The 141,700-nt window shown below is 50.9% G+C and overlaps 1 protein-coding gene across 1 annotated transcript; it reads left to right on the forward strand.

Annotated features, from left to right (window-relative positions):
* Positions 1–3,036: 3,036 nt before the first annotated feature.
* DYSF (dysferlin) lies at positions 3,037–101,065 on the forward strand (the record flags this gene model as incomplete). The annotated part of the gene is made up of 55 exons (XM_084263282.1): positions 3,037–3,382; positions 5,444–5,499; positions 6,194–6,285; positions 9,068–9,173; positions 9,945–10,059; positions 10,199–10,395; positions 10,565–10,693; positions 11,148–11,210; positions 11,398–11,448; positions 11,541–11,571; positions 12,209–12,324; positions 12,522–12,648; positions 13,588–13,691; positions 14,550–14,618; positions 14,707–14,750; positions 14,888–14,970; positions 16,409–16,450; positions 17,172–17,287; positions 17,602–17,715; positions 18,255–18,432; positions 19,052–19,176; positions 19,424–19,530; positions 23,156–23,348; positions 24,745–24,900; positions 25,878–26,009; positions 26,411–26,577; positions 27,184–27,298; positions 27,431–27,536; positions 28,161–28,303; positions 29,273–29,446; positions 34,976–35,069; positions 35,405–35,482; positions 40,311–40,492; positions 41,407–41,547; positions 42,522–42,551; positions 43,153–43,179; positions 46,537–46,638; positions 47,115–47,276; positions 47,469–47,634; positions 47,965–48,038; positions 65,432–65,530; positions 66,270–66,398; positions 67,438–67,593; positions 69,421–69,512; positions 71,710–71,880; positions 72,442–72,584; positions 75,017–75,156; positions 77,260–77,348; positions 77,567–77,662; positions 81,472–81,613; positions 91,043–91,142; positions 92,660–92,838; positions 93,489–93,598; positions 93,852–93,999; positions 100,536–101,065. The coding sequence occupies 55 exons, from the start codon at positions 3,037–3,039 to the stop codon at positions 100,572–100,574; spliced, it is 6,486 nt and encodes a 2,161-aa protein (XP_084119408.1). The 3' UTR covers positions 100,575–101,065.
* Positions 101,066–141,700: the final 40,635 nt, after the last annotated feature.

Genomic DNA, 141,700 nt, shown 5'->3' on the forward strand with positions numbered 1-141,700 from the left:
AGGGGTCTGTAGGTCTCTTGGGATGTGCTGGGCCTGGGCTGCTCCCCCTTGGGTGGACAGGGTGGGGAGTTGTGCAAAATATGGGGGACATAGCTGGGGTGTGAAGTAGAGGGAGCTGGGGTGGGGGGTTGGGGATCATAGCCCAGCGCGTTTTGGGGTGGTGGGTTTGGGCCTGGCTGGAGGAGCGAGAAATGGGGTTAGAGCTGAAGAGGAGCGAGGAAGTGGAGCAGCCCCCAGGAGCTGGGGGATAGCAGGACCCTGGCCTGGCTGGGATTGCTGTCACTGGGCTGCTTGCTGGGAAACCCAGGGGTAAAAATAACATCCCTGAAATAGCCGTGGCCATCCCCACCTGTCACCCTGCTGCTGGTCACTGCTCTGCCCTGGCTTGAGGCCTCGTCCCCTCCCCCAGCTGGGGAAACTGAGGCAGGGGCAGCAGCATGGGCCCCCACCACCCTCTGCAGCAACTCAGGGGGACCCCTGTGTGGGGGCTGGCATGGGGTGCTGTAGGGTTCACCCTGCTCTAGCTCAGTGTCCTGTCCCCCTCCCTGGGGTAGTGCTGACCCTCAAGCCTGGCCCTGGCATCACGATGGGGGGCAGGGGCTGCATCCAGGGGCCTTCCACCTCCTTCCTGCTGTGGGCCCAACCCCATCTGGGGTTTAGGGGGGATGGGGGCTCTGTCTCTTTGCTGCAGGCAGCATGCCAGCCGCCCCCTACCCCCCGGGCTTTGTCAGCCCCCCAATGCCCTGGAGGGGGTGTGTATGTGTGTGTGTGTGTGTCTCCCACCCTGCCCCGCCCCGGGCCGCAGGACTGCGGCGGCCGCAGCCGTTCCCCTTTAAGAGAGGCGGGTACCGGCCTGGGAGGGGGGTGCGGTGCCGGTTCAGGGGGGGAGGAGGAGGGGGGGGCACACAGCGTGGGGCGGCGGGAGCCGCCGGGCCGGAGCGATGCTCCGCGTCTTCATCCTCCACGCGGAAAACGTCCGCACGCCGGACACGGACATCAGCGACGCGTACTGCTCCGCCAGCTTCGGGGGTAAGGGGGGCGGGGGGGCTGGGGGGGGAGCTGCACCGGGGGGAGGTGGTGTCTGCACCGGGGAGGGTTGTGCCGGGCTCTGCCCCGCCGGCGCTTGAAAGCGGAGGGGTGTGTGGGGGTCTGTGTGTCCCCCCTGCACCTCCAGCCCCCCACCCATCCATCCCCTGGGTCCCCCCGCTCTGTTTGATGCCCCCCGCCCCACACACGCTCCCTGATGTAGGTTGTCCACGCAGGTCCCCACCTCTGTGAGTCCCGTTGCTGCTCCCGCACCCCTTCCACTCCTCCCTGGGGGCGCCTGGGACCCTCCTGCTCCCCCCTCCAGGCTCCCTCCTTCCCGCGGGGGGAGGCCCGGGGGGACATAGCTGAGCGGTGACACACCAGCGGCAGCCCGGCCTATTTCTGGCCTCTGCTCCGCTCTGGGGGGACGGCCATCGCGGGGAAGGGGGGGGGGGGGGCCGATGCCGCCTCCCTCCCCGGTGACCCCCGGGGTGGGGGACACGGGGACCCTACGCCAGCTCCCCCGGGTGTTGGGGTCCTGCCGGACACCCCTTCTCCGCACCCCTCCCCCTGCCGCCTGCCGCCCCCCGCCCCGTCCATCAGCCGGGGGCCGTTTCCTTCGGCCGGGGGGTGAATTTTGTTGCGGTGTCACCCCAACTCCCCCGCCCCCCGGCTTGGCAGCACCCCGCGGCTGAGCCGTGCCAGGGGCTTTGGGGGGGGGCGGGTGGGGGGGCCGTGCTGGGCTTCTGTCATCACCTGGGTGGTGACACGGCCTGGCTCCCAACTGCCCCCCCCCCTCCCCCCCGCCTTCCAAGGGGGTGATGATGGGTTCCATGAGGCAGCGTGTGACATGTCGCAGCTTGTTTGCATCACCCCGGGCATCCCTGGGATGAAAAAGCATCCTTTTGGGGCTGGCTGCGGGGTGAGACGAGAGAAGCCGTGTCAGCACCCTGCGCGTGCACCCTCCCCTCCCGCAGCCAGGGGGACCCCCTGTGTGATCCTGCTCGTGGGGAGCCCCTCGCCTGCTGGGTCTGAGCAGCGGCTTCGGCCTTCCCTCCTCCTCATCCTCACTGTCCCTCCTCATCCTCGCCAGCCAGCAGTGTGGAGGGGTGGTGATGAGGGGACGGGGAAGGGGGTGGCAGTGGGTGCTGGGGGCTCAGGGTGGTGCTGGCCACACCTTGCCCTGTAGACTGGTTTGTGGTGAGAGCCCAGCTGGGGCTCGGGTGCTGCAGGGTGCTGGGCCCCCTGCTACGGCAGCGGGACCCCTCTGTGGTCCCCGTGCAGACATGTGCCCAGTGCTGTGGCATCCCCAGGTCTGGGATCTCCCCATCTTGCACCAGTCCTGGGGGCTCTGATGCTCCCTGTGCAGGTGCTGTGTCACCCCTGGGGTCCCGGTGCTCTGGCAGCACTGGGGTCACGTGCGTGTGGCATATCCCGTGTCCTACAGCTCCAGCATCCCTGGCAGTGGTTCATCCCTGGGGTCCTCTGCTCCAGCACCACCAGGTCTGGGCACTTTGTCCCCCTGGATGTGCAGCATCCCAGGTCCCCATGCTTTTGCACCCTTGGGGCTCCCAGCATCCCCAGTCGTGGTGATTTACCACCCCCAGACGTACCTGTGGCCAGGTGATGTATTTGCCATCCTGGAGAGCTGCAGCATCTTTGGATTCTGATGATTTCATTTACCCTCCCTGGGACTTGCATCATCCCCCCATCTCGGTGCTTGGGCACCCTTGGACCTGGCAGCATCCTGGAGTCCCCAGGGTTTATTTAATATCCCTGGGTCCCAGTGATTGAATTTACCACTCCCGGGACTTGCAGCGTCCCCAGATTCTGATGTTGGGGCATCCTCGAGGTTTGCAGCATCCCTGCATCCCAACGATTTAATTTATCCTCTCTGGCGCTTGCAGCATCCCTGGAGCCCAGTGCTCGAGCATCCCTAGAGCTCGCAGCATCCCCAGGTCCCAGCGCTTTATTTAACACTCCCGGGATGAGCAGCACCCCCGGGTCCCGATGATTCAATTCACCATCCCCGGAGCTCGCAGCATCCCTGAGTCCCGCGTCTTTGGCACCCGCGGGGGCTCCCGGCATCCCGGGTCCTGCAACCTGCGGAGCCGCCGCGCCGAGGCGCTCCGCGTCCCTCCCGGGCACCTCCTCCGTCCGCCGGGGAGGGCCGGGACGGGAGGAGGTGGCGATGGGGGGAGCGGATCCTGCCCGGGTCTCAGCCCGGCTTGGCCTCGCCGTGCGCTGCTCCGCCGCCCAGCCATGCTGCGCTGCCTGCTCCAGGGAGCCACCCACCTCTCCGCCTTGGAGAAGGGGGACAGGCAAAAGGACCCCGTGGCCAGCCTGACTTTCCGAGGTGAGGGCACCCCAAATCCGCGCCAGGGGCAGGGGTATCGCTTTGCCAGACTCTCCCCTGCTTTTGCAGTCCCACTCCAGCACAGCCCGGCTTCTGCAGGGCACCCCGGCCAGCACGTACATCCCACAGAAGCTGGGCTTTGCTAAGCTCTATCCTTGTCCTAAATCCTTGCAAGATCCACCCCGGCTACCCCACTGCTGAGTGCGCTGCGGACCCCTCCGCCCCCACCCTCTGATGCATCCCTGTATCTCCACGGGTCCTTGGGGTGGGCTGTAAAGTTTATTGCTCTTCCTCCAGGAGTTTGGGGTGCGTGGGGTGGTGGGGATGGTGAGAAGTGCTGTGACCTCAGTGATACTGGGGATCTTCCCTGGGTGGGGGGCACACCCTGGGGGTGGTTGTTTAGCGCTGTCACCCAGTGTCACGGCACTGGAAAGCAATGGGGTGAGGGGAGTGAGCCCTGGCAAAAGGCAGGAGTGGGCTGAGCCGCAGCGCACAGCACCCTTGGGTGCTCTTGGTTGCTCAGGTGCTTGGCTCTTATTAAGGGGTATTTAATTACTAATCCGTGATGGATAGGAAGAGCCCCTTACCCAGGGGGGTCATTGCACTGCTGAGGATGGAGGTCCTGGGAAGGGACTTTGCACCTCGAAAGCATTTGCTGGAGGATGTTGCTTGGGGTTGTTTTTTTTTTGGCAGCCGTTTCCTGGCGGTGGAAAAATGTCCCATTTTTAGAAAAGAAAAAAAATAAGGAAAGGGATGAGTGGCTTCTGACCCGGCCTTTCCTGTGAGGGTGGGGGGAACGGCGCTGCTGCCGGCCCCTGCCAGCTCCGGGACCCCTCGTGCTCATCCCTCAGCAGGTGCTGGGTGCTCACCCAGGGTGGGCTCCTTCCATCTGCTGCTGAGATGGAAAGGAGCTGCCACCATCCCAGTCCCAGTCCCGGGGGTGCGTGGGGGCAATTACCGGGCTGGGTGTCCCATGAAGGCGCGGTGTGAGCAGGAGCCATGCCCAAAATCCAGGGTGCTCGATGTCTCTCCATCTCAGCAGCCTTGTCCAGAGGTGCTGTTGTCAGGGGGACGACCTCTCTGCCACCCTCCCGGCTCCGTCCCGTGCGGCGGGGGGGGGGTTCGGCTCAGGGCTGGGAGGTTTGGCAGGGACCCTTCCTGGCCCCAAGTCAGGCTAAAGACAAATTTAGCAGTGCTGAAACAAAAACGGGAAAGAAAAGAGGAGAATATTTCGGGTGAGTGGCTCGGGCTCCCCGCCAGCGCCCTGGCCGTGTCCCCACCCTGGGGTACCTATATATATATCTATCCATAGAGGTATTTGTGCCTCTGTGAATCTCTCGGCCCCGCAGGGCGCCCGCCCGGTGTCCCCTGAGGTTTGAGTCACCGCTATTGTTCGGCTCTTCCTTTTCCTCTTCCCCCCCCCCACTTACCCTCCTGTGACGCAGCCCCTCGGGGCCTGGCAGGCACTTGGCTGGTTTTTGGTGTGACGCGAGGGTTGTGGTTTTGGGGTGAGGGTGGGGGGCAGCGCTGCCTTGGGCAGGGCTGGGGGCTCCGCCACTTAAGTTTTGGGCTGCTTCTACCTTCCACCGCCTGACTCCATGGTGCAGGATGGCTGGAGTCCCATCCCCAGGGACCACCTGCATCCCTGGATCCCCACCCATGTCTTTTGGGGGCGTCAGTGGGCCAACCCTTGCCCCCTTGCCCCCCATTCAGTGTGCTGTTGTGGAGCTCTGGGGACCATACTGAGGTTAGGGTGTGGGGAGGAGGATGTCTCTGCCCCCCATGGCACCCAAAACTCCACCCAGCAGCCCCTCTGCCCTGCTCCTGGGGAGACTGAGGCACGAGACGTCGTGATGACTTGCCCAAGTGGGGTCTCAGGGTGGTCTGCACACATCACAGCCTCACCTGCGTGCAAGAAGCAGGACCCCAACCTGGTCCTGGGGGCTGTGGGCATCACTGGAGGCTCTGAACCCCACCTGTGCACAGAGCATGGAGCTTAATTTTGGGGGTCTTGCCCCACGGTTGGACGGGGGGCTGATCCATGTGCCTTGCTCTCTGCAGGGGTGAAGAAGAGGACTAAAGTCATCAAGAACAACGTGAACCCTGTATGGAACGAGGTGAGTGTGTCCCCGTCCCCATGGGGAGCAACCTGGGCATGGAGGGGGTGGTAGAGCTCAGGTGGGAGCCCAGCAAGGGGCAGGGGGCTTCCACCTTGTCGAGGGCTTTGGGATGTTCCCCATCAGGGGTGGCTTCGGATGTGAGATTCCCGGCACCGGCATCACCAGAGTGAGCTGGCTCCGCGCGGCTCCGGCTGCTTCCCCTTTCATCAAGATCTTATCGTGGCCAAGCACGCACATTAAGAGAAGCTGTTTAAAAATATTGTGGCCTGAGGGGAAAACAAGTGTGTTTTGCTCCTCACCCTGCCTTGGGGAGGGCATTTTTGTTCCAGCACCTTCTTCCTTCTAACGCTGACCTGTGCTTCCACGGGTCACCAGTAAGAGACCGAAGAGGAGTGTTTTGGTGAGCACATCGGTGCTGTGCTGGTGCAGGGATGCAGCTCCCCTGCTGTTCCCCATCCCTGTTGATGCCTGGTGAGGCGACAGCCTTTGCCCAGGGCCTGTTTTTCCCATGGGTTGGCTGGGAAATGTTGCTCAGGACACGTGTGGGGCTGAGGTTGGTGCCGTGATGGTGAAGTGGGTCTGGTGTTTCGGTTCTCCATCCCCAAGAGCCGCTGATGCCGGAGCTGACTGATGCCGGTGTGAGCATCACGGCCCCAGGGGGACTGATCCTGGCTCCTCTCTCCCCTCCCAGGGCTTTGAGTGGGACCTGAAGGGAGCTCCCCTGGACCCAGGCGCTGAGCTCACAGTCGTCGTGAAAGACCATGAGACCGTGGGGAGAAACAGGTAGGAGAAGCTTCGGCTGTGGGGGGTGAGCCCTTCACCCTGCTCCTGTCACCCTCTCAGCCCACGTGCACCCAAGGCTTTGCACAATGGGGCCAGGGTGAGGGGGGGATGAGGAGTTTTGGGTTCTGCCAGGGCCCTGGGTATTCCTGCCCGGTGCTGGCTGCCCTTTGCAGCGGGGGCGGCTGGTGGGAGGTGAGTGCCACATTTCTGGGCTGCTTCACTCCACTGGCCGGGGAGAAAAACCATCTTCTGGGGGCAGGGAGGACACAGGGACCCTTGTGCCGGCCGCCTCCCCCGCCTGCCGCACCAGCACGGCCTCCTGCCCTGGGAGAGATGTGGCGCCGCGAGGCCGCGGTGATGGGCACTTGGCTGGGGAGCTGTGAGATGAGGGCCAAGCTCCTCTCCCAGACACGCTCCTTTGCCGGTGAGGGTGGTGCTTCCTCTCTCACAGCAGCGCTCGCTGTGCCCCTTGCTCTGGGACAGTGGAGGTTCCCCTGTGGGGTCGGGGTCTCCCCGCTCACCACGGCTGCGTTGGGAAGGAGGGTGAGAGCTGACAGTGATGCTGCCTCCATCCCAGGACACCCAACCCAGCCATCCCCCCCCTGCCCCCCTCCCGGAACACCACATGTGCGTGCGGGGCTCCTTTAGCCTGAATCGCTGCTTGAACAGGGGAAAAATGCTAGGAAGTCATTTATTTTGGGGCAGAGGGGGATGGGAACCTGCTGTCGTGCTCTGGCTGGGACGGGAAGGACGGCCCCGGTGTGAGGGATCCCGTGTCCAGGGCTGGAGCCGATGCTGGATTTGCTCTCGGGCTGGAGGCCAAGGGAGGTGGAAATTGGGTCTGGTCCAGCTTGGCGGCGGCGTGTGTGTCTATAAATAGTGGTGGGAGGTGGGGAGAAGGGTCCTGGTTCTTGGCACAGGGATGTTTCATCCTCAGCCGCTCTGCCACAACCTGTGGGGTCTGTGGTGCCGCCGTGCGTGGTCCCCTCTTCACCACAAAGATGACAAGGGGGTGTTTGCTTTTCCTGCCCTTGGGAGAAAACACCCTCCTGCCCATCCAGAGGGCAAACAGGGCAATTAATGGTGACAAGCAATTAATGCCCTGTCATGCTGTTGCTGTCTCAAATCAAAGTCATGGTTTGGGTGGGCGGGGTCCTCAGACCCCCCCCAGTGCTTCCCCTGCCATGGGCAGGGACACCCTCCACTAGCCCAGGGTGCCCAAAGCCCCATCCAGCCTGGCCTTGAACCCTGTCAGGGATCCAGGGACAACCACAGCTGCCCTGGGCAGCCTGCCCCAGTGTCTCACAGCAGAGGTGCTCCAGCCCTCAGATCATCTCTGTGGCTTCCTCTGGACTTGATTCAACAGCTCCATGTCCTTCTTGTCCTGGAGACCCCTGAGCTGGATGCAGCACTGCAGGGGCTTCTCTGTCCCAGAGCAGAGCAGAGGGGCAGAATCCCCTCCCTCACCCTGCTGGTCACACTGCTGGGGACACAGCCTGGGGCAGAGTTGGCTTTCTGGGCTGCCAGTGCACATTGCTGGGTCATGCTGAGCTTCTCATCAGTCAACATCCCCAAAACCTTCTCCTGAGGGCTGCTCTCCATCCATCCTGAGCCTATAGCTGTGGTGGGGATTGCCCTGACCCACATGCAGGACCTTACCCTGGGCCTTGGTGAACTCTTCCAGCCTGTCCAGGTCCCTCTGGACACCATCCCATCCCTCTGGCATATTAATGCCCCACTCAGCTTGCTCTCATCTGCAAATGTGCCAGGAGTGCACTGAGCCCCACTGTGTGTGTTGGTGGTCATGATCCCAGTACAAACCCGTTGAGGTTTCTGGTTTCCACCTGAGTGTTGAGCTGCTGCCTGTAACTCTTTGGACACCTCCACCCATCTGATTCCTCATCCATCTTGCAGTCCCTCCATCAAACCCATATCTCTAAGTTTGACCTGTGAATGTTGCTGAAGGCTCTATCAAAGGCCTTACAGAGGTCCAGGTAGATGACATCTGTAGCTCTTCCCTTGTCCCCTGATGCACTTGCTCCACCATAGAAGGCCACCACATCGGTCACTTTGCCCATGCTGAAGGCACGCTGGCTGTCTCAAGTCACCTCCCCACCTCCCATGTGTTCTGACATGGCTTCCAGGAGCATCTGCTCCATGACCTCATCGTGCTGTTAGGGCAGGGCAGAGCAGTTTGAGGGCTTTCCTGGCTCTGGGTGGGGAGCAGTTGGGTGGCAGCATCAGACCTGCTCCCCAGCCAGCCCTGGTGCTGCTGGCTGGGGTGGGAGGTGGCGTGGTGCAGGAAGGGTTAACCAGCAGCCAAGCCCCAAGGAGGTGCTGAAACTCCACAGGGAAAAATGAGCTTCATGGTGGTTTAGAATCTACCCAGAGGGAGCCTGGTGGCACAGAGACACCGGCCTTGGCTGCCAGCCCTGCTCTCACCCCGCTCTGATGAAACCTTTCTGTCTCTGTTTCTTCTGCTGGCAAAGAAAAATCGGTCATCACTTGTGTTTATGGCTCCCAGTTCCTCAGCCTGGGCTTGTAGGTGCTTTTCCTTGATAAAAAGGGGACAAAGTCCCCAGAGATGCTCGCCCTGGTTGTCTCACCTGTCTGGGTCTGAGTCACCAGGTGCCTGTTCCTATCCTCTGCCCCCATGGGGATGCTGGCAGCTGTGTCCCCCACCTCCACCGTCCAGGTTGGTCACTGGTGCCTGGGTGTTTGCATTAGCCGTGGCTCCTTGGCCCTTTCCCCTGCTGACAAGCTCCTTGCTCTTCCCCCCCAGGTTTTTGGGAGAAGCACGGGTGCCCCTGCGAGAGGTCCTGTCCTCCCCCAGCCTGGCAGCCTCCTACAACGTCCCCTTGGTGGACAACAAGAAGCAGATCACCGGGGTGAGTCCCTGCGTGGGGACCGGTATGAGCACCACTCCCAGTTGGAGACCAGTCTAAATCCCTTCCCTGCCAGTTGCAGCTCCCGGCTGGTCGTCCCATCCTGGGCTCTTTGGTGTTGAGATTTACCTTCCAAGGAGCAAAACTTGGCTTGGGGAGGGGGGCAGTGGGAAGCCACTCAGTCTGTGCTCCTGGGTGGTGGTGGTGGGCTCATGTCCCCGCATCCTGTGTGTCCCCCTCTCCTCCTCATCCTGGAACCTGGGCAGAGCTTTACTGGGGACCCCCTGGTGCTTTGCTGGGGATCCCCCCAGCAGCAGATGGGTCAAACCTCTGTGCCAGGCAGATGTGGGCAGGGGCTGTAATGCCATGCCAGGCTCTGGGGGGGTACTGGGCACATCCCTCATGGCCAGTTCCATCTCACACCTCCCTTCCCTCCTCTCTCCCCAGGGCTTCCCCCAGCTCTGCCTCAGCATCCCCTTCCCTCCCACTCCCCTCCCAGTGCCCGGCCTTGGCTCAGCCTGTTCTGGGGGTGGGAGCTGGTGGGGGAGATCATCCCACTGGGACCCTGCATGTCCCTGGTCCCCCCTCTGGGACTCCTCTCCCTGACATGCCCCAGCTCTGCCCCTTTTCCCCTACATTTGCTGGGTCGCTCCTGCTTTTTCAGCTGCTCCCCCTGCGCCTGGGCAGGACAGGGCAGGACAGTGTGGGTGGTGGCATCTGGCACCGAGAGCATTTCTGGATGCCCATATCATGGGGATTTCCTTTTTTTTCCAGGCTTTCCTCATCCTGCAAGTGTCCTACATCCCCCCGCCGGGAGCTGCCCCCATCTTCCCCCCTCCAACTCCCCCTGAGCCGGCACCGGCTGCTGCTGAGCCCGACACGGTCACCGGTAACCAGAAACCTCCACCTGCAGCACTGGGTGGGATGTGTGTCCCCCCCCACCAGCACCACATTTTCCCAGTTAGACCCCCCACCCTGCCTGGTCCCACCTTGCCCACACCCTCCATCTCCTTTCTCGTCCCACGCAGAGACGGCTGGAGAGGAGGAGACAGAGGATCAGGCTGTGACAGGGGATGAGACGGAGCCCTCGTCCTCCTCGGGGCCGCCGGGGTCTGAGCCCCCCTCACTGCCCCGCAAGCCCCCCGTGCACCACGTCCAGGGGGTGAGGCGGAGGAGGAGGACCTCACCCAAAAAGCCTCTATCCAACAAGCCGCAGGACTTCCAGGTGGGATGAGGCTGGTGGGGATGAGCCACTCTCCTGATCCCACCTCCCCGGAGCCCCCCAAGCTGTCCCTATGGGGGGGTTCATTGCCTCAGAGGTGCCCCCTTGGGTGTCCATCCCAGGGTTGGACCAACCCCAGTGAGTCACTGCTCCATCCGTCCTCCCATCCCAGATCAGGGTGAAGGTCATCGAGGGCCGGCAGCTCCCTGGAGTCAACATCAGGCCCGTGGTGAAGGTGACAGCTGCTGGGCAGACCAAGAGGACCAGGATACGCAAAGGCAACAGCCCCTTTTTTGATGAGGTGAGAAGGGAGGGGGGGTCTCTGCTCCCCCAGGAGTGCCTGGGGGTGTCAGGAAGGGTTGAAGTTGGGGTGCTGGGGACTGGAAACCCCAGTGCAGCCCAGAGGCTGGGATGTGGCAATGGGGACTTTGACAGCAGAGAAGCTGAGATGGCCCCAGGGGACCCTTTGGCAGGTCTGGCATCCCCTGCCTTCATGCAGGGCTCATCTTAGCCACCTTCCCAAGGTGTCTCATGTCCAGAGGTGCTAGAGCTATCCTGCTAGCCTGTCCTGGGCTGTGCACGGTCCGGGGAGGGCAGCAGAGCCAGGGGTGCAGGCTGGGTGTGCTCAGACAGCCGCAGGCTACTTGTCCCCTCAGCCCCCACAGTAGGTGCCCCAAGCCCCCTTTTTGGGATGTCCCCAAAGCCTGGTTCAACCCACCCCTGTGCTTTATTTGAACCACCCCTCTTCCCTACAGACCTTCTTCTTCAACGTCTTCGAGTCGCCGGCGGAGCTGTTCGACATGCCCATCTTCATCAAGGTGAGCTGCACCTCCCTGCCCCACGGTGTGGCTGGAGCGATGCTCGGGGCCATCATCCCATCCCCTTCCCCACCACATCCAGGGAAACATCCCTCCTGGATCCCAGGAGGGCACATGGAGGGGGGATTCCTCCACCCTGGGAAGGTTTGGGCTGGATTTACCCCTTTTCCTTGTTTTCCTTCCCCAGGTTGTGGACTCTCGGTCTTTCCGGACAGACTCGGTGATCGGGGAGTTTCGGGTAGGGACACCCCTCTCCTCCTTTCCCCCTGTTTGCTGCCACGCTGACCCACAGGGTGACCTCTGGCATTTCTTTCTCCTTTGGTTGCACAGATGGACGTCGAGACCATTTACTCCGAGCCAAGTGAGCCCAGCGGGTGGTCGGAGTCCGGGCTGGGGTCACCTCCTGTGGGCTGGTGGGGGGGAGGTCACTCTGGGAACCCTTTTTTGGGCCAAACCTCGGGGACAGACACACACAGAGAGGAATTACAGCTGTCTGTGTATGAACCCAGATGTGTCCCTGGTATCCACCACCATCACACCCTCTTTCCCTTCCCTTTCCCAAGACACACATCCTTGGAGGCTTTCACATCGTTGTGCCACCAGCTCAGGGGCAGGAAGCCCCACCAGCTCAGCCCAGCTCATTCTCTTGTCTTTTGTTTTTTAATTTATCCCAAGGAAGATAAAATAATCCTCCTAAATATTCTCCTACCCTAATCACTGAGGAGAAAAGCTCACTGACTTCAGCTATAAAGATTCAAGACCTGTGAGGCAAATCCCTTAATGGCACGTTTTGGCACTGAAGTGGTCAGGCAGCTGGACCTGGTGATCGTTGTAGGTCCATCCAACTGAAATAGTCTGCCTTTCCTTTCTCCTTCCCTTTCCCTATACAAAAGGAATGCAATATTTATTATGAAACCACCACCCAACAGCATCCTTGGAACCACCTCCCTGTGTGTCTGGGGGCCAGTGCGTGGCTCTCAGTCTCTTTTCTCCCCTAGAACATGCTTTCCTCAGAAAGTGGCTGTTACTCTCTGACCCTGAGGACTTCTCTGCGGGGGCCAAGGGCTATCTGAAAGTCAGCCTGTTCGTGCTGGGCCCTGGAGATGAAGCTCCTGTGAGTATTGTCCTGGCCACGATGGGGGGAACCTTCCAACCGTGGTGCTCCACCACATGGTGTTCCAGCACGCTTCACAGGGAAGCTGCAGCTTTGATCTTCCTCCATTCTGGAGGAGAAGTGCTGGGGTTTTGCTGCTCATTTCAGGACTTTTGGGAAGCTTGGTTCTCTTTTCCTCTTGTCCCATTGCCCTGCAGCTGGAGAAGAAGGAAGTCTCTGAAGACAAGGAGGACATCGAGGGCAACCTCCTGCGCCCCACGGGGGTCACCTTGAGAGGGGCTCACTTCTGCCTGAAAATCTTCAAAGCTGAAGACTTGCCACAGAGTAAGTGTTGCCTTGTGGGGCTGGAGAGCGTCGGGTCCTTGGCGTGGCAGCAGGTAGCAACGTGCCGGAGAGGAGTGAGGACACAGACAAAGGAGCTGCAGGCTGAACATGAGCCAGCAGTGTGACCAGGTGGCCAGGAAGGCCAATGGCATCCTGGCTTGTATCAGCAATAGAGTGGCCAGTAGGTCTGGGGAGGTGATTGTGCCCCTGTACTTGGCATTGGTGAGGCTGCACTTCGAGTACTGTGTGCAGTTCTGGGCTCCTCACCATAAGAAGGGCATTGATGTCCTGGAGCGAGTTCAGAGAAGGGCAACCAGGCTGGAGAAGGGGCTGGAGGGTAAATCCTATGAGGAGCGGCTGAGGGAGCTGGGGGTGTTCAGCCTGGAGAAGAGGAGGCTGAGGGGAGACCTTATCAGCACCTACAGCTACCTGAAGGGAGGTTGCAGAGAGGTGGGCAATGGCCTCGTCAGCCAGGGGACAGGAGATGGGACAAGGGGAAATGGCAAGAAGCTGGGCCAGGGCAGGGGCAGATTAGATGTTTGGAAAAAGTTCTTCCCTGAAAGAGTTGTTGAGGCCTGGAACAGGTTGCCCAGGGAGGGGGTTGAGTCACCATCCCTGGATGTGTTTAAAGAAAGGGTAGAACAGGTACTTAGGGATATGGTTTAGCATGGGATGGGAATGGTTGGACTCTATGATCTTAAAGGTCTTTTCCAACCTTGTGATTCTGTGAACTTTATCCATAGTCTTGGTCCAGAGACTTTGCAGATACTGGTCAGTCGTAGCGTACTGGGAGATAAGTCATTTCACTGGTGCAAACTGGATTTGCCCTCCTCCTCCTCCCCACCTTGCTCAGTGGAGGTGCTCAGCCTGCCCGGAGAGCCGGGGCTGTCTGGACGCCGTGTGCTTCCGTGGGCTTTCAGCATCTCCTTCTCCTCCCAGTGGATGACGCCGTCATGGACAACGTCCGGCAGATCTTTGGCTTTGAGAGCAACAAGAAGAACCTGGTGGATCCCTTTGTGGAAGTCAGCTTTGCAGGCAAGACGGTGAGCAGCCAGAGCTGGGCAGCTGCCCCGGTCCCTTGGCCGTGCACGGGGAAGATTTGGTCCTTGGCTTTGCTGGAGCACTTGCAAAGGTCCCACCAGCCCTTGTCACACTGTGTCGTGTTTCCCTGTGTGCTGCGATGTCCCACAGCACTGTGGATGTCCCCAGGCCTGTCCCTGTGTGTGTGGCATGCTCAGGGTTGAGAGGTGCCACCATGCTGCACCTGAGTTGGTTTCCTTGCTGGGCTCTTGGTGGTGCCGCAGCACTGGAGGTGGGGATGGAGGGGCTGAGCTCCTGGGGGGAGCGGGATGGGGCAGCAGTAAGGGGTTGTGCTGCTCTTCTTGGAGCTGATGGGAGTGAGTGGCAGGATGTCCCCACACCACTGAATGTCCCCCGTGGCCAGCTCTGGTGGCTTTGCAGAGCCCCATCCTGCTCCCGTTGCTGCTGGGTCCCCTCCGGTGCCTTCTCCAAACAATATGCCACTTGTCCTTCAGTCCACAGCAGCACTAAAGGGCTGAAAGCTTCCTCTGCCCCACAGATCTTCCCCTGGGGACAGTGTCTGGGTGTAGGACATTGTTCTGAACACCTCCAGCAGGAAGGGGGGCGAGTTTTGGTCAGTCCCAGGGGGTGAGATCTCTGAGCAGTCCATAGCATCCTCTGCCTCCAACACACTGGGGTTCACCCACACGGTGCAGAGCCCCTCCAGGCCACCCATTGAGTGCTGTCTGTGTTTTGGGGAGCCTGAGACCCCCCCAGCTCCATTACTGTGGCTTGTGGTGGCTCCCACTTCAGTGGGGTGCAGTGGTGAGCTGCCAGCACCAGGGTGGCACTGACTTTGTGTGCCCATCTTGCACCTCCAGCTCTACTCGAGGATCCTGGAGAAGAATGCCAACCCACAGTGGAACCAGTGCCTGACACTGCCAGCAATGGTGAGCGCCAGTGTCTGCTGCAGCCCCCCTGCACCTGCCCACCCCACCCTACGGTGCTCACTGCTGCTCTCCCTGCCTCTTTTCCCAGTTCCCTTCCATGTGTGAGAAGCTGAGGATCCGGGTGACTGACTGGTGAGCAGGGAGGGGGCTCGCTGGAGGAGCTGTCTGAGCTGGAGGAGTGCCATGGGCAGCATCAGACCACCCCCAGGCAACACCCTCTGCCTCCTCCCTGGGCCCTCAGTGTGATGGTATCATGGGTTGTGTTGCAGGGACCGTCTGACGCACAATGACATCATTGGCACAGCCTACCTCTGCATGTCCAAGATCTCAGCCCCTGGTGGGGAGCTGGAGGGTAAGGAGGGTGCAGGAGAGGGGCAGCAGGACAGAATTTGGGGTGCATGGCCATGGGGGAGCACTGCATGCTCATGGCTGGAGGTTGGTGTTGGCTTGGAGGATGTCACAGTCCTGATGGTCCCCATCAAGTCATGGGGGAGAGGTGGGATGGGGGGTCAGGGGTCACTTTGTCCTGCGCTTGGACCTGGCCTCTCCTGGTTTGTGGTTCTGAAGGTGTGGGTGTGGGACTGGGGGGCTGCAGGGCCGTGGTGTGCCTGAGGTTTAGTTTCCTCTCTTTGCTACTGCACGGGGGCAGCTGCTGTCCCCTGTGTGACTGTCCTGGGGAGCTGCTTTGGCAGGGGGGTTGGACCCGATGATCTCTCGAGGTCCCTTCCAACCCCTACGATTCTGTGATTCTATGACTGGTGACTGGCAGTGGTGCCACCCGTGTCACCAGTGCTGGAAGGTGCTGCTTGTCCCTGCACGTGTCCCTGCGTGTGGCTGCTCCTTCAGTGGCCTTTAGGGGTTGCTGCGGGGCAGGGATTCGGGTCCAGCTTGTGTTGAGGCTGCTGTTTGAAGTCCCGGGGGCTTTCTGAAGCAAAGGACCGCTGAGGAGGTGCTTGCAGGGATCAGTTGGGTGGCACTGAATGTGTCATCTATGCTGAGCGGGTGGGGGACTGGGACACGCTTATGGGGCTGCTGAGAGAGTGCCCCAACCTGCACGAGCATCTCCTGCTGCTGCTGAGCTTTGGTGGCACCTGTGGCCTCAGTGGGACTCTGCTCACCCAGCTCTGAGGCTCTCAGGTGCCCTGCCAGCCCCCGCCATCATGAGCATCCCTGTGCCAGAGGGGTGTGGGACGGGGCTGGCAGCACCCCCCGGGGGCCCTGAACACTGTGCAAAGCTGCAGCCACACACCCCACAGCCCGTGTTACCCCCTCTCTGTGCTGCCTGGCCGTGTGTGTAGGCATGGAGTTGGGGTGCAGTGCTGTTCTCCACTGTGGTGCTTGAGTGTCCTGCCCCCTCCCTTCCCCAGTTGAAAATGGAGCTCCTGGGCTGGTCTGGAGAGAGAGGGAGAGGCTAGGGAGGGAGGAGAGAGGGGGAGGCTGTGAGGGGTCAGACCGGCACCGGCACACCCCACCGCTGAGACCTGTTTGATCCCCAGGAGTTGCTGGGGATCAGTGGCTCCACCCAGCCCTTACAACACACAGCATCCTTTAGGGTGCTGGGATCCTCCTGTTTCACACCAATCCTACAGCCTCTGGGCTGGGGAGGCAGGGGAAAGGGAGGGGGTGGTGGGGACCACAGGGCTGTGCAACCCCCTCCCCCTTCTCTCGCTGTCTCTCCAGTGTTTATGAGCACCAGAAGCCCAGGAGAGCATCCACCCTCTCCTCCCATAACCCTCCACCCTCCTTCCTCGCTCCTCTTCCTAACCTCTCTCCGTTTCTTTGTGCCTCAGATGAGTTTCCTGCTCTCTCCAAGCCCCTGAAAGCCTCAGAGCGTACGTGCCCTCAGCCTCTCTCTTTGCAGCGCCGCTTGGTAATCGTGCTGCCAGCTCAGCTGCTGGCAGGGCCAGGCCACTGGCTACAGCATCGGTTGCCTCACACCTGGACACCTGGGTGGGAGAAGGGGGACAGCTCCTGTGTGCTGTCGTCCCTGCCCCAGCCCTGTGGGAGTGGGGAAGGGGCTCTGCTGCCCTTCCCTGTGGTGGGTTTGGGGTGTCCTTGTTGGGTGGCGACGTGTCCGTGGCGCAGTGTGTGCTGTGTGCTGAGGTGGCTGCGTGTGGGGAGCTGCAAGCAGGAGCCCTCAAACCATCCCTGTCCCCTCGCTGCTCCTTCTGCTGGAGGTTCTGTAAAACCGAGCTGGTGTCTTCCCAGCACCCTCCTACTGCCCTGGGGGGAGCGCAGGGCCAGCTCCTTGGCTGGTGTAAATCCCCTACGCTGGTCCACACCAGCAAAGCGATGCTCTCCTTCTCTGGGGACTCCTCCTGGGACTGGGAAGCTCTGTGCTCCCAGCACAGCCTCCCACCTGCCTTGTCTTTGTCCTAGGTGAAGGTAAGCGGTCGTAGGATTCAAATGGGTTGAAACCTGTAGTATTTTGGTGGCCTCCAGCCACATGCATGTGGTCCCCATGGTTCCTGCAGCGAAGCCCCGTGGGACACATCCCCAGGGTGCTTTCAGGACTCTCTAATGGCTCTTTCCCCCCTTCTCCACGGTCCCCAGCGGATGATGGGCTCGGGTTCCTGCCGACCTTTGGTCCCTGCTATATCAACCTCTACGGCAGCCCCCGGGAGTTCACCGGCTTCCCCGACCCTTACGAGACGCTCAATTTAGGAAAGGTGACGTCGGCTTCTTTCCAGCACAACCTTAAAATAAACTACAACTCCTTGCCAACAGGAAGCTGCTACTAACCCCCAACCAGCTTTGTTACCAGGAGCCTGCACTGCATTTTCTCTCCCTGGCTGTTCCCTCTGGCTAAACTCCTCCCGATGCCGCTCTGCTGCCCAAACGCTCTCTACCTTTGAAGCTCTTGCAGAAGCACTTTGCCTGCTCTCACCCCTCTGCAGTGAAGCCCACTGAAAGCAAAGGCAGAGCTAGCTGGTGGGGAGGGGGCACCGGGGGGTCCTGATGCCTGTCCCTGGTCTACCCCAAGGGCGAGGGAGTCGCCTATCGCGGCAGGATGCTGGTGGAGCTGGAGACCAAACTGGTGGAGCACGTGGAGCAGAAGGTGGAGGATATCTCTGCCGATGACATCCTACGGGTGGAGGTAACGGGGTCTCCACGGGCCATGCAACCCTCTGGGCTCTGGGATCAGCCCTCCGGTGACACGGCATGTGAGGCACTAGGGAAGGGGTGTGGGTGTTAGTCCTGGGTGGGTGATGCCCCCTGAGCGGTTGGGGAACTCCTGGAGGGTGTCTCCAGCTGCACTTCCAACCCACGGGATCCAGCTTGCCCTGTCTGAGCTGCTGCATGGTAGAGAGAAGACCCTGGTGAAGGTGGAGGGGGGGGGTGGGACATCTGCCTCACCTCGGGCGCTGTTGCAGATGTGCTTTGCTTGTTTCTTCAGGTTTAAACTGTGGTTTTTTTTTAATGGAAACTCCTAGCCTTCTCCTTTGCTGGGTTTTCCCTAAGCATTTCACCCCAAAACTCCCTTGCAGCAACATATGCCTTTCTTCCCTGCAGTAAACCTTCCCAGTTTGGAGGCCTGGCCTCACTGGCGTGGGCTGGGGTAAGGGAGAGTCTGTGTGCAGGAGAGAGGTTTGTGGTGCCTCCTCCTCTACAGACACGGTCCTGTGCCTCTTGCAGAAGCACCTGCGCCGCCGGAAGTACTCCCTCTTTGCTGCCTTCTACTCGGCCACCATGCTGCAAGACGTGGACGACGCCATCCAGTTCGAGGTCAGCATCGGCAACTACGGCAACAAGTTTGACAACACCTGCCTGCCCCTGGCCTCCACCACCCAGTACAGCCGGGCTGTCTTTGATGGTGAGCAACACTGGGTGGGGGGGAGCGAGCGCCGCAATGGGCTGCCCAGGGAAGGGTTGGGGAGTCTCCATCCTCAGCGGTACTCCACACGCAGCTGGACATGGTCCTGGACAGCCTGCCTGAGGTGACCCTGTTTTGAGCAGGGCTTGGATCTGGTGACCTCCAGAGCTTCTTGCCCAGCTCAAGTGTGCTGTGAGAGAGGAATATTTGGCTCTGTGCTGGCTCGAAGTCGTTTCTGAGCAGCGTTTTTTGTGGCCCATTTTAATTCAAGGAGAAGCCAGTGCTTTGGGGTGGCTTCTCCCTGGGTCCTGTGGGGCTCTTGCTCTGTGAGGAAATTCTACACCACTGGGGTTCTGCTGGTTTCTGGCCTCACTGCTCTGCAGGAGCTGCTGCAGCTGTGGAGGTCAATGCACATCCCTTTGGACCTCAGTGTGCACTGAGCTGTCATATGTGGGTTTGGGGAGCATACTACCCATCCTCCTGCCCCAGAAAAGCCTCAGAGATGGGCATCTGCCCAAAGCCAAATGTTGAGCTGCTCCCCTTCATCTCTGCTCTGGTCCTGAGGAGTGGGGTCCCCGTTGTCCCAGTCCCAGGGTCACACACACCCCGTTCCCTCCAGGTTGTCAGTATTACTACCTGCCCTGGGGCAACGTGAAGCCTGTGGTCGTGTTGTCATCCTACTGGGAAGATATCAGCTATCGGACTGATGCCCAAAACCTTCTCTACCACGCTGCAGACAGGCTGGTGAGTGCCTGATGGCAAGGAACATTGTCTATCTCCATTCTGCATCCTGTCTGGGGGGACAAGGAGGGGACAGATGCCATCTCCAGGCTGGGTCAGGTTTGTGATTTGGTGGCACCCAGGCTGGAGTTTCTGGTCATGGGGGAACAGCCCCAGGCACTCACTGAGAGACTCCTGGCCAGGGGGTGGAATGGGGTGCAGGTGGTGGTGGGTGGTCCCTGCTGTGCAGCTCCTCTTCTCCACTGTGCAGGAAGCAAACCTGGAGAAGATCCACCTTGCTCTCAAGGCCAACCGCTCGCCGAGTGAGCTGGACACCCTGGGTGCCCAGCTGATGGATGACATCATCGCTGACTGCAGGTATTTTCTGCCAGTTTTGGCTGGGAGCCTTTTCATGCTGTTTATTGTAAGAACACGTGTTTATCTTGGAAGGGACCTTTTCTTTTCCCCCTTCTGAAAGAGGCTGATGGTTGGCTAAGCGAATGTTTGCTTCAGAGGGTGCAGAGCCAAGGCAGGGGGTTGAAAAGGTGATGCTTAAGGCAAGTCATAAATTTCCAGCCTTCATGCAAGGGCTCACCTGAATGAGCAGCATTGTGTCAGGGCAGGAGCCAGAGCCAGGCCAGCCCCACCAGAAGGATGGTGGGACTTGTGGGGTGAGGAACCACCAGTGGGGATTCCTGGTTGAGTCTGGTGTGTGCTGTGTAGGAGGTACCCATGCAGAGCACCCAAAGGGGTTGTTCTGCTGTCTGTCTGATGGCTGTATGGGATGTGGCAGGGTTGGGCTGTCCCACCATCCCCCATGGGCAGCACCACTGGCGTGTGCTGCTGCTTTGCCATTCTGGGCAGGCTGGCAGGGTGCCACAGGCTTTCCCTGGTTTCTTTTTTGGGCTGGAGCATTGCAGTGGTAGGACCAGGGTGTTTATCCTAAGGACAGCTCAGCCTTCAGGATGGTGTTTCAGGGACTGACCTCACCAGGGCCTTGGGACTGTGGTTCCTCTCCAGGTGTGCCCATGAAGATGATCTCCAAGTCCCATCCCACACCTGACAGCAGCTCCATGCTGTCAGTTTGGGGAAGGGTAATGATAGGTTCCTTGGTGTGTTTTTAGCCCTGGTAAACCCTTGCTTGGAGGTGCAGTGGGCATGGGGGATGCAGCCCCTCTGGGCCCTCCCCTGACACCAGTGTGGGAGCAGACACCTTCTTCCCTCAAACAAGATCTCAAATGAGCTGACCCTGCTCACGACCTGCTGGAGGACATGCTGAACACCCCCCCAAAACCTCCATGTTGATTTGCTTTTGAGCCTTGTAAAGGAGATGTGCTTTGCCCCCCACATGCTCTGGCTCTGCTGGAAAGGTCAGAGCCAACCAGCTGCCTGTTGATACCCCCCTGGGTATGTGGGATGGGACCTTTGGGATTAGCCATGGCTTTGGCCTTTCCAGTGGTGCTGTACCCTCCAAAACAAACTCAATTAATTGGGAGGGGGAAAAATGTGGCAGTGGGATGTGCCAAGCCCATGGTTCCGTGGTTCCCACTTGCTCCTGGCCCCGCTCTGTGCTCGGTGCCCATGGGATGCAGCTCCTCCATCTCTTTGAGGGGCTTGGCACAGGCACTGGGTCCAGTTGTGAGGGTGGTACCCACAGTGGGGGCAGCTGGGTCGTGCAGCTGGACCTCTCCATGATGCTCCTGGTCTCCATAGCCAGGGCTGAGCTCCTTTCCATCAGGATTTTGGAGGGAGGACACAACCCCCTGCTACTCTCCAGTGCCTTCCCATTCTCCTCTGGGTCTGAACCTCTCCAGTGAAAGAGTCCCAGCACAAGGGGGGTCTCCCCACCTCTTGTTCCCATTAGGAAAGCAATGACATGCTGCTGGCATTGCCCTGTCCATGTCTGCTTTCCAGACCTCTGCACGAAGAGGTGCCAGACTGCTGCTCTCTGGAGGAGAAAAGAATTGGGAGTAGCATACAAATGGGGAGAGTTAGGGAAAGATGAGCTGTGGCAAAACCAAGTACCCAAAACACTAAATTGCAGCTGGATTCAGGTGGCTCCTTCATGCTGATGGGTGGAAGGATTTGTCCTTCTGCTCCTGGCCAGTGGTTTTGATTGTTCTTGTACTTCTGGACTTTCTTCACATGAAGGTGCACCACGTGTTTGTGTGCTGCCACTGTGATGTTCTCAGCTCAGCCCTTTTGCTTTTTTCCTAACAATTCATGCCTGACATGGTAACAGCCAGCGTGGGACCCGCCCCAACGCTCCCATCTTTTGCCACCTGCCATATAACCATCTCTTTGCCCAGGAGATGACCACCTTCTTGCTTCAGAGTGGCAAAGCCCATGGGGAAGGACTTTCAGCAAGTCCTTCAGGGGATGGTGTCAGCCCTGCATGACCCAGCGTCCCTCTGCCTGTGACCCCCTTGGGTCTGGTTTGACCAACTCTCTGCTCCTCTCGTCTTGGATGTGGTTTCTGGTGGTTTGTTGGATACAAGGGTCAGACTTGCTGGGTTCCCCCAGACACAAGGTTTCTCTGAGTTTGCCATCATGCGCTCCTTCCTGTCCTACCTCCTCCAGAGGAGATATTAAGTGTGAAGCTACAGATCCCAGCCAACCATCCAGCCCTTTCCTACCTGAATTGCAGACAGATTTCCACCTGGTGATCTCCTCCCGGCCACCAAGGCAGGATGGACCCCAATGAGGGGCTCTGCTCTGACATCCTCCTAGTTCCCAGCCATGAAAAATGCTGCTTCCAGCTCTGGTTCATCAGCAGACGTCCCTTGTATCATTTTCCCCCTTGAATAGGGATAGTTTGTTAGGTTTTAGGCTTTTAAACCTCCATCTTTTTTAAACCACTGTGGTTGTTAGTGGTGTCTGACATGCAGCATGTTGCTGGGAACTGATGCTCTTCAGACCATCCCCACGCTGCCCATAAGATTGAACCCTTTCTGCTGCTTCTTTTCACAGCTCCTTTAACACATTCCCCCACCCCCTTTTTGGGTAGCTTTCTAGTTTATCTTTCTGAAATGAAACCACATCCCACTTTCTGCTGCAGAGTGGTGTTTGCTTGGTTAGGTGACCACTGTCCCCCCCTGCACAGGCGACAAGGCAAGCCACGGAAAATGAGTAGGGGGTCACCTCGTTAGCAGCTCCCTCCTAATGAGGAGACAAAGGAAACGTGGACACACAAAGTGGAGGTCATGGAGCGTGGTCACTCTAAGCAAGGGGGGCTTGGGCTGTAGCACCAGCACGGCCTTTTAATTTAGCTCATTACATGGGATGCCACTGAGCAGCTGGGTTAATTAGCAGCGCCCGTGGTGCTCCGTCTCCTTTTGGGAAAAGCATCAAACCCAATTCCCTGTAAGAGAAATGAAAGGAGGAAGTTTCCCCCCTAAGTTTCTTCCTAAGCCAGTGGTTAAAGGAATCCTCATTATCCTTGGACAACCTACACCGACACCATCCTGGGCAGGTCCCACCACCTGCATCTGCCTGTGGTGCATCTTGCTGAGCATAGCTGGGTGAGAAGTGTTGTCCTGTTTATTTATGAAGCAATTCAAAGGGGGCTTATGGTGTCTGATTGTGGCCCAAGGGGGGAAGGCTGCAGCTGGCGGGGTGCTGTGGGTCAGGAGCTGGGAGCAAGAAGGGCGTTGGTGACATCAGCGCCGTAAATCACTGCATTTCACAGGAAAGCCTGAAGTGGCTCAGCACCATGAAGAGCATCCCAGACTCCTGAAACGTTTTATCCATCAGCTTGAATCGATTTATATTAAACCATGTGTGTGGTGTGGTGCTCTGTCCTGGCTGCTGCGGGTGATACGTGGGGCTGCTAGTGTGGTTGGAAGCTCCTTTGCTCTTGGCACTGCCGTGTCCCCCTCGAATGTTGTTAATTCTTTGGAAAGTTGCTGAAAAAGAGGAGAAAAAAAATAATAAAAAGAAGACAGCAAAACTTGGTTAGAGGCTGAGCGAGCTGCTAATGCCATTTCTCTGCCCATCCCCACAGCCTGACCCTGCCTGATGTCCTGGGGAAGCCAGCCAGCACCCACCTGGACCAGAACATGTACAGATATCGCAGCACCAACCTGGAGCAGATAGTGAAGGCAGCCCTGAAGCTCAAGCACGAAGACTCGAGCCTGTCAGCAGCCCTGGAGCAGGCAGAGGACTGGCTCTCCAGGCTGAAGGCCATGGCTGAGGAAGTAAGGCTGCTGCAAGAGAGGAATCGTTGGCTGGGGAGGATTGAGGGAGCCAGGCCTGCTTTCAGCTCTGCACCAGGTTTGGCAGCTGGCTGTTGAGCTGTGTTCATGGCAGAGCTCTACAGCATGGCTAGCAACTGTAAAGCAGTGGCACAGAGACTAGTTGGAGGCCTGTAACCCTCAGGGCTCAGTCCTGGGTCCAGTGCTGTTCAATATGTTCTTCAATGAGTTGGTTGAAGGGACAGAGTGTGCCCTCAGCCAGTCTGTGATGATACCAAACTGGGAGGAATGGCTGACACACCAGAAGCCTGTGCTGCCGTCCAGCGAGATCTGGACAGGCTGGAGAGTTGGGCAGAGAGTGCTCTGATGACATTCAACAAGGACAAGTGTAGGGTCCTGCCCCTAAGGAAGAATAACCCCATGCACCAGTACAAAGTAGGGGTTGTCCTGCTTGGAAGCAGCTCTGTGGAAAAAGACCTGGGAGTCCTGGTGAACAAGAGGCTGACCATGAGCCAGCAGTGTGCCCTCATGGCCAAGAAAGCCAGTGGCACCCCAGGGTGTATCAAGAAAAGCATGGCCAGCAGGTCAAGGGAGGTTCTCCTCCCCCTCTACTCTGCCCTGGTGAGGCCTCATCAAGAATATTGAGTGCAGTGCTGGGCTTCCTGGGTCAAGGAGGACAGGCAGCTACTGGAGAGGGTTAACAGAAAAGGGCTGTGGAGATGATGAGGGGACTAGAACATCTCTCTTACAAAGAAGGGACTTGGGACTTTTTAGCCCAGAGAAGACAGGGGGGATCTTATCAATGCTTGTAAACACTCAAGGAGTGTGGGTCAGGAGGACGGGGTCAATCTTTTTCCAGTGGTGCCCAGTGACAGGACAAGAGGCCATGGGCATAAATTTGAATATAGGAAGTTCCACCTAGATATAAGGAACTTCTTTACTGGGAGAGTGGCAGAGCCCTGGGACAGGCTGCCCAAGGTGGTTGTGGAGTCTCCATCTCTGGAGAGACTCAAAACCTGCCTGAATTCTGTGCTGTGTAACCTACTCAAGATGATCCTGCAGGATCTGGCAGGGGAGTTGACTAGATAATCTCCAGAGGTGCTTTCCAGTCCCGGTCATCCTGTGATTCTGTGCAAACCCTCAACTGAAGGTCCAGTGACCCAGGCTGGCTGTGGAGGGTGGGGCTTGGGGAAACACGGGGAGCTGCTCTGCCCTGACCAGACCCAGATGAGATCCAGAGCTGCTGAGAAGGGGTTTGGGTTGAGTGGTCTCACTCCATGGCCTTGGGTTGGCAGCGGGACTCGGGACACAGCTGCCCTCCAGACTCCTGCATCCCTCCACATCCGATGCTCAAGTTCAGAACCCTCCAGCTGGACATTGTGGCTTTTGTGTTTTCCAGCCCCAAAACAGCCTGCCTGACATAGTGATCTGGATGCTGCAAGGGGACAAGCGCGTGGGGTACGCCCGCCTGCCAGCCCACGAGGTCCTCTTCTCCAGGGGCATCTCCAGCTGCTGCGGCAAGAACTGCGGCAAGCTGCAGACCATCTTCCTGAAGGTACCTGGGCTGTGAATGCTTGGCTGTGGGATTCATCTCTAAAGCCTTTTCCCCTCAAAAATACCCCAAAAAGGGCTGTAGGGAAGCCTGAATGCCTGACACAACCCACGAGCATCCCCGCAGGGTTGGGGGTGGGGTCTGGGGACCATCAGCCCTGGTTTCAACTCTGTTGAGCTGGTTCCTGCACGGTGAGAACCTGGTTGTGCTTCTGGGAGAATCCAGCTCCTCCTTACAGCAGATCCCTGTGAATACCTTCATACCTTCTGCACGGCTCTGGGGAGTGAAGCTGGGTGCACCTCGGCCCAGGTGGGGCTTCTTTTTTTAAAAAAAAAGTCATAAAAGGGTAATTTTCCAATGTTATTTTATGTTTTTCCAAATTCCTGACCCTCTGCCACCCCAGGAAGTTTAAGCTGCAGCCTCTTATGCCAGGCACTTCCTGAGCTGCTGGGATCTGGCATGGTGTTCCTCTGGCCTCTCCTGGTGTGCCAGCCTGGGAGCAGACAAGCAGCCAGCTCTGAAAAACTAAAGTGAAGTCAAATAAATGGACCAAACCCCAAAGCACCACGCTCAGCTGGCACCACAGGGTGAATTGAAATACATTGGTGGGGCTGGGGTTCTTTTTCCCCTGTAGCTGAGCTCTGGATGGAAAGTTAGTGTTGCTTGGAAGGGGGGAAAAAGTGATGGAGGGGGAGGAGGAAGGGTGGTGAGATGCCCCCCTGTCTCTTCTTTCTGGGTTTGCTGAAGTTCCTTGCTGGGTTTGGTGTCCTGGCCTTGGAGGCTGTCTCCAAGGTCATCCCCAAAGGCCTCTGCACCTCGTGGAGCTTGTCCCAATTCCCAGCGATGCTCTGTGTCTCACCCACCCCTCCCACGTCCTCATCCAGGGCTACAGGGGCTTTGTACCCACCACCCCCAGCCTCACATGCCGATCACCCTTCATTAATATCATTAACATATTAATTGCTCTCTGTCTTTGGCAGTACCCCCAGGAGGAGGCGATGGGTCCAAGGATCCCAGCCCAGATCCGGGTCCAGCTCTGGTTTGGGCTGTCGGTCGATGAGAAGGAGTTCAACCAGTATGCTGAGGGGAAGCTCTCTGTCTTTGCTGAAACTGTGAGCATCTCACAGCAGAACAAGTCCACCATGGTGTGGAGGGGGTGGACTGGGCTGTGGGTGAGGGCACTGCCAGGTGGGGGTCACATCAGCCCCTCCCATCCAGTGAAGAAGGGTCTGTTTCTACCAGCATCCAGCCCAAAAGGCTGGGCAGAATGGTCTGGAATGGGTCAGAAAGCTGCATCATGGCTTCACACCTCCTTCTGCCTGATGGTGGGGGGGTGTGTGTGTGAAATCTGGGGGTCCCTCTGGGGCAGGGGCTGGTAGAGGGGCTAGGCTCTTCCCAGGAGATCTGTTGTCTGGATGGAGCTCTCTGGGAAGGAAGGGATTATTCATGGGATTGCAAAAAGATTATTCATGTGCCTCCAATTGCAAAAACCTCTCTGCTTTTGCTCCCCCAGTATGAGAACCAGACCAAGCTGGCGCTGGTGGGGAACTGGGGCACGACTGGCCTGACCTACCCCAAATACTCAGATGTCACAGGCAAGATCAAGCTGCCCAAGGACAGCTTTCGCCCCTCCACAGGCTGGACCTGGGCTGGAGACTGGTTCATCTGCCCAGAGAAGACGTGAGCAATGGGTTTTCTGCAAAGAGCAGGGCCTGGGTGGGTTGTTGTGGGCACCCCAAAAACCCAAGCAGATGCTAAGCTGGTGGCAAGCTCACCCAGAAAGCTGGATGGAGGTCTGAGGAGCCCATGGGGGTTCCTTTCCTGCCTGCCCTGCCCTTGGTAGGCAGCAGCATTAAAGCAACGTGCGTTGTCTCTGCGCTGGAGGATGTCCCTGGGGTGGTGGGTGCTGCACAGGTACTCAGGGACATAACAGCCTCAATGCCTGGCTCCCTGGGGTGCCTCCTGCAAGTCCCATGCCCAGGAGCTTTGGAGGTGGGATCCCAGCTGGGCGCTGAGGGGATGGGAGGAGATGGTGGGTGCTCAGCACAGCTCAGTTGCCTTCTTGCATCTGGTTTGAGCTGTGTCTTGGGCTTGGCCTGAGGGTCGCCGAGGTCTCGTTGGGAGCTTTGCTTGGTGCCTCTGGGGTAGAAGAGGCTCTTGAGGGAAGGTGTGTGCTGGGGTGGTGTGAGAGGAGGGAGGGCACAGTGCTGTCCTGCTGCCAGTGCAGGGCTGGGAGGGCAGGAGTGGGGAGCCCCTGACGCTCTGTATGTCCTTGGTGGGGGGCAGGTTGCTGCACGACGTGGACGCCGGGCACTTGAGCTTTGTGGAGGAGGTGTTTGAGAACCAGGTCCGGCTGCCTGGAGGCCAGTGGATCCACATGACAGATGCCTACACTGATGTGGTAAGGGGAGAGTGGGCAGCTAAGGGCTGAGCACCCCCACGAGCTGCAGTGGCAGGAAGCCCCCAGGTGCTCATGGTGTCCCATGGCATCTGCTGGGCACTGCCTAGTTGAAAACACTCTTGTGTCCCGCAGAATGGAGAGAAGGTCCTGCACAAGGATGAGATTGAGTGTCCTCCGGGCTGGAAATGGGAAGATGTGGAGTGGGACACAGACCTCAACAGAGCTGTGGATGAAAAAGGTATCAGGAACCAGTTTGGGGACCTCTGTCCTATTTTCATTCCCCCTGACTCTGCCCATGGTGGTGTTTCCTTCCCTGTTCCCATCAGCACCAGGGATGCTAACTTGCCCTTCATGGCTGTGTGAGGTGCCCCACAGGCTTCAAGAGAAAGGGGATCAGGTCCTGGGGATACCTTCTGCTCCTTGCTCTGGCTGAGGCTGAAGCTGTGGGATGGGCAGCCACAAAGGTGGTGCTTCCCTTGGAGCTAGGGAAAGGCCAAGCTGTTCTTCTGCAAGATCTTAGCTGTCTTCTGGTGAAAGAACAAATGAAAGCATCAGGCCAGGGAACATCCAAAGCAGTCACAAGTGTCAGGGTTGCCTGAAGAAGGAAGAACAGGCAGGAGAGTCCCCAGACTTTGAGCCAAAGGCTGGTGGGACACCATGAGCCCATTGCCTGGGCAGGGTAGAGCATGAATAGGTCCTTATCTGCATCATGAACCAAAAACTGGGACGGTGCGTTGTGTTGGGACAGCCTTTTGCTGTTCTAACCTGGATGTAGGTGAAGAGAGGTCCCTGGTGGGATGCAAGGGTGGGGGGGGTGCTCTTCTCCATCCCTCCCTCACCTTGCTGTCCCCTTCTCTCCAAGGCTGGGAGTATGGCATCACCATCCCACCGGACCGCAAGCCCAAGGCCTGGGTGCCGGCGGAGAAAATGTACCACACCAACCGGCGCCGGCGCTGGGTGCGGCTGCGGCGGAGGGACCTGGCACAGATGGAGTCCATGAGGAAGGTAGGACAGGCCAGGCCAGGCCAGGACTGGGGAGAAGAGGCTGGAATTGGGTTGGGGCCATGTCCTTGTCTCTCTGTGTGGAGTTGGAGGCGCCTTGGCTTTCTGCAGAAACTTGGAGCGTGGTGCCCCTGGGTTGGAGCAGCAGCAGCAGCAGTCTCTGTGGTTTCCACCATGGGGGTCAACATCTCACAGGAGGGGGGTAGACCACTCCAGAGCTGCTTTGGTTGGGTTCTGGCGTGGGATAGGGACCTCCACGGCGCCATCGAGCAGCTCGTGGGATCGGGGCTGGTAGAGGTCCCCGGTCTGTCCCAGTCCTGCTTCCCTCTAGGTGGTGCAATTGGGCTGCAAATATCACCGCAGCACTCCTGCTCTTCCTCCCCGCCACTCCAGCACGTTTCCCATGACATCTCCCTCCCACTCCAGCACTTTTTCTGGCTAATTGTGGATGGGGAGCATTGGGAACCCCTGGCACCCCATTTTCCAAGGGGAAGAAAGTGTCACAGAGAGGTGATGCAGCTTTTTATTAGGGTTGGGGGGGGAAAGCCTTTAGAGGCTTGTGATCAAATGCCCCAGGAGGATGTCCCGTGGTAGCAGAGTTGTGGTGGCCTCTGGAGGGATCAGAGGTGGTGGCAAAGAGGAGATGGCAAAAGCTGGGGAGATGGAGGCATTGGTGTTACCCAGACCCGGGCAGGATGCGGCCCCCTCCTTGCTCAGCACAGGCAGCCCCCAGCCCAGTAGGACCCTTCTTCAAGTGGGGTTCACCCTGGTGACTGAATGCAGGGCTGACTCCCCAGCTAAGCTGGAGAGATATGGGGAGGACACGGGATGGAGCAACTGTGACAAGCAACACCTGGAAGAGGCTGAACCCTCCCTACCCGTGGAAACCCCCATACACGAGCAGCTTTGCCCCTGAGAGGGGACGATGGGGTTGGTGGGACCCCTGAGTCCCTTTGTGTCTCTGCCTGGCAGCACAAGCAGGAGGAGCTGGACGGGGAGGGCTGGGAGTACGCCTCGCTCTTCGGCTGGCGCTTCCACCTGAAGCACCGCCGGACCGACACCTTCCGCCGGCGCCGCTGGAGGCGAAGGATGGAGCCGCTGGAGCGCACCGGGGCCGCTGCTGTCTTCGCCTTGGAAGGGGCCCTGGTAGGTACACGGCTTTCCCCACCCTTGCCAAAAATCTCTGGGGGGAGCCTGGTTGGGTCGGCTCCCACCCTTTGTCCCTTTCCAGGGAGCAGACCTGGAGTAAAGCTCATTACCTCCTGCTCGTTACCTGCTGCCCGCACTCGCTGCTGTTGGTTTAGCTGATACTCTGGCTTTCTTAATGGGCTGATTTCATAACCCTTTGGCTTTTCCAATAATTGGACAAGAACCGACCCAACAGCACAAAGCCCCTGTTAGGGGGCTTTGCTTTTTTATTTTGCCCCCCATTTTGGCTTTTCCCCTTCCTCTTCCTGCTCTGTCCTCCCCCCTGTCCAGTATCTGAACCCAGCAAATTCCTCTTTGTGACAGCAGCAGCTCTGTGACTTTCACATGCATCAGTCCCAAACTCACGCTGGCATCATCTGGTGTGTGTGTGGGGGGTGTCCTGCCTGCCAGTGGGACCCTTCTCCCCCATCACCCTGGGGGCCCTTGATGGGAGGTGTTTTGGTCAGATATTTCATCACTCTGCTTCTCAGCAGAGACAGTCCAGGAGGGTTTAGCTAGAAAGCCCTATGACATAAGTGTGTGGGTGTGTGTGGGCATCACATGTGGCTGTGCAGGAACCCCCCCCATGCCCCCTGCCCTCCCTTGGCACCAGGGTGGGTGCAGGGGTGTCTGGTGAGGTGCCTTAGGTCTTGGCTTGGTTGTGCAGTTTTCCAAGAGGCGCAGCTGTGCCCTCATCTTGCCTTTGTTAGCTTGCAGATGAGACGGGTTTGTGGGTTTGGCTGCTGGGCTGGGGAAGCTGGGGCTGACAGATACAAGGGGGGAGGATCAGGGTGTGCAGGGGAGACCCAGGGAGGAACCTCCCTCCCTGTGTGCACAGGGCAGGGACTGAAGCAAAGGGCAAGAGGAGAAAAATGCCTCAGTGAAGTGGCAATGGGGCGGGGAGCCACCTCATGCTCCCAGTGACGTGGTGGCAGGGGGTTGATTTCAGGGTCGCTGATGTGCTGATGAACCCTCCCCAGCTGCAGGGGCTGCCCCTTCCAGCCCTGCACCCCCTGAGCAGCCTGCTCGACCTGTTGCTACCTACTCTCCAGATTTATTTCCCAAGCACACCCTGGCCATGCCAGGCAGCATGGGAGGAGTGCCCAGCCCTTGGATCTCTCATTTGTCTTGTGCCAGGCTGACGACTGCAACTTCCATTTACTTACATGCAGCACATCCAGTTCAGCACCTGCTTATTTGCCAACTGAAAACACATTCTGGCAAGAAAAAGCTGTTGTTTTGCCATGCCATGCTGTGTGCCATGCTGTGCTGTGCTGTGCCATGCCTTGCCATGCCATTCTCTGCTGTGCTGTGCCATGCTGTGTGTGCCATGCTGTGCTGTGCCATGCCTTGCCATGTTGTGCTGTGCCATGCTGTGCTGGGCTGTGCCATACCTTGCCATGCCATACCTTGCCATGCTGTGCCATGCCTTGCCATATGGTGCCGTGCCTTGCCATGCCATGCCATGCCATGCCATACCATACCATACCATACCATACCATACCATACCATACCATACCATGCCATGCCATGCCATGCCATGCTGTGCCATGCCTTGCCATATTGTGTCGTGTCATACCATGCCATGCCATGCCATGCCATGCCATGCCATGCCATGCCATGCCATGCCATGCCATGCCTTGCTGTTCCCTACTTTCCTTTTCCCTCCCCCCCAGCACACTGTCCCCTAACTGTCCCTGTTGCTCCTGCACCCCCCACCACAGGCATCCCTTACTCCAAGCAAACCCCTGACCCATGAATTTTTTGACTGTCAGCAGGACACAAGGAAACCCCCAGCCAAGGTCCTGGGGAGCACCACGGCCTGTTACCCTGGGACTGTGCTGCTCCTGAGAGTGCAACTGTCACCCAGGCAGTGCGATGCTGTCTGGCAAGGTGTAGGATGTACTCCAGGAGTGGAGATTTTGGGAAAGCTGTCCCTGCAGGGTGGCAGCTCAGGAGGGAGCAGCCTGGGACAGCAGCAGGCCCATCCCTCTTCAGCCCTTTGGGCGCTGCTCATCCTATTCCCCTCCACAGTCGGTCACTGGCTCTCCTTGGTGCCTTCCTATTTTGGGGTTACTGGCTGCCCTTTCTGTGGCTGCTGGGTTTTCTGCAGCTGGCTTTATAAAGGGTCTTGCCATGCTCCCTGGTTTTGCAGCTTCACACATTTCCAGCTTGAATGACTTGCATACTTTTCCAGGACATTCCATCCCAAAATAATACTTAGGCTTCCATAGCTTGTCCCATCCAGTAACCCCAGAGCCTCCAGACCTGCACAGGGCTGACCTCTCCTGGGGCAGGGACTCGGGCATGATGCTGATGGGATCAGGGTGATGGGGTGAAGTGATGCCAAGGATGGGAACATACGAGCGGGTGCTGAAGGCTGGGAAGGGTGGGCGCTGATTTTCTGCTGTATCCATTTCCAGTGCGTTTTTAAGGCAGGCAGAGGGGGGGCAGCATTTGAAGACTGGGGCGGCAGGGGCGTGAAATCCAAGAAGGGCACCTGGATGAGGCAGCAGCTGGAGCCTGAGCTTCTGCGGCCAGCTCAGACCACGCTGAAGCAGAGCGGAGATGCTGCCAGGAGAGGGAGCCTGCAGCGCTCCCCAGCGCAGCTTTTTACCCTTTAGAGTTTGGGGGATGGTTCTGGCGTGGGCAGTCCGGACCCGTCCAGCAAAGCACCCGTACGGCGGTGGGATGGGGGGGCTCTAAAGCGCAAAATCAGGCAGAACAAGGCAGCCCCCCAGGCACTAACTCCCTTCCCAACGGGACCATAATACCGAACATGGCCAGGAGGAACGTGCCTGGGATGTAGGAACCCCAAAACATTGGGGCCAGCAGCTGGAAAGCTGAGCCCCAAGTGAGTTGCCCGGCTCCTGATGTGGGTTTTGTAGGAGCTGGGTACCCCTTGGAGGAAGCTTCCCCCCCCACAAAATGCCACCACTCTGGCAGTGCTGCCCCTGTAGACCTTGGCAGCTGCAGCCCCAGGGCTGTGCATGGGGCCCAGCACCTTTGCAGGGTGAGCTCAGCGCCTGTTTGGATGGACACCGCAGGGTGTGAGCAGCCAGCCTGGCTCCCAGCAGTGGGAAGAACTGGGGGGGTGCCTGCTATGTGCCCACGTCACACCAGTCTGAGCCCCTCACCTGGCACTGCTGTGTCACAGCCATCCCCCAGCCCCACGTGTACTTGCACACACGATTTCTTTTGCACACTCACTCTCCCCAAGCACACTTTTACCCCCACTTCTGCTCAGAGACTTATTTCACTGCTCACTCCTGTTCCATCCTTCCCCTGGCCCCAAACAATGGGGAGGGGGGACATTCCCTGATCCCTGTCCCATGGGGAACAGCATCAGGGCTGGGCAGTGCAGCTGCTCACAGGATAGTGCTGCCTGCAGCTGGGCCACATGCTGCTGTGAGGGCTTGTGCTGCTGCACGGTGCTGGGCTCTTGGCTGCAGTTACCCTGATGGGTAATTTGGGGTGGGCCATGCCACCCCAGGTATTGCTTCCCATGGACTCTCCTGCTCTCTCCTGCTGCCCACAGCCCTGGGCTCTCCAATACAGAAGGATGCTCTGGCCTTCCCAGTGTACCCTGTTTTCTTGGCAATCATTGGAACCATCCTGCAGCCACCCACATCATGGGACAGTCCCTGGGTGGCTCTGGGCAGGGCTCAGGGGAGTAGATCCATGGTGAGCCCATGAGTGAAGCACCCCATCTTCCATCTCCCTGCCTTTGCCCTTGCCATGACCACCCTGTCCTCTCCATCACCAATCCCTCGGCACCCCCCATAATTACGCCCAGGGACACCCAAGATGCGCTTGTTCTGCTTGTGGTGGGTTCCAGATGACTGATAGAGGGTGCTTGAGGCCAAGAGGCTGGTGATGTGGAAGGCTTTTGGTGCTCCCACCAGTACATGAATCGTGAAGCCAGGGTAAACTGTTCCTTGCAGCACCACCCTGCCATTTCCTCTCTTCTTGCCTGTATTTCACCCCTGCATCTTCCCCATAGAAGCTGGGCTGCCTTCCTTTCCTTCGGGCTTGCTGGCTTGGCCATCACCTCCATCACCTCACCTTGGTTTTGGGGTCCCTCTCTGTGCCCCTGTTTTTTTTTTGGGACCTGCCATTTGGCAGCTCACTCATCACTGGGAGGCACTGAAAGAGAAGGGCCACAGGACACAGTGTGACCCCTGGGCATGTCTCTGGTTTCTGATGGAAAGTCCAGCAGCTCTACCCCGGAGCTGTGAGCAGCCCTCCCAACCCCCAAGCCCCATTTCCTCCCATCCTCCTCCAAAAATCAGCCCAGGGAATCCTTTGGGGAGCTTTTCCATGCCAGGCTGGAAAATCTCCCTTGCTTCTGCCAGCTCTTACAGCCCAGCTTGGGCTCTGCACCTCCCCACGGTGTGCTTCCCATGGTGTGTGAGGAGCCCCCCTTCCCTGTGATGGACAGGCTTGGGGGGGGGTCCCCAAACCCTTGCTGAGAGGTTCAGAGAGCAACCCCTGCCTCCTCCACTCGCCTTTCCCCAGCCTGGCCGCGGATGCAGGTTGGGATGGGGGGGGGGGGGGGGACGGGTGGGCAGAAAGGTCTTAAAAATAACTGAGGAGCTATTCAGCTCCCGTAGGGAGGAGGGCGAGGAGGGGAAGGCTTGCAGACCTTTGCCGCCGTAAATACACAGCAAACCCCGGGGCTTCCTCTGCAGACAGCGGCACAGTAATTGCCATTCCTGCCTGGAAAGGCAAGGATGGCGCTGCAGACCACCTAAGCTCCTGAAGTGTTTTTGGGATCAGGCAGCTCCAGCCTCTGGAAACTCCATCCCGGACCTGCTTTTTTTTTTTTTGGGGAGGGGGTGTGGGGTGTTTCCTTCTTTCTTTTCCTTTTCCTCTCTAACCTTCTCTCTCCCCAGCATCTGGGGATTGAAAAATATTTAAAGATCAGCTTTACTTTTGCCAGGAAGCTACCTCCACGCTCCTTTTCCTGCAGCTAAATATTTCAGGGTGAATGTGGCAATCAGGAGGTGGTGAAGTGCTGGGGAGCACAAGGAGAGGGAGGAGCCATGGCTGAGGCTTCTCCTGGGCAGCGAATGGGGCAGTTGGCTGCCTGGGACACCGTCTGTATCCCTGTTCACAACGTTTGTACTCCATTAATTTTGCTTGCAAGGCAACTTACTGAGGTTGCTTCAACTGCTGCTCCAGGAATGATGCCCTTTGTGGAGAGGCTCTTCTGTGCTGGTGGGACGCTGGGAGGTGGGGTGTGTATTGGAGACCCTGGGGCTGCTTTTGGTGTTGGGTCCTGTTTTCTCTCCCAGCACAGCATGGGTCAGGAGCTGGGTCCTCTCTGCCCTCCTGGGGCAGAAGAACCTGAGGGTCCCTCCACAGGGAAGCCCGAAGTCCTCTTGGACACGTGTGGATGATGTCCTGGAGAACCCTATCCCGTGAGGAGCCCTGACTGCAAAGGGGGTCCTGGCATGACTGACCTCACCTTGCTTTCTCTTGCAGGGGGGAGTGACAGACGACAAGAGTGATGATGGCAAATCCATCTCCACCCTCAGTTTTGGTGTCAACAGACCCACCATTTCATGCATATTTGACTGTAAGATCCTGAGGGTTGGGGGTGTGTGGGGGAGATTCCCCTGCAGTGAGACCTGGTTGGGGGGTGTTTTTTCTGTGGGGACCCCATAGCTGAGAATTTCCCATCATCTTCCTCTCACCCACCCTGAGTGCAGGCGGATGGAAGGAGGGGGGTGGGTAAGGATGGGGCATGGCTTGTCCCCCTGGGAGCACTGCCAGGGTTCAGTGCTGTGGTGGGAAGCCACGGGCAGGGTTAAGGCACGCTGCCCTCAGATGGGAGCAGGGCTGGTTAAAACCATAGCTGTTCCCCATGCCCTGTGCTGATCCCTGGACTCTGTTTCCTATTCCTCCTCACAGGTGGGAACAGATACCACCTCCGCTGCTACATGTACCAAGCTCGGGATCTGATCGCCATGGATAAGGACAGCTTTTCAGGTGGGGTTTGTGCCTGTAATTAGCCAGGGGCTATTTTTGGGGGTATTCAGTGATGTGGCAGCCACACCATAAAGGACTGTGGCATGAGGCTTTCTTGAGGCGACCAGCCTGGCAGCTTCATTTCCCATCAGCAAAACCATCAGAGATTCAAGAACTCTTGTGTGGGGAACCAACCAGAAACCACAGGTTGCCCAGGGCAGCCGTGAGTCAGAGCTGTTTGCTTTGCTGACAGCTCCTTCTCCTCGAGCTGAGGGGATGCTGAAAGCTGGTGTTGAGGCTGGGTAGCAGGTGACTCAGGGTAGAGGGCAGGGATGTTTGTTTACATTGCCCTGAGCTGCTCCCCTATCCCCCCCTGCGAACTAGGGGATGGCAGAAGGCTCTGGGATGGTGTCAAGATGATGGAGCACGGGGCAGAAACCTCTGGGAGGTGTGCTCAGAAAAATTAGAAAGGGTGCAAGGGTGTAATTAGGACCTTGGAGCAGACAGGTCTCTTCTTTTCCAGCATCCTTGTGGAGTTTCTGGTCAGATTTACATGCCCTCAGCATCCAGCTTGCTCCCAGCTAGTCGAATCCTGGCTGGGCTCTTGCCTGTCCTTTCAAGTCTCCTGGATTTGGGGTCTGTGCGGGGACTTGTCCTGTGGTTTGGGGAAGGGGTTGAAGCTGTAGAAGGGAGACCCTGTTTGTTAGGAATGAAAGAATTAATTGAAATTATGGCTGAAAAGGAAAATATCTAACAGTGGCAAATCTACAGAATGGTTTGTGTTTGTTTTCAGGACCAAATATTAAATTGAGCTGCTGCTCCTCCACAGTGTACCCTGGAAACTTTGCAAGGGGGCTGGGAGACAGCGGCTCGGGGGCTTCCTTGGAGGAGCTGATGCCTGAACTGGGCATCCTCCAGACTGAACTCTAAAAAAATTCCCCTTCATGGGAAGTAAAGTGTGGATAAAGGTAGATAAAAGGTTGTCCTGGGCTTTGAACTTTCCATGTGCTGCTGCTCAACACGTGCCCAGCACAGCAGCTTCAGGCATTTCTGAACTCGCCAGATGTGCATTGGTGTGCTTGGGATGTTTTTGTGCTAAACTCGTGTTTTCTGGGTTAGGAGGTCGAGTCAGAATAAGAGATGCCACTTCATCTGTTGGGCAGCTCTGTTATGTTTTGGTGCTGAAGGGTGCTTGGGTGTAGGCAGCTTCATTTTGGCATCATTGTGTTTGCAGCAGAGGCTGAAGTGTGGCTGTGGAGGTGGGAGGATGGGCCAGGGATGGTCCTTTGTGTTTGACCTGATCAAGGACTGGCTCCTGGCATCAAGAGGGTCCCACGTCCTCTTCCCCATGGGCTGGGCCATCCCAGCCAGGTGTCCCTGCAGCTTTTTGGTGCTTGTGCCCAAAGCTGCCTTTGCCCACACCCGTTAATGCTTTGGGGTGTCATTTTGAGGTGGGAAAGCAGGACAGCAGGGATGTTACTGTCTACCTCTGAGTCAGAGCTGGGGCAAAGCAAGAAGCCCCCCCGTCAGTTCATTGTTGTGTGGTGGGGGCCACATCTGAGATGGGAGCAGGTCCCAGGGCAGGCATCCCCAGAGCATCCACACCCCCCTGCAGTGATGCCTGTGGGCAGGACACACCCAGCATCCCTCTGAGGCTGTCCCTGACTGTCTGCTGGGAGGTTTTGTGGAGGGGCTGGGCATGGGATTGCCCACCAGTGTTGGCACAGCTGTGACAGACCTTGGATGGGACATGGGGACAGCCCCTGAACGTGGTGTGGTGTGAGGATGCTTTGTGGGGACAGGGAGGGGCACCTGGGCATCACCATATCAAGTAGCAGGACCACAGTCCCAAGGGGTTCTTGCTTCCCCCAGTATGTTAAACTAGAGGGGCTTGAGGGGGGCAGGAACACCCCGGAGAGGTGCAGGGCACCCAAACAATCATCCAGTGTCTGTGGCCACCGAGGTCCCGTCTCCCCTCCACCTCCACAAAGGGTTTGTTGTTCGAGGTGGTAGGGACCGGGGTGATCTCATGGCCCCGATCGGCGGAGCGGGGAGGGGAGTCCCTTCCTTTGGAAAAACCCGGCCAAGGACAACATGAGTAACAACATGCCACAATGTGGAATTGTGATCTCTGCTGCCTTAACAAAGCATAAAGGAGTTCATTAAGGGGGCTTTACACAGTTATAAAAATAAACCTTCTGTGCACACCAGGGTCTAAACAAAGGGGCTTTATGGAGGCCTCCTTTAAAAAAGAAGAAGGGAAAGGGGGGGGGGGGAAGAAGAAAAAAAAAAAGAGCAAAAATGCAAATCCAAATCCATGGTTTTTTTGTTTATTGTAACGCATTCTGCTTTCCTCTTACTGGAAAAAAGTGTGTAAGTGGAAAAGGTTCTTCCCAGCGTGAATAGTGCTCTCTCCAGCCGGCCACCTCGCAAGCAGCCCCGGCTCATTAAACACGTCTGCTGTGCTCTGGACACCAAGAAAGAAATACACCCCCTTTGACCACCCCCCCTGCCATCCCTGGAGAGGGGAGGGAGGGTGAGGGATGCTGCCCTGCTCTGCTGGCCCTAAGTTCAGGTGTCTGGGGATTGGTCCTCCACCTCCAGGGTAGGCAAGACATGTTTTGGTCCCAGCATCGGCTCACAGTCTCCTCTCAGTGCTGGTGTGGGGGTGCACGTGCTGTTCTGCAGGTTAGGGGGACCCTTCCTGGGACTGTGGGGGTTTGCATGGTGCACTATGTGTTGCATGTGTAAGGTTTGATATACTCCTGGATGCTGGTAGGTCTCTTGGGACTGGCTTTGGAGGTGACCCAAGTGGTACCCACAGTGTGCTGGTGGATCCCCATACACTATCTGGTGCATCGGTGTCTTGTGGTGGCCCATCATGCTGGGTGCCAAGCACAGGAAGTAGCCTTTGTCCTTCCAAAAAGGCTTGTGATGTGTCCTACCACTGTGGGCTTTGTGGGTAACCAGAGCTCGGGGATCCACCTGGGACTGGCCAGGTGGGATGCAGCAATGTTGGAGCTCTCATCCTTGTGTAGGACCAGTAGATGCTATCAGGTCATGAAAGGTGTTCAGTTTCCACAGGGTCATATAACGGGGTCCTGCGGCGTGTTTTGAGCCTGTTCTGCCACTGCCCATCCTGTCCCCATCCCTGGTGCCACCATGGGCAGTGCTGGATGTCCACAGCAGGTTTGGGCCACGTGCTCTTTGAAGCTGTCTGGAAGGGAAGGTGTTAGAGAGGGCTCAGGTTTCATGTTTCCGTTGTTAATTGATCTCAGGCTTCCTGTGTTAATTGCTTTGGTTGTTAAGGGAGGCTACTCACCCTTTGCTGCTGCCTTGCAGTGAGAAACCTCTGGCTCTGCCCCAAGTTGGGGGTAAGACACCTTGGTCCCAGCTCAGTGCCTAAGTATGGGAGTCTGGTGAGATGCTGGAGTACTGGAGACATCTGTGTGGGGCTGGCAGATGTCATGCTGCAGCCCTAAGGGAAACACAGAGCTGTCTGGTGGGGCAGCTGGAGGCCAGGTGGGATAATCCAGAGTGTGGCGAACCCAAAACCCTCTGCAAGACATGGAAGGTTACCAAAGCTCATGCAAAGGGACTGAGAGGATGGCTCTGGCTGGTTGCTGGTTACATCCTCAGCTCCTGTCCCTTCTGGAGGGGCTAAAGACAGGCAGTGATGTCCCAGCCACCTTCTTCATGGGCTGGTCTTCACAGAAGGGGGTGACCTGAAGGAGCTGGTCACCCATATGTGCAGTGCTGACACCTCTTGCATCTCCCTGGGAGACCATTTGCACCATGTCTGTGCCAGAGGAGGGACATTCTATCACCACTTGAACACTCATCCTTGTAGAGTCATCTTTTGGGGGGAAAGCCCACACCTTAGGGCAGTAAGTGAATCATTTGTGCCCCCTCACTGCTGGTGGACAGGGTGAGGAGTCATGGGGATAACCTGAACCAGGACACATCAGGCTAAACAGTGAGGACATTTCTACTGCTACAGCAGTGGACAGCTGGGAGATGAGGCCAGGGAAGGTCACGGCGTCTCCACCAGCTGGAGCTACCACAAGCCAGAGGATAAGGTTGCTCTCATTAACATGGTCTCATTGGATGTCCAAAAGGTTTTTGTCAAAAAAATCCTTTATCAAAGGTTTTCAAGGAAAGGAGGCTGCTGTGGGATAAGAAGGAAAGTCTTTGTGTAGATAGACAGCTGAGTTATGTGGACCATTGTGGTTGTCTTGTCTCTAAAAGAACTGCAACAAGCAGGGGTCAGGATTGGGCCTTTGTGAGGAATAAATAGGCCAAGACTCTTCAGCTTGAAAAAGAGATGATTTAGGGTTGGCATGATAGAAACCTGCAGAACCCCAAGTGTCAGTGCAGGTGGGCAAGGGTGGGCTGCTCCTTCTCTCCTAATGCAAGAACTGGGGAGATAGAAAGAGCTGGGTACTGCAAAAAACCACGAGAGGATGATTCTTCAGGCAGTTTTGAGTCCTCACTGGACAATACAATGGTAATGTTCAAGGGAGACACAGGGCAGGTCTGTGGAAGACAACCCCTTTGCAGGACTGCTAAACGTGCAGACACCTCATCTAGCTTGGGAAGTACCTGAGCTGTGAATATCTGGTGTACAGGGATAAGTGTTGGAGAACTTAACCTCATTCTCTTCTCACTTAGAATTCCCTGCATCATGATGGGAACATCATCACTGTTTCTAAAAGGTCTGCAAGCTCCTTCAGCTTGTTCACAGTCTTCCCTGCCCATCCTGTTGGCCCTTGAATGACTGAATTGTTTTCTCCTTTGTGGACTGGTAGCTCTAATTCATCCTTTGCTTCTTGTCTAACATCCCTTGCAGATCCTTATGCCATTGTCTCCTTCCTCCACCAAAGCCAGAAAACAGTGGTGATCAAGAACACCTTGAACCCCACCTGGGACCAGACACTCATCTTCTATGAGATAGAGATCTTTGGAGACCCCCAGAATGTGTCTGACTCCCCTCCCAACATCGTGGTGGAAATTTATGACCATGACACCTATGTAAGTGTGTTGGCATGAGCTGGACCTTCCTGCTGTGAGTGTGCTGGTATAGATGGGACAAATGCATGGCACTGCTCCTGCCTTCTGGAGTGCAGTGCTGTAACATCTCAGGGTGGCTCAGACATTGATGTGGATGCTCAGAAGACAAAATTTCAGCAAGCAGCTCTCTGAGTGATGTCCTTGGTGGCCCTGCTCCTGTTATCAAGGTGGCATCTACATTGTGTTTTGCAGAGTAGCCAAGTTACCTCTATTTCATTGTAGAAAAAGCTTTGGGCAGGGTTTAAAGCAGTCTTGCAAGCAGGGGTTGATGCACTGTCATTTGCCCAGCAGCCCAATGTCAGCTAAAGTGCCTTCTAGTGATGGCATTTGGGGGGCTGGTGAGATAACTGTGGGTACTTCTTCCTAGAGCAACAGGTCAGCAGAGCACAAGGGATTTCAGACTGTGTGTAAGAGGAGGGAGTAAGTGAAAAGCACTTAGAATACACCTCAGGAACCTCTCAGGAACCCTTCTGCTCTCCCTCCTCCAGAGAGGCCAACAGGAAGCAGTGAAGGCAGCTGAAGGTCCCATTGCAGACCAGTGAATGAGCTTTTTAAGAGCTGCTGATACTTAATGCTATTCTTGGAGCTCCTGCTCTGGAAACTGTGTGATACCATAGGTATTTCACCTCCTGTTTAAGCCAAGCTGCATAAGAAAGAGTGTGTTTCTAGCTCTAGTAGTTACAGGAAAGAGTTTGAAAATTTGAGTCTCTGTGGACATCAGAACCATCTTTTTTCCTGAACTGGTCCCATGATGGTTGAGATTCAACCTGATTTTTGAGTAACAAGGTCTTGGCTGAGCTTTGGATGCCTGGTGATGGATTCCACTGGGAAGCAGGGTGGGAAGAAAGCTCCCCATGCCTGTGATTGCCTTTCAGGGAGCGGATGAGTTCATGGGGCGCTGCATTTGCAAGCCCAGCCTGGCACACTCGCCGCGGCTCTCCTGGCACCCGGTCATCAAGGGGAACAGGAACGTTGGGGAGCTCCTGGCTGCCTTTGAGCTGATTCAGAGGGAGAAGGTGAGTTCCCCATTCAGACCTGATCCTGTCTCTAACAGCAGTGCTGGGCTCTTGCCTTGGAGCCTCTCAGCACCTGGCAGGATCCAACCCTTTCATGGCACTGAGCTATGTCCACGTGGGCCCAGCAGATGCCTGTCCTCAGTTTCACCATCACAACTACTCTGAGCAGAGCTGGCTGTGATGTTTAGCACTGGCTGCACCTCAGTGACATGGTGGAGGGTGTCAATGGGAAGGGGCTCAGTGCTAGACTGAAGCCTGGGCTGCCAGGAAGCACCACTCATGCCCTTCCATCCTGGTACTGAGCTCATCCTGCTGTGGGGGCTGAGGTCAGAACTTCACACCACAGGAAGAGCCTGGTGCATTTGGCCACAGATCGCTGCCCTCTGCTCAGAGTTAATTTCTGGAGGGGGGTTTATGAGAGCTGAAGTGGGAGGTTACTCTTGCAGCAAGCTTGGTGTTGGCCGCTCATCTAACAAGCCAGGGGGGAAGGAGGCTTTGCTTCAGAGCCAGCCTGGGTGGGAGAGGCTCCTTGTCATGCCCCAGCACACTCCTGTGTGCTTTACCACCCTCTTGGTCCCCCTGCATGTGCCACCCCCTCCCCTCTTCTCCTCTTTGGCTTTGCCACTGGCCGAGGCACCCGGCTGCAGCCCAGAGGTGCCTCTACGCCAGGCTGGGTGGATGAAGCTCCCTGAAGTGCTAATTGGCTCCCTCCTCCCTGTGTCCAACGTGGTTCTCCATCCTCCTGGAGGGATGCTGCGCTCTGTGCACGGAGCCGCTGCAGTGGGTGGGTGGGTACGAGCTTTGCGGCACCAGTGAGGGGGTGAGGGGATGTCTCTGCAGTCAGGGTGGGGCACCTCATCATCTTCACGCAGCCTCTTCTGCTGATGAGGGAAACATCAGAAACATCAGCTGACTCAGAAAGCTGAGTTAGCACCAGGAGTGCAAAGGCAACGTGTGTGTTTTTTTCTCCACAGCCGGCCGTCCATCACATCCCTGGCTTCGAGGTAATGCCATTACCCTGCTTGCAGCTCCTGGGCTCTGCACCCCTCAAACCACCCCCTTCCCTGCCCCTACAGAGCTGCTGGGTCTCAGCACCATCAGCTGCTCTCGCAGAGGTTTGCAGTGGACTCTGGTTGCACCCCTGCTTCGTTTGTCCATCCCGTCTCGGTGATTTATTTTAGGGGGAAGGAATTCCCATGTAGAGAAGGCAGAGTGTCCTTCAGCTGATGGTGAAGAGCTGCCACGAGCAGGACAGCTCACTTCTAACCTATAAGACAGGGTTTCCCATTCCAGATAGAGTTCTTCAGGGCTCAAACACACCGTTACTTTTCTGCCCTGTGATAATTTCAGCATTCCCACCATGAAGGGCTGTGCTTCCCAGCTGCTCCAGCACCTTTCCTGCCCTGCATCCCAGCTGAGAAAAGACATTTACTGGTGCTGGATTTTAGATGGTTCTAAGTTACCTGCACTGATTTCTTCTCCAACCTCGGGGGGTGCTGGGTGGGAACTTGGAAAGCATCTCTTGTTCTGTTATCAGCCACAATGAATAGGCTGGGTTTATGGATGAGAAGTGCTCTAACCCCATATTTCTCTTCTCTTCTCCAGAGTGAGCTTTCCTCCAGCCTGGATGAGGTGAGTCTGTAAGATTTAGTTGTCTCTTCATCTTGGAGGTTGTTAAAATTTTACCTCTGCAGGGCAACCACTTCTGCTCTGATGAGTCAAAATAGCACCAGGATTTTAGTGACCAGAGTGATCGCCAGCAGGACAGGGTAGATGGGCTCTGTGCTTAGCCCAAAAAGTGTTTCACATGGCAGAGCATGTTGGGTAATGTTAAACCTCTGTGGGATGCGTGTGCATGGGGTCTGCTGGTGTTCAACCCTTCCAAACAAAGCATGTGAAAGCTGGAATGCTGGGCTGACCCTTGGCTGGACCTCAGCTGAAATCCCAGTTGAAAAGTTTGCACCATGAACTGGGGCATGTGTTGGACTGTTCCAGTTGCTCTGAAGGAAGTACTCTCACCAGGGTCCCAAGTTGCTCCTTGGGCAACCCTTTAAAGCTGCTATCCAGGCTTTGTGCATCCTACAGAGCAGATCTCTGGCTGAAAGAGGCACTGCTGGGATAGGCTGGTGTCTTGGAAAAACCAGGGCATGGGGATGAATAAGGAGCATGTCTATTTAAGGGTTGTGGTGACCCTGGGAGTCAGGTAACCCTGAAGTCTGGGAGATGAGCTGGAAGGGTCCTGGGACATGCAAAGAGCCTGGATACATTTCACTGAAAGGTTGGATGGGATAACCACATTTTTGGGAGATTGGCTTCTTCCACCCAAGCAGCCTTTCCTGACAGCATGGGGCTTGTCTTTGTGCTCCATGGGGGCTGAGATGGATGAGCTCCTGGAAACATAACCATGTCTCTGCTCTTTCTCCTCCATTTCTTGCCACTGCCATTTCTGGATGGGGCACTCCACAGCTCTGCAGCCCTGCCTTGTTCTCCGAGGGGCTCCTCCAATGGGTACCTTTTATGCTCAAACACTTGCATCTCCTCTGCTCCTCTGCCTTTGCCCAGAAACCAAGCAAAGTCCCAACAGAGACTCTCAGAGAGACCATCTCCTTCAGACATGGCCTGACCCACCTGCCCTTCAGGAACCCCATCCAGACAAACCCACTGAGGCTGCGTCCAAAAGAGTGATGCCAGCCTGAGGTGTCCAGTGCCCTTAGCAGTAAATAACAAGCTTTATGGGGAATCTGGCTCATACATGTGTCATTTGGCCTCAGATGTATCTGAACGACTGGGCTGGCACCAGCCTTCCTTCTACTGTGTTTCTGTTTGGGCTAGATCCCCTCAAGCACTGGAATTTTATGCCCCTCTTGAAACAACATAGCCCAGCTTCATACTCAACATGGGAGATGCTTCCAGCCACTGTTTTGACTGGGCTGATCTGTGTTGACTTTCACTCATGTCTCTTCCAACCCTGCATCAGAGTTGGCATTAGAAGATCTCTGCAGCTCCCTTCCACCCCGGTTCCCTCTGACTTGTCTTGTTCAAACCACCCCAACTACCAGCAGACCCATCAGGTCTTTTCACAGATCTCTTCTCCACCCAGCCTGCTGTGTCTGGGTTGAGAGTTGTTTCTGGGATTTGCTTGTTCCTCGCTACCACCCTGCTCCTGCCTCGTCCCCAGGACTCACTGCTCATTTCTGTCCCAACTGGTAAAATGTTTAATGCTGGTGATTTCAGCTGAGGCCTGGAAGAAGGATGGCAAAACAACCTGGAGAGCAGCAGGGATTGAGAAGGACTTGGCAATAGCTGGTGCTAGCTGATGGTGTTGCAGTGTTAGGAGCCAAGGGTGCGCTGTTTGCTTTCAAAGCTGCTGTTGAACCCCAAAGCTTTCCCCTTTTCCCATACTGATTTGCCAGAGGATAAAGGATTGAAATGATCCAATGGCTCTAAGGAACCCCAACACATGATATTTGCATTTGCTTTTTTTGGGAACAGACTGTACGTCATCTCACAGGGTCTGGGTGGGGGTTGAGCCTCCCCTGAAAGTTGGAGATGGGCCATGTGCCTCCTGCACCTCTGTTATGCAACTTAAAAGGCAACTTAAGCACATTTAAAGCTAGAAATGAACATAGCTCATTAAACAAGGGAAGGCTGAGGCTCTTCTTGGTTCGGTCCATGCTTGGGCACCTTGATGTGCTCCAAGTGCTATGGGTGACAAACCAGAGCTGGTGATAGTTCTTTGAGGGCCATTCAGTCTGTTCCCCTGCCCCAAGGATGGACCAACTCATGTTGGTGGTGCAATGTCTCATTTAAGAATCTGAAATTAAGGCTCTGGGTCAACAGGTTACCAGAAGCACTGAGCATCTGAGCGATGCTGGGGATGCTCAGCACCTCTCCCTGCTCTCCTCTGGCACTCATCTCCTGGATAACCTTCCCTTTCCCTGCTAGCATTAACCATTTCTGTGAGAGGTGGGACTGCCTGACCCAGATTTACTGTCTGCCCCGTGTGAGAACCCAGACATCTTTCCTGAAATGGAGTTACCAAAAGTCTTCAGCTAAGAAGCAGCTTGATTCAGCAGCCACCAGCAACTGCCAATGAAAATGAAAGCTTAGCATCTAGTATATCCAACATGCCACTGTGAAAAATCCCTTTGTAGAGCAGTTATATACATGCATATATAAACCTGACCCAATCCTATAATTGAAATACACACACACACACACACTTAATCTAATGCAATAATACCCCAGCCTGAAAAGAATGCCGGTCTCCTAAATTGGTTCCAACTGCCCTTGGTTGAGAGCTGCATTTTTAGAGGTTTTGCTTTCATTCCTGCCTTTTTGGTGACTCCAAGCATGAAGATGCAGGTTAAGAAGAACCCGAATGCTGGGAGGGCTCAGAGCCCGTCCTCTGTGAGCAGCCAGGAAAGTCTGGCTCTCTGCTTTCCTCCTCTGTGAGGGTGAATTTTGAATCCCTCCCTTGCCATCTAGATATGGTCTCACCCTCTCTGTCGCTATACATGGTGCACATGGATTTATCTGGGTCCTGTCCTGTGGCCTGCAGCTTGGCAGCTGCCAGAGGTCTATGGCTGAGCTAACTAATTAACCCCTTGCTGCTGCTTCATCTCATCACTTTGCTTAACTGTCTCACTGATGGTCCTGGTGTGGGACATGCTCTTTCATACCCTCCTCCCTTAAAGGAGGCTGAACACTGATGGGGGGCAGATCCCTCCTAGTTCCTTGGGAAAGGCTCAGGGATTGCTCCCAGCAGCAGATGTTTGATCTTTTCCAGGGTCAGATAAAAGGAGAGAAACAGTTTGCAAGTACATTCACCCCCCTGCCTATCATGGCCTCTTATCGGGGTGTCCTGGGTGAGATTTGTGGGGAGAACGAGACTCTGGGTGGGAGGCAGCGTGGGAAGGGGTAACAGTGGGGTTGGTGTCCCATCGTGGCATGACCTGATGTGCTCTTCACACCTCTGCTCCCCCACAGTCTGAGGACTCCGACCTGCCATACCCCCCACCCCAGCGGGAGCCCAACATTTACATGGTCCCCCAAGGGATCAAGCCGGTCCTGCAGCGCACAGCCATTGAGGTGAGTGACAGGGAGCCTCCTCATAGAATAACACCCTGAACACATCTGTAGCAGGAGGTGGAGATGGGACCCCAAAATGGGATCTAAGCCAGGCTGTGGATCTGGAGTCCCACTCATGGGTTATCTGTCAAAAAGTGTTATCTTGCTGGGAAAACAGGTCTCACCAAACAGTCACCCCTGGACCACTCTTGCTTTTTAGAAGGACAGTCTGCCTCACAGCAGAATGGTATTTGCCCAAACCAGAGATGCTCCATTAATAGATAAGCAGTTGTGGACCTTGTGTGTTGGTGCATACAGAAAAACACTTGCTGTATGACCTGGCCTCTCCTAGCACTGACTGTCCAACATGGTTGATTCATCTCTTCTTCATGGTGGGCCAAGCTTCTGGTTTACCTCCATTGCTGAGAAGCTCAGTGAGAGCCCTGGAGGTAGATCTTCATCTCAGGTTTTTTCTGTCTGTTTCCCTCACCCTTCAGATCCTGGCCTGGGGGCTGAGGAACCTCAAGAGCTACCAGCTGGCCAGTGTCACCTCGCCTAGCCTGCTGGTGGAGTGTGGAGGCCAGCTTGTGCAGTCCTGTGTCATCAAGAACGTCAAGAAGAACCCCAACTTTGATGTCTGCGTGCTCTTCATGGAAGTGGTGAGGATCTTCTCCCCACCCTGCAGTGATGGGGTCATAATTGGTTGGATGGACCTCTGGAGGTCCGGTAAAAACAGCGTCCTATGGTAAAGCTAATGCTGTCCTGCTCTGCCTTGGTTCTCTTTGAGGAGATGCAGTGCAGCTGCCCTCCCTGCCCTGCTTAGTTATGTGTTCCCTCTCCTCTGCCCACAGCGTTTACCCAAGGAGAGCCTGTACAGCCCTCCCATCATCATCAAAATCATTGACAACAGGCCGTTTGGCCGAAGGCCTGTGGTGGGACAGTGCACCATCCGCTCATTGGAGGACTTCTACTGTGACCCCTACCGAGAGGAGACGGACGGTCCCCAGGAGCAAGCAGGTACATGCTGCCATGAGGACCATGCTGGCTGCACGCCCATGTCCTTCTCCAGGAGCTGTGGGTCACTGTAGGCATTGCTTTTAGCTCAGCCCAGCTGTAGGTCTGATAGAAAAAGGAGAGGTGCCAAGGAAGAGTTTAGCTCTGGGGTTGGTGGGTGTGATGGGCTGTCCCTTGGCCAAACTGTTCAGCATGCATCATGAACGTGAGCTTTGGCTGGTGTGAAGGCTCTGGGTGAGGTTGAGATCGCTCCAGGAGATGCCAAGACATCTCAGCTTTGGGTTTTCTACCAGCTGGATGTCCTCATCATGCTCGTGCTTGCTCTGATTGCAGATGATGTGAGCCTCACACCCAGGGATGATGTCCTAATTGACATCGATGACAAAGAGCCTCTTCTTCCTGTCCAGGTATGGAAAAAATTCCAACAGTGGGAATACACCTTAAATCGTGTGTCTTACTGAGTGTGATATGGGGAAACGTGCAGGTACAAGGCTGGGGTGGAGATCGATGCAGGTCCCTGATGTGAGGTCACGTCTGGTTGTAACCTCCCTTTTGCAACATCCACCTCTGTTTTCATGCCCTCTCCTCCATCACACCATTAACACCCACAAACTCATCCTTCTGCCCTGCCTTTAATATGGGGTGCCAGAGCTGCTTTTCTGGGGGAGAGGCAATGGACTTCCTCCAAGTCAGGCTCTTGCTTCTAGCATCTCTCCCTCAGCTGTATCATTTAGTTTGCTCTCACCCCCTTAGGGCTCTGCCGTGGAGGGTGCTGTTTAGGAAATAAGGGTCGCTGCCCCAAAGAGCTGCTGGCCTTGAAGGCACTTAGCCCAGCACTGGGGAAGGTGAACTGATGCTGGGACGGTTTGCCCAAGGCCACACTGGAAGCAGATGTTCCCTGAGACTCACTCATCCTTACCACAACCCCACGGCCAGGGCCTCCTTTCCCCAGTTTTGCTCTGTGTTTGCAGGATTCTTTGCTGCTTCCAAACCCACTGTCAGCAGCTCCGGTTACTCTGCAGATGGTCACGGTGGACACGGTGACTGCAGAATATCCCACAGTGGTGGGAACAGGACATGCTTTGGTGGGGAAGGAAGAATGTGTTTCTGCTGTTGCAGAAAGCGGATTTCTCTGTGCCATGAGATTGAGGGGTCTCAGCTGTCCTTTGTAGAGGGACCAGGTTGGGCAGGCCACCGAGTTTGCTGTCCCTCCTTCCTGAAGCACACCTGGAAGGTCCCTGGTGACACTGGCTGTGCTGGTGCTTTGTGTTTATGTAGCCCATGGGTTTCTCTGCCAGCAGGTGTGTTTTCTTTGTGGCAGAGACTGGACAGTGCTGATGTGCATGTGTGATGCACAAATCTGACCCTGATTGCTCAGGAGCAGCTGAAAGCGCTGTCAGAGGCCCTTGGTGGAGCTTTTTGTGGTCTCTTATTCCACTTGGTGTATTTAACATGTGCTGAAATTTCCTGCCCCCTGTTTTAAAGGCTGTGGGTGCTGCATGGTACCTCAGGCTCAAAAAGCCTGAGCTTTCTGTAAGGGATCTGCCTCTCAGGCATGCCTCTGGCTTTGCTTTGATGAATAATTTGGACAACTTCTATTGTTCTTCATTCACCTCCTTTGTGGCACCTCAGTGTTTCTATTCATGAGGACTTTAGGATCCACTGATCCGTGTCATCAGTTATCTGTGTTTGTGTCCCAGGGTGGGCTCAGACTGGGGTCCTAGCGTCAGGCTGTCCCCTGGAGCTTCAGAGCTGGAGCTGCACCTCTTGCTCCATCTCTCACACGAGGTTTCCTGCTTAGGTTGGTGCCATCCAAGTCCTTCCTGTGGCCAAGCAGGCATTGCTTAAGCAGGCGTGCTCATTGTGTGCTGCAGCCTCTGTCCAGTTGAAGCCTTTCAGGCTTTGGGCTGAGGAAAACATCAAGGTTTGGCTGGTGCTCAGCAAAAGCTGTGGCTGTGGGGCTCCGGCCTTGACCGCGACTGGCCCTGCTCATGCCTTACCTGTGCTGAGCTCCAGGTTAGTGCTCTCAGACAAAGTCACCCTGCAGTCCTCACAGGAAGGGACATCAAACAGGGACATGGTTTAGCCCTGGACTCAGCACTGTTGAGTTTGTGGTTGGAGTCGATGACCTTAAGGGCCTTTTCCAACCTAAATGATTCTGTGACTCCATGAAGCAGCGTGGTCTGTCGGGTTCCCCACCAGCCAAGAGGTGGGACCTTCATACACTCAGCTCCCTGGGATGCTGCCATTTTCTCCTGCAATGCTTCAGTATCGATTAGGAGCTGGACACCAGAGTTTGAAAACGTTGGCCCAAGTGAACAAGTGTCATTAAAAGGGAAACTCCAGACAGAAAATACCTCTGACACCCTAATTGACTTTCTGTTCTCCTGCCATTTGTGGTTGGTCTTAATAATTTACAATTGTGCTTCATCTTGTATCAGTAAAATAACTGGAGCGTGTCTGCAAAAAAACCCACACTGCAGAGTCCTGGAGCAGGAACCTTCACTGCTGCAAATAAAAGTCCCTTTTCCTGGCCTAGTGCAGGAAGCACTGGGAAGGAAAGTGAGGGCTCAGGGAATAACAAGGGGGAATGGATTAAAACTAAAGGAAGGAAGGTTTAGATTGGATATTAGGGGGAAGTTTTTTACAGAAAGAGTGGTGAGGGGCTGGAACAAGCTGCCCAGAGAGGAGGTGGATGCCCCATCCCTGGAGGTGTTCAAGGCCAGGTTGGATGGGGCCCTGGGCAGCCTTGTGTAGATCCAGGCCTGGAGGTTGGTGTCCCTGCCTGTGGCAGGGGGGTTGGAGCTCTGTGATCCTTGGGGTCCCTTCCAACCCATGCCATTCTAGGATTCTATGTATGATAACGTGTGTAGGAGGGCTGGAGTGCAGGTCATGCCTTTACCTCTGATGAGCTGCATGATGCTGGGCAAGTGCTGGGCATTTGCTGTTCCAAGGGGGCTGGTGGCACTGGGTGCCTCCCCAAAGGCTACAAGTCCCTCTGCAGAGACAGCTGCAGGTGGGATGGATCCCCATGGAAGGGTCAGAGCACCAAAGGGTGGGTTTGCTGCTCTTGTGCTGGTGGTTGCAGACCTAATTCAAGGGCTGGGAGCAGGAAGGACGGGAAGGTGCTGCTTGATGGGAGAGGCCAGGAGGAGTTTTCTTCAGCTCACTGGCTGAGATCCCAACAGAGGGTCTTTCTGCCACCTCCTGAACCACGACCACAGACCGGGGCAGCAATGGGTGGACTGGTTTTGCTGCTGCAGCTCCAGCAAGCTGTGAAGGCATCATTTCTTATTTTTTTCATAGAAAAATCTCTCCAACTTTCCTTTTGGCTTACCTAATTGTTGAGGTGGGGTTTTTCTGACATATTCTGAAATCTACAGCTTAAACTCATGTCCTTTTGGGTCAGTTTTCAGTGAAAACGGTGTGTAGCAAAAGAATAACCTGCAGCACTTCTGACGTGCTGCAGTGCTCTTTGAGAGCACCCATCTTCATGCTGGCCCTCTGCTACCTTTTTCTGATAGAAAACCCATTTGCCAAACACAAGGCACTTTATAAAACTATTCCTTTCCTCTGACCCTCACCTGTGAGTGCCTTTTCCCTCCTCTGAATTTTCTGTGCCTTTGCCAGGGTCGCTCCAGACCCTGTGGCTCGTGAGACCTTCTCCTGTGACTTTGGTGGGGGCAACAAGAGAGAAATGCAAATTCCCTCTGGGAAACCAGGGTTTTGACCCAAATTTGCTTTCTTGCAGGCAGCCAGCACGGCGGGGGCTTGGGCTGGCTGCCGCGACATGGGACGAGGATGCTAATTACCCTCGTACTCTGCTTAATGGAAATTCCCCTGCTTTGTTTTGCCAGCGGTTTATTAACCCAGAGGCTGCCTTTTTGAGGGAGGTGAGGGGAGGAAAATTTCCTCCCATAAATATCCTTTACGAGAGCCACAGGCGAAGGATCTGCTGGGCACAGAGAGGGGGCTGCGGATACCACAGGACCCCAGTTTGGGGGCTCGACGTGGAGTTGGGGTCCTCTATGAACTGATGCTGAAGGTGCCTGGCTGAAGTTGCGTTGGATATCTGAGCAATGTGGGACTGGTGGGACTCCCAGTTTGCACTACTGCCACTGCTTTTGCTCTGTGGGCAGGATGGGGCAGCACCCTGGGGTCCTCCCCTGCCATGGCACAGGCTGGGGGGGGACTCCCTGCCTGCAGGGATGCTCTGCTGCTTGAAATGCTCTGATCAGATGGCCAGGGTTTTCTAATGAAGAGATAATTTAGAGGTTTTTCTTGTCTTTAGGTACTTCTCTCATATTTTCTAGCACAGAAAACCCAAGGTTGTTTCCCATGTGAATTCTGCAGCAGCTGATTTACTTCCAGGGCTTCCCCCCAGACCCACGCTCTGTTTCCCTGTTTTCCCTGGGTTTTGGTGCACCTGGAGGTGAGGGCAAGGCATGGAAGAGAAACCCAGAGCTCACACTCTTCTTAGGTTTGCTCTGCAAGAATGGCAGGATTTCAAATTTCCTTTGGCTTCCACCTTTTTTACTGCAGTTACTTTGGAAAAGAAAATGAGAAAAGATTTGCTTGTTGGTGGCATGGGGTGTGCAAGGCAGAGATTGGAGGTGCTGTGTAGAATCCTGTGCACTCAACGAGCCAAGATGTAGATGTCTGGATTGACTGAGGATCATTGGATCACAGACTGTCTTGGGTTGGAAAGGACCTCTAAAGGCCGTCTAGTCCAACCCCCTTGCAGGGACCAGGGACACCTGTAACTAGTTCAGGATGCTCAGAGCTTCATCAGACCTGACCTTGGATGTCTCCAGTGATGGGGCCTCCACCAACTCTCTGGGCAACCTGTGCCAGTGTCTCATCACACTCACAGTGAAGAGCTTCTTCCTAATGTCTATTCTAAACCTCCCCTGCTCCATTTTAAATCCATTGCCCCTCATCCTATCACTACATGCCCTTACAAACATCCCTCCACAGCTTTCCTGTAGGTCTCTTCAGGTACTGGCAGGGGCTCTAAGGTCTCCCCAGAGCCTTCTCTTCTCCAGGCTGAACCAGCCCAACTCTCTCAGCCTGTCTTTGTAGAAGAGGTGCTCCAGCCCTTGGATCATCCTCGTGGCCTCCTCTGGACACACTCCAAGAAATCCATATCCTTCTTGTGCTGAGGGCTTCAGAGCTGGATGCAGCTGGGGTCTCACCTGAGTAGAGCAGAGGGGCAGAATCCCCTCTCTCATGGGCTGGCCACACCTCTTGTGATGCAGTCTAGGATGTGATCAACCTTCTGGGCTGTGAGTGCCCACTTGATGTCCACATATGACTGTTGCCAGGCCACTGTGTTTGGGGTACAGCTAACAGCAGGCACCAGGCATGGCCCTGGAAGCACAAAACTATTCCTGTTGCTGCTGGTGGCTTTTCCTATCGGTTCTCTGTGCTGGCTCATCCCATTTACACCTGCAAACTTCCCTCGCTGCTGGGGTGAGGGTCAGAGTGCTCTGGTGTTCTCTGTCTTTGGGGCACCTCTTGGGCATGCTGACCCAAAGGCGATGGCAGCTGTGCAGGGTGTTTTGGGGCACTTTTGGAGGCCGAGCAGGATTGTGGGGTGCTGGGACCTCTTGCAAATGCAGCTCAGCACCACGCTGAGTGTTGATCCACGTCCCTGGAGTGGTCAAAGGTGGCAGAAGGTGACAGGAGAGGTGGGAGAAGGGGGACAGCCCGCTTCTTCTCCAAGCCAGTCCCGAAACCTGCTCCTCATTAGGCTAATTTGGAGCGAGGCCGGCGGCTCTGTTGCTGTGTGTACGCCATGCCCTGGCACAGCAGGGCTGTTTAAATTGCAAACAAGAATTAATCCCCTCCTCAGATGTGGCGGGGCATCGCGGGAAAGCTGTCGCTCCGTGAGCCGCGCCCCGTCACCGCAGGCGCCGCAGGATCTGGCCCTGCTCCCCCCCCATCTCCTCCCACCCCAGCACAAGCAGCTTCTGGCAGGAGGGTAGTGAGGAAGAAACGCACCAAAGGCCATGGGGGCCCGTTTCAGATGCCTGCAGCCACTCAGGGCCAGGCTGGTGGGTTCCTGGTGAGCAGGTTGTGATGGGAGGAGGGGAAGGAGTCGTCCCTCACCCTCCTCCAACTCCCATCCCTTCCAAAGCTTTGTTGGGGATGCTCTTGTCCAAAGACACTTTCTGCTTTTCCCCCGGTTTTTAAAGCCTGTGCAGTATCTGAGTGCTCCTGCAGGAGGTGTAGGAACTTCTGATGATGTGCCAGATCCAGGTCTGTCTACCTGTCTTTTGAGTTACATCCTGCCACTCCTTCTTCTTTGGAAACTTGTCTACTTTCTATCCAAATTCATGGAAAAATGCTGTTTCCTTGGCTTTGAAGTTCTTCCTTAAGACTTTGAGGTGCTCCCTGTCCCAGGGGAGACCCTTACACACATGGATCAATGCTCTGTCCTCTGTACAGCTGTTGCTTCATCTACTACTTGCTTTGAAAATCAGGACTGCTGTTGTGTCTGTGGCAGGTTGGGATCCATCACAAGGACCTCGTGTTCTCCCAGCAGTGGGGTTGTAACTCTGCTAGAATTAGAGCTCTGCAACCCAGGGGTGGCTCTTGGTGGCCAGGGTCTTGCCTGGCAGGAGGAAAAGAGGTTTCCTACTCACCTGGAGGCAAAAGAAGCATTTTGGGAAAGTGACAACCAGAAAATGGGGTCCCTGTCAGGTAACAGGGGGCTGTTGGCATCTGAATTCGATGTGTTTCTCTGTCACTCTTTGCTTCTCAGTGGAGATGCTGTGGAGCGAGGAGAGCAGTTACTGGGTTTGGAGCTACAGATGGGGGAAGATGCATCTTCCCCAGCGTTGGTCCCTCTCTTTGTGCTGCTGGATCCATGGGCACGGAACATCCCAGTCTGAGTCCCAGCAGGGAGGAAGCTATGGTCTTGTTTTGTCTGGGGGTGGAGAAGGTGGTGATGGTGGATCCTCTGTGAGATCCCCAAGGCTGGCCCAAGGTCTGGCTGTCCAAAAGCTCTTGCTGAGCATTGCCTGCAGGTGGTCCTGGGTGTTTTTCCCTTCTAGATATGTGCTCTCCCAGGCAGCTTTTGGCTGAGGTGTGCCAAAGTCAATGTGTAAAAAACCCTAGTCCACCTTCCCATTCCTGTGTTCAGACCTCATCATTAAGCTTGGTCCAAGGATTAGCAGAACATCCAGGAAGGCATTCATGGGCAGTGGGTGCAGAGGGGAGAGGTGAGCAACCTTCTGGCTCCTGAGGATGCCTGTGAAGAAGAGGATGGCTGTGGAAATGAGTGAGGGAGGGGCAGGTGAAGGGGAGCACCTCTGGCCTCACCAAAATTAGGTCCCTCAGCCTTAGGTCGCAGAGTGAAATGAGGTGAGCTCCAGCCCATATTTGACTTTCCTTTAACCAAAATAAATGACACCACGTGTCACACTGTGTCATTTTTATTTCTTAAATGTCCAGCAAAGGTCAGAAAAATATTTCCCTTGCAGTGTCCCCAGCCCTGAAGGCAGGTCCTTCTTCCCCAAAACCAGCTGTGGTCAGTAGAAGTGATGATCCAGGTTTCCTGTGATGCTCCAGAGGCTGGTACGGGTGGAGCAGCTCAGCTCATCCCTCCAGGGAGACACTGAGCTCAACAGGGCTCTGTGGGGCTGCAGCTCTGCCAGACCTTGCTGGGACTCCATCATGATGTTGGGGAACCCACTCAGGTCATCCATTTGGGGACCAAACCTGGGGATGGGGACATGCAGATGTGTACACAGCTGTATGCAGCACTTGCTGCTCAGGGGCTGCAGAGGTCCCTGCGGCTGCCCAGGGCTCTGGGCTCTGTCAGAGGAAGGAGTGAGACAGAGGTTTGCAGCTGGAGGGACCCCAGCTCTGCAGTAAATCCTTTGTTCCCTTGGGGCAGTTTGAAGCCTCCTGAAAGCATCTGCAGACACGGATCGAACTCAGGGAATGGTTTAAATGGGATGTGAGAGGGTGAGAAGGGGAGAGGGACGTGGCAAAGCCCAAACATCACTTGCAGCAGTTTCAGACTTGGACATTTCTTTACTGAAACAAGCATTTCACAAACACAACACCCTGCCATGAGCTGAGTTATTCACTTTGACTCCAGATTAGTGCTTCTCTCTTTGCTTGTTTGTCTTTCACTTTCCCCCTTTGTTTTGGGAGTGGAGGAGGAGGAGGGGAAGGGAGCTTGTTCCTGGAAAGCCAGACCAAAATTTCCAACATCTCCCTGCATAACCTCTGAGCTTTGGGTACAGTTCCTCCCATGCCCACCCTCTCCTGGTGCTGGGCATGAGTTGTGATGACTTTCAGGTGGTCTGACACCCCACAGACATCGGGGTTCCTCTGCCTTGCTCTGGGGCCAGGTTGGGAGGCTGAAGGAGTCGTCCCAGGTTTCAAAGCTCGTCCTACCCTTTCCTCCTGGGAAGGGTGATGGATCCCAGGCCAGAAGCCCATGCCTGGGGCTGCAGCCTCTGTAGCACTTGCCCTTCCACTGGTGACCTTGGAAGCAGGAGCCAGGACTGTTCCTGCCTGTGCATGGGTGTGTTTCACTGTGTGGCTCCAAAGCCTTTCTCCCTCCTTGCCAAGCCTGGCTTTGGTCCCTCCTCTGACGGATGACTGGAACAAAGGATCACTTTGTTGTCCTCATCTGAAGTCGAGCAAACAAGCAGACGCAGAGCCCCTCTGCTCTGAGGTTGCCGAGTGCGCTGTCCACCTCGTCCAAGTGGGGTGAGAAGTTCAGCCCAAGGTCTGTTTGAAACAAATCTGTGTGCACATGAACTGCAAACACCATGGTCACCCAGTGCACGGAAAAGCAGCTCATAAAGCTCAGAGAACAGGAGTTTCTCTGTAGCAAGGTTTCCTGGGCTAAGCCTTTCCATGTAGCTTCTCTAGGAAAGGCACAGCAAGCAGGATTTGGTTGGGCCTGAGTGTTCACAAGTTGGCTGTGGGATTTTTTGGGGGGGGTCCAGGCCTGGATCTGCCTGTATTCCTGCTTGCTCTGCACCTGGTTCTCCATGCTCTTTCCTGGGTCCTCATCCCCATGGGATGCAGAGCAGGAAGGACAACCCCTCTGCAGCCCCAAGGGATGAGCAGGTCTTTGTTTCTTCTGCTAAAATTGTCATGGAGGAGACGTTTCCCATGGAGGAGATGCTGTCCTGCACTGAGAAGTATTAACAGCTTTTCTGTAACGTGAGGTTTTGCTGCTGTTTCCCTTTAATATCCCATTTTGATGAAGATCAATGAAATCCCAAACCCCATTCTCGTGCCAAGGATGCCTTGACCAGGGAGACCACAACCTCACAGCCCAGGGGAGGGGAAAGGCAGCACTTCTGGGTTCGTTCATTTTATTTCTCCTGAATTGTGCTTTTGCTGATGTATGTTGAACATTGTTCCTCTAACCTCATTGATAACCAATCATTTTAATTTGTAGCTTGCGGAGGGTATGACCAGCTCAGCACTAATTAACATACCAGCTTCTTGGGCCCAGCCTCATGTATGTATTGCCTAATTTCTAACTTACTTGCTTGATTAATGTGTCTTGTTTTTCTTTTTTAATTATATATATCCATATATATTTTTTTCAAGATCTGAAAAAATGGAAGCAGCTTGTTTTGTGAAAGAGCATGGTTTGGGAGGAGGGCTGAGGAAGCCTCCCCCCTCTCATCCTTGTGGACCCAGCAGATTTATGTCTGTGCTTGAGATGTGTCTTCCCAACATCCTATGGCTTTCCTGTGCATGCCAGCAGAGCCTGGTAGTTCAGAGGAGATGGTGTATCCTAGATGACTGCAGTGGCCTTGTAGAGGACTTGGTGGAATTTCTGTGCTCCTCTATGTGCTAGCTCAGGGACCACAGGTCCTAGGCATTGTGTTGGTGTAAGGTGAACTAAGAAGGTGGTGTCCTGTGACGAGGAGGAGGGTTTCACCCCAAGGAAGGTTTCTTCTCATTGGCAGGACTTTGCACAGTCCTGGTTCTTGCAGGTATATAGCCTGGTGCCCTTAAAGCATGGGGACAAACAAGAAGATGCCAGGCAATGCCCAAGCAGTGACAGCTCCCTCCTTGCAAAGTGCCTCCTGAGCTTTTTGTGCATTTTTCATCCCAAAACCAGATGTTGGGCTGTTCCTGGGTGTTGTAAGAAGGGCAGCAAAGCTTCTTTGCCTTCTCAGGGCTGAGACTCCAGCTCTTCCTGGTACCCCAAATTCACCCCTAGCAGGGTTGTGACCCTGGGGCTCTTCACCCCTCTTAGATCCCTCTTGATACCAGTCCATGAGTCACAGACATGGGCTGTTCCAGCCTCTCACCTCTTTCAGGGCAGAATTAATTGTGTTTCTTTCCACTTCTTCACTGCAATAAACTGGCAGAAGCCGGAGCGGTGCCCGTGTGCTTCAGCCCCGGGGTGTAAACCACCGGTGAGTCAGCCCAGACCTTTGGAAGAAGGTCAGCTTGAAGGTGTTATTTATACTGTGGTTTTGGGAGGAATAGTCTCTCCCTTTGAGGTCTGACTGTGTGGGATGGAAGGAAAGATAAAGTTGGCTTTTGCTGGCAGAAAATAGAGTAGAAATCGAGCAAGCTGAGCATGTGGGGTCAGAGATGGATTGTGGCTGCTCATGGTAGTTGTACCTTTTGTATGTAGGAGCTCCTGAGGAGCATCTTTGTAGGTTTGGCATAGGGTTGGAGGCATGTTAGCCTCCAACCTGTCCCTCTGTAATTTATAGGTATGTGCTTTGTTGTCACTGCGTGCATCTCTCCAGTACCCCCTTAATTCTCTGTACCCACATAATACTGTTCATTGGCGTAGCACGGGGAAGACAGATGGGTGGCTGGTGCTGGGATGCAGACTATGGAAACAAAAGCTCCATAAATAGCCTCACACTCCCCTCCCCACTCATCAGCATCTTTAATTTACATTAATATGTTTTTGTTTTAGTTCAAATAAAACTTTGGGGGGGGGGGGGAAAGAAAAAAGAAAAGGAAAAGGGGAAAAAAAAAGCTGCAAACTATTAATTTAAACTAAAAGCAATGGAATATTAGGCAGGAATAAACCCATTCTCCTGGCCTTCAGCAGGACCCTACAAGAATGTGATTAAATGTAATAAACCTCATGTCGCAGAGAACTGCTGATGCCTCCTGGGGGAAACCAGCCTGTTTTGGAAAGCAGGTCACCAAGACGTCTTCCTCCCAGTCTCATTCTCCTTTATAGCTGGGGAGCTTCGCACGAGAGCGGGAGCTGTGGAATGAGGCAGAGGCACTGCAGCTGGGGAAATGTTAGGAAAAAAGCTTTTACAGCCAAAAAAATTCCAGCCTGGTGTGGAGTATGTGAGGGAGCTCCTGAACTTCCCCAGGTTCTGCCTCTTAAGAGTGGTGTTAATGACCTGGAGGAGGGTGAACACGATGGGAGATGGTGGGCTTGCCTCTCATGGAGAGCTGAACTCGCACACCGGTCTGCCCAGCTCCTTGGTGGAGTCTGCAGGAGATACTTGATAACCCTTCACCTCGAGCGTGTTGGTTATTGGCTTCCCCAGCAGTGTGTGCTGAGAAAAGCCTTTAAAATGCTCAGATCAGCCACAGATGACATGAGAGTGACCAGGATGAGATCCTGGTGACCTTAATTTGGGAGAGCGGGGGGGACAGCAGGACAGAGGAGGACCTATGCACACCATCAGCAGAAGGTGCAAGATGCCTCTTGCTAAGATCAGAGCCTGTATTTAGTCAGCTGAATAAAGACTAAAGCTCAAGTAGAAGTAATATAAATGCCACCACCAGAGCTGGTCACACTGGTATCTCTTTATAAACAAGGGACTGTGAAGCTCTTTATGCCTTTGGTCTGTTTTTGATATGTGCCTCAAGAGCAATATCAAAGATGGTGGAGGACTAGAACATCTCTCTTATAAAGAAAGGCTGAGGGACTTAGTGGTCACAGTACTGAGCTTGACTGAGCTCAAGAAGTGTCTAATGGATGCTCTCAGTCACATGCTCTGACTTCTTTGTCCCTGTGTGGAGCCAGGAGCTGGACTTGATGACCCTTATGGGTCCCTTCCAACTCAGGATATTCTGTGATTCTATGACTTGGGACTTTTTAGCCCAGAGGGGAGAAGACTGAGGAGGATCCTATCAATGCTTATAAGTACTTCAGGGGTGGGTGTCAGGAGGATGGGATCAGTCTTTTTTCAGAGGTGCCTAGGGACAGGACAAGAGGCCATGGGCACAAATTTGAATACAGGAAGTTCCACCTGAACTTCTTTACTGTGAGGGTGGCAGAGCCCTGGGACAGGCTGCCCAGAGAGGTTGTGGAGTCTCCATCTCTGGAGACATTTAAAACCCTCCTGGACACTGTCCTGTGCAGCCTGCTTGAGGTGATCCTGCTCTGGCAGGGTGTTGGACTAGATGATCTCCAGAGGTGCTTTCCAATTCTGGTCATCCTGTGAGTCTGTGATTTAATGGAAACTGTTTGGGGCAGTTTCCCATCCTTCTCCTTTTCTACAGAGCATAATATGAGGGGAGACGAATCCCAAGCAGGGTCCCTATGTGCCAGATAATAAATAATAATAAAATGTGATTGTTAAGGGCAAGAGGAAAATGCAGATATGTTTCTGAGGAGTAACTTTAACATGTCAACAGATGCAGCTTGTAATTACCAGAAAGCTGCTTGTGCAAGCAAAGGATGAGCATGGTATGTTTGGGGAGGATATGCTGTGTTGTGCAAAGCCCCTGTTTGTCACCAAGGGGCTTTGTGGGCCTTAATCCCCTTTGGGATTGTCCATGTCTCCTCCAACCTGCTCAGGTTTGGGACAGAAGGGCCAGACAGGGTCCTTTTCCTGACAAGTCCAAATGAGTTCTTAAGTCCTGCTGAGTGAAAATGTGGGGTGTGTGTGAAAGCCCCGATTTTAGTGGTTGGTGGTGGGAGCAGAGTGGTCACAGGTTTGCAGGAACATCCTTTGCAGAGGACCTCCTGCATGGTTAATGCCCACGCAGCTCCTGCCTTCACAGCTGTCAAGTGGTGTGAGCAAGGTCTCCTTGCTGGACCAGTAGCAGGAGTCAGGTGGTTCATGAGCATCCTCTAGAAAGGAGGAGCCCTTGGACACCTCTGAGCTACGAAACTGCAATGAGGAACCCTCAGTTCTCCCTGGAGAAGCACTATAAGGTGCTGTTATTCCTACCATGATTTTGGCTTGTGATGCTTGGGTTGTAAGAAATACAAATAACCCACCAAATGACAAGTTAGTAACGCTCACCCAAGCCAAAGGGACAAAGGAAAAAAAAAGGGAAAGAAAAGAAAAATAGAACAAGAAAGTCAGAATCTGTAAACTATTTGGAGTAATTGGTTATTTGCTGTGTTTGCTAGCTCCAAATCAGAGAGCACATTTTACGGCTTATCCTGTTACTTTGAGTTGGAACAGCTCTTGGTGTTGGATATCTCCTGCTGACAACAGTCGCCAACCCGCTCTGCAGCCCAGCATTGCCCTGGCACGTTCCTGGCGTCTTTTTTACTCCTGGTGTTTCGTGCATACTTGGACATACTGGCTTCTGGTGAAACTTAGTCCTTATCATCACCTTACAGGTGAGGGAAACTGAGGCATGGACAGGTTAACATCCAGAGAGCATAACCAGGAGACCATGGCAAGCATGATCTACATGGTAAGCTGGGTTTCCAGCAGCTGGGGGTGTGGGGGAACCATCCCCAAATATAAGCCAGAGGAAGAACGGTGGTGAGAAGGTGTGTGGGTGGCTGCCTTCAGGTGAATTTGGCTAAAGGATTGGACAGGATGGGAAAAAAATCCACTGCAAACAGTTTTGTCTGTTTCTGAGCAAAATGAACAGCACATTGAAAGAAAAAAAAACCTGGTGAAACAGCCAGAAATGGATAATTTCTCTTTATGAACATCTGACAGTTCACAGCTTGAGGGTTAGCAGAAGGATAAGCCAAGTCCTCTCACTGGACACGTAGTTTTTCCCCTCCTCTCTCCAGCAGTGCCTTCTGCATGGTGCTGCTCAGAACTGCTGTGGGTCCCTGGGACAGACTGAAGGATCCACGGCTAACTCAAGGATAACCCCACAGACAGACCCCTCCTGGGGAGAGGCTGAAGTTCAAGGATGTGGGAAGGTTGTTAACATGAAAAAGGCTTCCCCCCAGCTCTTGAGGTCTGCCAGGCGGGAGGTCCCAATCCCAGTTTGTGACAATTCCACCCCAGTCACACGGTCTCTGAGCAGGAACATCTGATTTTGTCAGTGATGGAGCCCCTCAGCTTGGGCAGCAGAACATGATGTGCCTTCCCCAGTGTGGGGGTAGCTGGCACCTTGCTTGGGTGGTGGACGACTTGATGGGCTTCGCTGTGGTTGTTTCATTGCAAATACCTCCCGTGGCAGTGAGAAGCTCAGCTTCCTGCCTGGACGTGCTGACCTGTGGAGCAACGCTAGGCAGAGCAGCGGAGGGATTTAGGATGTGGTCAGAGAAATCCCAAGGAGCAGAGCTGTGGTGTTTAAAGACATTTTTGTGTTCCCCAGCTGCTTGCTATGGCCTCTCCACGGGAGTTTTCTGTGCCTGTGGGAGGACGGGGCTGGGCTGGGTTAGTTTAGTCGGGTAATGAGCTGAGCTGAGCTGAGCTGAGCTGAGCTGAGCTGAGCTGAGCTGGCTGCCTTTGTGCTGGAACAGATGAGGATGCTAATACCACCCTCTCCAAGGCCACCATCTCCTACAAAAGTGTGGTAACAAGCAGCTGGGGAGCTGCATCTATAAATGTCCGAGCTGTTTCCAGAGGGATCTTCTTGTCCCAGCCACAGAGCTTTCCCATGGGCAGAAATCTGCCTCCCAGATGTGAGGTGCAAGCAAATCTGGGAGTGAGGCAGCGAATTTAGCTTCATTAGAGGCAGCATTCATTATTGCTGTGATTATCTGTAGTCCCACAGGGAAAGGTGTGTTAATCACTGTGAGAGCAAGCAGAAGTATTAAGACTTCAGTTGTCTCATGCCTGCTGTGGTCTCCTGGATGGTAACCTGTCAGTGCCTCAGTTTCCCTCACCTGTAAGGTGATGGCAAGGACTAAGGTTCACCAGAAGTCAATATGTGTTCACCTTGCTCCAGGCTGTTTCGACTTGTGATGTGAAGAATGGGTTTCCTGGATGAGCCCAGACCACTGCTATCCCTGTCTGGGATGGGATGGGCTTGGAGCCGCAGGAAACCCTGGATGGTGGGGAAAAAAGTTCTCTGTCTCAGCCTCCTGAGTCAGAGAACTGTCTCAGGACAAAAATGAGGTTAAAATTGATGCACTTTCCCCTGGGTGAGACAAAATGAGGCTGAAAACATCCCAGGAACTGCTTGAACAACACAGTTCTGCATTTTTGGGTCCAGGGGAAGGAACAGTCTCAACAGCAGTGTTCAAACCCTGAGTGAAAGTCCTGTGTGGTGTTCAGGCACAGCCTAAACCTCCTCCCCTACTACCTGAAGGTGGTAAGTAGATGTGGGGGGCTGCTGGCTCTGCTGAACCCAAAGCCGGATCCAGCATGGCCTTGAGGCTGCATCTGAAGACCCAGATTCAGCAGGATTTGCACACTTGACTGAAGCTAAGCACAAGTCTTGGTGCTTTTGCTGTGTCCAAGCCATAATCCCAGAAATGTTTCAAGTGGGAAGCTGCAGCCTGCTGGTGAAATTCGGGGTTTAAAGGCAATTTTAAAAAAATAATAATCTGAATTGCTGGAAACACTGTGATTTGGCCACAAGACATTCCTCTCTTCTGGGATGCCCCCCCTGGAAGGGGGTCTCCTACTCCCCCTTTCCCGGATGCTCATGAGATGGATGAAACGGTCCCATTTGGGCTCTTGCTTGGAGAAATGGCCCTGGATCCTCTTCTGCTGCTCTCTTGTTAAGTGCTGACTTTCCCATTTCAGCAGAAAATGCCAAAGCCGGACATAAAGCTGGTCTCATCTCTGTCAGCACAGAGAGGGAAAGTCTTTGCAATCCTGCTCCAGTCTCAGGGCACTGGGGATGCAGGTGCCAGCCCATGTTATGGTGGTCCCTGCTGTGTGGGAGTGGTGGACATGAGGGAAGAGGGAGGGAGCTGGGGTGGTGGGGGAGGCAGCAGATCTTCTGATAAGCATGACAGCGACTTGCTGCCTCTGAGTGAGCGTCTCCATAAGCCAAAATGTTATCCATTGGTCACTTGATGGGAAATCTATCTGCAAGTGATGCTCCCCTGTGGCTCTGTGCCCCATCACATCACCGTGGGGGCCAGGATGAAGTTGGAGAGGACGTGCAGGGTGCTGCAGTTCCCTCAGCCATCTGCAGAAGATCCCACCAGGGCTCAAGGCATGGATCCCAACTGTGAGGACCACCCTGTACCGTGTCCAGGCAGTTTTGGCTGTCACCTGGTTGCTCAGTGAAACCCCTGAACCCCATCACTTGCGTGGTGGAGCTGTGGCTGTCCCTGCCTTTCCCATTTGCAGGCAGATGGATTAGTGTCCTTGGGTCCCTCACTATTAACATTCCATCTGCTCCCCCTGCCTCCTTGTTGGTTTCTTTTTTTCTTCTTTTGGTAATCAGTGGAAATGTCTAACCAGATTCTTTGTCTTGGGGCTGCAGAAGATACCGTGGGTAAGTCATCAGATTAGTTTAAGTGCTTTCTTTGTAACTCAGCACCTGTGGAATGTCGCAGTAAAGCCACGATGGTCAGAGTGGAGCTTTTTAAACAATAAAACAGGGGAAGTGATGAAAGGATTTTTTTTTTCCTTTCAAAAAAAAAAAAAGGGAGGCAGCAGAGGCCTCAGAGTTAATTTATGTAATATTTCTATTAAAAACAATGTCTATTCAAGACAGCAATTTAAAGCCTGTACCGTTGGCTTAAAATATAAATCCAATAAACCTCTATTATGATTCCTCCATTAGGTCAGTGTGATGGAATTTTGTGGACTTCTAAAATAAGACATCATTATTTTTCAGGAATGTTTCATGAATCACAGTCAGAGCCCCTTCATCTTGGCTTGTATAAATCTGAAAAATGGTGCTCTTATAAAATATATACATTTGCTGAAGCCAGTAGCCAGCTTTCTTCTTGGAAGAGCATCCTCAGAGCTGAAATCCAGTTTGCATAGCAGATGAGGCAAATGGTCCTTAATGGCATTGTGGCTGTGGCATTTTGTGGTTGTTGTATGAGATGTATGAAATGTATGACGTTGTATGAGACGTGTGATGTTGTATGAGATGTGCCTGTTTCTTTGAGAAGAGAGGTATGTCCTTCCTGGGAGAGCTGCAGCACCTGAGGACCACCTTGTTTCAGTGGAAGTAGCATCTGTGCATTTATTTGGATGGAGAGGTTGGGTGGTGCCAGGACATGAACCAGAAAGACAAACCCCAAACCTTTTCCAGGCAAGGCCTAAACTGGGGGCTGACTTTTGGAGCAGCTTTCACATCCTCTCTGAATTTCAGGGTGTCAGGATGATGTTAGTACCAGAGGTAACTCATCTTGTACCCTCTATGGTCCTTCTCTGAGGTCCTGAGAAGACCACCACCCAAACTCATCCTCCCATGGATAATCATGATCTCTGCTGTCAGGTCTAGGTGCGTGATGCTGTTGTGGCTGCATCCCAAAAATAGGAATGATGCAGAAGCATCCCAAAAGCACCTTGACAACGGGGAGCGAGGAGCTGCAGGTTGGGTTCATGGGACCTTCCTTGCCTCTTCAGGACAGAGACCCACCAAACCCAGGCTGTGCCGTGGGGTTAGCACACAGAAGATCACCTCCAGCAGGGCTGTCAGGGATGGTCGGGGTTTGCTTGTGGAGATGTGTGACTTTGGTATCCTTTGCTGCCAGGAGGAAGAATTCATCGACTGGTGGAGCAAGTTCTATGCGTCCACAGGAGAGAGGGAAAAATGTGGCTGCTATTTAGAGAAGGGCTTTGACACCCTGAAGGTAAGTGTCCTTGGATGGTTCTGGCTCATTGGACCTGCACTCTACATAATGTCTTTCCAGAAGCTTTGATTTTTCGTTTTTGGAGTGTTTAGGCTTTTTTTTTTCCCTTTTGGGACCAAAAAAAAAAAGAAAAGAAAAAAGATAATTCTCCTCTGAGCAGGTACTTTTGTTTTAAAAAAAATAATGATTTTAAAAATTCACTTTTCTTTATAAAATCTTTTCTGGTAACTTTTCACTCTGAAGCCTCAAAAGGCTTTTCTGTGTGCCAGAGGAGGTGGGGAACTGTCATGCTGAGAAGTGCTTGGGAGCAACGAGGAATGCCAGTGATTGCTTAAGGGACAGGGAGATTTCAGTACCTTGTTACAAGAGCTGCTAAAATGAACACAGGAGCCCAAATAGCACTGAAAAGGAGAAGACCTTGCCTGGTCTTAAGGAAAATGTTCCCAGCAGAAAGGTCTCTGATGAAAAACTCTCTGTGAGACCTTGGCTCCCTCTGGGTCTTCTGCAATGTGCTGTTGTTTATTGTAGGGTTGCCAGAGGTCTGTTTTTCATCTCTGTCTTGTGGGGAGGGCGTTCAACAAGGGAGATGGGTCCCAGGACTCTGTCCCAGTGGATGGTACTTCCCCCAGACCAAGGAGCTTGGGTCGAGTCTTGCCTCAAATCAGTGGCGACGTGGTGCTGGTCCCCTTCTACCTGGGAGCAGTCCCTACCCTCACCCTCCCCATCTTTCTCTCCCCAGGTCTATGAGACGGAGCTGGAGAACGTGGAGGACTTTGAGCATCTCTCTGACTTCTGCCACACCTTCAAGCTGTATCGTGGCCGGTTGCAGGACTCAAATGATGACCCTTCAGTTGTGGGGGAGTTCAAGGTATGATGGCCTTTCTACCTGTAGCTGGGAATGCATCCTGAAGGTCTTGCTGCTGACTAGGATGATGCCAATTGACTGGTTGTGGGTAGGACTTAGACGTGGCCTGTAAAAGCAGACCACTGGGTCCAGTCTGCACAACCTGCCCAGGCAGGTCCAGCTGCTGCATTCCCAGCAGCGAGCGCTGGGAGTCTACATGGGCACTGAGGTCTTGCCAGGCCTGTGCTCAGAGCCCTCCCTGTCCAGTGCAGAGGAATGATGTGATGCATCTTTTGCTCTTTTTAACCATGAGCCTGTTTGCAGGAGAAGATGGATTAATTTTTTTCTAGGTTGGGGTTTATTTGGGTTTTTGTTTTAATTCCTGCTCTTAGTCAGCACTGTCCTATCCCAAACAGCACCCAGATAATGATTCCCACCACCATGCTGGGAAGAAATCAGCTCTTGTAAATAAAACACTTGGAAATTTTTGCATTTTCTTTCTCCTCCTGCTATCCCTCTCTCAGGAACCAGTTGCCCCACTCAGGAACCCTTAAAACTGTCCCAGCAGAGAAAGTCTCAGCCTAAACCTTCAGGGGTCCGATTTGTAGCAAGGCTCCTTCACCCCTCTTTAGTAGCATCAAAACTCCAAGGACAGTGAGATGGATGTAAAGGACAAACAGGCTGGAGTGGCTCTGTGCAGGCTTACAGCAGAGTTTGCGTTGACATTCAGGGGTGAATGATACACCACCCTGCTCCTGGATCCATGAAGAGGCCTTGACAGGACATGGTCTGGTCTAGTAGGTAGAAGAAGGTCAGGATCTGGGCTCTGTCCCTAGAACTGTAGCAGCTGTAGATTCCCCATTCCTGGAAATGTTCAAGGTCAGGTTGAACGCAGCTCTGAGTAACCTGATCTAGTTGAGATTGACCTTCAAAGGCCCCTTCCAACCCAAACCATGCTGTGATTCTATACAACCATCCAGACTCTGGTTGCAAGCCTGCTCACATGAGACCCATCTGCACATGAGTGTGTGCAAACACAGCTGAACATGTCTGTCCTTTACAGGGTTCATTCAAAATTTACCCTCTCCCAGATGACCCGCGAGTCCCCGTCCCACCTCGGCAGTTCCACCAGCTGCCGGCCAGAGGACCCCAGGAGTGTCTTGTCAGGGTCTACATCATCCGGGCCTTTGATCTCCAACCCAAGGACACCAATGGAAAGGTATCCTGCTGGGGAAAGCTCTGGTAGACCTCGATGTTGCCTTGTAGGGTGGGGGGGGTCTTTCAATGGGTCAGCCCCAATGGATCAAAAGTTGCATGTATGGCTTAAAATTCCTCAACAATGGTGACAGCAAAAAGGAGAAAATCTACTCCTTCTTTCTGCCTCCACTGCAATATTTGGGAATCCCAGGAGCCAACTCTTCCTCCACCCTGAGGGATTTTTCAGTAGGGCTAGTTAAAATAGTTAAATGAGTGTGTGGGGTTTTTTTTTTTTTTACCCTTGGTGCCAAAGGAAACAAAATCATGTCTTTCACATGACTGCTCTTTGCAAAGCTTTGGCAGTCTGGAAGAAAAATTCAGTGCAAAAAGAAAATTGTGTTTGTTTGAAAAGAAAATGTTCGTTTTGTTTCACTTTGTGAAAAAAAAAAAGCAACAAAACCTCAGAGAAAAAAAAAAAACTGCTTAACTCTCTTTGTGCCACTGGAAAATAGGGAAAAAGTTAAAAGAATCGTGGCAAATACTTTGACAAGAACATCTCCCCCTACCCCTCCTTTTTAATCTGCCCAGTTTTTGAAAATGGACTTGGAATGAAAGTTTTGGATTTCTTAGAAATCTTCCATGAGACTCCTGCAGATCAAAAAAGGGGGAGTTAAAAAAAAATATAATTAAAAATAGCTTTTTTTAACACTGAAAACTGAAACCAATTCAAATTTGACCCAAGGTCTTTCCCCCTGTGCTGTGATGTCTCCTAAAGCTTATCACAGCCAAGGGGAGACAAAAGAAGAGCCCTGTGTGCCCAGTCTGTCCTTCCCTGAGTACTGCTTTTCCATACTTTGCTGCTTAAAAAAAATCTACAAGTCAAGGGAAAGAGATGAGGTGGGTGTTTTTTCCAGGGACTGTAACTGGCCAATATTTTTTCCCATTTGTGTTGGGTTTTTTGTGGGTTTTGTTGTTGTTTTGGGGTTTTTTTTTTGTCTTTTTCTTTTAACTTTATGTGAGCTGAGTAAGTTGGTGAGTCCCTCTGGGTACTGGACATGATGGGTGACATCTTTTAGGTGAAGTTGTTAGGTTTTTTTAATGTATTTATCTTTTTAAATTTCCCCCTGGCCAAAATGCTGACTTGAATTAATTTAACCACTTTTTAAATTTATGCTGGTTTCCCAGAATAGTTTTACTTGTGAGAGAGAAGCTTCAAAACTCACTAAAAATGTAAAAATATCTGATAGGATTTTTAGAGGCACAATGGGGCTTTCTGTTCAAGTGTGCTCCTTTTTTATTATTTTTTTTTTAAATTTATTGCAGCATCTTGGAAATAAATGGGTTTGAACCACAAATTTTGAAACAAAATGCTTTTCCTTTGACATTTTAGTCCCCTACATTTGTAAAGCTATTTTTGAGTAGACCTCAAACTGAAAAAATGATGACTTTGATGGAACCCTGAAATAGGTGACTCAGATGAGATCAGGAACATCCTGAGGATTTCAGAGCAAGCCCAGTCCATCAAAGAAGACATAAGTGGGTTTTCTTTTTTCATGTTCTTTTATTGCTTTTCCATCCTGTGGACCTCAGAAGGTCCTGAGCCACACTTTTGACTGGTCCTTTGTCCGTCCTCAAAAGGAATTACAGCGCAGGTAGCTCCTGCCAATGGTCACAGATTTGTAGTGAGGAGTTAATAATGGTCAAAGTGTCCTATCCTTGAAAATAGGTGTTTGTCAAGGGTGGTGGAAGATCCTGCTTGCAGGGACAAGGGGAGGTAGAGTTATTCCTTCACTGTTGATGCTGCTGTGCAATGACCCTTTCTTGCATTTATTTTCATGACCATCTTTAGTGTGATCCCTATGTGAAGATTTCAGTGGGAAAGAAATCCATAAATGACCAAGAAAATTATCTCCCCTGCACGCTGGAGCCTGTCTTTGGAAAGTAAGTTTTGATTCACTTAGGAGTCCATGTGGGTTTTTTTCATGTCACATTGGGGGAACAAGGCTGGGCCAGCCAGAGCTTCCCATTCCAAACCACCTTCAAGGGCAGGTTAGACTGGACTCTAAGCATCTTGATCTCGTTGAAGATGTCCCTGCTCATTAGAGGAGGGTTGGACTAGATGACCTTTCAAGGTCCCTGCCAACCCAAATCATTCTGTGATTTTCATGGCCAATGTTGCTGAAGTGAGTCTGGCCTTGGGTTGACCACTGTCCAACCCACCATGGCTCATGGTCATCTTCTCCCTGGGATTTGTGAGCTGTGGAGCATGGACTGAGTCTGCTCTGCCAGGAGAGTTGTTTAGACATGAGGCTGCCTTGTGGGGACATCTGCTTCATCCCAGCAATGGCAGAGAGAGTCTGGGGAAACTGCTCCTCAATTAGGCACTTGGGTTAGAAGTCTGAGGAAAAGATGGTGAATAGAGGACTGGTCAATTAGGTTGTGGCACAGGACACCTCAATATCAGATGCTCTGAAAATTATCTAGGAGCACAGTATGGGCTGATTGAGCTGTTTGCCTTGCAGTAGGGATGCAAACATTCTACAAAAGGCAAAAAATAACATCGTTTTCAGAAAAAAATGTATTCATTGGAGTCAGAAAGCAAAGTGGAGGGAGGTGGAGGAAAAGCTGCTGCTCAACCCCCACATGCTGATAGGACTTTAGTCTCCCAGAAAAGCTGGGATTAGACATGGGGGGTTACGCTTCAGCACAGACAGGGGTCAAGCGGTACCCCCACAAGACATCCAGCTGGTTCTCCCGCCAACTCAGGATGTCAACACCATGACACCTCCCCAACTAAGCAAGACAGAGGGGGACATCTGCAAGGATGGAGGAAAAGGGAGAGGGATGGTGAGAGTGATGCTGGTGGGACGGCAGAGGACAGCGTGCGTTAGACAAGCTGTTCCCACCTCTTCTGCCCTATCAAGATGGCAGCTCTGCCTTTCCTATGGTGAACGCAAAGGGGTCGCTCCCTGTCTAGCCTGAGGTCCAGCCACTGGTGGGCCAGGACCTGCTGCCCTTTCACAGAGCCAGAGCCCGGTGAGCTCTGCGGCAGAGTGAGCCCTCCGCGCCCAGCCTGGCTCCCGGCCAGAGGCCGTCTAGACAGCGTGCTGCACCTCCCACCCCGTCTTTAAAGCAAGATGTAAAACTGAGGTCCTGGCTGCTGGCGGCTATTAAACCTCCTGTTTCACGAGCTTTTCCCTGGGCGGCTGGCTGCCGTCCAGCTTTAGCTAATTACTTTCTGCTGACCCCAGTTCCTCCTGCACTCTTAATTGGTGGCATAATCACTCACTTCCCCTCCTTAAAAGCTGCGGCGGGGTGGGTGCTGGTGGTGGGAACTGGATTGGTGTTGCAACACCCAGTGTTGTTTGCCTTTCAGCAGCAGGTGGAGGGGTCCCTGGTAGTGCTGGGTTGGCCCTGGACCATCCTGCATACCCACCTTTCACATGGCAAACATCCGCCAGCACTGGCCCAGTCTGGATAAGGGTGTTGTGTTCTGGTGGGGTCTTGGTGCTTGGTCTCTTTACTTGAAGTGGGAGAGGAAGGTTTGCTCTTGCTTTGGTGTATGTCTGTCTGGGGACTGTGGTGTAATGATGGCAGAGGAGACAGCATGGAGGAAGGGTACTTAGAACAGGGAAGAGAAGGCAAGGAGGCTTTGAGGAGTCAGTCTCATGCAGACCACAGACTTGTCCCAGGTAGTCTTGACTCCTCTTTTGGACATTTGCTCTTTGGTCTCAAAGAGCAGACTGTTTTCCAAATCTGTCACGTCTCCTCCTTTCTCACTCCATGATGAGATGATGATTCCTGATGCTTCCCTGATGCTCTTTTCCCTGGATATTGCAGTGACCATTGACATGTCCAATTAGCTGGTGGAGAAACTACGCAGGGGCCAAGTTTGCTTGAGGTTAATTCAACCAAGCAAAAGAAACCCAGGGCATGATTGCTTTGCTGCATATCCTCAAGTGAAGCCAGTGCAGTACATGACCCATAGTACTGGACTAACGTGGCAAAGATGCGTAGTGGGTGCAGTGTCCTTCCTGGCACTGGTGGGCATGGGGATGGTGTGTGGGTCCGTTTCCCTTGGGGCACTCGGCAGCATGAGCCTCCACCTCATGAGTATTTCTTGGCTTCTGTTGCCCAGGATGTTTGAGCTGAACTGCACCCTGCCCTTGGAGAAGGACTTGAAGATCACGCTCTACGACTATGACCTCTTGTCGAAGGATGAGAAGATTGGGGAGACTGTCATAGACCTAGAGAACCGGTTCCTGTCGAAATATGGGGCGCGCTGTGGCCTCCCCCAAACCTACTGTGTGTAGGTACCCCGGGCGGTGGCTCTCTGTAGCTGCTAGGGCTGCAATAGTGCCAAGCTGAATGTGGGGACCAGACACCTGGGTGATGCCTCAGCCCGTGCATTTGCTGGTCCAGGGCTGTGCCGGGGGGACCTGACCAGTGGTGTAGTTCATGGCAGAGATTTGTCCAGAGACAGGTTCACACCAGAGAAGATCCACATTTGAGGAGTTACCCTGAGCCCTGGCTCTTCTCCAGAAGCATGGAATGCTTCAGATAACAGAAACCTCCTCTGAGAGACTCGGTTAGATCCCTCATGCCTCTTGGGCACACCGTGGTGAGGACACCCCCATGCACAGGGCCAGTGGAAGGGTGACGTGGTGGGTCTGGGGGTTAGGGGTACTGTTGGGACATCCCAGCCCTGCAAGTTGCAGCTGAGTGGGTGTGGGACACGCAGACCTGTTCACCAATGAACACCACCTTCAGAGCTGCCCTCTCTGATGCAATATGCTGTGGTCCCCTTGTTGTGGCTGGGAGAAGTTTTGTCACTTGCTGAGCTGCTGTTTTCCCTCCTGTTTGATTTCAGCTCTGGACCCAACCAGTGGCGAGACCAACTCCGTCCTTCCCAGCTGCTTCACCTCTTCTCCTTGCAGCACAACTACAAGGCTCCAACTTACAAGTCTGACCGGCTTATCTTCAGGGAGCATGAGTACATCCTCTCTGAACTGGGTGAGGTGACAAGGCTGCTTCAGGGTTGCAATTAGTGTTCCTTTATCTGCAACAAGGCATGGAGTTGGGTGGCATGAATGTATCACAGTGGGAGCTTATCATGGAGGTCAGGACTAAGGTGATGGGCACGTTCCCATCCTCCTCACCTTGCTGCCCAAGTTGGCCCTGCATCTTTCCCAAGCGTAGTCTGGTCCCAAAGGCTGCAGCTTGCAGTTGGCCCTGCACCAGCCCCTGGGGCTGAGCCCAGACCTGCAGCGCAGCCGCCTTAACTTCAGCCCTGAGTGACCGCCCTTTGCAGCTCACCCTGAACCAAACGCACGCAGGCTGCGAGCGGCAAAGCCCTTTGCAGCCAGAGAGCCGCCAGCCTGGTCTTCCAGCTGCTGCTTGGGCTGGAGGAGCACTTGTGCTGTTTGCCTCTCTGCGTTTCGGGGCTGGAGTCACTAGAGGGAGACAATATCATGCACACAGCGCCCGGCGCATCACCCCACGGCACAAGCCCTGGCAGGCAAGGTGTGCTCTTGCTGGAAGTGCAAACCCAGCCTTTGCCAGCAAGGAGTAACTATCACCGGGAGCTGGGGAGGCATTTTCTTGTTTGCATGAGAAAAGCCACCAGCACTGACACCTGAAATACCTGGGGCATCAATTCGTGCCTGCCTGACTGGCATCCTCAGGGGCAGAAGTGTGTCTTTTGCAGAAAACTCTGCTTTAAAGCATGGGAGGGGTGTTTTGGCCCAGGGAGGAGGTGAAACCCCATTGTACATCCCAGGAGCTGCAGTTTGACTTTATTCAGGACACTTCAGTATTGTGGAGCCATCAAGGAGGACTGGGCCTGCAGAAGCATAGGAGGACATGACCCAGGGCTGATTCCCATCCCTGCTCAGGGGAATTAAGGCACAAATTCATGGTTCTTCTCTTAGGAGGAGGAATGGGGAAGCAACAGCTCCTTTGCAGCCTCTCGTTATGCAAAAGGTTTTTCAGCAAGGGTTGGAAAGGTGTTAAACCAAGCGGGGTCTTCCCCCCTCTCCTAGCCCCTGCCTTTCACCTTCCTCTGCTTTCATGGCAATCAGTTCAAAAACCAGAACAAAGTCTGATGCTTGACCTCGAGGAGATCTGGAAACCAGCTGTGTTCGCCGAGCAACGTCAGATCTGAACCTGGCGGTATAAAGTGGAGCTATTAAACACGAGAGCATGGCTTTTACAAGCACTGCACCCGGGCCATTATTCCACAACCCCCACATTTGTTGTTTTCTGAGAGGGGCTTTTTCTTTTTCCTGTGTGCACACACACACACCACACACACACACACACACGCACGCCAGGTTTCCACTGCTTGGGAAACAGCCCATATGCCTGAAGTTAACCGCTTCAAGATATTGCCAAGAAAGGAGCTGGGATATATCACCTGAAAGTTGCAGGGCTGTAATAATATTTATGGAGCGCGTTGCATTTCAAACGTCCTCCAAGGTGCGTGGCCTTGGAGCACTGTGGCTGGAAGGCAGCGTCTCAGGGTGATGCCTTCCAACAGTCCCGGTGTGGCATGTGGGCATGGGGAGGCAGGAGCAGGCTCATCCAGGGCCAAGCCTCCAAACCTGGATGTAACAAGCGAGTGATGGAGCAGAGAAGTCAGAAATGTCCATTATGAGTAGGTCTTGTCCAATTCGTTTGCAGAGGGGTTAAGGTCTGGTGTGGTGAGGACTGGCACAGGGACTGGGACTGGCCATTGAGCTATGTTGGCAGTGGCTGTGTGGCCATCCTTTTCCCATCATTTCTCTTTGACCCCAAACCCAGTAGAGAAGAAGCAGGACCCTGTTGGAAGGTCATTCTCACCACACTCCTTTCAGCCCAGCTGAGGATCTATATGGGTTTAAACATTATCCATCACATGAGTGCTTGCAAACTGCACCAGAGCTGACCCTTTCTTCTCCTCAGAGAAGATCTGAGAGCTTTTATCACACCTCTGTTGGGGTGGGAATGGCAGCAGCACAGCTGGAGGCAGCCCCAACTGACTTCAGGGGCCCTGAATCCTTATCAAGATCAATCCTTATCAGAGTGGACTGTCCTTTCCATGAGCCTCAGCTTGGTCCCTGCAAAGTTCCGCTCGTGATCGGAGTGGGGACTTGCAGGAGACTCCCTGTAGGTCCCTGTTCCATCCTGTGGTGGTCCTACAGGGAACAGGATGCTCTGTGCCTTGGAGGGTTTGTATTTGAGGAGCTACTCTCCTCCTGCTCACTACTGGCTGCAGCAAAGCTGGGGGGTTTGTGCTTGCTCCCTTGCAGAGCTTCTATGGTGTGTGTGTGTATGTGTGTGTGTGTGTGTGTGTGAGAGAGAGAGAGAGAGAGAGAGAGATAGAGAGAGATAGAGAGAGAGAGAGAGAGAATCTGGCTCTGCAGAGCCATGGCTGTGGTATAACCCTGCTTTTTGCTCTGTGGCAGAGGATGGCAAACCCCTCAACCCTCACCTGGGGCCGGTGGAGGAGCGTCTCGCCCTGTACGCGCTGCGGAAGCAAGGGCTGGTGCCGGAGCATGTGGAGACAAGATCCCTTTACAGCCCTCTCCAGCCAGAAATCGAGCAGGTGGGTGGTGTGACGTGACCAGGACAGGACTGGGAGCATCATCACCTTTCAATCCAGTGCTAACTGGGCAGCTGGGATGTCTGCCCCAGGAGACAGGCTGTTCCCAGGGAGGGGACTCACCTTATGGGGCAGAGCATGGCACCCGCTCTGAAACACCCGCTGGAGCTCAGCTTGGTGACTGACTTGGTCAGGGGAGTTGGGGACATTGATTCCAGCCTCCTGTGTGAATTTTCATCAGCATTTGCTCACAATTTAAAATGTGTGTGTGAAAGCCATTCCTGATCCCCAAAGTCTTAATACAGAGATCTGTAATGCAGTGACACTGCAGGTTCCTCTGGCCCTGCAGCAGCGTGGTCTCTGCAGTGACAGCCCCTCCCTCCCTTGGAGATGTAAAGCAGTAGCACTGTTACAGACTGGATGTTTTTTGGACAAATCAAAGCTAAGTGGGCTTCCATCCCAGAACAGTCCAAATCCAGGTATCTCTAATTAGCCTAGCCCTTTTTCTGTAATTAACACGTATGCACAGTTTATGCATTTAGATCTAAAAAGGACAAAATGATTAATTATCATCTGTCATACGTGTTCCAGCTGCATTGCAAAGGCAGTTTCAAGAGACCAGTTCTGCAGCTGGTGTGAACGTGTGCAGCCATGGCTCTGCAACCCATCAGCCCTTTCCCTTCCCTGGTTCCTTTTTAACCAGACCTCCTCACCACTGATGGGAGAGGAGAGTTCTTGGAAGAAGTAAATGCACTGGGAACTACTTTAACATCTCTTTCTTTTGGTGTTAATTCACCACGTGAAAATGATGAGTAGAGGCAGGAGATGGCTTCTGTTGGATGACCAGTGGGTCCATGCTGTTCTTACAGGTACAAGTGTCATGGTCCAGCTGTGGAGATTAGGAAGGGTGCTTCCTTCATTTCATGGGCTTGCCTATGGCAGTGCCATCAAGGGTCTGCCCTGCACCGGTGCTTCTAATCAAGAGCATCCGTAGGGGTGATGCTGGGTCTGGGGTGATGCTGTGTGACTCAGTACGTGCTGCATTCAGGGCAGTTCCCAAAAGCACGGCTGCTCTGAAACACTGCAAAGCCACAGAACAGGCTGGCTCTGTGGGGTATAAAAGTCAGGTTGGCCTTTTAAAGTTTTCTGCTGAAATGGAAGATTTTCTTGGCAAAAAGCAAGCAAACCACAAACCCCTGTGTGATGGGCTGATTGTCAAAGGGTGGCTTTTTCTTTTTCTTTTCTTTTTTTTTTCCTTCAACCCTTGAGACTGCACAATAAAATATTTTATTGGCACCCATTGGTGTTTTACAGTAAAAGAGACCACCTAAAAAACACCTCCCCTGAGATTTTAGCTGCACTAACACTGCTTTCTCCTTGGAAGGATTTTGTGGAACTGGAATTAGATTCCTCTCTCCTCATCCCACCCTCCAATCCCATGATCAGAAACCTATAACCCAGCTGTCCAGCCGGTGACAACTGGTGACACCATGGAAAACAAGTGAGCTTGCTTCTCCAGTACCTCCCACAGACCTCATCTTTAGTCTATCCCTAGGTACAGATAGTCAGCCATGGAGAGTAAAGCCAGAGTACCCTTCAGTTTATCTACACCAGCCACTTATATATTACAAGGCATTAGCATATATCCAGGTCACTAAACTAGTTTTAAATATTTTAAAAGATTTTAAAATTATTAAATTAACTTTAAATTATTAAATTAATCAAGTTGGACCAGGGGAAGTTTAGGTGGGATATGAGCAAAAATTTCTTCACACAGAAGGTTGTCAAGCACTGGAACAGGCTGCCCAGGGAAGTGGTAGAGTCACCGTCTCTGAAGGGCTTTAGAGCACATGTAGATGTGGTGCTTGGGGACATGGTTCAGGGGTTGGACTTGTCAGTGCTAGGTTAATGGTTGGACTTGATGGTCTTAAGGGTCTTTGCCAACCGAAACAATTCCATTACACTTTTCCATTAAAGAAACTAATTTTCAACTAAAGAACACTGGAGCTAATATTTTCCTTTCTCCATTACTAGGTCTTACTAAAGAAGTGAAGATAACCCAGTTAGGATGCTCACCAGGCTTCATGTATCTTTCTTTCCATGCAGGGAAAGCTACAGATGTGGGTGGACCTGTTTCCAAAATCTCTAGGTCAGCCTGGCCCCCCTTTCAACATCACGCCACGCAAAGCCAAGAGGTAACTTGTTTTTCCTTCCTTACTTAGTGCAGTGCTGGTCCCAGCACCTTCTGTTTGTGAGGGGAGAGGAGATGTCAGATGGGGAGGGATTCACCTGCCTAGCTGGGGGACATCTATGTGGGCTCACCTTCAGCTAAATAGCTGAGTAGCACAACCAGGCTGTCTAGGTGGGCTCTGATCTGAGGTTTCACATTGCTTTTGTTCCTGGGGCTGTCCAGATTCTTCTTGCGCTGCATCATCTGGAACACCAGGGACGTCATCCTCGATGACCTCAGCATCACTGGGGAGAAGATGAGTGACATCTATGTCAAAGGGTAAGCCACCCTGCTTCTGCACCCTCTGGGTACCACAGCCTGAAGGCCCAAGAGCAGCAGTGCAAGAGTTAATGTGATCCTTGCATCAACATTGCCCAGGTAGATAGAACCCCTGCTGAGATGAAGGGGTCATTCACACCTCTCCAGCTACAGAACCAACTTGGCAGACAAGTCTCTGCTAGGCTCATAACCACTTCTCCACATCAAGATTTTCTTTGTACCTCTTAGATGCTCACATGACAATATTTACCTTTAGAGAGAGATAAGATGTGGGGAAGGAGCCTGGCCATGGGACAGAGGGGCATGTTGTCTGTGTTTCCACTGCCGGCTCCTCTCCCAACACAGCCCTTAGGCTTGTTCCATACTCACGGGTTGGCTTGTTTGCATAGCTGCTTTTTTTTTTTTGGAATTCCCTTTTTTACTTGAAACACACAAAAATGTGGCAACCAGCACTAACTCCTCTGGCACATTCCCTTCCCTGCCTGAGTCCATTTATGTTTTATCTTGTGTAAAATGGTGCAATCCCAGCCAAGGGACTTACTTATTTTGCGCGTTCTTTGGATTTATGGACAGGAAGAGGTAGGATTTTGAAACAGACTGTAAATCCCTTTTTTACAATCCCAATTTTCCTCCTGTAAATCCAGAATGCACGCTGCTTACCTGGTATTCACATCAAGTGCATTGTTATCAGCTCCAGCTAAGCTGCTCTGTGCGCTTCGGGGCTCTGACATAGCAGAGGTTGCAGGGTCTTACTGGCAAAGCAAGGGCATCCAGCGCTTGCTGATATCCCTGCCTGGCTTTTAGTCCCCAAGGAAAGCTCACAGGGCTGTAAGTGAGTTAAAAATCTTGCTCAACTTCCTCTTCTGCTCCCCCAGATGGCTGCATCAGTTGCATCTCTCAATGATCTCCTATTGGGAGGGGAGGCAGTGGTCCTTCTTGCACTTAAGCATCTTCATTGCAGACAGGGAATTCTGAGGGCAAAGTGACTTTCACCACCGTGGCATGGTGATGCCTTGGTGGGCACCATTCTTTTAAGGTGAACTCAGTGTGGCTTACCTTCCTTTAGGTGAGGTATGAGGGAACATTTCTTCACTGAGAGGCTTGTCAAGCACTGGAACAGGCTGCCCAGGGAGGTGGTGGAGTCACCATCCCAGGAGATGAGAGAAAAGGCTTGTAGCTGTGGTGCTTAGGGACATAGTTCAGTGGCTGGACTTCTGGCAGTGCAGGGTTAACCATTGGTCTTGATGATCTTAAGGGTCGTTTCCAACCAAAATGAATGTGTCATTCTGTGATTCAGAAGACTTCACAGTGCTTCTTTGAGGAGGCTATTGACAGTTTATCTTCCGTTTTACCCATTAGACAAGGCTAGGGCTGGAATCTCAGTCCCTTAGACATTATGTACATTTACATAACAGGTAAATGTTTGTTTACAGCAGGTAAATGAAATAGAAGCTTTTCTATTATGCCTGAGGCAGTTGCCATTTATTTTATTTAATTTAATCAGATATTTATTGATAGTCTTAAGCTAGCATTAAGAGATCTCAATCAAGTTTTTGTTGTGCAATGCTGAGTGCAGAGAGACCTTCCCTTCCTAAAGACTTGTAGACAAAAGAGTGGTAGTGTAGGGAAATCATATTAATTAGGAATCAAAGATGTTGTTTTTTTGGTTAGCAGCCCTCTGTCACTGTTGTAGATGAGGTATATATTTTTGTATTGCTTTCATAGTGAAATTTCCAATAAAAGTGTTTACTTCATCAAGAGGATGGACCAACATTGAACCAGGTCACATGGGAGGTGGGAGGTTTGCAAATTTTTCAAGGTATTCCAAGGTAAAACCAGTACTGCTTTGAGCCAATCAGACTAGAAATTTCCAGAGTCCTCTTCCAACCAACCACCACTACTAAAATTTATGTGATGTTATGTGGCACTTTTAAAATTCCTATGCATCTCCTTTTGGGTTCCCAAGTGGAAGGGTGGTCTGGGTCCTCCAGGGTCTTATATTTGTGCTGAGCAAAAAGGGAGGTGTGCAAGTGTTGAGAACAAAGTTGCCTCTTGGATTTAAGAACCTAAATTTGTCTTTGGATATTGCAGATGTGTTTAATCACATGGATTAAAAAAATACTGGATGAACTAATCAGCTAAAAATCTGTCCAGTCCTGTTACGTACACAAACATTATCTATAGATCAGGAAATCTCTGACCTGCAAATTATTGGAGGCTGGAGAGGTGTGTAGGCTGGGTATCAGGACGTGTTTGCCCCTGTCCCATGCTCTTTCCAAGATGTCTGCTGTTGGATCTGATCAGAGGAAGGATACTGGGTGGGATGGGCTGTTGGTTGGTCACCATCCCTACTTTATGTTTTTAATTCTGGAGCTCTGTGACTTGAAAGCTTTTGATTTCTGTCATCTCTTTCCTGCAGTGGGGAGGTTGCAGCAAATTCTGCAAGAAAAAAACAAACCCAAAAATGTGCCAAAGAGGCATCCCAATCAAACAGTTACTTGTTCTTTTGTTTGCCTGCAAGGAGAGGGAGCTAACACTGCATCTCCAAGGGTCCCTGCCAAGCTTTGGAGGATCTGGATAAATAGGCAGGCTTGCCATTTGCATCCTATCAGATCAAAATAAAATAATCCAGCCACAATTTAAGTATTAGCATAACCTCATCACACAATTCCCACTGCCACCAAGCCCTTGCTGGCCGTGCAGTGCACGTTCATGTGATGTGTTCCGTAGGATGAACTTGAGCAGACCTCCCTTCCCTGTCTCCCACAACACATTTGGGGTGGGTCGTGAGCTCCTCAAGCACTGGAGTAAAGGGAGTCATTTGTATAGCTGGGCAGAAAACTCCTTATTTTCAATTTAAGTGGAAAACAATCAAACGAGATAATTGTTTTCATTAGAGATTCTCTCTGAATCTTCTGGCTTTCCTCCAGAAGGGCTCTAAATACACAAATGGATGTGTTTTATTGTTTTGTTTTGTTTCGTTGATTGCTGAAGACTGAAAAATGTTGGACAGGGAAAGAGTGCAGAATGAAAACCCCAACAGTTGCAAAACTCACAGCTGGAAGAAAAATAGTTGTTATGGAAAGTTTTCAGTTTGCCCCTGGACTGGTTGCAGAATGACCACAGCAAACTCTTTTCGATCAGGAGAGGAACTGTGCTCTGAGGACCCATCTCTAAGGGGAGCAGCTGAGGATCACCCTGGCCACATCAGGGTCTGGCCATTCTGGGATTTTCCTGAGGAAGAATTTCTTGGCCATTTAGGACTTTCAGATAATAATATTTGAGAAATCAACAGAGAATAGAGGGGGGAAAAATGTCCCTTTGGTCCCTTAGCAAAGTTGCCTCGATAGGACCTGCTTTAGGGGCTTACTATAAGGACAGTTTGTTGAGTGGCTGCCAAAGGGAAAGGAGGTCTCACCGAGGCAGGTTAGAAGGTGGTACCTGCTTAAGGGTGGGTAACTGACACCTTCAAGCCAGAGGCAATGGTGAGTCTTTAAAACATCCATAAAACTCAGGGGAGGGAGGATAAGGGATTACAGAGCTTCTCAGGCTTCAACCACCAGCATTGATTCATCTCCCAACTCCACAGGGACTCTTACATTCCCTCTCAAGCCTCCTATGGGCTTCAAGTTACCACTACAGATAGCAGCCCAAGGCATCCACAGGGGTGAGAGACATTTTAGTACCTGCTCATAGCCTCTGTGATGTTGAACGAACTCTGAAATCCTTGGTGTGACACTGAATGAACTCCAGAATCCTTGGAATTAAATCCAAAGTCCTTTTCATGCAGTGTGTTTGCATTTTTGCAGCTGGCTGGTTGGCCACGAGGAGAATAAGCAAAAGACAGATGTGCACTACAGGTCTCTGGGAGGAGAGGGCAACTTCAACTGGAGATTTATCTTCCCCTTTGACTATCTCCCTGCTGAGCAAATGTGTTACATTGCCAAAAAGGTAAGTGCAGTTTCTACCTTCTCATAGTAACTCTGGGGTGAAAGGTGCTGCCAGATCAAGACCTCACAACTGCAGCATAAACAGAACTATGCAAAGCTCAGCTTTAGTGTTCCATTATTTGAAACACAATGTTGTGGACAGGCAAGGACATCAGTTTTAAAAAAATCCACGTTTTGAATACAACATCTATGGGGCTCACAATTAGAGGTGGCTTTGTATAATGAGTCTGGAGTGACTGACCCCCCCAGGAAAGACTCTCTGGATTGGAGGCAGCTGAATATTGGTGCAGCGGTGTTGAAATACTCTACTGCATGGGTCTTCCAAGATGCCTACTCAACAACAGGGTCACTCCAACGATGGAGATGGGGGTGGCTAGGTGTGCACCTCTGGTCTCCAGCGCAGCATAATGGGCATCATGCTGTATGGTAACTTCACAGAGTGGCTGAAAGGAAGGAGCTACCTCCAAGTGCCTGAAGGGGTAAGCAGGAGGGGCATGTAGGGGAATGTGGGTTGGGGGGATGTCCCACTGATGCAGAGATAGGAAGAAAAGCTTTGGCTTGGGATTCAGGGTGAAGACGCCTTTGGTTTCCTAAGAGTGCTCTGTACTTGGGGAGTTAAAGGTGGCTGTGATTTTGGCCCCCTCATTCCTACATCTGCAGTTGGCTTTTGCTTCTGGTGTTCCCCAGATGTGTTAGTGTGATGCAGTGATCAAAAGTAGACTGGGAGTTGCACAGAGGGAAGGCATCAGGGATGGAGATGGGGTGCACACATGATAAAACACTGGTGGAAGTCAGACTGGCTCTCAAGGAGTGCCTTAGAGGACGGAGATCTATTCACTTGAATTTCCTGGTTGTCACCTGGAGATTAAGAGGAGTATTGGTGGGTCTGTGTGCCTGTGACAACACCAGGGACAGTCCCTGCTTTTGAAACTCCATCCTGTTTTGTGACACCTCCCTGAAAGCTCAAACCCCTTCAGCCACCCAACCCCACATCTTCATCCCTGCTCCCTGCCTTCCCGCTGTCAACTCAGCCTTGGTGTTCGTTTGAGTATAAGACAACTCGTTGCAGTGGGACCATCTGCATCCACAAAGCTCATGTGGGACCCCCCACCCCAGCTTGTTTTGTGGGGCCAGCACGGTCCCAGCACAGCCTGGGATGGAACCGATGCTTTGGCAGAGAAGATGCCGAGTGAATTCCCCATCCCTTGAGCCAAATGATCCCTGCAAGGAGGCCTAGCTTCAAAATGAATCGCTGGGCAGTTAAACTGACTGACAGAATCATAGCTCTACCCATTTCACGCTTCATGTTAAACAAATCAAAAGTACAGTGTGTACTACATTCAATTATCCCCCTTTGAAAAAGCAAAGACCCCCCTATAAACCGTTTAAGAAAATACATCCCACTGTGCTGATATTGATTCTCCTCCGACCACATGTCTGCCAACACTGTATCAGAAAATAAACAGCTTGTAAAACCTCTCTGTAAAGGAAAAAATAATGAATGAAAAGCCATGCTTTGTATTTGTGGGACACATTCCGCTCTGGCAATTTTTGATCTCGCCATGTGCTGTTTGAACTCCAGGTTCATTACTGCTGCTGTAAAAGCCCATGCACCGAACTTTAAACGCAGGCCATGGAAAGTGGAATTTAAATCAAAACGGTCAGATGGCAAATTCTGAGCTGCTAAAAGCCACCTGCGCCCGGCCTTGCTGGTGTTGGCCTCGGAGAGAGCGCTGCTGGGAGGAAAGCAGCTTTCAATTTGCTTTCCTTTGTTTGCTCCATTTGCCTCCTCACAGACCATTGCTCCCTTTTTTGAGGCAGGATGGACTGCAGCAATGGGTTATCCCCAATATTCTCCCAAAAGAGGGAGGATGCCCCTGGTGTTGGCATCTCAGGGGGCTGTGTGCCTGCAAACCTGGGAAAAACCCATGTTCCATGCGTTGGAACTGGACCTTGTAGCCTTGGGATGGCCAGTGGTAGCCAGGACTATTTAATCCTTGCTGAAGCACTGGAGGTTTTGGGAACTTCATCTCCAAAGCTTCAATGTGTTGGAATTACAAGTGGTTTCAAGGCTTCAAGTCCCCAGAGGAATGTGGGAGTCTGTAAATCCTGCAAGCATCAATTCAACTTAGAGATTGGAAGTGTAGGCTCCCATTCCTGCTTTGCTAAACATTTTAACAGTTTCAGACTATTTTTCCATCCAGATCTCCTCTTGCTACAGTAATGCTATAAAGATCTTGCTGCTTCAGAGAAAGAAATTTACCCCATTTTGAATTTCAAAAAAATTCCCCACAAAAGAGTGAGTCCATCTCTGGGACAGCTCTTTGGAGTGTATGTAAATGCATGTGTCTTTAACATCCTCTCCCAGCATTTACCCAGAGTTTCCTCCTTCTGCTCTTGCTCCTTTTTGTGCCATCTTTCTCTAGCAGCCACGGACAAGCCAAGCTGTGTTGTTTGCTTGCCCACAGCACCCTTGTGGCTCGTCAAGTTGTGTGAGAGGACAGTTTCTTAGATTGCAACCCATGAGGTTGTTTTGGTGAGAGCATGGGTACACATTGCGTGTTGGAGCACTGTTATTTCACTGGGGGACCTGGGGTAGAGAGGTAGATTCAGCACCCCCTGACATGTTTGCATGAAATTGCATATTGACTTATGTAGGGGAGGAACAGGTCCAGGTCCCAGATGAGTCCAGTGCTCTGCTGCCAACCAGCAAAGAGAAGAGCAGATGTCTGCGGGGTTTAAACTTTAGATACCCCAGGTCTAAGCTTGGCAGGTCTTGACTCTTACAGTGTTATCAGATGGTCATGGTACAACCAGCGTCTACGGAGAGCAATGCTGAGATAGGCTGGGTGTGGATCACGTTTCACTGGGCACCCATTCAGAGACACGCTCAGCTCCCGCGTCTCTCAGGCGCTGCAGAGGTGGAAAATGCATGAAATTGATTTTGAAATGTTCAGCTTCAAGTACCAGTTACAGCAGTAGCTGAATGTAGCTGCCAAATCTGAATTCTAGAAGTCCTCTAGGGCAGAGAAAGCTTGACACTGAATGTCTGAGCACATGTCATCTGCATAAATAAACATTCGGGGTATAGAATTTCAAGAACATCTCAATGTACCAGTTAAAAACTATTCATGCTTGAGTCAACCTTGAAATAAACCACTGGGCTGGAGCTTGCAAGATGTGGCTGGGTTGTTCACGTACCATCTGAAAAGTGTTGCATAAAAGAAATTCCAGGAGATTAACATAATGAGTATGGGAGCATCGTTAGCAATTTCAAGTTCATGTCATGCCATGTCATTGGCAGAAACCAGACCTAGGAACATAGCTGTTGCCTTCATACTTGTTCTGCTACTAGAATGTAGTGTCAAGTGTCACCAAGAAAATGAAGTATTGATGCCAAGACACAAAATACTCTGTTTTGCAAAGACAAATTGAGCCACTGGAAGAAGACCCATCCCACTGCTGTAGAAGAAACTGGAAGCAACTGCCTGGTTTGCTCGGTAGGAGAATTGGGGCAGTCATGGTGAGGCTCTTTTTTCAACAACTCTTACTTTAGTTTCATTTCTTCCACTTAGTGCTCTCAACTGGAGGGGCCAGTCCAAGTTTTAAGCAGATGAATTGTAACCTTCCTGGGCACAAAACCACACTGGCGTTGAGTTGGAGGTCTTTGGACATTTGGCACCTGGCAATGGTGGGTGCCTGCTGTCAGCATGGCCAGAATAGGTGGTCCTATAGGATAATTCTACAAATGATGCTAGCCTGTATCTTTTTGAATAATCCAGACCCTGCTTCTGCAAGGTGCAGCTGAAATGTCCAAGTTTGCTGGCTTTGACATTGAATTTAACAGCAAACCTGACATTTGGAAGGGTTTTTTTCCTGTAATGGTAAGCTGGTGACATGCCAGAAATCATGCTAGAGATAGGTCTTCAGGAGTGATACGAGAAAGAGGAAGTTGGGGTCTTAAACACACCTAGAAGAGAGACAAGTGCAAAGGCATTTGAGTGATAAAGCAGGGAAGAAGGATCTGCACCTCACGGCTTGTTTTGTTCTGTTGCTGGGGGCAGCTGAGAATAAATTCCTCCCTCCTTGGTGCTGCAGCTTTCCCAGCTCCACCTGGTTTCATCGATTCTGGTTGCTTTGTCTGAAAGTTCATTACAGTCTCCTGGCATTGTCCTGATACTGACAGCAATGGGCAAAACCCTCACCAGTGGCAGATGAGCCGATGCATCACTGCACACACAGCAGATTTGGACCCACTGGGGACGAGGAAGCAATGGGATGCATGGGGACATCCCCGTTGCAATTGATTTTGCAGAGGGAAGGCTCATGCTGTGCAGTGATGGCTCGTATCACTCATCATGAGAGCTCATGGGCAGCCTGGGCTCGGTGTGTTCATCAGGTCAGGCAAGGCAAGCTTTTACCCCAGAGGTAAGCATGTGGCCTTGTTTCATTTTTATTAAAAAAAGGAAATAGCCATGTGTGTGAGGCTTCTGCAGTTGGATGCCAGTGTCACCCCATTGTTCTGTTACGGTTGTCGCCGGATCTCCAGGGTGTATGAAGAAGTCTCCGTGCTCTGCTTGGTTTTTAGTTTGTAATTTTGAGTATCAAGCAGTGATTTTTGTTACAAAAAGTTAAGGTTTTACTGGAATGGTATTTTCATTCCTCTTTGATGTCAGCTAAAAAAAAAAAAAGGCGGCCACTGCCTTTTAACTTTGGGCTTTTTCCTCTCCCCTTTCCTGTGCTTTATCGTGTCCTTCCCTGTTTATCTTGGTGACATCAGGAAGCAAAGCAAAACACAAAGTGTTCCTTTTCTTTCCACATTTAGCCAAAATGCAAAATTCTGAATGGGCTCCAAGTACATTTTCTTTTTTCAGAGGAAGGCAGAGTTAGAGCAGGCGTGTGTTATGTATTTTAATGGGGCTGTGACAAGCAGATACGATGACACAACGGTCTTCTGTAATAGGGTAGGGGCAGCAGCCATGACCTGGGATGCCTCTGTGATACCCAGACAGGAGTTACTGTTGTGAATTTTGTTTTCTGATGGATGTATGGAGAGGGATGAGCAAATCATGGCTGTGTTGAGGACCGAAGGTCCAAGAGTACTGTCCACCAGCTGGCCAGGACTGGGACCCCAAGGCTTGGAGCTCCCTAAAGGGCAGTGGGATGGCTCCATGTCCCTGGAAAAAGCCTGATAAACTCTGCCTGAAGGAAAGTGTGGGAGGCTGAGAGAATAGTACTGCAGTGAGGGATTCCAGGGACCAGTATGTGCCCCAAGGTGAATATTGTAATTTCACACTTATGGTGTGGTGACACCAGGAATCTTCCTCCAGATATTGCCTGAATGTGCAGCAGATGCTGCACACTTGGGATTTTGCTCAGCTGCCATCAAAGAAGGATACAGAAAACCAAGTGCCATCAGATCTGTGATGCAATTATCAGATTTGGCAATGGCAGGGAGATTGAAGAGGCAAGTTAGTCCACTAAAAGTGCAGTAATGAGTGCTCCCAGCTCTCTGCTTATTCTGAGCAGATGAAATGTCCCGATGGGACGAGGTTCAGACAAGCCGTTTCTCAACACCTTGAAGGATGGCCCTTCAGGACAGCTTTTCCTGCCTCTTGCAGAAGACACTTGTCTTGGTGGATGTCCGAGGGAGTCTCCTGCATGGCTGGGGCTCCCCAGTTGCTGCGGGATGAGGGACCTGATGCTCTCCCACCGACATGTGCTGAAATGAGCCAGGCTTGCTTGGGTGCGAACACGCTGGGGCCTCCCTGGAATAGCAGGCGACTGCTCCTTACTTTGTATTCCATAGCACATAAGCAACCCCGAAGAAATGCAGCCCTGTCAACACTTCCCCAGTGATATGAGCTTATTTTTTTCCCTGCCTCCCCTGCTGCATTATTCACGACCGTAAAATATTCGCCAGCCTCCCCTCTCCCCACCCCCCCACACTGCAAAACAAACCCCCAAACAATAATTCAAGCCCCCTTCCTACCCATGTCTTGCAAAAGGCTAGGAAATAAATTTCTTGCCTTGGGTTGTTTTTATAGTGAACTTTCGTAGCTAGATTTAATCATGGAGGCAAATTTCACACTGCCTTGAAATGGACTCATAAACTTCTCCCAGCATCAAATTCCTCCTTCCCCAGCCTGCCCTTCCAGCTCTGATCTGCCGTGTCCCCAGCTTCACGGGGCTCCGAGGAGGAAAGCTTCCCCACCAGCCAAACCACATTTACAGTGTTTTTCCACAAGAAAGGCCAAAGCTGTACAGAGTGTGCTAGCCTCTTACGAGCTCCACGTTGCCACCCGGCAAGGGTCGAGTCCTACCTGAGTCATCCTTCATCAGGCAGGGAGTCCCTGATGAGCCAGGGCATTGCTCTCAGGGGTAGGAGTGGTGCTGGGAAGGCTGGAGGATGCAGCGAGCATCCACTTGGCCAGGGCATGGGTTTTGTTTGCTTGGAGTGCAGGCAAGTCTGTGGGTATTGCAATGGGAGGGAGAGAAGGTGGAAAGATGAATTCCTCTACATTTGCCAGCAATTGCATGGCCAGTCCCAAGGGACAAAAACTGGACACCTCACCCCCCTCAAACAAACAAACAAAAAAATCTGGACAAATCCAGTTGTGTTTTATTGTGTGGGAGAAGACTGTAAGGCAATGCAGCACCCATGGGGTCAAGGTGCTCTCCCTCTGTCCCAGGAGGACAACCACCATCACCACAGAAGTGGAAGGAACCCACCAAGAGGAGGGGAATGGCTACAGCGTCTCAAGGGGCCAGAGCAGTAATTTGGGTCTAGCAACAACTTGCTCCTTTTCCTGGTTCCTGCTGTTTCACCATCAAGGGAAACATGGATGGATCTTCCAGCAGTACCTTTTCAGAGCTGTGATCACCCACCTCCCTTTCAGAGGGGCTGCTCAAGCCCCAGGATTTGCTCACATTGAACTCCAGGTGGATGGGATGGTGCAAAGAGAAGGTCCAACATATCCTTGAAGAGGTGCTTCAACCCAGGCAGCAGCATAGCAATACTCTTGGTGCATGGACATGCCTGATGAGTGCAGATGTGGTGAAATCAGCCTCTGAGCAGGGACATTAGCTATCACTGGAAAGGAAGAGGCACCTTACTTTCCATATCAAGGAATATCTCATCATATATCTCATCATATATATCTCATTATATATATCTCAATATATGAGATATAAATGCATATCTCATCCTCTCCCAAGCTGAGCATAATCACCTGCCCTAATTACTCCAGCAAGGGTCAATTTGGAAGGAGCCCATGGTGTCTGCACCATGGGAGGTGGGTCTGGCTCTATCTCAAAGACCCTAGATGAACCTTTCTAACCCATGGTGAGATCATCTGGACACCTTCTTCTTTAGGTATTGGTACATGTTTCTTAGGGGGCTTTCTCCTCTGGATGACTAACAACCCTTCTGCAGTGCAGGACCCAACCAATGTGTGGGGAAGGGAGGAGTCCCCATAAGCTCTTTCCCTTTTTAGCAGTTTTAATTTAAAATGACTTATTAGCTGGGAAAACATCCCCTCCCCCCCCGCCCTTGGATAAACAGGCATTTTAATACATTGCAGTGAGCAGAGAGGGAGAGGTGGAAGTTTCCATTGATTTTATTTTATTTTTCTAGATTATAAAATATTTAAAATGCATAAATAAAATGCTCCATTGCAAAAATGCTGGCGTGTTTTTCCAAAGCAAGGCGGGGAACGGAGCTAAATTGAAATATAACCGTCCAGGGTGATCTCTTAAAATGAAACCAGTTTCAATGGGATTTAAGTGCCCACAGCCTCCCTGCTTGAATATTTATGTTCTTATGGAGTGTGACACATTCTTTTTTTCTCTCTCCTTTTCTTTTTTTTTTTTTTTTTTAATATTGCACGATATAATGAATCAGAGACTTGTAGCCACCACAGTGAATTTATGGTGCTACATATGTGTCATGAATAATGCTGAAGTTTCCTGGTTTTAATTAAATCTGTTCCGTTTGTGATACTGCCATGTTGCAAGAGTGCAGCAGGAGGCATTGCCCGCAGGGCACGCCTCAGAGCCCGTGGCAGTAGACACGGTCGTGACTCTGCCTCCTCTTTGCAAGCGTTGGTTGAGGCCAGAAATAACAAGGCCTTGGCTTCTTGAGCGTCTCCATCTCTCTCCTTCTGTCCTACCACTTCTTAGTCCTAACTCTCAGGCATCTTGTGGCATCCCAAAAGTGGTATTAGATCCCTGTTGGGAAATATTACTGGTTTCAACCACATAAATGGCAAATTTTGTGGCATCGGCACATACCTACCGTTTATTACAACGATGTGACCACAAGCTCATTGTCACAGTAATGGGATTCAAGCCCTCCTTGTTAGAGAAGTCTAATTTAAATGTTCCCCTCCGCTGGCTTTTTGGGGATTGTTGGTCTGACTATCTGGAAAGCAGACGGTCTGCCTTGTTGTTGACCTATCCACTGTAGTAACTTGGCCACTGCAGATGCAGACTTCTCACGGGTCAGTGTTTTTTAACTCACCTCCTCTCCAGAAACCAGAAGTTGCTGCATCATCCTGTGGCTGAGCTCCTGTATGGATGCTTTTCTCCCAGGCAGTGGCTATTCCTTATTACTGTGGCCAGGCTGCAGAACTGCACGTACAACTCTAGCATTCCCCTGTCCTGAGAATGAAAAGCCAGGAGATGTGCAGAAAAGATGAACAAAGTCTCTTGGGAACTGAGGAACCCACCATGCAGTGAGCTGCTACAAAAGCCCCAGTCGCTTGCTTCACACATTCATGTTTAGGAAGTAAACTCAGGAGCCATGGGCTACCTAGAGGTGGTAGAGGTGTTTGCAGGTTGCAAGTTGGCCAACTGCACACAGACTACTTACAGAGGACCACACAGCAGATCGGTGCAGTAGTGGCTCCAAACTTTCACAGAGCATGGCTGTGGGGAGAGACAGGCAGATGGGGAAGGGATGTATTTGAATGGCCTACCACGAGTCCTAAATTAAGTGTTATTCCAGTATTTTTTCATTAATTAAGAGGAAGGTGAGGTGTGGAATCACTGGCAATCAACACTCATTGCTCTCTTCACCTTGGAGAGTCACCCTCATCTAAATCACATGAATATGATGCTGTTGCTCCAAAAGACCCTATTTGCCAGCTCATTGTGCCCGTTTGATAAAGTCACTAAGGCACAAATTGATACCAGCCCAACTTCCAGAAGCATCTTGGGGTTTCCACTGAGCATCTTTGTCCAAGAACTGTCCCCAGACAGTGGTGTCCTCCTCTGGCTCTGGCCTGGCAGAACAGGAACAGGACACACCGAGGGTGGTTATGCAACAGGATTTCTACCACTGTGACATGAGAGCAGACAGGCTCTGCCCACTTTTACTAATGAGCCTTTTATTTTTCCTTGGTTTTTTTTTTTTCCGGTCTGATTTTAGGAGCACTTCTGGAGCTTGGACAAGACAGAAAATAAGATTCCACCGCAGCTTATCTTCCAGATCTGGGACAACGACAAGTTCTCTTTTGATGACTATTTGGGTAAGTCAGGAGAGGGTTTTGGCTCCACTCCTGCTGATGCAGACAGGAAGGAAAAAAAAAATTATGAAATCCTTTCAGGGTACAAAGAAATTGTAACAAGACCAGTTTAAATGGGATTCAGTGTCAGCATAAGTTCAGGACTGACGGTAAGTGTCTTGTATTAAGCAGATTTCCAGTCTCAGCCTGGAGAAGCCTGTTCCTGGGCTGACATAATGTTGAGAGCATTATCAAACCCAGCAGAGCCACCACCTAACAGCAAAGCCCCAGTTCTCTGTGGCTCAGCTGAGTCTGTGCTGAAATGTGCTCATCAGGGCTAACCACGTCTCTGAGCTGAGACCACCATGCAGGATCACCCTCCTGCCTTGTCTTACCTGGGGTATTTCGACACGGACACAGCTTGATCCAACACTTGCCTTCTTCCACACTAACCTCATTAATCATCCTCAGAAGCCTAGGCTTAAGCCAAGACAAAAAACATACTAAAAATCTCTGACAGGAAGAATAGTAGAGCCGTGCAGTAGATTATCTGTAGAGGCTTCAGCACTACAGTTTTTTTTGGTTGGATCTTGTTCTACCTTTGTTTTACCCACTAAAAATCCCACCCCAAACGTTGAAAGCTTCACTGAGGAAGTATGTGACCAAGATCCTTTCAGATCTTGTCTTTGATTAATTACATAGGCTGAGTGCCCAACTAACCTCTCCAAGGTGTGTTTCCCAGTTCTGGCTCTGCACATCACGAGCTCTCGAGTGCCAACATTAATTCTTTGCAAATTCCAACACATAAAAGTTGTGTTTGGCTTTTGTAAAGCACTTTTCTTCAATGGGTTTCAGAAGTGTTGCAGAACCCCCCCCCCCCCCCCCCCCCCGATCTGTGCTGTTATTGTCACTGGTTGTAAGAATCTGTGGTGCAGGAAAGCTTACACATACCATACACATATGTGAACGGGAGTTGTCCACAGCAGTGGAAAAAGCTGCTCTCCCTCAGCTGAGCCACAGGACAAGACCCTGTGGGAGTTCTTGGCTATCAATAGGAAGCTATCAATTTTGTGGGATGGCCTTCATATTTAGTCTGCTGTAATTCTTAACCTGGGTGGGGCAAAAATGGTCGATCTGGAGATCTGCAGGTCTCCTGCCCAATGCCCTTATGTTGCCTGGGCTCCGGGTGTGTACAGTTTGAGTTTCACCTTCAATAAAAATCTCAGCCTGCCTGACCAGTGCAAATCATCCAACATCACAGCAGTGTAAGTCAGCAGGTATTTTGTGTTATCCTCTGGGAGTTCATAGCTCAGTGGTCATACCATGTGCCAAATTCCTAGGCAGAGTCACTGGCTAAAACTAGCACTATGCTTGAAAAATAGGGTTACACTTGAACTTGCTCTCCACATTGCTGTGTGGGTGCCTGCCTGAGCTCCCCGAGGTCAGGAGGGTGCCACAGTGAATATTTCTTCAGGGAAAAAGTCCATGTTTTAAGGACCTGTTACACTGAGATGTCTTGCCAGTAATGTTCCTCCTTGCAGGCTCCATTCAGATGGATCTCAACAGGATGCCCAAACCTGCCAAGACGGCTGAGAAATGCTCCTTAGAGCTAGTAGATGAGACCCTCTCTTCAAGTCGCTTTGTGTCGCTCTTTGAGCAGAAAACTGTCAAGGGATGGTGGCCCTGTGTTGCTGAGCAGGAGCAAAAGAAGATCCTGGCGGTAAGGTGTCCTCTTTGTGTGTTCTTCTGGGAGACTCACTCAGAGCATTGAGGAGGACCATGACTGGGCCAACCACATGCAGGATGGCATGGTCAGGGCAAGAAACATAGTCTTGGGCCACAATTTTTACAAACTGGACCAGTTTTTGTCAGCAGGACAGTATTGGTTCAGCACCATGCAAATACATCAGAAGAAATTATTTGTTCTGTGGGGATTTATGCTGTGTTTTTTTGGAACATGCCACCACCTAATTTCATTTTGTATCACATCTCCATGTGAGGAGTACCAGGGAAGGGTTTCAGCTGTCAGACTTTTAAATGTAAGGCGACTGTTCACTAGAGGTAAGGGAGTCCAGGCACTGAGTGAAATCATTTGACCAAAGACCCTCAAGTCAGTTGCCTAAACTTGGATGTTAGTGACATTTGAGAGGTCCTGGGATATCTGCTGAGAAGACTGCGGCAGGCAGGTGAGGGATTGGTGTGAAGTCCACCCTTACTGAGCTCCTCATGGTCCTTGCTGGTAGTGGTTGGGATATGCTCAAAGTACTTTCTCTTTCCTCAATCAGTGTTTTGCATAATGCATGCATTTTTTTTTTGTTGTGGTGTTTTGTTTGGTTTGTTTATAACACTGGGGTTTTTTATCCCACACAGGGGAAATTGGAAATGACTTTGGAAATTGTGGCAGAACAAGAGCATGAAGAGCGACCAGCTGGCATTGGTCGGGATGAACCAAATATGAACCCCAAGCTGGAGGACCCCAAGTAAGTGTATCTTGAATGGAGCAAATTGGAAAGCTGGGTTTCTGAACTGCTGATGCTCAGAGCTGAGACAGTCCAGGGTAGCTGGGAGGCTGGTCTGGACCACCAAGGAGGGCATTTGACATGGTCCACTCAGAGGGAAGTGGGTTGGCAGGGTGAGCAGCCGGCTTGTTACAACGTGCTCATGGGGTTGGGGATCCAGAGGGGTGAAACTACTGTTGAACTCAGAAGAGACCTCAACTTTGTTTGGCTCCAGGCGCCCAGAGACCTCCTTCCTGTGGTTCACCTCCCCATACAAGACCCTGAAGTACATCCTGTGGCGGCGGTACAAGTGGGTGGTGATCCTGGCCATCGTGCTCTTCATTTTGCTGCTCTTCCTGGGGATCTTCATCTACGCCTTCCCGGTACGATGGGTGCAGGAGAGGACAGGGGGGCTGACTGAGGTGTTCTCCCAGGTCTCTGTGCTGGCAGAAGTGGTCCCAGTGCACGTGGATTCATAAAACCATGCTGGTCCCTGGGGAACAACCTGGTAGACCACGATGGGTCAAAAAGAGAGTCTGTGCTTCTGGTTTCCACTGCAGACTCACTGCATGGTGCTCACCTCTTTGTGCCTGCGTTTTAATAAGCGTCTAACACCGAGGTTAACTGATTCTTTTCCAGCAGTTTCGAGCAGCTGAGGTCTGAGATGTAGCAGGGCTGGTGGGAAAAGCATGCAGCCTAATTAGCAATGCGACCATTTTACAGGGCTGAGCGTTGGCAACCACCCCCCTCCACCTCTTTTTGTGGCAAAACCCCCACTGTAATTGTTTAAAGGTGCAGGGGAATTTATAGGCGCTCGGGCAGCCCCCATCTCTCGTTATCAAGGCTTGGAGCACGTTATACCAATGTAATGTCTGAAATGAGGGGCAGGGTTTTCACCTCATTAATCAAGAAAAGTGGCTTTTTCTTACCTTACTGTCAGTTCCACTGGCAAAACAAAATAAATAAATAATGGAGCCCCAGCCTTCCAGTTTGGCTTGGGATGGGTTTTTGTATCCTCCTCTGTTTCTACAGCACTGGAATAATTCATGCTGGCTCTTGGATTCTATTTCCCCTCCTCTCAGACTGATAAGAAAAATGACCCGCTTCTCTCTTTCTAGCAGTTAACAAATTCTGCTTTTTCTATATGATTATTTTTTGTTGGGTTTTTTTTTTTTGGAAGCAAAGAACTCACTGGGGTAATTTATAACTTCATGTGAGAGAACGTGGCTGCCTTTTGCAGATGGCTTTGTGTGCCTGCAATGTGCAACTAAAAAGCCAAGTGTGGAATTTCTCCTCGCCACCGTAATCACTTTCAGATGATTTGAAGTCGTGCACGCTTGGTTGTTCCTGTTGAGAAAAGGGAAAAAAAAGGGATTATATCATGGCTCTCCCCGTCTGTCTGTCCTCATATCCGTGGGAAGAGCTGGAATACTTCTGCTGGAGAAATGATTCTGGGGGTGATAAGTAGTACGAGGGAGGAAATAATTGTACGAGCGCAGATTTCTGCTGCGTTGCCTCCTCCCTGCCCTGTCCTCAGAGCTGTTCATGGAGACTCTGCTTTGGGTCAAGTAGCAGGAACCAACTGTTGGAGAGGGTTCAGAGGAGCCACAAAGATGATCAGAGGGCTGGAGCAGTTCCCCTATGAAGAGAGGCTGGGGGAGCTGGGCTTGTTCAGCCTGGAGAAGAGAAGGCTGCGGGGGGACCTCATTGCAGCCTTCCAGTACCTGAAGGGAACATACAAACAGGAGGGGAATCAACTTTTTAAAAGGGTAGACAATGGCAGGACAAGGGGGAATGGATCAAAACTAAAGGAAGGAAGGTTTAATTTAGATATTAGGGGGAAATTTCTTACAGAGAGAGTGGTGAGGGGCTGGAACAGGCTGCCCAGAGAGGTGGTGGATGCCCCATCCCTGGAAGTGTTCTAGGCCAGGTTGGATGGGGCCCTGGGCAATCTTGTGTAGATCCAGGCCTGGAGGTTGGTGGCCCTGCCTGTGGCATGGGGGTTGGAGCTCTGTGATCCTTGGGGTCCCTTCCAACCCATGCCATTCTATGATTCTATGATTCTTTTTGAGCAAGAAGAACGCAGTGTTTCCCTGAAGCTGCAAGTGGCTTCACATGCGTTCCAGTGGTATCATGTAAAAAAAATGTTGGGAGGAGAAAAAAAAATCACAAACTATAAATATTGATTTACACTCATTATTACTTGGGATTTTTCCCTGTTTCCTAGCTAAATGTTGTTGTATTTAATTTCACTTTGGTTGGGTCAATTTTTAGTCATATTTCAAAAAATAAGGCCATGTTTCATGGAATTTTTCTGTTTTTTATGCATTTGGCCAGCTTCCCCCAGATTTTTGAGGTCACTGGTTCTGTATCTACTTGGAGATTTAGTTCCTTTCCCATTTCATCAGGCACTAAATTTGGCAATCGGGCTAGTGATGGTTTACTGTGAAGGATGCCCCTGGCATCCTGACCTTTGGCAAGATTTACCATTCCATCCCTGATGAAATGCATGGAAAAACAATCCATCCACACTTCTGTTCTGATTTGTACGTCAGGGGCACCATCAGGTCCCATTTAAAATAAGGACCATCCTGTATTTAGTGCTGTGTATGTAACCTCGCCACTACACATACAATTTTGAGGTCCCAGGTGGAGGGTTTTGTGTATCCTGCCCCTCTCATCCTGGGAAAAGGGGCGGGAAATGGGAGAGGAACCTCAAGGGAATGCTGTTAGGGCATGTGGAGCATTGGTCCAAGCAGGCAGAGGGTGAGGAATGCAGGGATGCTAAGTAGTGCACAGGGGTGCCCTGTCTGCACGCAGCCTCTCCACCATGCACCGGATGCTGCAGAGGTCAGCCCTGGCTCCAATTCTTTCTTTGGACTCTGCTTGAGGATACAGAAGGAAAATATGTTTTACCTGTGAAATATATATCCAGAATCATAGAATCATAGGATGGCATGGGTTGGAAGGGACCCCAAGGATCATAGAGCTTCAACCCCCCTGCCACAGGCAGGGCCACCAACCTCCAGGCCTGGATGTACACAAGGTTGCCCAGGGCCCCATCCAACCTGGCCTTGAACACCTCCAGGGATGGGGCATCCACCACCTCTCTGGGCAGCCTGTTCCAGCACCTCACCACTCTCTCTGTAAAAATGTTCACCCTAATATCTAAATTAAACCTTCCTTCAGCTTCAATCCATTCTCCCCCGGCCTTGTCCTGCCAATAATATGCCCTGGGAAACTAGAGGCCCCGTGAGCTAACCCTGCCTAGGTCACCCTCCATCCCAGACAGACAGGAATCTCCCCTGAAAACAAACCCAGGGCATTTGGTATAAAAATGGCATTTTAAAAAATGTATTTACTCCTCTTGCCCGCGTGGTGCTGAAAGCTTCCAACCACAGGCCTGGCTTTGTGGTCAGAGTAGCTGGAGACTAAGAGCAAATGTCCCATTTGAAAGCTGTGTGCTGTCACCCGAAACAGCAAAGGGCTGCCTGTGGTTCCCAGCAGGAGTGCCCAAAACCCAGTATATCCCAAAAGCCCAGGATTCTTAATGAAAATGAATCACAGAATCCCAGACTGGTTTGGGTGGGAAGGGACCTCAAGGCCCCTGTAGTGTCACTTTCTGCCACGGGAGGGGCAGAATCCCCCCCAGACCTGCTGGTCATGCTGCTGGGGATGCAGCCCAGGACATGGTTGGCTTTCTGGGCTGCCAGCCAATTCCTTATGGTCCATCTGTCGAATCCGTGTCTCTCCAGTTTAGAAGCAGCTGATGTCTTGGTCGTATTCAGAATACCCATCATGAGATACTTCACACCTCAGGGGAGTATTTTCCCCATTGAGGTGAGAAACAAAATATTCTCCAAAACATTATATGGAAATCATCTGCAAGACATATATGCCTTTAGAGGTACCTCAGTGAATCAGAAACCTCTAAAAATGTGGTACCTTTGCACTTCTCCCATCTTCAGGACACGGACTACATGTGATGGATCATCGTAGAGGACAGGAATGGTTGGACTCGATGATCTTAAAGGTCTTTTCCAATCTAGTCATTCTGTGATAAAGATCTTGCCATTCCTCCTCTTGTGTCCTCTTCAAAGACCCTTTCCCAGGAGAACATTGTGCAACCAATCATAGTTTGCCAGTCAGGGAGTGTTCTGTGACTGTCCCAGGAGGATCGTGGTCTCTGGAAGGAGCAGGGGGAAACATGCAAAAGTGGGGAAGGGTCTGCAAGTGCTTTGGGATGAAGAAGACATTCGTCAGGACATGTGAGGAGCTGGGAGTACTGCAGTACAGGAAATTTAGGCACAAGTCTGTAAGAAATCAGTCACCATTAGCAAAGCAACTTGTTTCAGTGGGTGAGAGGCCATTTCCAACTGAAAAGCCTTTTGGGTTTGGGTAGAAAACTGCATGGTATTGCAAATTTCTACAAAAAGTTGTCTAGTTTTACAAAAATGGGGAAAAATGTTGAAAATCCGATATTCTGAGGTTCTTAATTTTTTTCACTTGGGCTCTTCCACCTGCTCTTAGTGTCAGGTTACTCACTGGTTTGCCTCAGCTTGCTTTGCAGATGTGGCTGTCATTATGGTCTCTCCAATCTAGGACTCTGGGAACAGCATTCCCTGGACATTTCCTATATGATTTCCTTAGACGGTCCTTAGATTTAACTTGACATCAGAAGACTCCTTAAACAACGGACGAAAGTATAATGAGAGCCAGTAGCTGGATGTTGAAGTTAGAGGAACTATTCCACTGGAAATAGGATGTTAATTTTTGAGACGAGGGGTAATTAACCATTGGAACAGTTTGCCAAAGGTTGTGGTAAATTCATCCTTGCTTGAGGCATCCACATTTTGGGATTGGATGTCTTTTTACAAGATATGCTCTAGTTCCACCCCATGCCCCTGCCCAGCGGTGCTCATTTATGGCACGCTGTGGGGCTTTTTGGAAAAGTCTAATGACTCTGATAGACTTTTCATCCCACACTGCTGTGTCTGAGAGGACCTCTTCCTTCTGCCACGGGAACGGTCCAGTGAAAATCTTGAGTTAGACATAAGGTCAGGAGAAAAGGTTATAAAAGCTCAGCCTGGACTTGTGCATCTGTAACGTGTAGGGAATACTGTGAGCAAGTTATCTCCCTGAAGCAGTGATTATTGTAAATATTTTAGTGCCTACCACCATAGAAAAATGTAAGGCTACTTCCAGCTAGAGTCAGCTCTGCTTTGCAGCACCATGAAAATGTTTACTACCTTTTAAAGCTCTGTTTGTGTTCTGCAAGCCCAGCGTTGCTTCCATTGCCATTAATTCTAATTACAGCTCGCTTTCTGCGCTGATTGATAATCCTGCTTGGCTTTCAACACTTCGTTAATACAAATTCATAGCTGGACAGAAAAACTTGCTACCCTCCAGAACGCAACCAGTCAACTCATAAAAAATAGGAGTAGTTTGGAGGATAGACTCTGAAAGACAAATGGATGGATAATGGATTCAAAGGTTATATGTCACTGGAGGCTTTTCTAATGACTTCTGGTAAACTGCCCTAACTTTCCTTGCTTGATTTATGGCATTATTAGAAATCCTCAGTTGGCAAACTGCCTTATAATTTGCTACACGTTGTAATTTATCAAGATGCCTTTGGTCAGACTTGACTTCTGTTGTGTTTTGGGGTTTGGTTTTGGATTTTTTTTTTTTCTTTCTCTCCTTCCCCCCCCCCCCCCCCCCTCCCTGTTCCTCCAAAGATCTTGCTGCTAACTAGCATTACATTTTGTTTCCAAAATTGGGGTTTCTTTTAAAAGCGACAGAGTGGTAGAACATCCTGTACCAATTAAATTCAATATGCTTGGGATGGACTTCCAAACGAGCTAGTATGTGGTCGTGGGGTTTGAATCAGAGCTACTTTAAATAGAGCTCTTTCCAAATGACCTAAGCATGCATCTTTGCCTGTATTTTCAGTGTGGTTTTGATAAGCAGTGTTTACACCCCTTCGTCTTTTTTTTCTCAGCGCCGTCATCTTCTTTCAAGGAAGGGATTGTGCATATAATAGGCTAAGATACTGTGACACCTCATTCACCCTGCAGCTACAGGGACAGGAGAGATCCCTGGAAAAGGGCACAGGAAGGTCTCTCCTGGGGTGCCTGCTTTTAGGAAGAAGCACCACACCAAACGATGATGCTGAAACAGATGGCTGAGGCGTTAAGGGACGCAGATGAGGCAGAGAAGGAAAAATAAATCAGCAATAGCTTTGCTTTTCTTGATTGCCTTTGGAGGTAGTCCATGGACCTGCAGGCTAAGTTTGTACTAAGAAACTAAATCAGGATGGGGCAAGGCCCAAGGACCGTTCTCTTGCTGTTCACACTGGATGATTGTTGGTGTGATCCTGGGCGTGGATTTTAGCCCGTGGAAAGCCACGCTCTCCAGAAAACGTTGTGGGACAGCTTGGCAGATGCTCAGGGACTGGGGATGGGGCACGTTTCCAAAGGATCTAACCTGATGGGCAGAGCAGATCGGGTCACCAGTTTTGGGGGGGATTGTGAGGAGAAGCAGCAGTAAGGAAGGGGTACTGGGATCCAGAAAAGAGGGGGAGGATGGAGCAAAGAGCCAGACGTGTCTCCTCTCCTGCAAGAAAGGCATGTAGGCAGCTGCCAAAATTCATACAAGGGTATGAAGAAGTGGAAATTTATCTTAAAAACTGGTGGAAAGAGCAACTGAAGTTCAGGAGTGCACTCCCGGTGCTCACTGCTTGTGACCAATAGCCTGTACTGGAAGAAGACAGGACCTGTGTCCTTATGTCTCTTGGGCTTTCTGCCATCCCTGCTAGCAGGGACACACTTTCTGCTTGCTTGTCCTGTCTAAAGTTCATGCCACCCTGCTGTACCAGCTTCAACTAGCTTTTCTTTCCCTTGTTTTTCCACCCCTGCAGAACTATGCTGCTATGAAACTGGTGAAACCTTTCAACTGAAGCCGTGCTGGAAAATGCCTGAAAAGTTTGGTGCCTGCCTAGGGATTTTGAAAAGAAGTGCCATTCTGTGCTGGATCACATCAGGAGGTGGAGATGGAGAAGAAGCAGACTGCTGCTGAAACGAAGATACAACTTACCCTGAAGTGGTGTGCAGAATCCCACCTACAGCACCCACCTTGGAAGCAGCATGTAAAAAAAAAATACCTATTCTGACATATTTCTTATTTTGCTTTGTTCTTTGTTGTTGTTGTTACTTTGTTCATTTGTTGGGGTTTTTTTTTGTTAAGCTGCTCTGATTTGTAAAGCTTGAATACCAGTGCAAAAACTGAAGAGGGTGGGGGGGGAGAAAAGGTCTTTTTCTTTTATTACAGTCTTTGAGCATACAAAGATGTTGCACACCTTGTCAGAAGAGTCATGGGGCTGCTGGTGTAGGCAGCACGTGCAAGACAAAATCTCTCAGGTTCTGAGCACGCCTTTCTTTGCACTCTGAACACGTCTCAGTTCTTTGCTGTGCAGTGTGTGTTATTATATGGTTTATATTATACATCTACTGAAGATGAAACGTGCTTTGTGCAGCCCGAAGCCCTGGGCTGACAAGTTGCCTTCCCAAAGTGAGTAGAGCCCACAGGATACGGGACCCAGGGAAGAGGCAAAAACTGGGTGGGACTTGGTGGTGATTACTAAATCAAAAGGCCTGTTGTATTTTGGGCTCATGAAGGACCATGCAAGTCTGGCTCGTGCTTTTTTTTTTTGGTGCTTGTTTTCCCTCTGAACTGCTCTTTCACCTCTGCTGTCCCACATGCCTGTGGTAGGGAGAGGAGCTTGGCTGAGCCCTGCCCTGGAGCAACCCCAGGAGCAAAGCAGCGCAGGTGGACTTTGCTTTTCTCCTCTCCTCCCCTTGCAGCTGCAGCTCAGTGAGGATAGTAGTCTCTTTTCCTGCTGTGCCCCTCAATGTGCTTCAGCAAAGCCCTACAAGCCAGCGTGCAACGGGAGCTGCAGCCTCGCTGCTGATCCGTGCTGCTGAGGCAGATGACCCATGCCTTTGGAAGTGGGCTTGTTTGCCTTCTGCTTTGCAAACAAGTTGTTAGGAGACACGTCCTGCAGGTCCTGCTCAGCCTCCCACTGGGCAAATGGCAGCTGTGACGGGCCTGGGATGGCTGCACTGGGACGTTTCTGCCATTTGCTGTTTCCCTCCTCCCATCTGCCTGTGTCGCCGCTGCTGCAGTCCATTGGAGCAGTGTGGACTGAGGGTGTTTCTAGTGCTTTGTAGCGCTGGCTCGTGTCACCAGAGGATGCTAATGGAAACAGCCTGAGCCTCAAATTTTCATCTTGCATCCACTCACCCTGCAAGGAGCCATCTCCCAGACTGGGGGCACCAGGCATGAAAGCAACATCCCCTTGAGAGACAGCTCTCCTGCTGTCCTGGCACTGCATGGCTTTTGCTATGACAAATTTACCTTTGCCTGCTGCCCTTCATCAGCACGAGACATGTCTTCCTCGGTTTCATCTGTCCCCTGGAGCTGTTGTTCCTCAGCGTGACATGTGAGAGCAAGTAGCAGTGAAAAGTGATCCCGGGGGGATCAGAGTTTCTCAGGACAAACTGTGCTAACTTAAGCTCCCAGCCTGCTCCAGCAAGGCACTTAAGCCTGTGCTTAGCGGAAGGCTGGGGTGGGGGGAGGGCTGGGAGGGGAGAAAGCATGTGCCTAATTGCTTTGCTGGATTGGGATGTGAATGGGTTGAGCATTAAATCCCTTGTTACTCAGTACTGTCACAGCACCCGCATTGCACGGCGCAGCTCACTGCTGCGTGTGAGGATGGTGTCTTTGACATGGAGAACGTGTAGCTATAACCCCTGCCCTCGCTGCTGAGGGTTGGCTCACCCAGCATCCCGTTCCCAAAACCGTGAGGGGTGAAGCCAGCTCTGGCCTTGCACACCATAGGGCGGGTGTTTCATTTTACTGGCACAGTTACATGCTTCATTTTTGCATTTTTTTCCCAGTTTTTCCCTAGAAGCCTCCCATCCTCCTTTGTATCCACACTCCCATTTATTAGCCACTATCAGACTACCAGGTCTGGGTCAAATTTTCTGTAATGCTTTCTTCCTGAGGACCTGATGAGCTGAGGACAAACATTTCCTGTGCTTGCACTTTTCTTCGTGAGTTTTGGGTTTTATGTTTCATAAAGATGTTGGTGGGGTTGGCCCTTGCACTTCTCCCACCGTGAACCAGCTCTGCTGTGAGGTGTCAGAGTATCTTGCTGAGTGCATCCCTTGCTCTCCTGTCTGTGGTGGGAAACCAGACCCATCATTTCACTTCCTTGCTTTGGTTTGCAGACACTGTGAAATTTCCCATCTTGGCATTATTGCTCTGTGACCCCTATCAAACTTCAGAAACACAACCCTGGTGCCAAAAGCCCCAAAGAGAGGAGTCACCCATGCTTGAGTGCAGAACACTGCTTGTATCTGGGTGCTCATCACCCACCCTATCACAACCACCTCTGTCTATCCCAGTAGAAACAAGAAGCCCTACCAAAACACACTCCTGTATTACTTCTACCAGTAATAAGCCACACTTTATTCTCCAGCAACCATCAACAGCTCTTCCCTGAAAAACCAGTGGGTCATCAGTGGTGGGAGAGCAGGATCCAGGGCATCTGGGTGCAGGAGGAAAAGGAAAGTGTTACATCCCTCCATGCAATCCTTTGTGCTCCCAGCACAAGTTGCAGAGTCCAAGAAGACTGTGGGACTGTGGTGGGTAAAAGCAGGTCTGGTTGCATGAGAGCACTGGCTCAGTCCTGTTTGTGTTGCGGCTGGCACAGCCGTATCCATCTGTTTGCTGGACTCTGTGTCCTCTGTAGCTCAGTTCTGTACCTCTACCAAAGCCAGGCAGAAGGCAGGAGCTGTATAAAGTATTCCCTGTGGTTCCCTGTTATCCAGGGGTTGGAAGTGGCTGGAAGATGTATGCATCACCTCTGTCTATGCCTTATATACAATAATGCAAAATACACTGTGGTTACAACTGAAATGCTCTGAAACCTGCTGCTTCCTGGTGTGTTTTGTTGTGTTGGCAGAGCTACAGCACCTTTCCTCTTTGGCATGGGAATGCAAAAACACAGCCTGAAGGAGGAGGACAAGGGAACAGTGGTTGCTCTGCTCGTGTTTCCCCTGTTCTTTGCTGCTGTTGCAAGGGGTGCAATGCTTCACAGAACGTGTGGAGAAGGGAGGACGGATGTAGGACCAGGGTTGCAATACTCTTAGGTATTGCAGCTCCTAGGTATTGCAGCTCCTAGGTGTTGCAGCTCCTAGGTGTTGCAGCTACCTTTGCTAGCTGCATTTTCCACCCAAGATGCTGCACTGCAGAACTGTGCAATGACCCATCTATGACAACGCACACGTCACCCGCTCTGTGACACCGTGCTGGCTTAGTGTGGGGATCACACACCTCCTCCCGTGAGCTGGGAGGCCGTGTGTGCTGGCTCAGAAGCCTGCTCCGTGATCTGGAGCATCCCATGAGTCAGGAGTCGTCACATACATGGGAATGTGTAGGAGCCATGGGAAGCCATGGGAAGCATCCTACTGTCCATGGCTTTGGGGGGACAACCTCCCGCATCCCCCTGGTGAATGACGTGCAGAGAAGTTGATGTCCACTTCATCTACAAACCTGAACACCTGAAATATTCCCACTGAAAGCCAGGGGTGGCTGGAGGGGAGATGGATGGCTAGGGAAGGGGAGAGGGCACCTCAGTGGGAAGACCTGGAGAGGGAGAAACCACATCACTGTGCTGAAGGCACGAGAGAGATGACCCTTGCTGGGGAGGAGCAGGTGTCAGGAGACGAGAGGACAGGTATTGCTGTTGGGCCGGCGCCAGCCTGTGCATGGCTGCGTGCAAAGGTTAATTGCAAAACGTTCTGCTGCTCAAACACTTTCCCAATGCTCACTTTTCTGTTATTTCCTCAGCCTCCAACTTGATGTTGTGTATAATTTAAGGCTGGAGTTATGAAGTGCCTCAACCCCTTCGGGGATGCCCTGACAACACCCTATTGTAAGACGAGGAGCTGGGAAGCTGCAGTCCCAAAGAGGGGCTGAACTCCATCTCCAGCTCACTGACCCAAAAAACCCTAGCAGAAGAGCTGAACTGATTTTTCCTTTCCATAATAACAATTTTGTATCCATTGCCCAGTCTTACTTGTTCAGAAGAGAAAGGTTCCCACCCAGAAGGGTAGCTTGCAATGAGGCGGTTTGGGGGACGTGGTGCTGGGGTGAGGGGGACAAAGGGTGGGAACTAGGCCAGGGTGCTGCCATAAAAACGCTGTGCAAAGCCACTTGCCGTTGCATTTGTTGGTTTAAGCCCTGGGGATGGGCCTGTGGTCAGTTTTGCTCATTGCCTGCTGACAGGATGGGAACATGCCTGCTGCACAGAGGACAGGAGAGTTGACCTAACGATGGGATGATCTGTAGAGAAGACCATTGTGGCCTCCTGGCCCCAAAGGTCCATTAATCTTCAGATAGGAAGGTAGAAAGAGCCCTGGTTTTGAGTGACACAGCTCATTTCAGCCTTAACTTGAAGTCTAACCCCTTAAAACACTCACAGAATGGTGCTTGCTGGTCCTGTGATGTCCTCCTTGGTTGAGGCAAGCTTAGAGAGGGTTCTGAGGAGTATAAAGGCTGCTCTGTTGGCTCCAAAGCTGATAGCCTGAGCTTTCTGTCAGCCCCTGTCATGGACCGCATAGTTCCATCGCTGCTGGGACAGCTGCCAGCCGTGCTGCTGCAGTCTCTCTTCATCCCCAGCGAGCCACACACCACACGTTTGGGGGATGATTTGTGGTGGTCGGTGCATCGTGCCTTCTGCGCTCTGCTCTGCGCTGAGTGAGGATGGAGACACCCAAGCAATGAGGCGTGAAACCACTGTGTCTTCAGCTCCACCGTGCATCAGCTTCCAGAGGTCAAATGAGCTCTTTTTTTTTCTTCCTCCTGTCTGCTTTTCTCATTCACAGCCCAGCCTCCTCAAATAACCAATGCTTTAAACACGCAGAGCCGGCTCAGTGCCGTGAAACTCTTTTACCTTTGAGTGCAAGCTGGCACCTGCTCTGGCCGTGGGGATGACTCTGGGGTAGACCCCCAGGCTGCTTTGTTCCCTGGCACCTGGATGGAGGGGTGTCAGGGCTCCTTGTTTGTCAGGAGGGATGCTGTGTAGGTGTACCAACTACCAGGCATGTCGAACAGTGTCCCCTGGCACTGTGCAGCGGGTGTCACACCTTCTTCTCCTGCAGCTCCCAGAGCAGCAACAGCTTGCACATCCATGAAGCTGCTCTCCAGCGCTGCTGGTGAAGTCTGTGGCTTGCTTAGCTATGAGATTGGCAGGCATCTGTTACGCTGTGGTGGCTTAACTCTGCTGATGGGCTAATGTTTGGGGGGTGACACTGTTAGCGGTTGCAATCGTGAAGAACTTATCTACCCAGAGCAGATAAGCAGGCACTTCTTTTATTCCAGCGCTGGGGGACACGAGGGATAGTTCCACCCAAGATGTGTTCACACAAAGGTAGAAAGCACAACATATTTATACAATGTTTAGCAAAGATCATTGCCCAAAAAATGCTCATTTCTTAGCTTCACCTTTACAATGATTGGCTTTTGATTGCTTCTCTTTATCTACATTCTGATTCTATAAAATTCATTGGTTAACTATGTTGATTGTTTTAAATACAAAGAAGGGAGGGTAATGATTACCATATTCATATTGCTTCCTGGAAATCATTATCATATATAAATGTCCTCCATGCATGTGTAGTTGAGTGGGGATCCTCTGGTGGTCATCCATAGTCTTCCTCACTGTGTCCGTGAGTGAACCCCATCCTTGCACCAGCTCACTTCGTCTTCGGCTGCTGTTTCATAACCATAGCCAGTTTCTTCATATACTTATTGTTTTAACTCAAGGTCCATAACCAGTAGCCACTGTTTTAATTCAGAGTCCATAGAGATTTTCCATAGTGATAAAGCCACACACCGTCTTGTCCCTAAGAGCCTTAACATGCTGTATATTCTCATAGCTGCTATAATGCCTTTAAAATCAAAATCATATTCTAAACTAAAACCAGAACCACCTAGAAGTTAAGCTATTTTATTAGGGTGACTGTAACACTTTGGGCACACCAGTGGTAGTACAAAGGGTCCATGCTGTGCCTGTGGGAGGATGAACCAGGCTTGTCCTCATTCAACCACATCCACTCAGTCCATGGGGAAGAGACTGAAGTTCCCCATGTTTCAGCTCCCCATGACCAGAGTGCTGTGGTTCTCAGGCAACATTTAGCAAGGGTCTGAAGAGTCAGAATGTGGATGGAGGGTGAGTCTGGTCTAAGGGATGCTGCAGCAGTAGAGACACCTTCAAATCACACGTCCAATTTGTTCATGACAACAGAAGTGTTCGTTTCAGTTGTGTGTGGCCAGGCTATACCTTCCCTTTGCTTTCACCCTCTCTTTGGTCTTTTCCCCCTCTCTCCTCCATCCTCTCCTCCCTTTTCACTTGTGGTTTCCAATCAATTTGTGTCCAGACCTCATCAAAGTCCACCATCCCAGGAGGAGTGGAGAATTACAGCCTCAAATTAGGAAAGCCCCAGCTCTTGCAACACCAGCCTCCTTCTCCTTCTTTGTCCTTCTCAGAACACGTGTGAAAGAAATTCATCTGTTCTCCTACCTCCTGATGAACGGACCTTTTGGTGGTTTTCTCTGGAAACACTATAATCCCATGTTTATGAAAAGCATGAAGCCAGGGCACTTAAACCAGATTGAGTGCCTGGGGCTGGCTCTGAAGCTGGTGGAGGAGGTAGCAGCCTCTTTATCCCCCCTTTTTTTGTCCTTTGGAGCAGACTCAAGGTTGTACTTCTGTCTGAAGCAAATATAGACAAATAGGATTTGTTGGATATGGAAAAGGGGAAAAAAACAACCAAACCAACAACCTGAACAAGCAAGAGATTTATGGTTGCTGTTTGCCAATGAAAACACAGTGGGACAAGTCATCTGCTTGCAATGTAGATGGCTGTAGGCTGGAAAACAAAGCCTGAATTGATTGTCTTCCTCTGCAGTCAACAGAGAACAATTGGCACCTGTCAGGATGAGTCACTGGAGCAGAAGTCAGTGTCTCAGAGGGGTGGACTGGGTCTGCCCGGAGACTTGGAGCTGTCCAGTGACTCCAGAGGTACAGCAAGTTCTTCGGTGTGGCTTTGCCATCTACCTCTTCAGTGCTGGAAGTCTGTCAAGATGCCACCCAGTGGAGCTCTGGTGGAGCTGCCCTCACTGTAGCACACTGCTGCCCATCCCTTCTCTGTTACCCCAAGGACAGTGAGCAATCTGGAGTCAGGCTCCTGAAAATCATTACTTTTTTCTTTCTTTCTTTCTTTTTTTTTCTTTAGAAGTTATGCAATCTGAAAAAAGAAAATGGAAAGAATAATAATATAAAGGCTGCTTCCCCCCCTCTTTTTTCTTTCTTTTTTTTTTCTTTCCTAGCTGTCTGAGTAATCAGGGATTTGAAATTCCACAATCTTCTTTGCAAGTGAGAAACCTAAAAATACACGCATTTTCATATAAAAACTGCCATTCTGACATTCCCTTCAACTCCAGCACTGGCTCTTTTCAGAAATACCAGAAAACACAAATCCTGTGGGGAATGGAGACAGCTGGTATCATCTTCCTCATGGCTCGAACATGGGAAACCACACAGTAATGTTGGAGACCATTACTAATCCTCAAATGGTTCATAAAGAATGAAACCTTGGAAGGATAATCCCCTCCTTCCTACCTCCACCACCCATCTCGACCAGGCGATGGGGAGAATTAGTACAAACTGGGGACCTGACCCAAATGTAATCCATTCAGGGCAACTTCAGCCCTCCTACAGAACTGGAAGGGAGGGAGTCTGCTAGGGGCTTGAGGCAAATGTAGGGAAGAGCTATCAGGTATCTGGGAGAGTGGAGATTCCTTCTAGGGATAGATTAGAAGACATACGCTTGTTTAGCCCAACAAAGAGCAGACTCAGCGGACTGTGTCTCACAACCACAAAACAGACTGGAGTTAACCCCAACCAAGGAGAAGAGCTGAAAGAAAATGTGGGCAGAAGAGATAGAATAGAGAGAGAAGAGCTGTGTCAGGCTTTAATTGCAGCTTGAGCATCAGTTGAGGTCGTACTGCCTCTTCACCTTCCTTCAAGGTTGGGTCCTCCACCATGATGCTTCATCTCCCCATGCCTCAGGCTTCCCTCCCACCAAGAGTTTGCTTCTTGAGGCTCAACTGTGATCTGTAAAGCCTCAGCTCCTGCTGGATTCACCCAGTGGAACAGGATCTGCTTTTTGCTGCTCAGCAGCTCCAGTTGTCAGTTTTCTTCAATGTTCCCAGGATGCTCATTACTGTCTCCAGAGGAAAGAAATTCTGCTAAACATGGACACCCTCACCATAAATCTGGTTCCAAGCATGCAATAAGATTAGATAAAAGCAAGTTTAACTATGTGCTCAGGTCCTTCTATCAAAGCAGAACCCATCAGATACTTCCAGTCTTTAAACCACCACGCAGAAGGGCCAAGTAGCTGTGAGTGATTGCACTGGGACTAGACCTACTGTCCTTATTTCACCCAGACTGAAAGGCCACAGGGGACTGGTGTTGAAGTGTTCATCTAATTTCTCACCAGTAAAGTTCACGAAGAACTGAGTTTGGACGGGTCAGAGCTCCAGTGGTGAGGGCAATTGTCCATTCTCTCCTTGCCTTCACTATAGCATTGACATAATTCCCTTTTGCTAAGCTCTGAGCTCCTGCTCCATGGACCCAAGCAAAGGCACAGCCATCATATTGGGTTGTGTGGAAACTGCAGGCTTTTTGGTCCAAATCCTATCCAGCCCCACCCTGCCAAGGAGAAGCAGAGACTAGAGAGGGTCTGTAGTAGGAAATCCATTTCTGGTACGCTGGTGGGTGTACGAGACATGCCAGGCTGCCTGGTTCAGCAAGGTCTGCTTGCTGTTAAAGTGCAGGAGATCAGCTGAAGCACTGGAGACCATTAAACGCTACTTTTCAGGAACAGGCTTTTGAAACTGCCTGTTTATTTTTATATACGGTGAGCAATGAATGCTGCAGAAGAAATAAAAGCAAAGAAAAAACTGCTAGTGGGTTGCAGGATGGAAAAACATCAGACTATCAAACACATCTTCCTTTCTCTTACAGCCCAAATGTGGAAAGCCCCTCAACAAGATATATCAGCTTCATCATCAACTAGAGACGATGGAGTATCCAGACTCTGCGGTTGAAATGTCAGTAACTTGTGCAGGGTGGAATGTGGGGTTTTTTTTGCTTGCTTGGAAAAGATTGCCTGGAGCATGACTGACAGTAGGGATATGGATCTTTCATAGAATCACAGAATCAAAGAATTGTCTTGGTTGGAAGGGACCTTTCACATCATTGAGTCCAACCATCAACCTAACCTGCCAAAACCACCACTAAACCATGTCTCTCAGCACCACATCTGTCCATCTTGAAATACCTTCAGGGATGGCAGCTCCTGCACCTCTTTGGGCAGCCCATTCCAAGGCCTAACAATGCTCTCTGTGAAGAAATTTTTTGTAACGTCTGATCTGTACCTCCCCTTGTACAACTTGAGGCCATTTCCTCTTGTCCTATCACCTGTCACTAGGGAGAAGATGTCAGCCCCCACCTCTCTACAACCTCCCTTCAGGCAGTTGTAGAGAGTGATTAGGTCTTGATGGGGAAAGTCCTCGATGCTTTGTCTAAAAAAAGAATAGCTTCCTTTTCTCCAGGCTAAACAGCCCCAGTTCCCTCAGATGCTCCTCATAACATTTGTCTTCCAGTCCCCTCACCAGCCTTATTGCCCAGCTCTGGACCCACTCCAGCACCTCAGTGTCTTTCCTGTAGTGAGGGGTCCCAATCTGAACACAACACTTGAGGTGCAGCCTCACCAGTGGCCACTGCAGGGGTACGGTCACTGCCCTGGTCCTGCTGGCCACACTCGTGCTGATACAGGCTGGGCCACCTGGGCACGCTGCTGGCTCGTGTCCAGCCGGCTGGTGACCAATACTCCCAAGTCCTTTTCTGCTGGGCAGCTTTCCAGCCACTCTGCCCCAAGCCTGTGGCACTGCCTGGGGTGGTTGTGAGCCAAGTACAGGACCCAGCACTTGGCCCTGTTGAACCTCATACAGTTGACCATAGATCCAGCATGTCCAGATCAGTCTGTAGGGCCATCCTACCCTCCAGCAGATCAACATTCCAGCCTAACTTAGTCTCATCTGCAAACTCACTTGAGGGTGCACTAGATCCCTTCATCTAGATCATTGATAAAGATACTAAAGAGAACCAGCCCCAGCTCCAAACTATTGGGAACACCACCTGTGAGTGGCTTCATCCAAGCCTGCCACCTATGAGGACTCACAACAAGGTTAAGAGGGATGAAATAAACCGTAGCCCATCAAAGGGGAATAGGTGATGCAGTGCCAGGGAAGGGCTGGGTGCCAGGACTCCAGGTTGCAGCAGGTCCCTTCCTCCTGCTTTTCCAACAATGGTAGCTGGATCATCTTTAAACCAAGCAGCATTTCTTAAACCCAAGAAGCTGGCTCTGCTGGGAGGAGCATGCTGCTACAAAATCAGGAGCACACTCAGGCAGACTGAGCAAATAGAAGCAAACACTGGAACAGGTGAAAAAGCAAGGGATTTCCCTAAAAATATGTGGAAAAAAAAGCATTTAAAAATGCTTGTTTCATTCAGAAGTTCTCATAGGGATTTGGAAGGCTCCTGATAGCAAAACCAAACTGTTCTGGTTTAAAACAGGGTAAGAAAAAGTCGCACTTGGTGGGTTTACGTCACCCTTATTTTGTCTCCTCATCTGCTGTAGAAACAACAAAACTCAAAATGAAAACATGCAACCAAATAAGAATTGTCAGCAGCTATTCTTTTTTTAGCCAAAGCATTGAGGACTTTCCCCATCAAACACACTACTAGCATAATATTATTATTATTATTATTATTATTATTATTATTATTATTATTATTATTATTATTATTATTATTATTATTATTATTATTATTATTATTATTATTATTATTATTTACTGAAACTAATAGTTTTCTATCATATGTTTTCCCACCTAAAAATAAGGATAAATCAGCCAGACCAAGTGTCTGTCTTGCTGAGGTAGTTGCTGTGTTTTTGTATGGCACTTGATAGGCCTTTCCAACTACGGCTGAGATTTTGTTTTTTCTTTTCTTGATGAAATAAAGAACTTTAAACCTTTCTTCAGACCGGCCAAATTGAAAACTTGTTAAGTGAAAAAGGGAATGAAAAAACCCTCTCAAGTGCCTTTGCCCTGCATTTGAGGGAAAAATAAAATTCTCCCACCTTAATAAAAACATAGCTACACTTTAAACTTAATTAAAATTAAATTGTTTAAACAATTGTAAACATTAAAAGAGATAGACTCAAAATGCTGAAGTTAAAAACAAAACTTAAAAAAAAAACCCCTCAAAAAATTGCTTTCAGGCAAACTCTGAAGCAAAAGAAAATTTCATTTTTTATTAAAATATTTTGACTCTCACTGTTCCCCTCCCATTTGCTAAAGCTGTGACTGACTGTGTTTCTTAGGATAATGTCTGAGGACCCAGTGGTAGTGGAATGATGCTCCAACACTTCAATGGCAAGGGGACGCCCTTATGAGTAAAGAAATACAGTGATTTATTTTTTTCCCCACATGGATGTGTAAGTGTGGAGGAAGAGCTCAGCCTCCATATATCTCCTTTCCTTCTGGACCTGAGGGAAGGAAATGCCTGGAGAGGGAGTGGGAAAAGCCTGGGAGAACTCAGAGGATGAGTTGTAAAAGGTAGATTTTGGCCATATCAGCACCCTTCCTCTGCAGGGAGGGTGGGCTGTAAGAGAGTCCCAGGCACTGGAGCAGGAGGGTGAAACAGTCTTGAAAATGATCGAGCTATCCAGAAAAGGATCCGGTGTTCACACTTCTTTTAGCCTGGTGTGAGGGTTAATTCTGAGTGATGACAACCCAATGGCAGAGGAGGGTTGGCCTGGAAAGTGCCTTGGGCGTAAGGCAGAGGACTGTGTGTGGGGTAAGGTTCTGTGAAGGTCTCCTTCTGCAACACGGTCAATAAAAACACTGAGGTTAAAGTGCCTCTTGAAGCTCCCTAAAATCCGTATGAATTGGATATTTGCTGCCATTTGAACTGTTTGTGTCTCTCTGACAGCACCCAGCTGGCTGTCCCATCCCATGCCAACAGTGTGAGGTGTTAAAAAAAGAAAAAAAGAAAAGGCTACTGTGGCTGTAGGACCAGATCCCAGTGAAGGACAGGTCACCCTGGGGCTGCTTGAGTGGGCAGAATATCTGAAAGCCAGAGCCAGGGTGAGAAATGGCAGCAGTGGGACACAAGGTTGTTTCAGTGGCTGCTTTCACCCCACCATCTGCTTTCCAAATCCAGCACAGGGCATCCTCCTGTCCCTGTCCCATGAGCAAGAAGGCATGGGCTCACTGTGAACTTCTTGCTAATCTTGCTTGCTTACCCCCTTCCCACCAAAACCACCCAGGGAGCTCAGTACCACGGAAAGAACCTCATCTGTATCAGCAGCAAGAAAGCGATAACAAGGAGAAGGAGGGGATGAGGAAGGACAAGGAAAGGAGAGGTTCATCACTGACAGAGTTAAACAGTTGGGACCTTCCCTTCCAAGTCCTCACCAGACCGTTTCAGCACAGTAAATCATCCAGACCTTGACAGGAGAAGAGTTGCCAAGTTGGACAAAAGACTAATTTCCACGACAGGAGTCCAGTTGCTGTGTTTGGGGATTTGGGGTAATGGAAGTTGGGTCTGGGTTTACATAAATGTTATGCCAAGTTAATGCATGAATGAAGATCTGCGCTGCGCGCCTTTATGAGGTCCGTGATCATGCTGATGGCCTGCCAACACTGCAGGCACTCAGACCTCTGAAAGGAGGGCTGGGGGAGGCCCCCACAAACCCTGGTGTGTTTTACAGTAACAATAAAAGTCTCTAATGAAGAAAAGAAAACATATACTCACTGCTTTGATCAATGTGGAAGCCACGCACACACATCTTGATGGCTCTTACAAGGGGACCAGTGGGGAGGGAAACCACTACAGGGCTGCTGGAGGGAAGGGTTTTGTTCCTTGGTAGCAAACAGCTACTGTTAAGAGGAGCAAAATATTTTCTGGAGGAAGACAAAAAGAGGCAGATACGACCCAAGACAGACCCTGCTGCAGCAGATTGTGGCTGCAGCCCTGGAAAGACTTTGTGGGGCTTCCCACTGCGTCGAGAGGGAGTTGGGCTGTACCTCTCCTGATGTCTGAGCTTTTCTTGAGAGAGGCAGATCTGCCATCTGAGATGCAGAGACAACAGGAGACGGCACAAGACGGAGGCCATCTGGGATGCTCACTCAGGACGGCAGCACAGCTTGGCACAGCGCTCCCATCCCCAGTCTGAAATGGTTCCAGAGGTGGGACATCTGATTCTCGTTAGCTGCACCATGTTCTAATAAGAACAAATGCACTTCTGGGTGTTTTAATTTCCAACAAAAAAAATTACTTTTCTTGTTTTTATTTTCTCCCTTCCCCATTTCCTCCTCTTCCCCATTTCCTTCATTTTCCCTTTCCTCTTCCCTTCTTTTTAAAGCAACTGCTTTCCAGACAGACCCTCTCACAACATGTGTATCCCAAAGAGAACATCTCTGGATCAGCTTGAGCGAACCAGGTTGGGTGACCAGACTCAAGGAGGATGTGATGGGCATAGGGTCAGGCCCTGCAGAGCAAAGTGGACGCCACCCACCCTCTTGGCACAGTGAAGTTTCAAGCTCCAGGTCCTGGAGCCATGTGATTGCACAAGAACCACAGCTTTGGTGATGTGCTGAAGATGTTTCTGCTGTTTTTCCAACTTTCCTGAAACTGTAGCTCCACCAGTCATCACTGGTGGCTTCTTCCTCTTTGCCTTGTTACTTCTCTTCATCACTTCATCCAAGGGATGAAGGCAATGTGTCATCGTGCCAGGCACGGTAACTCCAAGAGCCTCACCAGCTTCTGTAGGCCGCTTGTTTTGTTTTGCATGTCCATCACAGTCCCCTCCTCACCAGGGAAGTGATCTGGAGCAGGTGGACAGTCTTCCCCACTGCTGACCCTCCTGTACTCATGATGTTTTACCCTCTGGGTTGGTGGTTTGCTTGTCAAGCCTGTGCTAAAACATTTCATATCCGGCGTGATCACAGCTGCTCAGTTGTCCTGGTATGACACTGGGGCTCTCTATTAACTTGTGTTCTACTGAAATCCTGCCCAGCAGCCTCTAAGCTGCTCATTGACAGCTGTGATCTGGGTCTGGCAGGGAGACAGCTCACCCTGGATGTACCCCATCTCCAAAATACTTCCTGAAACAAATTTGACTTGACCCCAAATATGCAGTAGATCACTGCTTGTGGCAGGTGCATAATCCATCACTACAGCTGAGAGAGCACCCTTACTGGCTTGACCATGCTGGCATGGTCCATCCCCTCCCATGGTCCTGTGCACAGTACCCTATGGAGTGGATACTCCACTCATGAAATGTGGGTAATGAATAATAAAATCTTCTTGGGGTACTGATTTGGGCTCTCCAGATTGAAGGAGAGGTGTTGGAACAAGGAGGCAGATGAGAGGCTGGGAGATGATGTACGAGGAGGTTCCAGCAAAGGCCCAGAACAAGAGGGGAAAATGGGAGGTGAAAAAGAGGGAAAGGTTCTGGGATACAGTGAGGAAGAGGAGGAGAGGGAGTCCTAGTGTTATCCCACTGGAAACTCAGGGGGAGCACATGGATATCCACAGTGAAGAGGTCAAAGAGTAGATGGAAGTTTACAGAAGAGCCTCTTTCTCTTTGAGATCATTTATGGCTTCTCTGACACGGGTTGTGGAGCAGCTCAGGCTGACAAACGATGAATCCCCCAGCTCTCCTGGAGGGAAGGTCTCAGCCAGTTCCAGGCAAAACACTGGGATTTGTTTGGGTTTTTCTTTTTTAAAAAAATTTTAATGATTTTTCGGTAGCACATTAGAATTTGGTGAAACACAGACTTTCTCCAAACAGAGTTTGGTGTCACCAGACTTCTCACTTGGGAAAAAACACTTAAAAATAGACCAAGAAAAGACAAAGAAGCTCATTTGAAAATGTGGAATTACTTTGTTTAGACCTTGCTGGGAACAAAACATTTTGGTGTCCTGATGTGAAGCAAGTCCCTGTTTTGAAATTTCCTCCAAGTTATTTTAAGAACACTAAAAAAAAAAAAAAAAAACCCAACTGTCTTGAGATTGAAAGAAAACATTTCATTTCTGGTAGAATTAATTTTAAAGAGTGGGTTTTTTAGAATTGCTGGTGAACTGGAAAATTCATTATTTGTTCGCCTCGTGTTGTTGCCCCTGTGGGAAAACACGGTCCAGGGACATGAAACAATTTATCCAGCAACTGTCAGAGCTGGGACTTGAACTTGTGCTGTCCAAATTTTAGTTAAATATACTAGCTGGGAACACACGTTTTTGATCCACGTATTAAACCAGGAGGTGAGGCTTTATCCTGCCGTCTGCACCAGGCTGCTTTGCCATGTCTTGCTCTCCAGCTGTTCAAGGAGAAGAGTCAAAGCCTGGAGGTCAAGCTGTGTTGTATGAAATGTAGTAGGTTTCAATTCTTTGCCAATAATAATAATAATAATAACAACAACAACAACAACAACAACAACAATAACAACAACAACAAGAATGATAATAATGATAATAATGATAATAATAATAACACACCCCCAATAATAATAAAGGGATCCTGAGAATTTTTAAAACCTGTTAATTATTTCCATCCCGTTCACTAACTCAGAATAATCATCATCACATTGACAGCCCTTGTCTTGTGTGACAGTGGGGATGTTCCAAAATTCAGCAGAACCATGCAGCACATTGCAGAACGTTTCCTTGAGCTCCTCTAACAGCTTTGATAGGACCCCCCTAACACTGTGACACTCCCTCAGCACCCCACATCTCCCCCCTCCCATCCTTTGCGAGCAAAGCAGAGGAAAAACCAGTTTTTCCCCAGATAAAGCAGACAGACTTTCTTTAGTCTGTGGGTAATGTGAAACAGCAAATTAATTACATGGTGAAGACGAGGAGGTCAAAGCTGCCTTGTTAACCTTGTCAAGCTGATGAGAGCAGGAGAGCTACTGCAAGCTGCTGGGGTCCGGTGGGGCTGGCGTGGGAGCAGAGTCCTGCCACTGTCAGTATTTACCTCAAGGACGATTTGCACTTTGGAGAGGCAAATTCTGGGATGTTGATGGGAAAAACCTCCCCTCTGATCCGGCCATGTGTCTGCAAGCTCAGTGTGTATCAAGCTACTCTTAGGCTGTGAAAACAAGCATGGGAGCAGCCTGGACTTAACCTTGTCACTACTCAGATATATTTACCTGTAGAAAAAATGAAAATAATGATGCTCCTGGGAGAAGGAAGCCTCCACTGTCCCCCACTGGGCCACTTAATTTCTAATGAATTACAGTGGCTCGTTTCAGCATCCACAGTTGGGTTTTCTGGGAGTCTTTGCCACTGCTGATTTTCTGACTTGCTCACACATGCACACACCCTCACACACACACACACACACACACACACACACACACACACACACACACACACACACAGAGTATTAATTGCTACGGAGGCTCCTCTGTCTCTCCCAAGTGAGGGAGCTGAATGTCCTCGTTGAGGTCCTTGGGGATTCACAAGGGGAAATGCAATTCTGCACCCGCTGGTGGGTAAATTGTGAGTGGTGGCAATCAGCCTCGCAGCCCCTGTGTTAGCTGGTGTGATATTAAAGTCAGCATATCTCACACATCATTTTGGAATGTGCTGCAGACTCTCTGTTTTAATTGGAAGTGCTGTGTGAATATTGTGGAGATGTGAAAAGGTGTGTATTTTGGCCCCTGAGAAGGTGTGGGGGAGAAGCTGAGGCCTCAGGGGACATGTGCAAGCTGGACTTTTCTGCTCAAGCTACCAGTAACAAAGTGGGTACGAGCAACCTGTGAACAGCCTTCACTGGGTTTCCATGCTAAGGAGCAGAGCGGGTTGGTTCACACCTCTTAAAATCCTGTTTCTGGGCTGTCGTACCCTCTGCTTACGATCATCAGCTCACATTTGCAAGGTACCTTCACAGCCATGAGGGCGAGAAATGTGAAAAGAGGCACAGTCTGTGGGCAATGAAGTTTTAAAGTGTGTGAAAGTCCTTCAGTGTGCTCCCTACAGAATTAAATGTTCTTAGTCCAGGTAGGGAAACAGGTGTTACATATATATATATATATATATATATATATATACACACATACACACATACACACATACATATTTCAAGAATATTTTAATCCAAATGTATATTTTTAATATATTTTCATCCATAGCTCGACCATAAGCACTGAATCTGTGAGCCCCCTGTCTGCATATGTGTGGATATATAAAAGATGTGAGAGAACAAACAGGCAGATCCCTCCAGGCACCGGGGAAGTTACTAAAATGTCTGGGAAACAAATGCAGCACCCACCCTGTCTGCCAGCTCTCTCTAGCTCCATACCTCTTCTGCCACAAACCCAACGAACTCCCAAACCAGTCCCTTGGGTTGGTATGTGATGCTTTGTCCTCCAGTGGACCAAATCCAGCATTTCCTTGGTCCATGTACCCAACCAAGTGATGAGGGAGAAGCAGGGAGCCTGGGGACATCTCTGCTTTCCACACACCGCAGCATCTGAAACAAACCCATGTACTGTGAGCAGATTTTCAAATAATGGTGTGTGAGAAATATGTGGATTAGTGTCAAATGAACTCTTCCAGACTGTGGGAGGGCAGAGCTTACAACCTTCTACTGCTGCTGCCCCAGTGAGTTGTTCTGTCTTACTGCTTGGGATGATGTTAAACCCAAGCCAGCCCCTCTGGAGGATCTTCCCCTTTCTACCTTTTCTTCTTCTGGGATAGAACCTCTCTACAGGAGCAAGTACCACCTAGAGAGCTAATCCTGCTCCTAAAATGATACTTGGGTACAAGTATGCCCTGAAATGATGCTTGGGGCTTGCTGGTGCTACAGTTCTGATGAGCTTCATATGATGGTGATGGGGCTTTTCAAAACCACATTGAGGTGCATCTCGTCTCTGCTGGCTGGAGAAGGAGCCCTAGCAACTAGTTCACATGGGGCCATCTGCCCTGTAGATGTCTAAAACTGCATGAAATAACCTATGTATTGATGCTAAGAGGTCTCTGTGTGAGAAACCAAAGTAGTTGCAATGAGAGATCTTGTAAATCAAATATTGTGACATAACCCCCCCACCCTACCCGAGTCCCAGTGCACAAACAAAGATGCTCTTCTGTGTCTGGGCCATAATCTTCCTGGCCATACACCCGCTTCTGGGTGTCTCTCCAAGCTGTTACACCAAGGGAGCGCCAGCGCTGATCAAGCTGGCAGGAGGGTTACACGGGCAGGCGCAGCTCAGCGTCTGTTCCCACTGGTTTCCTGCGGCGACTGCTCCTCTTCACGCCCGTCCCTGCTCCAAGGAAAGCAGATTTCCCCTCCCTTCCTCCAGCAAAGCCCTTGGAAGAGCAGCGTGGCTCTTTTTACAGCACCGCAGCCTCTGCATCTATTTTTAAGCCTTCTGAGGACAAGCCTGTGTATGGAAGAGGAGCCCAGCTGTAAGGGGAAACCAGAAGAGAAGGTGCCAAGCAGACTTTGGTCTCAAATTTATGCATAAAAATCTCTCAGAAATTGGTTCCAGATAAGGGGTGACCTACTCAGTTTGACAGCTGCGCCTAGAACAGCTGCCACCACACCAGCCCCGAGTGCATCCAGATGTGCCACCCCCCCCACACACGCTGTGGCCAGAGCTACGAAACTTTCCACTCTTACTGTGCCCCCCAGTGCCAGAAGAAACCTGGGACTGGATGTGCTGACATGACGAATGGCTTGTTTCTTTGTCCCAGTCTCTGGAGAGGTGATATTTTTGGGTGTCGGGAACGTTTTGACAGCTCATTTCTCAGCGTCATGGTGCTAACGTCAGCTATCTTATTGCTCCAGCGTGAAACCGGCCAGGTTTTCAGAAGCCTTTCCCTGAATCTTCGCTTCTAATTGTGCTGAGTGACTCCTGTCAAACCACCTTGCTCCCTATTGCCTTGGTGCCTCTCCATCTGTCTCCCCTGGGAAGACCTGCAAGGTCTTTGAGGTCTGGAGTCTTCCAGCTAACACCTGGGAGAGCTTTGGCTTGCGTGAGAGCATCTAGGAGCTACAGTAGAGTAACAGGAATGAACTCATCTGGTGGGCAGTTACCACACAGCAGTGGAAATAAGGCTGTGTTTAGGAGATTACAAATATTTTTGTGGTTAAAGATAAACAAACACACAGTAAAAGAGCCTATCAAGTAGTCATTTCTAGAGATTTCTGCCATCCAAGAAATGCTACCTGCTTCTGCTCCCATGCCATGCTAAGCTGACTCCTTTCTTGAGGTTTATTTCATTGTGGAGTGTATGAATTAAATGCAGTGGCCTCAGGGACAGCCAACACTGACTCTCACTAGAGCAATACCCTGTACAAGTTTGGAGATGGAGCTGTTCTGCCCCAAACTGCAGCATGGATGGGAAAAGCATCTGAGTGGTGGAAGAGCAGTTTAAGGGTGGCAGACATCAAAGTGAAGATTGTAGCTTGCAGCAAAGTAGCTTAGCCATCAAAATCTTTGGCTTACAAATAGCATTTCTCCTGATGCATGGTCTCCAAACCCTTTCTGCCCACAGTCTCATTGTTCATGCAGAAAATGGGATGTCCACCCCCAACTCCCAGTCTAGTCTGCTTGTGGTTCTGACATTGGCATGGGGAACAGTGGGGCTGGCCTTTTACCTGGTGACACTATGCAATAGCTCTGCATGATCCTGAACATCTTTTGGAGCCTCTGCTGTTGCTTGGGTGATGACCTTGCTGCCCATACCCCAATTTATAGTCTTGGAAGATGGATTGGGCTGGTCAGGATGAGCTGGTATGCTGGTCAGGTGCCGACAGTTTACACACCAAGGCTGTGACATATGACCAGGGCTTTCCAGGCTCAGATATTCCCTAAGTTCTGTGACCTGAGTCCCAGTCATTCAGTAGTCACCTTGATGCAGGGGGCCACAAGTCCATTAACTAGTGAGGGAGTTGTAACCTAATTAGGTGGAATGCATTGAAAATTCTGAAATCTAATTTCAGACAAGACTTCCTAGTAGCTGTTCTTAAAATGTGTTCCTGCCAACACAGGAATCCATGGAAGGGGAATGCAATATTATCCTCAATAAGTGGATTTTATACAAATATTGGAATGCAAATTAAAATGTGCAAAATGTTTCTGACCTACATTACCCCAAGGGCTGATAGTTACATAGCTGCTGGAGGCAGCACAAGAGAAATGTCCCTTCAGATCATTATCCTCCAAGATGAGAAATTACTAGTTCTTCAGTTTGTTTTTTTTTTTTTTTGTCCTGGAAATGAGAAAAAAAATCCAGCTGGCATTTAAAGTCTGTGGCTTGGTACATATTGCCAGAGGAATGGGGAAAATGGCACACAGGGAGAAATCCTTCTCTGCAGAGAAAAAGAGTAGCAGATAGATTTCACCAGAATGAAACGCCCAGGAATCATGGGAGGAGACATCCCAGGCAAGGCTCCTGGGTGTACTGATAAACTCACTGGGAGTCCCCATAAAGCACAGCCCACCTCTAGTGTTGAACAGACCATAAAACCCCCCCAAAATAGCTCTATCTGGCACTTTAGCAGGACACTCTGTGTCAACTGGAAGTAGTTTGGTTTCATCCAGGAGCTTGTTTCAGCTCTTCAGGCTCTGGGAGAATCCCTCTCAGAGCTTCTGAACGCCAGTAGTATCTTCTGGGAGACATAATCTGCCAAGAGCCCTCTGAAAGTCTTTTTAGGCACCCCAAGACTGGTAAGAGTTAGCTGGTTATATCTCCCCATAGACTCTGATCTTCTGGGTCATGCAACACCCAAATGATGAATTAAGACCCTTTAAAGGGCACATGGGGAAGCACAGACTGGGTGCTAGAAAGCTGGAGGCCCATACACCTGGGATGGGATTTTGTGTTGTGGTGCTTGAAATGCCAGGGACTAACCCTTTTGAGACCAGTGCTCTTCTGTTGCTGATCCCCCAGGATATCCACAGGGTTTGTCTAGGCTGTTTGCACCGAGACCTAATATGGACCTAATGGCCTAAATCCCACAGCAGTCTTTGGATGTGTCAATAAGATTTCAAGTTTTGTTGGTTGCTTTTCATTTCAGTGCAAGAAATACTTGACCATCCTCTTTACTGCACGTCAGCCCTATGGCTTCCCAAAGACAACCCCAGAGCTGACTCCTGAGGGTGATCCCAGGGGGAATTCATGTCGACCTGTCCTTGGGTCTGTGTGGGGGTATCTTTGATGCCTGCCCTGGTTTTACAGTCACCCCAGGACTTTCATTTGGGTCACAATGAAAGAGGAAACACTGGTCTAAGAGACATGCAGTTTGACCAACGCATCCACACTTGCCTTTGTGGTACTTCAGTTCCTGCTCTCTAAAAAGAGCCTTATGGATTTTTTTGAAAGCTTGAACCTAGTTCATGGGGTGCCTTCATTTTCTCATCCTCTAAAAGCATCAGGAGACCTTCTGTTCTCAGCAGAATATCAATTGTGTTTCGATCAGGCCTAGTGCCATACTGACCCACAGACCTCCCAGGTCTCCTGCACGGGGCAGGTTTACTCGTGCCTCACACTGCCCCACCATTCGTCAGGGTCCTTAGACCATCTCATCCCTCTTCCTTCATGCAGGACACCCCAAACCAGTCAAAGGGGTGGCTGCACAGGGGGTCAGCTGTGCTGTGCTAAAGCCACGCTGGTCTTCCTGATTCAGAATCAAACCACTTCTCAATCTGTCTGGGACCCAGAAAGATCCCTTGGCAGCCACCTGAAGTGTCTGCAAGAGCATCCATGTGGCATCCAAAGTGAATCCTGTGGAAATGAGCCTGGATAAATCATCCTGGTGGCTGACTGTAATGGGGGAAGTCATTACAGCTACTGAGTGCCCACAGGACTCCTCAGCACCGCTGCACTCTTAGTCCAGCTTGTTCTTGCAAAGGAGAGCTGCTGATTTTGAGTTAAAACGATCAACTCCAGTAATTCCTGCAGAGACAACTGTAACCCCAGGGAAAACACCCTCTCCCCCCGCAAAGCTTTCTCATCATCCTCTGTTTATTCCTTCCTGATGAGCGTTCCTTAGCGGCATTGCTAGCAGCTGCTGGCAAAGGGCATTGTTTGTCAATTTGCAGCAGGGGCTTAAGACAGGAATGAAAAGCAATGCCTGGTTTTAATTTAAAGCAAGGCAAACGAGGCATCTGCGACTCTGGGTACAGTAGGCAGTTGCTGGTGTAGAGGACTTAAGTTTCAAAACAGGCTTGTGGTGCAGCAAGCTTTGGAGGCCTGCTAGCAATTTTATCCCCCCCCCCCTCCCCACCCCATTCCCAGAGAAAAAGAAAAGAATGTACTCTCAACCTAATTGAGATTTCATACAAGAGGCCAGATTCAGCCCAGACAACCTGTGGCAACTGGTATCTTTAACTGTGTGTGGTAATACAGTTTTAAATTCCCACCCCAACCCCCACCACCCCTCCCCAGTTCCTTGTTCCCTGAAGAGTCAGAGCTTGTGAAAAATCACGGTTGGATGCCACGGGAATCTGGTCCCTTTTCAAGCCTGGGTGCCATTCCCTGCTGCTTCGTTACTGTTGCAAAGTAAATTATGGTGTAAACTTGCTCAAGAGGCATTTTGAGATAATTCCCACCTTTAGGTTGTTTCCCATGCCCCGAGGATGACCTTTGGGAAGAAGAAAGAGGAAATAAGAAAAAAAACAGGAAAAAAAGGAGAATAGAGAGAAAAAAACCCAACAGCTCCTATCCTAATAGGAGGAGTGAAATATTAAATCATTGGGATTGAATATTGAGTGAATGTTAAATCATAATATTGGAATCATAATGGTTGATTTTCTTCTCATTAAAGTTTCCTGGAGGAGATGGGAGCACCCATACTTGACAGCTGGAAGAGAGCCGCTGCAGTCTCCAGGATGCTGCATCATCACTGGTTTCCTCATGGCAACTTGAAGGGAGAAGCAGGAATGGAACTGGTGACACTGGTGAAGTCCTTGCTTTGCCTGGTTTTCATGTCCTTGTGCACTGAGGGCTCTGGTTTGATCAGGCTGGTGTCGGCAGTGCCCTGCCCCAAAAGGAGGGAGCAGCCCCGTCATGGGAAGCCCTGTACAGCCACTCTAAATCATGGTCTTTGCTCCTAAAAATTTGAATGAAGAGCCCCAGGGTGGCTGAACAGGATTGCATTCATCACTGGTGGAGCTTAGAATGGATCTGAGGTCTGCTCATTCCTGTATTGATATTTCCCCCTGTGCTGCCTCTGCCTTAAATAACCCAAAGAAATTAAATGGACGAGCTGGAAATCAAAGTATCTTCCACCTCTTCCCTTTGAGAAGGCAGAGTCAGGGTTTCAGATTTCTCAGCATGAGTTATGAATCCACATCTCACTTTAGGACCTGACTTTGGCAACTGGTGGAAGTCTTACCAGCGGCCAAACCTGTATCCATTCCTCATTCCAGACCCTCTGAGGTGCTCAGGCATGTAAATCATGCTTGAAAATAGAGGCAGGGTCCCAAAATCACTTGGGGCAAGAGACACAGAGGAGCACATAACAGAGAGCCATAGGTTGTGAGTGTAACAAACCTTCAATACGAACAGTGCTTGAGCAAAACTGATGTATCTGTGAGATGAGATGTGTTTAACAAGGAAGCTATTTTTAGCCCTGCACTAGCACAGCCATGGTTGAGTATCACATGTGCATGCTGGGTTTTGACTTTAAAAAACCAGAACCTCTTTCTATCTGGGCTTCTATCTGGAATTTGATTTTTTGGCTAAAGAGGCAGGCTTCTTGACAGTGTTTTAATGCTTACTTGACCCAAATCCAACTTCACTTCATCTTGGCTCCCTCAGTAAGAGTTTTCCCTTCTCTGCTCTGTTTTATATGGTTTCCATGCCCTGACACGACCCCCATTAATTTCAGTGTAAAAAAACGTTTGTCTGAAGACAAGAGCTCCTCTGGCTTTTTTCACCTTTTTTTCCTCCAAACCTCTGTTTCTGGGCTAATAATTTTTTACGAGTTAAGTGATTTCTAGTGACTAATTTGCAAGCTCCATTCATTATTTCCATGTTGGGATTTTACTGGCTGGGAAGGTAAACAAATAACATTTGTTGCCATATAGTCCACAGCAACCCCCCCCTTCCTGTTTTACTCTTTACCTCCAAGCCTGGCTTCTGTTTGTCTCATGGCCCGTGGCCATGTGGAAGGGACGTTGATGCCGAAATATTTCCGATGCTTTGCTGGTGCTGCGTGCCGGCAAGACGTATGCTTGTGGAACAGAAGGGGAAAAAGGGTTGTTTTGGGTGCACATATCCACATTTTGGAGGGGTTCACCTGCTAGCTGTGGCCTGTGCCATCACTGGTGTGGGAGCAATGAGCCTGGAATACTCAGTATCATCAGGACCACCTCATCTCCAACCATTCTAGGTGATAAGCAAGCTGAGTTAGTCACAAATTCCCTTCTTTGGCTTCCTAGCCTTTCTCTGCCTTTCCTGTGGAATATCTTTCTTTCTGTTCTCCTTTTGCACAAGAGTTTAGCAGAGATGAGTGCTTTCCATCATCCAAAAACAGAGAGGCTCTGGGTTGTCCTTGAGGCCAGATAGGTTCAGCTCTTGGCTCTGCCATCCCTGCTCTTTTCCCAACCTGCGGTGCAAGGAACATGCTGTTCAGTTCACCACAGCGAAACACAAAGGCTAGATTAGCCATAGTTTAACACCACTTAATGTAGTGGAAATATCACCAGTAGAGTCACACAAAGAGCACGTTCAGCTCCCATCGTGCTGCCATCCAAAAGCTTTCAGGAAGGGAATTTTCAGTACTATGGCCTGGGTTAAGAAAAGGGGAAAAAAAAGAAAAAGAAGGAAAAATCCATCATTTGCTGCTGTTACAGCATCTTGAATAGGCTTTTCAGAGTGACTGGTACGTCCAAGAATCTCCTGCCTAACCACAGCCCTTTTCACATTTCATCTGCGTATGATTCCTGCCCTTTCTGGAGGGTTTGGCATTTACACTACAGCACCACATTTGGGCTCTGCCTGCTGTAATGCAAGAGCTCTTGAGTGACGACGTTAATAGGCTGTGCACGAGGCCCAGTGCCGTCGGGGGAAGCGTGTCATCGAGAGCAGAACTGCATCCCAGGCACCTCGGCTCCATGTGCTTGGCCTCCCTATGCTGAGCCTCTTGCGCTGTCACAGAGGTATGAGGTGGGAGGCTCTGAAAGATGCTGAGCCAGGTTCAGATGCTCCCCACTGCTTTGGCAGGAGGAAGGAGCTGGAAAGCTCACTTAGGTCTCCGAGGGATCCCAACTGGATGGGTCCGGCGGTCCTTGAAATAACCCCATCACCGGTTCCACGCGGCCAATCGATCCCAGATTTCAGGGCTGCTTTTGGGAAGCGAGGAGCAGGAACAGCAAGCTCGACATGGAGCAGAGGGATGATCCTGCCTCACTGTAAGCTAGGGGCATTTCCAGCTAGGCTTGCAGGGTGGGGTTCTACCTGCCGCTGATCTCATGTTCAAAGGCTCTGGATGGTGGACCCCAGCAGGGTCCAGGTAACTGGTGCAAGAAGGTTTCACCTTCCCTCACTGGGAGCCGGGTTGGGTTCCCTCAAAAGATGACAAACAGAAACACCAACCTTTTATACTGCCAAAATGACTCCAAAATGTTGCCATTCATGCTCATTGTACCATTGTATCTCATTTTGTTCTCGCTGAGAAAATATTGATAATGTTTTCCCCTTCTCTGCCTCTTTGGTGGTTTAGATCTGGTGTACCAGCCAGGGAATTTGGCTGAGGAGTTTATCCAACTTTATCACTTTGGATCACAGCAAGAACAGCAGCCCTGGCTTGAATGGGAACTTTAAATAGAGATAAAGTCCAAATTTTGACATTACAGAGCCATCAGCACTCTAATTTAATATTATTTTCTTATTTTTATTACTTCTTCGAATACTTTATGTGCTGTTGAAACCCTGTTCTGAGCTGTTCTCCCCTTCCTTTCACATCTTTGTAGCTCTCAGCTTCTTCCTCTCCCATCGTAGTTCCCCAACTGTCCTCCCAGCAGTTTCCTCCCGCTCTGTCCCACTCCACCTGGATACCACAATCATATGTGGATTTATTTGCTCACTCAGTGGGGTAAAGAGCCAAAAGAGGAGGTCACAGTGCTCCCAGGTTAGTTCTCTGCTGTCAGAGCTTCTCTCTTCTGCCATGGTTTTAAAATGAGTCTGCAGGCTCCTAGTAACAGGGGGGCCTTGGTCTGGCTTGGGGAGTTCTGCCTGAAAATCAAGTAAAAGAAGGAAAATATTAGCTTTTCTGGAGGAACACTGCAGAGGAAGCATCCATGGCACATGGGTTCTGTGAAAGGATTTCTGCAAATGTCCAATTTTGAAGCAGTTTGAGAATGTTCATATTCTTCTCAGCAGTGGTGGAGTTGATTTATAGTACAGAGAGATAGGCGAATAATGACTCTTTCATTTCAGCAAGCGACCTGAAAAATTTGGGGCTGGAGTAGATTAGGAAATTTGATTTTCAGGTGTGGAAAACAAAGAATCTTTTTCAGGGTTTTTGAGCCTTGGAAAAAAAAAAACCCAATGAACCAACCAAATGAAACAAACCAAAAAAAAGAAAAAAAAAACACCAACATGTTGTGCAATGCAGCACAACGTTAGGTTTTGACTTGAAACAGAAAGTTCCCTTCTCAGATTGTGGAACTAACTCTGCTTGAAAACCTTTATTCAGTGTGCGTAACCAGAATGTAATTGTCCATCTTGGAATAGCATAAAGAAGAGCGTGATGCATTGCAAAAGGTCAGGAGCAGAGGACTGACCTTGTCCTGGTTCTGAGCCGCCCCGATGCAATACTTGGTTCCTCTTGGCTAGAATAAAAGCTGCAGATCCAGTTGAAGCCTTTGATCCTCTGAAGCTGCTGATCTCTCACGCTGACTGTAGATGGAGGCCAGACAGCTAATTTGAACTATTTTTGACAGTTAAAAATAGTTGAAAATTTAGCACTCATTTTAACCAAATTAAAGAGATTGGGTTTTTTTTTTTAGTTTTCCTGGCCATGCAAGGTGCATTTCTCCAACCTTGAGTCACCACCCTTTCTGGATTCTCCAGTAAACCACTGTTCCTGGGCAAGGAAGTGTTAGAGCTCTGAGACGACACGTGAGGAATGGGACCTGCTGGGAGGGCTGATTTGCCAAGCTCAATGGCATTTCTTATTGCCATGAAGATTAGGGCAGAAGTACAACTGTGTCATGTTAGACCAGCAAATATCAGGGTAATATCAGGGCAACATCAGGGTATGCATGGAGGAATATATCTGCAGAATAGTCTTCTTGACTCCAGTGATGTGCAAGGCAAGGATTCCTATAAGAGAGATTACATCTTTGTGTTTGACAGACCTTCGTGGGTTTTTCTTCCACGAACTTATCCTGTTATCCCCAGAAGCCACGTAACCTTGTGGCTTTCACAGCTCCAGCTCCACTGTACAGCTTGACCATGCCAAGAGTGAAGGGCCACTCCCTTGCTTTGCTTTGAATTTCCTCCTACTTCCAACAGTCATCTTGCCCATTTTCTGTATGTTAATAGTAATGGAAACTAGATCATGATCTAAATGGAAACTGTTTCTTCACAAATCCCTCACCTGCTGAGGGCCAGGTGCTTGGAGGACATAACCAGAAGACAACCCATGCAGTATTTTCTTAGATTCTCTCTCCTTCCATCTGTTACAACCTCTGCAGGAAAAAGGATGCTGGCTGAGACGAATAGTTTGTTCAAACCATTATTGCCCCATTCTTATCTTGCTAGCAGAGCAAGTAAGGGAAGGCCTTCAGGAGATAACACCTCTTTTTTCCTCCTTCTCTGTCCTGACTAACGATTCCTGGACAGTTCTGTCCAGGTGTGTGGGATCCTTCAAGCCTGTATGAATACTAACCTGAAGCAGCATTAAGAGATGAAATCGATGAAGCCCTAAGAAGCCCAGCTCCCACAGGAACCTCCAGTCTCATTATCTCTGCAGTGGATGTCCATGGAGGTTGACAAACTATAATTGCTCAGTCAGGTCAAGTTCCAGACACAATTTGCTTTTTCTCCCCCTCCCTCTCCCCCACCCCTGAGGGCACACATTACTTACTGTAACTCTACCCTGGCTTCTGCTGTTGCACGCAGATGGAGTCGTGCCTGACATCGTCAGGAGTGCTGGGACTCACATCAGTGCAGACCCACCTTTGAAACTGCTACTGGAACCCAGTGTGTGAGAAGGTCATGCCATGAGACATCACCTCACCAGCCCACAACTTGCTCACCTGGATAACCCCATACACCCTGGCACAAGGCAGACAGCATCCTAGAAATAGCCCTTAGGAGGCTAGTATTAAATTTGGAATTTACCAGCAAATGCTATTTTTAGAGCACAGTAGCTGAGCTTGATTTTAGTATTTTTAATAACCCTGGCAAGTAGCCATGCTTAAATCAGTCTTGATTTTAAGCTGAATAAAATCACTGCGCAAATACATCTGGCTGCTACAAATCTGTGTTAAGATTTTACCTTTTCATTATAAAAAATAAAAGCAAAGCCACAAAATTGCTTTTATTAGTGCTTTATGGTTTATATAATATAAAAGTCTTTGCTCATATTTGTTCTGGATGGTAAAGGCAATAACTGTGAACCATGATGGAGAGCTATTTGCACCTGTATCCTGAATTGTCACAGAAGACTCAGTACTCTGCTTCCTCTTCTCTTGTCGCAGGCAGGAGAAACTGAGGCACAGGGCTCAGCTCAGGAGGGAACATGGGGAGGCACTGATGTTCCTACTGCTGATGTGATCTTATTGCCACAGCCCTTCAATCCCATCACATCTGGATGAGGTGCAATGTACCCTCAGTGAATTTGTGATGATGTTGAGCTGTGTGATGGGTCAACACACTGGAGGGAATGGATGCCATCCAGAGGGACCTGGGCAGGCTGGAGAAGTGGGAATGTGTGAACTACATGAAGTTTACAAAGGTCAGGGGCAAGGAGTTTTGTTCATCTAATTCCTCTGGTCTAGTGCTTGCTGATCAATCCTACCCCCATCACTGCTTCCACTGGTGGAATTTGGGCTGAATGAATTTCCACCTGAAACAGCAGTTTCTTGTTTCTTGCTGTACATCCATGCAATACTCTGCTGAGCTGAGCCTGCAGCCCCATTTCCATCCCTTCCCTTGTGAGTGATGTCACCGTGAACATCCCTGAGAAGATCTGTCACGGTAAGCAGTGGTCAACTCAGGTAGGAATTTCCTTGCTCCTAAATGCACTTCCTTGGGTTAAACCCCAGATGAACGCACAGAGGGACTCAATGTTCCTCAAATCCTAGCTCTACCAGCTGGTCAGGAAGGTCATCCAACCTTAATCCAGCCTGGGGCTTCCCTCTTTACAAGAAAAGTTCTAGGTAGGACTAACAAATACTGCAAAGTATTTGCCTCCCCTGGGACTCCCAAGTCATTTCTTCCACCTCTCCCTGGGCTCACCCTGCCTGTGGTACGAAAATAGAAACTTTCACAATGAACTCAACTTTATCCCACTTGTCTACGAGCCAGGATTTAGGCTGCTCTATAAATTATGATCCCAAGTCAGCTTGTGCCAGCCCTTAATTTGCGGTAACTTTATCCCATAAATGCCCCCATTGTTCAGTGAGGTGACACTTTTGCTTTCATTTCTATATTTATAACTTGGTTAATAAACCCTTTTACATACATTTTCTTGGAAAACAAAAGTCAGCATGCTTCCCTCTTCCTCTCCTTCCCCAACCCACCTCAGCTCTCATCTTCCTGCATAGGAAAAAAACCAAAAGGGGAAAGAAAAATCCACTGCAAAAGAAGAGGTGGCTGCAGTGTAGAGGGGGCCTGAGCTTTCTTACATGGTGATGCAGATGAATGTCCAGGGCATATAAAATCATTGGAGAATCATAACATGGTTTGGGTTGGAAGGCACTGTTAAAGATCATCTATTTAAACAATCTTTTGAACATCTTTGTCAGCAACATGGACAATGTGGTTGAGTACTCCCTCAGCAAGTTTGCTGATGACACGAGCTGTGTGGTGGGTCAACACGCTGGGCGAAGGGATGGCATCCAGAGGGACCTGGACAGTCTGGAGAGGTGGGGCTGTGTGAACTGCGTGAGGTTCAACAAGGCTAAGGGCAAGGTCCTGTACATGGGTCTAGGCAATCCCCAGCACAGCTGCAGCCTGGGGTTGCCCAGAGAAGCTGTGGCTGCTCCTGGATCCCTGACAGTGTTCAAGGCCAGGTTGGATAGGGCTTTGGGCACTATGGGCTAGTGGAGGGTGTCCCTGTCCCCATATTTGGCTAGCTTGAATGGGTTCATTCATGGAGTTTGACTTCATGCCTGCATGGTCTCAGTGCCTGCAGCTGCTTTAAGTGAGCTTGCATGCCATCATTAGAGGTTCATGTATACTCCATATGCCTGGTGACATCTCCTGCCATTGGTCGATGACTCATGGCTGTGGGGGATTTTTCCTCCCTGCAGGACCCTTTCCAAAATACAAGGACTGCTGGGTGCATCTGGGCTGTGGCTGCAGCCAGAGTCTCTAGACATTGATTATTGTTCTCTGCTGACAAGAAGTCCAGCAGGACACAGCAACTCCTGCCCAATGTAATGGAGGCCAGAAAAAACACCCAGAAACTCCAGGACAGAGGCTGGATGTCTTAAAACTCTGACTGTCCCAGTGTGTGGGTCTTGGATCTCTGCTTTAAAGGCAGGAGGTTTGAACCCCAGATTGAGGGAAATGCCAACATTTTGCAAATGATTGCTGCTCTTTCTTGGCTTGCAATCTTATCACAGCTCCCTGATTTCTCCTTGAAATCTGAAGGCAAAAGCTTTGTGTCTGTCAGGTTTGCCTCTTGCAGGTGAGTACGATGGCTTTGTATTGGCACCCTACTGGTGCCAAGTCCCACCACTATGAGCCACTCCTGTCTTTTCATCCTTTTTGGGGAAACAGACCACAAGAAATGCAGTTGACCACAATGTGAAAGGGTTTAGCAGCCCACTGTTGTATTTTTACCATGGGTATTGTGCCTTATATACATGTGGGGAACACACCCATGCACATGAGCACACAGCTCTGCACAAACACATGCAGGGGCACAAATGAACAAGCAGTAAACGTGCAGTGCCTGAACTGTGAAGTGTTTCACCAGAAGAACAAGTCATGGGAACTGAATGGTTGGGGTTTTTTTTTGCCTCCTGACCATTTTTAAAATATTTTCCTTTCTGCATAAACAGAGAAACAACACGCAAACACACAGGAGCAGAGGCACACACACATGGGCAAACCCGCTCCGAGATGGTCTCCTGCTTGTGTGTTAAAACACAAACCAGATGCTGGTGATGAAGCAAGTGCATGACAGGGATGCAAGAGGAAGGAGGGTGCTCCCTTAGAGGGCTCCATGTCCTTCCTCATTCCCCTTCCCCTTCACCTGCCCCATGAAGCTCGTTTTTCGGCCTTTCCTCACTGGGACTGTCATTTGGCTCTCTTCCTCCTCTACCCAGGTACTGATTTTTGTAAGGTTTTCCAAAACAAAACTGGTTTTGAGGCTTCCAGCCTCCTAGCCAATTCGGTTGAATTTGGGCGGCGAGTTCAGTGGCACCCCAAGGGTGTGTGGGGTCCCATGGATGCCACCTCCACAAGTGACACAGCGTTTCTAAGTGGTCTCCATGGTTGAAGTGTCATGAATAAAAAAATCCTTACACCTCTCTGAGCATTGGTCTACCTTGTCCTAGAGTGAGTGCTGATTTCTGCCCTCTGATCCACGCAAGAAAAAAAGTTGTAGAACTAAATATACTTCCCTTCTCTTCTACTGCTTGCTTTTTGATGACAAAATGGCAAGCCATCCCATATAGCAATGCTCAGATTGTTTTTCAGCAAGGGTTTATTTTTTCTTTAGGGGTAATAACAAATTTTTCCTTTCCTCTGAAGAATTATGCCTCATGAAGAGGAAATCTTATTACTGAAATCTTTTTTTCCCAGAACATCCCAAACTGAAACACTCCCACATTTTCTTCTCTAAAACCTGGGTTCTGAAATTCTTAATTTCAGAAAAAGGCTTTGGTTAAAAATTCACCTAAAACCACTGAGACAGGTTCAATTTGAAGCTGGTGAAGTGGGAGCTACTTTGAAATTTAGAAAATGTTGACAGATGTGTTTTTGTAGCCCTACAACTGCCTGTACTGTTGACTCTGCAGTTGTCCCATGCAGCTGCCCAGTGAGGGTGCTGAGGGATCCATCTGATGCTGTCAGACCCCACAAGAGAGGACACACATCCTTCCTGCACACTGACTCACCTCGCTAAGCAAACTAATGAGCTTAAGAGGAAGGAGGAAGCTGCTTCTGAAATAATTCCTCTGCTCTAATGAGATGACCCTCGTTACTAAATGATTTCAGAAGGCTGCTCACTAATTCACTCTTCCTGATTCATCGGCAAACAAGAAAAATGAGATGCTTTTTATACGGATCAAGAGGGAGAACAGGGGAAGAAACTGCCAATCAGTGGTATTTTGTCAAAGGTGGAAGCTCTACAGAAGGATGTCTCCTTAGCCATTGGTTTTTGTTCAAGAGCTGCTTCTTGGCCTGGGTGGATTGTTATTTTAGTTAAATGGAAAAGAAGCAATTTCCAGAAAGCTCCAAGCACCTGTGAGCTCCTGAGAGCTTTTTGACAGTGTTGTCAGCATTTGTTTTTAACCAAATGAATAAGGGCAGCTCATTGAAAACTTTCTCCAAGTGTATCTCAGTCCAACTGCTTACCCCTCTGGATGGTGCCCACTGCTCAGGGATGGGTCCTGCCTTGTAGGGCAGAAACCATTCTGAGGATGCCTCATTGAGCACTTTTCTCTGCTGATAAACTGCCTGAGTCCCTGCTTCATCATCCTGGGCTGGAGTCGGATGGACAGGTCCTGCTCAAGAGTCTGCACCTAGCACTAGCTCTGTGTGTGGTTTCTTTGGTGATGGGAAAGGCCCTGAAGGCCTCCTTACCAACAAGTTCCAAAACCAGACTGTAGATGCCTCTATTAGTAGATGATGATTCTCATCAGGAGTTTTGTTAAAGAGAAAGCCTCCAAAATTTTCTGCTTGATGTCAGACATCCCCCCCCCCCACACACACACTTATTAGCATCTCACAGACAGTTTCCTCCAAAGAATTTTCTACTGTATCTAGGAAAAGCCATCAAAATCCTGGGTGGAAGGGATAAGGATTGGCTGAGGATCACATGGGGGTGGATCTCGACACTCGAAGGGAGTCTGTCTTTGCTTGATGCCACCTTACTGTCTTCTCCCATCTCATCCATCATTATATCTAGCGTCTCTATTCTTTCTACCCTCCAGCTTTGCACACTCCTCTTTCTCCATACAGGAGGTAGTGCCACAGGGTGGTTGTTTTTCACCAGTGGAAACCCAATGCACACAGAGATGTGGTCGCCACACACCCGTGGAGGCACCAACTCCAAGGTACTCCCTATTTCTCCAGCAGCAATAAGTCCCCATGCTACAGGGACCATCCCTGGCTTCTCACAGGGAGGTAGTTGAAAAACCAAGCACCAACAATAACCTGAGCCCAGCAAAGCCCAGAGGTGCCACTTGAGAGGCAGAGTAGCTGGTGGAGTTCAGCAGAATGTTCTCGGGTAACAGCAAGGTTAGTTGCTCCCCGGGGGGAGGTGGGTTTGCTTACTTACTATTAGTTTCATACCAGAAAAACATTTACTGGAATTTTTAGTGAATTATGCTCAGATGTGCCTGTGGTCAGTCCCACGTCTCACTGAGTTGGTGTTACCACGGCATAAAGGAAAACAAGGTTTCCAGGGCTTCCTTTGGTCAATAAAAAAAGCCATAAATGAAATATACGGAGCAAAACTGATAAGTGCAGAGGAGCGACAGCTCTGTTTGCTGACCTGACTTTCATTTCTCCTCCTCCATCTTCACCTCTCCTTTCCCCCTTCCTCATGGCTGGTAAAGGCTGCCATGCTAGGTGCAAGCACTGAAGATTTAGAGGTCCCTCCGTTTGTCCCGGCGGCTGTTTGAAACGGGGACGGGCTGCTCCGAAGCCAGAGGAATTATGCAGGTGTGAGGGAGCAGGTCACCGAGTTTCCATCCAGTCTGGTGGGTGGTTAGCCCTTGCTTTAAGCAACGGGAGAGATGGATTTATTAGCCTGCCTACCACAGAGAGGCCCCAACCCAGATGAAGTTTCTCGGAGCGAGTGTGAAACAGATAAATAAAAAAGATACATGCTACCCTGGATCAGTCTGGTCACCAGCACCCACCGCAAAATCGGTGTGGAAATAAAGCACTTTTCATTTTTCCAGCAGTGAGAGCAATTAACTATTAGAACATAACACTCTGAGGACCGTGGTCGTATCCTGTGCTCGGTCCAACTGGAAGCCTTCCTGGCAGATACTCCTTGCCAGAGCGCGAGGTCTCTGAGGGGCTATCGGCTGCCTTAGAAAGGTTAATCCAGTGGTCTGTCAGCTGTAAAACTTGTGATGGGTGATGACTCCAGGTGCACCGTGCAGGGAGAAATACTTCAAGGTTCTGCCTACCCAGTGGACTGAATTTAACCCCTAAGTTGCCGCAAAGTTCAAGATCCAAAGTTTGAGACTTTTGGATCTGGATTTTTTTTTTCCTTCTTTCTTTCTTTTTTTAACAAAGCTGATGTCAGTGTTGGACATTTGGATCAAATCAATCCCAAGGACAGATGATCTGGTTCGGATAGAGCCTGTTTGTTTGATGGCCTCTAGATCACTGCCAGTCAGTGTGCATCATTGAGTGATGCATCGCCGTCTGGATGCCGAGACCAGCACGTCTGAGGACTTGGGTGTGACTTCACCCTGTTTTGACCCTATTTCAAGACCCAAACCCAGGTTTCAGAACTGCAAAGAGAATTCCATCAGACATGCAAAACTCCACACTTCTGCGTGCTGTGATTTGGACTTTGGGGGTCAGGTGGTACCTCTTGACGTTCATGTCGCATAACAAATGCTCAATGCCTGTAATTAAGACAAGGAACAACCTTTGTGGGCTGCTGGGAGGAACAGATGCAAAACACAAGAATCCAGACAGCTTATTTCACCCTCTGCTACTGACTTCCTGAGTGGTTTTGGTTTAATCACTTCACTTTTTCCGTGCCCTCACGAAACGTGAGTCATAGCAGACTTCAAGGAGGAAGAACCAAGTGGGGTGCAGCACATCCAGATTGTCTTTGCTATTTTTTTTTTGTCTTGGGGTCCCCTGCAAGCTTCCTCCTTCTCCTCTGTTTGCTTCCTTGCACTCACCTGCCTTGGTGCACAGGGCAGGTGGAGGTGGCCCTGGGACGGTGAGGTGGGGCCACGTGAACTCTTCTCCCCTCATTTCTGTAGGAAGGAAAGAAACCCACTGACAGGCCAGGGAGCCACATGCCTCTTGCCTTGTAACTGTGAGTCTCTCAGCACAGATCTGAGCCTTTTAACCCCAACCTGATTCCACATGAGGTCCCACAGGCTACTTGTATTGCCCCCAAACACAAATAATAACTGCATGTCCAACCTCTCCTATTCAGAATTTACTTGTAAAGTCTCCATTTCCCCCTCTTTTCCCCGTTTTTTCATTTCCCCCTTTCCTTTTTCCTTTTTTCTTTCTCCTTTTGTCCTTCTTTTCTCCTTGTCTCTTTCTCCTTCTCTTTCTTTTTCTTTCCATTTCTTTTTCTCTTTTGTTCTTTCATTAATTTTTCTCATTTTCTTCCTCTCCATTTCTCTCTCCCCCTCTTTCTTTCTTTACACACACCCATATTTTCCCTATTTTATATCTTATTCCACTGCCTGTCCCATACCAAATTCTGACACGTTTTATGACATTGTTTGGGGTGGTTTTCCCTGATTAAAGGAAATAAAAGGAACTTCAAAGCCCCTGTGTAACACATCACCCACCTCTGTGGTGAGTTTCTGTTTGCATTCCCTGCAGCAAATTGGGCTTTCCAGCATGAGGAAGGTCTGAGAGGGAAGGGGTAGGAGGAAAGGGGTGCATAAAATGGGGAGAGGCACAGCTGTGTCTGAAAAACCAAAATATCCCTGCAAGTCAAGAGATGCGTGGCTGGAATGTGAAGCCCATTTCCCCAGGAAGGATGCTGAGATGGCTGGATACTGCCAAGAAAGGAGCTTCAGAATCTGGAGGGAGCTTTGGGTCTTTCACTACTGCTGTTTTCCACTGTGTTTGGTTATGGGCTACTCAGCTCTGCCAAGCTGGAGCTCTCTCCTTGGCCATGGAACAGCAAGCGCCCATTCAGGTCTCCCAGCACATCCCCCTTGTGTAGCTTTGGAGAGGTGAATTCAAGACGTAAGGATGTTCATGCACCGTGGCCCAGCCAAGCACTGCTCTTTCTGCCAAGGTTAGCAACAAGGAGAATAGTGAATGCAGACAAGAAGACAGAGAGGCACAGAGCTGGGATGTGCTGTGGGACAGGGGAACGAGTGGACAGCCCAGGCTTGAGTTATTTGCTTGTCCTTTTGCAAAAAATAATAAATGAAAAAAAAGACCCAAGCTGATCACAACACAGCTCTTGACCTGGCTTCTCCTTCCCTTTCCTGAGGTGGACACAGCTGCTATCTTAGCCTATAGCCAAATCGATATTGTCACACCTCCACCCACCCAGGCAAATAGTCAGCAAATGCAGAATTACTCCAAGCTACAGCCTAAGATTCAGCTCCTTACAAAACCAGGTTAAAAAATATTTATGTATAACTATTAAATAATTCATTAGACAGTTATTAAATATTATTTAAGGTTACGTAAGTTTTCTTCCTCTTGTGACTGCAGTGGGATCCACTCATATGCTCAGACTCATACGCTCCGTGCCAACAACATTAATGGCAATTATTCCATTCCTGTCCTTTTAAATCATGGTGCCATCTATAGCCATAATTAATACATGCAACTTGTTCACATCCAGCACATTTTTCTCACTGCACAAGTGAAGCAGGAATTATAATTTTGTCAAGAACTTTCTGAGTGCTCCTTTTCCCTTAAGGGCCATCCGGACTTACAGGTTTTTACATTTGGTTTTGCAATCAGCAGGAGGAACTTAATTAAAAAAAAATAATAAAAAGAAAAGAAAAAGAAAAAGGAGGAAAAGATGAAACAAACAAACAAAAAAATCCTCATGTGGGAACTTTTAAATCCTCTCCTGCCAGATCAGTTTTGTGAGCAAGAGATGAATTGGCCCTGGATGGAGCTGTGTCCCTCCACATCTGTAAGACATCCACAACTGCAGCTGCTATATTGGAGCACACCTTTGATCCCGGTCGCCTCACAGGCCCCTTTCACTGCTCTTTCATGAGGGTGTGTTTGTTTTGCCCAGCACTGCTGTGCAGCCACCTCTGGCTGCAGTGCTGGCCGTGTTCAGCAAAGCAGTGACACCATTCACAGGGAAGGGAGGACCTACGAGTAGGAGGGAACGACCCACAACGTTCTGATGGCTGGAAACCTGCAGGCAAGTGTTTGGCAGCAGGCAGGGCTCTGCCCTGGCTGTGACAAGCTGTCGGATGGGTGAAGAGCTTGAGGACTGATGCCTGCCTGGATCGGTGTCAGGGCAGCAGTGTCTCATTTCTGTTCAGATAAGGGGGGTGGTGGTGGTGATATGCAGCAGCACAGAGCTGGTGGAGAGGAGAGCTGGTTCCTGATTCTTTCTAGCCCCTGGGTATCCTCTGGCCACATCTACTTGATGACCTTTGCCAGTTCCAGGGAAGCCGAGTTCAGTCCCTTCTCATGGCCCTCCAGCCCATAAAAACCTAGGACAACTGCTTGTCCAGAAGGCAAGCAGCACCTCAGGATGCAGATTGTCCTTGGTGGAGGTCTTGTGGCTAATGAAGCAGCTCTGTGACCTTCCCCATTCCAAAGATCCTCTATGGAGCTTTTTCCCCACTTTGCACAGAGGGAAGTGGTGTGGCTCCAGTTAGAAAAGGGATGGAGGATCGACAGAGGGTGCTAGATTTGGTACCCCCACACTGGGACATTTCTTAACTTGGGCTTGTATCCCACTGGAGAAAACCACAGTTAGCTGGGTGGTTTCAGAGCACAGGGCTGCAAGGCTTGCTTGCCCCCTCTGAGGTGGATGATCACTGCTCTGCTCTCCTGGGGAAGGTTTCCTAGGGTTTTGGTCCTTCTTGGGGTGGCCAGGAACGGGGAGGATATTTCAGTGGTGGGCAGGGGACAAGGAATTTCAGGGTTTTCTTCTTTTCTCTGAAGAAAAGTTCAGGTCGGGTCCTGTCGTTCCCTCTGGATCTGACTTGTACGTGGCAGGCGATGGTGCCTTTCCTGGAGGAGAAAGAAAGAAAAAAAAGAGGGAAAGAGGTAGAGAGGATTCCTGGTTGCACTAGAGGGAGCCCTTCCATTGCAGATGAGGCAGAAATCAGGCTTGGGCTGGAGCTGGAGGCTAAACCCTATGTGGTCCGCAGCCCTGGGGTTACCTTCCAGCTCTTTCCAGCCTGCGTTAACCGTAACAGGCAGACCCCCCCCACTCCTCCAGCCCCGTTCGGGGCTGTCACTATTAACCAGAACTTGGCCAGAATTGGACAGACCAGCCTGGCACCAAGCTTCTGAAGATGAAACAGCTCCTGATACGGTGTTGTCCCCATCCTTAGCTTATACACTGACTGGAAAATCCCACCACTGCAGCCTGTTCAAGCATCTCCTCTCCATTTGCCTGCTCAAGACTAATTTCCACCCCAGTAGGACACTCTCGGTTTCCTTGCCAGGCTGGAGGGAAGGCTGGAAAAAGAGTCGGAGGCTGATGGGAGAGAAGACCCCCTCCAGTTAATCCTGGAAAAAATCCTCCCTGGGGGGACAAATGGAGCCAAGAGGACTTTGAGGCACAACTTGCCATCCCCTGCTGAGATCTGGATGTCTGGCCATGCCTCAGAGATCCAGTATCTGCACAGAGGACAGTCCACAGGTGCTGGACAGGCGGTTTGAGTCTGACCCTGTTGAATACAGAGCCTTTTGTCCCCTCAGAGCTTCTCCAGGGGTTCCCTCTCTGAGCCCAACTTCGCAGACATCCAGGTACTTGCAGATGAGACTGTTTTGTCTCCAAGAAGCTAAAGTGAAGACAGATCTAAAAAAAAGAGGGAGGATGACTGTGTTCTATATTGAGTCCCAGACAAAGTGGGCTGGAGTCAGCTTTACTACATGCTCAAGCATTGGGGACCATTTCACAGACTTTTCTAAGTGCTTTTTAAGGAGCAGCCTGGGGAGAGAAGGATGGGGGGGGGATCCTGACTTGTCCCTCTTGTCTGCGCTGCAGTGGGCCAGCCACCTTCTGACAGCCTTACTCAGCGCATGTTTAAGATGTGCCAAGCCCCCTCCCTCCCCTTCCCCCAAGTCTGTTAAAGCATGTGTGGACCTATCCCTCCCATCAGAGAAATCTTTTTCCTCTGTGATATTCAGTTGCTTTCACCTTGAGACCATCCTCGATCTCAAGCTAAAGCCCTTGACTTATCTCTGTGCCTGAAAGCACCAACTACATAGTTTTAATGCCCTTCTCCTCTTCCCTGTCCACTGTCCTTTCCCAATCACTTCCCATACCCCAGTTTTTCTTTTCCATACCCTACTCCTCACCTATTTAATCCCTCCTCAGACCCAGCTGCCTTCCCTTGACCCACTCATCCCTGGCAGCTGCAGCAGGAATGCCGGGAGCCGATGGAACCTTGGGAACTGCATTAGGTCACAGCAACCCCACCTGGAGAAGCCCTACAAGCTGTGGTGGCCCTGATTTGGAGGATTCTTCTTGTGAGACATCGTTATTAATCAGGAATGAATGGCAGTTTTATAGCTTGGCCATCCTGAACTAGGGGAGCACAAAGTAGCTACGGATGGGGTGGGTGAGCTGGTCTTTGAGTCATTTCCCTCCAGCTGGAATTTCTTGGGGAAACTGTGGTAAGATCCTCCTGGTGTGTAGGATAGCCTATTTTCAGAGATGGCAGAACTACTTTTGCTGGAACCTGACCAGAAAAATGCTGCTTTGGGTAGACATGACAGGAAAAATGTTAGACCAGATAGCTGAAAAATGGCAGGTTCATGAGCTATCAAAACAGAGCCTTCAACAGAGATGTGCCAACTCACCTCATTCAGATTGTAGTTCAATGTTTATAGCTCAATTATTGTTCACCTAATCTGCTGTTTCACTGTCTTTTCACTGCCTACCTGCTGTCCAGTGGTGTCATCTTTCCTCCAACCATTGCTGAACATCATTGTAACTTGAGTCCTACAAGCTGCTGTAGTTCAAGTGTTTTTCACAGTGGGTGCCTGGGTGCCACGATGCCAATCTTTCCTCACCAAACCTGTCTAAGGATTTCCATCTTGATGTGCCATTGGGTCTCCCTCCTTGCTCCCTCCCTACCCTGGCTAGGCCAATGAAGGTGTTTGTATGGCCATGGCCTCAAGTCAGTCTAGAAAATGATACAGTTCAGAAACAACATTGCTAAAAGAAAGTAGATTTCTATTTTTTAAGTGAAATAATTCAGTTAGCCAGTTTTGAATGAGGATGGGTTAAAATATGCACTGCAGGCTGCCTAAAAACCCCCTGTTGAATGTGGTGACTTCTTTGCACCAGCTATGGGAAGAAGACTTGATGAGTGATTTGTTATCTTTCCAAAGGGTCTGCTCATCACATGCTGTTGTTGGATCTGGCACCATGTAGAACCACTGCAGACAGGCAGAGGATTTATGCCTATTTACCATCCTCCTGTAGAGGGGTGGATCTGGAGCTTTACAATCCCCTGTGTTGGTAGGAAATTGACGGTGAAGATGCAGACTCTGTCTCCTGGAGATCCACTCATTCTGTTGGGAGAACCCCTACACATCAATGACCTGCATTCAAAGAGGGAGAA

Source organism: Gallinula chloropus (genome assembly GCF_964237585.1).
Source record: "Gallinula chloropus genome assembly, chromosome: 4".
Lineage (NCBI taxonomy): Eukaryota > Metazoa > Chordata > Aves > Gruiformes > Rallidae > Gallinula > Gallinula chloropus.